This window comes from Theobroma cacao, chromosome 9 (assembly GCF_053813885.1).
Source record: "Theobroma cacao isolate CCN51 chromosome 9, ASM5381388v1, whole genome shotgun sequence".
NCBI classification, from domain to species: Eukaryota; Viridiplantae; Streptophyta; class Magnoliopsida; order Malvales; family Malvaceae; genus Theobroma; species Theobroma cacao.
Window position 1 is genome coordinate 39,246,931 of NC_142647.1, and position 108,022 is coordinate 39,354,952.

The 108,022-nt window shown below is 32.7% G+C and overlaps 4 protein-coding genes and 1 long non-coding RNA gene across 7 annotated transcripts in view; 3 read left to right on the plus strand and 2 right to left on the minus strand.

The window, feature by feature from the left end:
* The window catches only part of LOC18589733 (linoleate 13S-lipoxygenase 2-1, chloroplastic-like), an 8,370-nt gene extending 5,982 nt beyond the window's left edge, over window positions 1-2,388 (minus strand). The window contains exons 1-2 of the mRNA XM_018127635.2: window positions 1,913-2,388; window positions 754-1,025 (exon numbers count right to left, since the gene is read on the minus strand). Coding sequence (XP_017983124.2) covers window positions 754-1,025; window positions 1,913-2,276 — 636 coding nt within the window. The 5' untranslated portion in view covers window positions 2,277-2,388. The remainder of the gene's footprint in view (window positions 1-753; window positions 1,026-1,912) is intronic.
* Window positions 2,389-23,622: 21,234 nt separating this feature from the next.
* TOP6B (topoisomerase 6 subunit B) lies at window positions 23,623-30,039 on the plus strand. The gene is made up of 19 exons (XM_007014834.3): window positions 23,623-24,073; window positions 24,160-24,212; window positions 24,555-24,652; window positions 24,761-24,866; window positions 25,161-25,298; window positions 25,441-25,492; window positions 25,620-25,684; window positions 26,044-26,150; window positions 26,428-26,530; window positions 26,689-26,774; window positions 26,889-27,085; window positions 27,734-27,849; window positions 27,980-28,065; window positions 28,177-28,249; window positions 28,592-28,683; window positions 28,814-28,952; window positions 29,031-29,125; window positions 29,212-29,386; window positions 29,708-30,039. Exons 1-19 carry the CDS (start codon window positions 23,992-23,994, stop codon window positions 29,852-29,854), a joined length of 2,010 nt encoding a protein of 669 aa, XP_007014896.3. The 5' UTR covers window positions 23,623-23,991; the 3' UTR covers window positions 29,855-30,039.
* A 20,631-nt stretch (window positions 30,040-50,670) lies between these two features.
* LOC148760952 (uncharacterized) lies at window positions 50,671-53,233 on the minus strand. Its single transcript, XR_016028473.1, has 3 exons — window positions 52,545-53,233; window positions 51,759-51,881; window positions 50,671-50,889 (listed from the first exon to the last, which is right to left on the minus strand). It is a non-coding gene; the product is annotated as an uncharacterized LOC148760952 (long non-coding RNA).
* An 11,420-nt stretch (window positions 53,234-64,653) lies between these two features.
* On the plus strand, window positions 64,654-73,976 carry LOC18589736 (NAD(P)-binding Rossmann-fold superfamily protein). Its single transcript, XM_007014837.3, has 12 exons — window positions 64,654-64,919; window positions 65,008-65,148; window positions 65,903-65,951; window positions 66,339-66,356; window positions 67,021-67,133; window positions 67,208-67,321; window positions 71,581-71,631; window positions 72,274-72,362; window positions 72,459-72,519; window positions 72,596-72,673; window positions 72,897-73,007; window positions 73,628-73,976. Exons 1-12 carry the CDS (start codon window positions 64,797-64,799, stop codon window positions 73,754-73,756), a joined length of 1,077 nt encoding a protein of 358 aa, XP_007014899.3. The 5' UTR covers window positions 64,654-64,796; the 3' UTR covers window positions 73,757-73,976.
* A 12,213-nt stretch (window positions 73,977-86,189) lies between these two features.
* Window positions 86,190-89,911, plus strand: LOC18589737 (Calcium-dependent lipid-binding (CaLB domain) plant phosphoribosyltransferase family protein). 3 transcript variants are annotated; one of them, XM_007014839.3, is made up of 2 exons: window positions 86,190-86,468; window positions 86,975-89,911. In XM_007014839.3, exon 2 carries the CDS (start codon window positions 87,349-87,351, stop codon window positions 89,662-89,664), a length of 2,316 nt encoding a protein of 771 aa, XP_007014901.3. In that variant the 5' UTR covers window positions 86,190-86,468; window positions 86,975-87,348; the 3' UTR covers window positions 89,665-89,911. The 3 variants fall into 3 exon arrangements, with proteins under 3 accessions (XP_007014901.3, XP_088666032.1, XP_088666033.1); XM_088809906.1 differs by having other exon boundaries at window positions 87,306-89,911; XM_088809907.1 differs by having other exon boundaries at window positions 87,342-89,911.
* Window positions 89,912-108,022: the final 18,111 nt, after the last annotated feature.

A 108,022-nucleotide genomic window follows, 5' to 3' on the forward strand; every position in this document is an offset into this window, starting at 1 on the left:
ACTATGAAATTAAAAAAAAAAGGAAAAAGTATTTAATAATGAAAAAAGATCTCTGGAAAAATAGTACTTAGTTTGGTTTAATATTTAAGAAAAATAAGGATCAAAGAAATTCAACATTTGAATACTTTGCTTAAATAGGTGGAGAAATTAATACTCTTTCGGCACATTTGGTTCGCATAATAAAATAGATGAGGGATGAAATAATAGAATAATTACGACATATTTGGGTCATATAATAAAATAGAATAAGGTAGGAATTGCTATTATAATTCCTTCTAATGTTTGATTTGTAAGAATAGTTTTAAAATAATCAAAGAATAAATGACAAAATGATAAAATTACCCTTTATTATAATATTTTATTTTTAATTTAAAATATTTATTTTTAATAATTTATAAAAAAAATTAATGATAAATTTTTATTCAAAACTTTAATATGATTATTAATCTTAGTTTTATTTTATTTTTTAAAATATTAATTAATTTATAATTTAAACATTAATATGATTATTGTTTAGCTCAAAAATTCTTATATATCATATTATATGCACACTATGGCACAGGCGCACTCCAAACTAAGATATAATAAAGATAACAAATGTATTTTTATTGACAGGTATTTTAAAGTGAAGATGTTATTTATAAAAATATTATTGCATTAATGCAGCGTTAGTAATTAATATGATAATTGTACCCTTTGAACATTGATTAGAAAAAAATTGATAAATAAATGTAGAAAGTCGCGAATTCTGACCTGGTCAGTGAAAAAAATTCTCTTCTGAGGATTGTCATACTTGGAGTGAACCCACGAATTACACTTGACACTAATCGGACCATTATCCTTGAAACCACGAAGCACTATGTCCACCAAAAACATCTCTTTGTGGTGCTCATTCTCGACAACAACTGCACCAATCTCCCCAAAATCTGCCCCTACTTTGAATTCCGCCTCATAAGTGACATCGTCACCTTCTTGTTTCACTCGATGTGCATAAGCCTTAATGGTGTTCTTCTCTTGCCCCGTCTCTACAAAACAGACAAAAAACAAACGTACGGGGCTTCTTTACAAATAGATGGATCTTTTCCCTTTAACTCAGTACCTGGATTCCATTATTTCTTGTTTATTTTATTTGTTTAATTATGTATAATAAAATGCTTAAAGCTTAGGTAAATAAATGTTCTCTTCAATGGCTCCATTCGTTTGTACAGAGTGCATGGGACTGGGTTAGCTCCAGTACTCCTCCATTATAGCTTGAGATTGAGAACTGCAAGCTCCCACTTCCAGTGTCCCATCATTCATAATATAACTGAACTGTCACAAACACATGGTCACCCCAAATTTCTTTCTTCTTTTTTAATTTTTAATTTTTAAAAATGAAATTTAATTATTAACAAAAGCATCTATTAATAAATCAAAACTTCCGTACTCATGTCATTAATTAATGTATAATTTTTTAAAAAAATTAAAATTAAAATTTCCTTTCTCCAAATAATTTAAAAAACAAAATCAAAACCTCTCTGTGTGATTGTGTGAAAAAATTTATCTAAAACAAAAAGGAAAAAGAATCAAAAAGCAGTACGTAATTAATCTCTTTTTGAGAAATATGATTACAGCAGCTAGAAGGAAGAAAAGAGGAATCTAGCTGCCTGAAATTTTTGTGATATACTTTTCTCCTTAAGATGAACTTCAATAATAAATAGAGCTTTCTTCGGAAAAATGAAGTGAAAAAGGTTTTTGAGAGGAAAATCCAGTTTCCAAAAATCTTGGTTACCCTTCGAATAAAAAATTGTGTAAACCCTTTCAAAAAAAATAAAAATTATATAAATAGTTTAAGAGAAAAGAAAGAGAGAAACAAATAATACTAAATTTTAGTACTTCCCTTGAAAAACCCTGAAATCTTTGTTTCACTTACTTGGATCAAGCTCAGCACTAACAAGCTCCAAGAGAATTGATTTACCAAGCAAGTCTTGGATATCATCTAGCCCTCTTTCTAATCCTAAGTTCGTGAGGAAACCACCAACAGTTTGTTTTACAGTGACTAAAGCTTTGACAGCGGAAGCTGAACCATCAACATTATCAATAACAGTACTGGCTACTGCTGCTTTAATTCTGTTTGGGACACAGCCAGGTTTAAAGGTTGTACGAGTTTTGCAGAATGAAGAAGAAGGCCTGGAGTTCACAGGCAGAAAAGCACAGCCAGTTCCATGGAAAAATGGCTTATGCAATGGCAATAGGGTTTTGGTGGTGTTGGAATGGTAAACATGTGGCTTCAACATTGTTTCTTTTTTCTCCTATTTTTTGGCTTAATCCTTGCCTTAGAGAGAGTAGATATATCTGAGGTTAAAGGTTGTGGTTGGAGAAGGGTGCCTCGGCCAATTAGCTCTAAGATATCTTATGTACTGTAGGGTTTAACTAGATGGCGAAAGAGAAGACCATGATTCTTTTTCTTTTGTTTTTTTTTTTTTTTAAATTTCTTTTCGGGTTGAAAGAGTCAAAGAGACCCTTATCTGTTTTATTTGCTTCAATATGTAAATCACAATACTATTTGACATAATGTAAAGAATTTTTTTATATTAATAGTCATAGAAGTTAAATAAAAAATTAGAATATGAATAATAGTGTCTAAACTACCAAAGTAGTGAGTAATGTTCACATAAAATATAAAAACATATTTCAAGCTTATAGACAAATGAAGTACTTGAATACATGCACATTAATGTGACAAAAAATTATCATAAAATGTTGGTTGGGTATTAATTATTTGTTTTACAGTACTGCACTTGTCAAAAAATTAAAGGCAACAAGATTGGATAAGTCACATTGTAAAACCCGACCCTATAAATACATGTCATGACATACATGCACTGAGTAGCATGTTATTATGCCAGGAAAGCACCTAAGAAAAGACGAAACCCGATATCGTACCTAACAGTACACTTGAGTTGATTTAACCTCGAACTAGTTCAAATAGGAATTGTAGGATGAAATTTAATATTTTATAGTCCAGGAATGACTAAAAATTATTGTTCGGAGTTCGAGGGTTCATTTGGGGTAAAAGTGGAAATTTTGATATTCAAGGGCAAAATCGTCATTTTGCCACCTAAGATAATAATTTGATCATGGAGTGAAATTTTTTACCAAGATTAACTATTTGGAGTATAATTTAATGATAGGAAGTGAAAAAGTTTAATTCTGGTGATTTCTGGAGTGTAGGGGCAAAATCGTAATTTTACCACTCACGGACAAAATTTGAGATTTTGAGAGAATTTAGATCAAATTTGACAAATTGGAGAATTGTATGAATATAAGGGATGAAAAATATGTCTATGGGCAATTTTTCAATTTTTTGGGTAAAAATGTAATTTTTCACTTTTACGGGGGCAAAAGTGTAAATTTCAAAAATTACTCCACCGAGACTTTGGATAAGTCTGAGAATTTTATCTAAGCTATGGATATGTGGGACAAGTGTATGGTGAAAATTTGGAAACAAATGGATGAAATTTTAAAAATGGGCCAATGGGAAAGTGACACGTGGCATTTTTTAATGAAATAATATTATTTTAATGAAAAGTCAGCCCATTTAAACCCAAATTTTGAGTGCTGGCCGGCCATAAGGAAGAACAAGAGAGGAAATAGAGAGGAAAGGAAGAAAAAAAGAAAAACCAAAGAGAAACAAGAAAATTCAAAGGGAAATTCGCGTTTTTACCCGTTTACGCGTCTAACGGTAAGATTTTTCGATATCTGATAAGAAACCCGATATCGTACCTAACAGTACACTTGAGTTGATTTAACCTCGAACTAGTTCAAATAGGAATTGTAGGATGAAATTTAATATTTTATAGTCCAGGAATGACTAAAAATTATTATTCGGAGTTCGATGGTTCATTTGGGGTAAAAGTGGAAATTTTGATATTCAATGGCAAAATCGTCATTTTGACACCTAAGATAATAATTTGATCATGGAGTGAAATTTTTTACCAAGATTAACTATTTGGAGTATAATTTAATGATAGGAAGTGAAAAAGTTTAATTCTAGTGATTTCTGGAGTGTAGGGGTAAAATCGTAATTTTGCCACCCACGGATAAAATTTGAGATTTTGAGAGAATTTAGATCAAATTTGACAAATTGGAGAATTGTATGAATATAAGGGATGAAAAATATGTCTATGGGCAATTTTTCAGTTTTTTGGGTAAAAATGTAATTTTTCACTTTTACGGGGGTAAAAGTGTAAATTTCAAAAATTACTCCACCGAGACTTTGGATAAGTCTGAGAATTTTATCTAAGTTATGGATATGTGGGACAAGTGTATGGTGAAAATTTGGAAACAAATGGATGAAATTTTAAAAATGGGCCAATGGGAAAGTGACACGTGGTATTTTTTTAATGAAATAATATTATTTTAATGAAAAGTCAGCCCATTTAAACCCAAATTTTGAGTGCTGGCCGGTCATAAGGAAGAACAAGAGAGGAAATAGAGAGGAAAGGAAGAAAAAAAGAAAAACCAAAGAGAAACAAGAAAATTCAAAGGGAAATTCGCGTTTTCGCCCGTTTACGCGTCTAACGGTAAGATTTTTCGATATCCGATAAGAAACCCGATATCGTACCTAACAGTACACTTGAGTTGATTTAACCTCGAACTAGTTCAAATAGGAATTTTAGGATGAAATTTAATATTTTATAGTCCAGGAATGACTAAAAATTATTGTTCGGAGTTCGATGGTTCATTTGGGGTAAAAGTGGAAATTTTGATATTGAAGGGCAAAATCATCATTTTGCCACCTAAGATAATAATTTGATCATGGAGTGAAATTTTTTACCAAGATTAACTATTTGGAGTATAATTTAATGATAGGAAGTGAAAAAGTTTAATTCTGGTGATTTCTGGAGTGTAGGGGTAAAATCATAATTTTGCCACCCACGGACAAAATTTGAGATTTTGAGAGAATTTAGATCAAATTTGACAAATTTGAGAATTGTATGAATATAAGGGATGAAAAATATGTCTATGGGCAATTTTTCAGTTTTTTGGGTAAAAATGTAATTTTTCACTTTTACGGGGGCAAAAGTGTAAATTTCAAAAATTACTCCACCGAGACTTTGAATAAGTCTGAGAATTTTATCTAAGCTATGGATATGTGGGACAAGTGTATGGTGAAAATTTGGAAACAAATGGATGAAATTTTAAAAATGGGCCAATGGGAAAGTGACACGTGGCATTTTTTAATGAAATAATATTATTTTAATGAAAAGTCAGCCCATTTAAACCCAAATTTTGAGTGCTGGCCGGCCATAAGGAAGAACAAGAGAGGAAATAGAGAGGAAAGGAAGAAAAAAAGAAAAACCAAAGAGAAACAAGAAAATTCAAAGGGAAATTCGCCTTTTCGCCCGTTTACGCTTCTAACGGTAAGATTTTTCGATTTTAGCTTGATTTCTACCTTTCGTATACCTTCATTTCCATTTAGCATGCTTGAGGAGAGAGATCAAAAAGTGATATCAAGGCCTGGACGAAATTCTAGGGGAGAGAAATTGAAATTTTTAGGTTTTGATTTTTAGTTAAATTGATAGTTTTAGTTAGTTAAATGTGTTTAGAAATTAAATTGGGCAAGAAATCATTAAATTTTCACAATACCCACTCTTGGCTGGATGCTCAATGCTGTACAATGATGATGAATTGATTTTATTCTAAGGAACATGAAGAGAAAATGATGAAAAACAATTAAACGTGATAGAAAAACAAAATAGAAAATTAACCGAGTTAATGTCCCATTTTTGGCCAAATTTTCCAAGGAAGGGAGTGAGCTGATTTTGTTGTTTTTAGAAGGTTATTGGCTGATATTTAATGGTTAGAAATGTTGGAGAGAGAATGGGATGATTTAGAGCTAAAATGGAGCGCGTTAGCAATTTATCGGGCAAAGTGTCAAAAATAGGTTAATATCGCGTTTAAGCCGGTTTAGGCTATTGCATTTCATACCATGCATTAGTATAGGATTTAAGTTAATTATATAGTGATTTAGCATCAATGTGATGAATTGTGTAAATTTTTGTAATGTGTCAAGGAGGAGAGCCTTCCGGAAAAGGCAAAGAAGTCGTACCCGACGAGTAGTGATCGGGGCGCTTAAAAAGCTTTTAGTTTGTACAAACGGTGAGTAAACTTATTATTATTGTAAATTATCTAGAGTTTATTTTTAAATGCCCTTTATGTATTTTATGAAATGAAAACGGGATTTTTGATGTTTTAGGAATAAATGTGATAAATAAAAATATATTGTATTGATTATGAAATTGAGTAATTGGAGGCTGCAAACTGACTTGAAAAATATATATTTTCCTAGGAATGGCTTATGAGAAATGAGTATATGTGGCTATATTTTGTGAGTGCATTTGGGAAATTTATGTAAGTTGATTTTACTATGCAGGCTGGATAACTAAATAAAAGTCACGTTATACTGTCGAAATTTTATTAAAATTGGTGGGTTAGTCACTGCAGTGACGGGTTTCCGTGGACTGCCTATTAGAGGGGCACGGTAAACCCAGTTATATAGTTACTCCGGTTGTAGAGGCGAGGAGGGTAACTCCCGGGATAGTATTAGAGCTCACTTCACGTCGAACCCCCACGTGAATGTGTAACTCGGCCAACGCCAAGGAACGGCTGGTTTTAAAAAAAAAAATGTGTTTCACGTGTGAATATTTTAACACCCTTGGCGGACTCGGTTAGATACCTCGGCCAAGGTATCTCCGAGGATTAGTTTTGGCTTAAGCCTTGTTTTAATAAAAGACATAAGTCTTAACAACTGTTTTGGTAAATTACAAATATTTTATGGTTTAGGAAATAAATTGGAAACATTATGAAATGGGTTGAAATTTGTTGTTTAAACTTGCCTTCATTTTACTCACCTTTAGATATTTATGATAATGTCTGTTTACTCATTGGGATTGCAAAATCTCACATAACTCCTTTCCACCCATTTCAGGTTCAGTATAGACTGTAGATAGCTGATCTCATCGAGGACTACCATTGGATCTGCATTTTCCAAACCGTAGGTTCACAGTCCTCTTTACTTTTGTTTATTCGGGGGCCCTCTTGTTATTGTAAATTAAATTAAATATTTTGGCTTACTGTATTTCAGTATGTATAAATTTATTTAGCTTTTATGCTATAAAAATTATTCACGTATAACTCTATAAATGTTGTTTTATAAGAAAATAGAATATTTTCCTTAATATTTCTTTTATTTTCTTATTATATTCAAATAACCGTAATTTCGTTTTAAATGAAGATTTTAGACTTTTAAACTCATTTTGAATATGAATTATGTGTTTTGTACTTGTATATTACGTTTTAGCTAGTTTCGAAATTTTTGAGAAAAAAATGACCAAAATACCCCTGTGTGGCGAAAATTTTATTTTGATTGTTTTTGATCTAAAATAGTATATATTCTCTAAAAACTCGATATTTAACAATGATTGCTCACAGGAAAGGAAAGAAACTGATATGTAAGCCTTGTGGGGTTCCGGTTGGTATTCCGGATAATGAGTGTCAATCGGGACGTCGCGGCGATTGGCATGGGCCTGAGGGAGGTTCCGGGTCGTGACACACATTAACTGTTGTATTTTGCTAGAAGTTACAAAAAACAAAACTGTACATAGCATTGAATTGATAATCATTCTTAAACAAAAGATTTTTTGGCAAGTTTAAGCAAATCTTAATAGACATTCTTGGACACCACGCTGCATCAGAACAAAATAGTAAATATATAAGAAGTTAACTCTAATTTGCATTTAATCAAGAATAAGCAGAAAAAAAAAACTGGAAGCATTACGTTTTGAAAACCAAACCAGTAAAATTAACTATAGTATTTTTATTATATAATATTGAATCCAATATGTATAACTAACGTCGGGACATTGTGAAAATACCAATTATAACGAGGTTAGAAACCTCATTAAGGTGAACACCGATCTTAGCAAGGTTAGAAAACCCCACTAAGGTGAGTAATGGCCAAAATCCCACTTTGATTGGCCAAACCAAAGATATTGAAATCTCTTACTCTTTTGAAAAGAGTTTAGAGAAAATAAGCACTCTTGCTTATTAAAGAAAATATTTTTTATTTAATCTCAACTTGAATGTGCTTAACAATTAACACAAAAGAGCTTTATATAACTATTCTTAAGAAAGAAAGCCTTTTTCCTTTTCCTATGTAAGATTATTACAATTCCTAAATAAAATAAATAAGAAAATAATCTAACCTAAACTTCCTTGGAGTACAAGTAAAGTAAAAAATAATTAAGAAAAAATAATTATAAAAATAACCTTCCCTACCTTAATGCACAAGTTACCTAAATAATATACTCATGTATCATTTTCCCTAAATTGGAGAAAAATCGCCTTTAAGATCCATGTCTTCTTTATCTTCCCCATAGTAAGGGAAAAGATCAGCTATGTTGAAGGTAGAAGAAACTTCATAATCTTCAGGAAGTTTGATCTTGTAAGCATTCTCATTAATACATTCCAAAACTTAAAATGGTCCATCAACTCGAGGAGATAATTTGGCATGAGACTTAGGAAAACGTTCTTTCCTTAAGTGAATCCACAATAAATCTCCTTCTTTGAAACTAGTTGGCTTTTTGTGCTTGTTGGCTTACTTTTTGTATCTGACAATTTGATGAATAATCTTTTCTCGAATTTCTTCATGAAGCTTTTTAATTTGCTTAGCACGTTCTTCAGCATCAGCACTAAATTCATGAATAGTTGGCAACATAGGAAGGTCTAAAGGACTAAAAGAGCGTTTTCCATGCACTACTTCTGTGAGACCTCAACCTTCGCAGACATGTAACGGAGGTAGACCCTATGATATGGAAGCAAGGGTAGTTTGGTCATTTTCCTGACGAGCTCCTAAAAGTGGGTTTTCTAATATTATTAAGGCCTAAGTAGGCCTAAGAGATAAATGAATGATGAAAATAAGGATAAAATGATGAAAGAAATAGAAATAATGATGATTTCCAAGGTAAGGGCAAAATGGTTAATTTTTCATCTCGGATCGAAATTTTTAAGTTTTCGTGAACTCGAGTATTTCTAGACTATTATGGACTTTATCTTAGTGTCAAAAGAGTAAAAAGATTGCATAAAGGATTGGAGGAAGACAAAGCCAACTAGTTAAGGGCATTTTCATAATTTAAGTGAAGTTTGGATAAGCTTAGGCTATAAATATCTCATTGCTCCAACAGCTTCCTCATTTTCCAGCAGCTTCTTGTTCTTCTTCTTCCTATCTCACATTTCTTCATCTTCCATGGAAGCCTCCCTTAAAGCTTCCATAACTCTCTCTCTCTCTTTCTCTAGCTTCAATTCTCATGCTTTTGAGCACTTTTTCATAGAACCTTTTGTGCTCTTTCACTCTCTCACCTTAAAACCCTTAAAAGTTTTTCCTCAACACTTTCTCACACTAGTTAGACATTTTAGAGAGAGAGACTTTCCATGATAGCTTGAGTATTCTTCAGAAAGAATTCAATTATAAATCCACCAAGGTGAGTAATGAATGAGGATTGATTTTAGGTTGTTGATAATGGCTAGTAATTGGAGTTGTGAGTTGTTTTATTGTTGAGGTTTGTTTATTTATTTCTAGTGTTACTAGAGTAGAGAGAAGATAACTAGTCAAATGGTAATTGGAAGTTAGTTAGGAATAATTAGTGGGGCTTGATTTAAGAAATAGCTTTTAGAATTGTATTTATGCATATTGGGTTGGTTGTGATGTTGGTGTGTGATAGGCTCCAACAAGACCTCACATCTTCATTTGGAGCAATAGTCGAAGTTGGAGTCGAGTAAAGATTCAACAAATACCGGTGAGTGAACTTGCATTTCAAAAAAATATTTTGGGGAGTGTCCACATGTTTAAATAAATCATTTAAAAGCTTCATTTGTTTTTGCTTCAAAAATATACTTGGGGGAACAAGCCCTTGATGAAATGTTTCTATCTTGTGAAATGTGCAATATGAATAGTTCATGCGTTATCACATTATATTGATATGTGTATTATGCTTTGGATGCTCCTTTGTGTGATAATGATGACCCAGCTATGTGCGATGTGAGAGTGCACATGAGTTAATGATGACCCAGCTATGTGCGATGTGGGAGTGAACATGAGCTAATGATGACCTGGCTATGTGCGAGTAGGGAGTGCGCATAAGCCGATGATGATCCGGTTATGTGCGAGTAGGGAGTGCACATGATGATGAATGAAGTGGGGTGGTGTACGTGTTTATATATGTTTATATATGTATATGTGATAGAAAATTTATGATTATAATATGTGATTGAAATGAATAATAAGAAACTTGATTATTGTCAATGTGTTCACTTTGATGTGCAATATGGTAGGAATGGATTGTGTGGCATGTGAAAATCTCTTAATTGTCATTTGTCCTGAATCTCGAGGCAACGAGAAACTCTCGGGTGGTGGGGGCACAAACCAACCTTGTTTCTCACTGCAGCAAGAAACTCTCAGATGGTTCCAAAATTCTAATGTAGAGCTTTCAGTTTGACGAAGATTTTGACCACCTTCCATTCAGAACTGGGCAAAGTGGTAAACATCAAAGTTGTAGCCCAACCTCTTAGCTTTCTAATGGTCAAAAATCATGTCAATTGGACTTTTGTAGTGGGAGATATGCTTGAAAAATCAAAACATATGCAAACTGAGACTGTTTCTCTTTGCAACGAGAAACTTGCTTTCATGCTTGCTACTTTGCTTGATTTTGACATATTTTTCACCCATTTAACTTCATGGATTGATCATGGGTTTTTGCAACACTATGAGGTTATTAATCAAAGTTTGAATGAGGGGTTTTTAGTCAGAAATTAAATCAATTGCATTGTTTTTGAAACAAGTGCATCATGATTTCTAAGTTTTCCTTATCGATTGCTTGTTCCCTTCTTATGTTCACTCACTGAGTTTTATACTTACGTTTTTAAACTTCATGTTTTCAGATTTAGAGGCAGTTGGGACCTAGATTGAGTGTCCACATATGCTCGTCTTCTTGGTAGGTACTATAGCATCTCAGTAGCGGTACCTTCACTTAAAGTCACTCCGTTGACGGTTGAGAGTCTTTTGTCTATGTACACGTTTATGTAATGTAAACTACTAAGAGTCATGTTATAAATGAAGTATGTATATGTTGGATTGATAATGATGCTCTTATGAGACGGCAATGAATGATAGTACTTTGAGAAAATATAAATATGAATATTCGGTTGTTATAAAATATTACTAAAACATTCATCGTTGAGAATTACAACACATGGTTTTAAAGATGATGGATGGAATGAGGAACAGAATCTCATACAAAGGATTACTTGGGCCTAGTGGGCTATGCTCACTGAGCCCATGTGCCGGTCATGGCCCCGGATTTGAGCTGTGACAACTTCAAATGGACATCTTCTAGTGGTTTGACTGACAAAATTATTTTAAGAAAATTTTGTTTGTGCTAACATAAGATCCCATTTGCGAATGTGTTTACCCATAAAGCTTCGTAATAAGTTTCCTAAACTTTTGTTAATCACGTTTGTTTGACTATCCGTTTGAGGGTGACTTACTGAACTAAATTGCAAGTGAGTTCTCATTTTTCTCTAGAAAGTTTGTCAAAAATGACTCATGAACTTCACATCTCAATCTCAAGTGATGGTTTTTGAAATTCCATAGAGATGTACAATTTTTTTAAAATACAAATCAACTATATGAGAAGCATCATCTATTTTATAGCATGGCATAAATGAGCCATTTTGGAAACTCTATTGCTGACTACCATTACAAAGTCTTGTTGCCTTTAAGTTTTTGGCAAAACCCAAAACAGAATTCATACTCACATATACCCAAGGGTTTTAGGAATGGTAATGGTTTATATGTACCAGAGTTTTGATTTCCAAACTTGGCAATGTGGCAAATATGACACCTTTGAATATGTTAGATGATATTTATTCTAGCTTGGCTAACAAAATTTTTCCTTCACAAAAGTCAATGTTTTGTCTTTCCCAAAATATCCAGCTAATCCTTCATTATGAGTTTCGTAAATAATAGATTAGCGTAGAGAATATTTAAGGATGCACTGTTGGTTACCTTTGAAAAGATGCCCTTTTGTTGGTGAAATTATCGATAAGGATGTTGAGAACTAGACTTCCATATTTCACAAAATTCAAAATCTTTCTCATACAATTCTTTCACAACTTCAAAACCAACAACCTTTAATTGTAAGGTAGAAAAAAAAGTAAGGCGACGACTTAAAGCATCAGTTACCTTGTTTTACATAGTTGACTTGTGCTTGAAGAGAATTGGAAAGGCTTGAAGAAACTCACTCCAAGCTACGTGTTGGTGATTAAGCTTGTGTTTGGAGTTGAGATGTTTAAGGGCTTCATGGTCAGACTACAAGACAAATTCCAATGGCAACAAATAATGGCTCCAATAGTCCAGGGCTCGAAAAATGGCATAAAACTCTTTATCATATGTTGAGTATTTCAACTTTGCTTTATTATGTTTCTTATTAAAAAAAGGCAATTGGTCATCTTTCTTGAGATAGAACAACACAAATACCTACATTGAAGGCATCGTAATCAACTTTAAACACCAAATCAAAATTTGAAAGTGAAAGCACGAGAGCCTTAGTAATCCTTTCTTTCAATTCCTCAAAGCTATGTTGTGCCTTAATACTCCATATAAAACTATCTCACTTAAGGCATTTAGTAAGTGAAGCAATAATAGAACTCAAATTTTTGATGAAATGTCGATAAAAGGTGGTCAATCCATTAAAGCTTTGAACGTTATGAAGTGACTTCGGAACTAGCCAATTTATAATAGTATCAACTTTGCTTTAGTCCACTTCAATCTCTTGGCTTGACACAACATATTCCAAAAAGATAACTTTGTTTATCATAAACCCGCACTTCTTTAAGTTAGCAAAAAGCTTTTACTGTGGAAGTACTTCAAAGATTTATCATAAATGTTCAAAATGCTCCTTTTGACTTTTACTATACACCAAAATATCATCAAAATAAACCACAACAAACTTCCTAATAAAAAGGCAGAATACATGGCTCATCAGGAACATAAGTGCTAAGTGCATTAGAGAGGCCAAATGGCATAACTGTCTATTCATATAACCCATCACGAGTTTTAACTGCAATTTTTCATTCATCTCCATGTCGCATTCAAATTTGGTGATAACCATTACGCAGATCATTCTTGGAGAAGATAATAGCACTGTGTAATTGATCAAATAAATCATTAAGTCTCAAAATGAGAAAACGATACTTGATGGTGATTTTGTTGACAACACGCTATGAATGCACATATACCATGTTTCATCTTTTTTTGGAACTAGTAAAGTAGAAACAACACAAGGGCTAATATTTTCTTTTACCAGGTCTTTCTCCAAAAGTTGTTTAACTTGATGTTGTAACTCTTTATGCTCTTATGGACTCATTTGATAAGCAGGCTTGTTTGGAATTATAGAACCAGGGATGAAAGTGATGGCATACTAAATATCTTGCATAGGTGGCAGTCTGTAGTGTGTCTTAACTTCATTTCCTTTTCTCAACCATTGTAGGTTGTAAAGATGAGGATGTACTTTAGTTGGAAGCTTCAATTTTTCCACCATGTAGTTGGCCATAACGTTCTCTCAACTTCCACTATCAATAATGACATTGCAAACCTTCCCTTAGGATGTGCACCTTGTATAAAAGATGTTATGGTGAAGCCAAATTTCATCTTCAATCATCATAACAGTGTTAAGGTTAAGGCAAACAACAAGAGCTTCTCATGGTTGGCAGAAACTTCTTTTGTCTCACATTCGTTGGATATTTCTAATCGATCCTCTACTTCTTCCATGATAGGTTATTCCATAACTTTTTCTTCTACTAAGGAGATAATTCTTCAATTTCGAGAATCCAAAGCAATATGCCCAAATCCTTGGCATTTGAAGTATTTCTTATTGACATTAGAAGCACAAGTAGAACAACTTCTTTATTATTATTGTTTACAATTTTGGAAGAGTTTACCTTTGGAAGTAGAATGGTTACTAAACTTTGTCTCTTACAATTAAAAGTAGAATCTTTCTGTCTAAATGAACTCACTGAGCTTTTCCATGATTGTTGTTTCTCAACCTTTAATGCCAATCTAGTGACATCATTTATGTTCCACTATGGTTGTGGTTGAACAACATTCGCAATTTCAACATTGAAACCTCCAAGATAATAAGCTACAATTTGCTCTTCAAGTTCATAAGCATCACACCTCATGTGAAGTTGTTCGAACTCGAATGTATATTAATCCACCGATATTGTTTTCTGCCTCAAGTTATGAAATTTAATAAAATTTTCTTATCAATCGTGCTCAAGAAAGGTCTTATGTTTGAGTTCTCAAAGCGTCTTATCCCATGTTCTAATCTTGTTACGGCATTCTCTTTCTCATTACCATTTGAAATTTTTCCACTAAATAGAGATGTGTTTTTTTAATTTAATTGCAACAAACTTCATATGTTTTTCATCAGGAATATCGTTGAGCTTGAAAACTCTTTTTGCTGTGTAGAGCGATTCAAGAAAATCATCGAGTAAAACGTTCCTTCAAACTCAAGAATGTTTACCTTGATTCTCAAATCTTTATTAGCAACAATTCTTAAACGACGTATAAGTACTTTTTCATCAAAATATGATTCTTGATGGAAAAGATAGGTATTATCCTCTTCATCACTAGAGCTGCTATTGTTGATTTAAGTAGTATCACGTCTTGCAAGTTGCTGTTATAATTCTTGAACTTGACGACGTAATTCCGCAACCACGACCTCGTGAACATTTCTTTGATGATTTTGGCATCTTGGCGACATTTTATTATCTGGTGATGACTGTCACGATCCAAATTCCAAGCCATGACTGATGCATGGGCCCAATGAATATAGCCTACTAAGCCCAAGCAAGCCTATCTATATGACCTATTCATCATTTCCATCAAAAGTTGCTAAGATCACATTTCATAATTTCAATTCGAAATAATGCTAAACATTTCCAACTCACAGTGGCATTGCCAAACAAAATATACATATGTTGTCTAAAACATATATCTCAATAATTTATAATGAGTTTGTCTATACACCACAAAAGGGATACTCGAATTCCAACGGAGAGACCCAGGCGAAAGTACAACTATTGAATGCCGAGATACCTACCAAGGAGATGAATCTACGAGAACACCTCGACCTAGTTACCGACTGCCTCCTGATCTGAAAACATAAAGTTGAAAACGGTGAGTATAAACCCAGTGAGTGAACAAAGGAAGGGAACAAGCAATTGAAAAGAAAAGTTAAGAAATCATAATGCACTTATTTTAAAAAATAATGCAATTTAGTTTAACTCTTATTAAAACCCCTCATTAAACCCTAAATCGGTTAATTACTTGATGATGAAGGATCCATACATAATAAAGAATTTGAAGAGTAAAAACTTTTATAGCATTTAAGCGAGTCAAGTAAAATGACGGGTCTTCGCTGCAGCAAAACTTGGGCTTAAATTATCGGCTGGACGATGGTTTCTCAACTGACCGAGGGTTTCTCTCTAAAACCCTTCATTTCAACTTAATTAAATAAATTCCTTATTGTTGGGAGTCCATGATCAACTATGGTACTAAAGAAGTGGAAAATAGGGCAGCAACCACACAAGGTAGCAATCAAAACATAATGTTTCTCGCTACAGCGAGATTTATTCTCGCTGCAGCGAAAAGCTCCAGCAAATTTCTCGATGCAGCGAGAACCAGGCCACTGTAAATCCCTCAACTCGAAAGTTTTTCACTACAGCGAGAAACAGGACACCAAGAACAAGTTTTCATTCCCTCAAGAAAAGGCCATTTTGCTACAATGACAAAATCAACTTGAAATTACTTAGAAATTTCCTATGTTTAACATGCAAGATTTTACATGCATTACAACCATATACCATATTCATGAACTTTTATTGCATAAACATATATATATATATATACACACATTACATATATAAACACTAATACCACCGTCGTCTCATCCAACTCATATGCAACCCCCACATTGCGCACATAGTTGGAGTCATCATGTGCATCCCCCACATCGTGCACAGCTAATACCACTGTGTGCATCCCTCACATCACGCACAAGCAATATCATCATCCACACTCCCGCACCCATCATCATTGGCATGTGCTCCCCCACATCACTTGCAGGCTCAATTATAATTACAAACAATATTACTATCAATACATATCATATATATTTAGATATACATATATATCAACATAACACAAGGCACATGGCTTCATCACAATTGCATTCCACAACGCAAAACATTTCATTAAAAGCTTGTTCCCATGCATATTTTAGAGAAAAACGGATAAAATGTTTCAATGGATTTAATCAAACGCATATGCCCAAAACCCAAAACATTTCAATGCAAGTTTACTCATCGGTATTCCTTAAATCTTTACTCAACTCTAACTTCCTCTAATGGTCCAAATGGAGCGGTGGGGCTTCGTTGGAACCTATCATCACATTAGCATCACAATTAACTCAATTCACATAACTATAAATTCTAAAAGCTATCTCCTAACTAGCTTTCAATTGCCATTAAATGGCTATCTATTTTCACTATCCTAATCACTCTAAAATGAATGAACAACCTCAACTACAAAACACTCACAAGTGTAATCACTAACCATTCTTAACACTTAAAACTCAAGTCTAATTCACTACTCACCTTGGTAGCTTTGTAATTGAAATTCTTTCTAAAAATTTCCAAGCTATTATAGAAGCTCTATCTTTCTCTCTCTAAAATACTTAGCTAGTGAGAGGAAGTATGAAAGTAAGACTTTCGAAGGGTTTCAAAGTGAGAGAGTGAAAGAACACAAAAGGTTTTATGAAAGGGTGCACAAAAGTATGAAAATTGGAGCTAGCTTGAGAGAAGTTATGGAGCTTTCCAAACAAGCTTCCATGGAGGATGAAAGCAACGTGAGATGGGAGGAAGAAGAAGAAGAAGCTGCTGGAGAAATGAAGAAGCTGCTAGAACAAATGATATTTATAACTAAAGCTTATTCAATTTCTCCTTAAATTACGAAAATGCTCTTAACAAGTTGGTTTGTTCTCTTCCAATCCTTTGTGCAATCTTTTTACTCTTTTGACATTGGGACAAAGTCCATAATGGTATAGAAATACTCAGGTTCATGAAAACTTAAAATTTCAACTGGAGATGAAAAATGACTATTTTGCCCCTACCTTGGAAATCATCATTATTTTTATTTCCTTCGTGATTTTACCCTTATTTTCATCATTCATTTATGTCTTAGGCCGACTTAGGCCCTAATATTGTTTAAAAGGTCACTTCTAGGGGCTTACTAAAGAAATGACGAAATTACTCCTAGCCCGTGTCATTGTGTCTACACTTAGTTATAGGCCTATAGGGGTTGAGGTCTCACAATGACAATGTGGTGATGCAGAAAAAAAAATATTGACAAAACTATAAAACAATAAAAGGGACAAAATTACCCGAACAAGAAGAGTCAAAACTCGACAACGACATGAACTCGAACTATGCAGCAAAAAATGATCCTCCCGCTTTAATATCAACTAACACCAGGATATTGTGAAAACACCAATCGTGGCTAGGTTAAAAACCCCACTAAGGTGAACACCAATCTTGGCAATGTTAAAAAACCCCACTAAAGTGAATTATGGCCAAAATCTCACTTTGAGTAGTCAAACCAAAGATATTAAAATCTTTTACTCTTTTGAAAGAACCTATTGAAAATAAGCACTCCTGCTTATTAAAGAAAATATTCTTTATTTAATCTCAACTTGAATATGCTTAACAATTAACCCAAGAGAGCTTTATATAACTATTCTTAAAGAAGAGAGCCATCTTATTTTTTCTATGTGGGATTAAATAAGTAAATAACCTAATTTGAACTTACTTGGAATACAAGCAAAGTAAAAGACAATTAAGAAAAAAATAATTATAGAAATAACCTTTCCTAACTTAATGCGCAAATTACCTAAATAATATATTCTTGTATCAATAACATTATGAAAATGTCCCTACACTACATGAAATGTCAAATAAGAAAAAAAATGTGTATTGGTAAACAACATATTTATGGTAAACATTGTATGATAGTATATATTTAATGATGGCATAAGTCATGATAAAGTTATATGCCATGTTTTCATCATTGTACAACAGTTTTGCTTCCATATCCCATTTTCCACTACTGCAGGAGTATGTGCTAGTCTTTCCATGCATAACACAAAAATATAAGGTGACAATGGGTCACTCTGTTGAACACCTCTAGATGGAGAAAAGCTATTTGAGAGAATCTCATTCCATAGAATTTGGGAACTACGGTACATATAATTATGTCAATCAGAGGTTTGGGAATATGTGCTTCTCTCAAGGTATCATGTATAAACTCCCAACGAAGATGGTCATAAGCCTTCTCAAGATCAATCTTTACCATCATCCAACCTAAGTTCTTGCTTCTTTCAGAATGAATGAACCACCTCCTACACAATAATTATATTATCAGTAATGTGTCTTCCAAGGATGAAGCTAGACTCCGTATCCATAGACTTTTAATTTCATGGGAATCTTGCCCCATCCATGTGTCCCCTTGCTTGCTCCATTTCTATTTTAAAGCTAGGTGTCCAAAATGTTAAAATTTCCCCTAACGACAAACCATAGAGTTTCTTCTTTCTCCGCTAGGTAAATGGCAGTTTTTTTTTCTTGATTTTCTTATTTTCCACTTTTTATGCCATTGATTTATTGGGTTGTTTATTTTGCTACAATTACAAGTGGGTTTTTCAGGCTGTAATCAAATATATATTGTTTCTGTATATGGTCTTTCGAGGTTCTTACCATAAATTCCTATTGTTTTCAAATCAATAAATATCAAAAAGGGAATGAATTCCAAGTGGGTTTTCATTTCAATCAGCTTTCGTTTTGGGGTAAAAAAGAATTGGTACTTTGTGATGGTTTTGGTTCTGATTTTTGTGGTTGGTTTTGATTTCTGATTCGAATTGCTTTTGCCTTCAAGGAGACTAGTTGATGGGGCGTGGCTTTTTCTTTTCTGATATCGTAGCTCTTTTACGATTGTATAGGTTGGTTTCTGTTCAAGTATTGCTTGATTGTGTTTCTCTTGACTGCTACTTAGAGGTTCTTCTAGCCTCTTGCTTGATGGGGGGATGCTGTGTTTTTAAGGAAAGTCGAGAATGATGCTGCAATTGCAAATTCGTTTTTGACTTTTGCAAATTTTCATTTGTTTTTAACACAGACATTGAAAGCTGTACATTGTTGGTGCATTTAAAATAAACTTTATAAATCCATTTGATTTGCGTTTCAATAAAATTTGAAATTTTCAAATAAAAATAGAAACCAAAATTAAATCATTGATTTAGAAATTTTAAACATAATATCTAAAAAGGCTTCTAAACTATTTAAGAAGATTCAAATAAACCTTTATATTTTTATTTATAATCAAACTAACCTTTATAATTAATGATTAATTTAATCAAAATGTCATTTATTATTATATATCACATGATGCTGACGTAGAATGTTAATATGTTATGATTGATGATAATATAACATGTTACGTATTATAATTGAAGATGACATGACATACTAATGTAGCATGATAACATGACCATATAACATGATAACATGACCATGTGATATTTTTCACCTTCTACATTAATATCATGTTAGTAACATGTGGATATAATATGACAAATGACATTTTAATTAATGACGATTAAACAACTATTAGTTATAAGAATCTATTTGATTTAAAATAGACTTGATTGAATATAATAAAAAAATAACTTACATAATTTTTTTATTAATTTAAAAAAAATTTAATATTATCACAAAATTTTAAATGAAATCATCTAACGATATTTGATGTTGGGGAGACCTCTGCCTTTGTGGTAATAGTGAATGCCTTGATTTTTAGTCTGAGTCCCACCTCTTACGCATCTTATAGCAAATTTATGCATTTTTTCCCAATTACAGATTGATTATTTAAACTAGTTTTACCGGCAATGCTACTATATCACTATGAGTTTGTATGATTTGTTTATATTTATAACTTTTACTTGTAAATTGCATGTATATGTACTTCCATAAAAAGCCAAATAGTCGATGTTTATGTCAATTAATTATTTTTCTTTTTTTTACAAAAAAAAACAAAACCTGAGTTGGAATTAAATGGACTAAGAGCGAAAGGATCGACCAAGGATCGAATGAAAATGACTGCATCCGTTCAAGTTCACAAGTTGGCTTAGTAACTAGCGATCAAGTTTGCATCCTTGATGAGACATTTGATGAGGACAGCCACTGATTTGAGACACATCAACTGCTATCTTTTTCATTTACATTGTTTTATACTCTTTTCGATTTTTTTTTAAAATTTTTTTTAAAATTTTTTATGGAAATTAAATTAAAATTTTGATTTTAATATATTTTATATTAAAAGTTGAAAATTTTTTTATGATAAAAATTAGAAAATAAATTCATGAAAATAAATTTATAACATAAAAAATAAAAATATTAAATATCGAAAAAGGTAAAATCTATATTATATATATATATATATATATATATATATATAATTTGAGACCCCCTAAAAGAAGATAAACAAAACAAAAACGAAAAGAGCATTTCTTATCAATATTTTAGGAGAGTACAAAAAAAATACAAATTACAATGATCATTACATTCGATGTAAAAAATTATTCAACAAATCAATAAATTAACATATAATTAATTAAACAAAATATGATGGAATTGATATTGAGAGAGATATGAAATTGAAAGTTTAAGATTAATATTTTTATTCAAATTAATCATATTTATGAGAGATTTGCAAAATTTGGTCATGTGTAAAATGCTTAGAATGGTAGGTGTGCTGATCGATGATGACAACACTTGTCCTTTGGTTCTTCTCATTCAAAGAGTTTTCAACTTTTCATGGTTGAAAGCTGGGAATGGTTTGCGGTTTTATCGACAGCAGGCCCACAATCCCACATCCATCTGCCTGTCTTATCTACTTCTGTACCTAAGATTAATCAGAGCCTCAGATTTTAATATTTGGTTGCCAAATTCGTTGCAACACTTTCAGGCATATGGAAAACATTGTTTGTTATTTAATTGAGACATGGCTTTGTGGACCAACCATGGCTTTATTTCAAGCACAATTTTGTGGTCCATTGGTTAGCTCTACGTCGACCCTTCAAATCTTATCCATTCCTGTCAGATTTTTACCAAGAATTTCTTCATTTCACAAATAAGACTTAATATATAAATATATATATATATATATATATATATTCTTTTCCCCTTGTCATAATCACTAAAGTAAAAGAAAATTATCACAATGACCATTCCTACCACGTTTGTTGACGTCGTGTTATTGGTTGAGCTAACGTGTGTGCATAAATGTGTTCAAGTGATGTATTTCATCCTACGCTTAACACAAAGGGTGCCTAGTTTGAATGAGTCGAGACAAGGGTTAAGTTAATAAGTTAATGATTAATATGGAGTGTTGATCGATTGGAATCAAATTCAAATAAAAGTTAATCAAATAAGTATTTATCTTTATGTTATTAAAATTCCTCGAAAAAACATCAAAAAATTTCAAAGTCCAGCCTAATTGAGTAAGCAACAAGGTTAAGGGATTGAATGTGGCCATAACCGTGTTAAAGATTTTGAAGCATTTTATGGAAACATCAACTTTTGTCGAGCAATTAACAAGAAAAATAAAGTTCAAGATTTCAATGGATTAGTTTATTAAAGAAAATCCTCAAGTGATTAATCTTGTGTTAGACTGCTTTATAAATTTTATAAATTTATACTATATTTTAATATTTTTATTAGCCAGATTCACTCTAAACGCTCTCAAACAATTTTTTTTTTTAAATTAAGTATAAAAAGGATCAAGAAGGCTTCACATACAACAACTAGAACATCCAACAAAAGGGATTTGAGACAATTCAAAGAGATTCTCTTCTAGCTCATAAATGCTTCACTCTTATCTTTTCTTGTATTTGTGTAGATCAATTAGACATCAGTTCGAGTTGTAAGCTCGTGACATCGAATATCCAAAACAATCAGTTTGAGTGCCAAGCTTGATTCGATTAAATTGTTTATTAATAAATAGTATAGTTTTTATTTAAATTTAATTTTAAAATATTAATATAAAACAATATTTTATTATTTTAATAATAAAAATAATAATTAAATGAATAGATTAATCCCTTTAGTGACTTTAGATTAGATTATTTATGAAAAGAAATTTTAATTAAAAAAAGTGAAAAAAGAAACATTAATTGAAGTAGTAGGTCGTGCTAGATTGACCCTTAAAACAATGCCCCAACATGGACAAACCCAATGAGATACAAATCCTGGACCCAACGTGACCCCCTATCTTTGGGCTGTAACTTGGCATGCCACATTTTCTTTAGTAATTTGGGTTTCTAAGAGGGCCCTTGACGAGTTTTTAAGTTTTAGATAATTTTTTATTTTCTTATTTTATTCAATTCAACATTTTCCAAAATGAAAACAATTAAAATTCGTTAATTTGGTCATGTCTACATTTATATTATCGCTACATGTTTAAATATGAAAACTCATTAAGTTTGACACTTGTATGACATACCATATTAGTGATTATAAAATTCTTATTTTGCCACGTAGATGTTAAGGTAACACAGCTAATAATTATGAGGATGTCTTTAAAAAAAATTAAAAAAAAACCCAAGAAGACATTGGCATGATAAATTAAAAACATGGTTATCTAATAAAAATTGTACTTTAAAAGTTCAATTGAATAAAATAAAAAACCAAAAATTTATTTAAAAGGTTAAGAAAGTATAAGAACATACTTAATCTTTTTATTAAATAGAAAGTATTGACAAAGAATACAATAATAATGTGCTAAATTCATAATTTTAATTAATTAAATTTAAAATAAATGGAAAAGAGAGTGCAAACTGACTCTTAATCATGTGATAGGTAAAAATTATTATTGTAGTTATTAAATCAACATACGTATCATGTATCAAAGATTCAAAATTTTATTTTAAATATCGAGCATTATATGGTATGGCGAAATATGGTAAAAAAATTTTAAAATTAATGAAAATTTTAAAATAGGATTGAAAATTATATGACATAACTTAAAAAGATGATTGTTTTAATTTAAACTCTTAACATACTATTTATATATTTTTAATGTTAATTTACTAATTAAAAGATAAAGAACATTTAACATGTTGAAATCAAAAAGGTAAATCCTATTTTTTTTGAAGTCTGAATTTTGAGTTTTTTTCAATGTTTCAACCAACAAAAGAATAAATAAAAATGAATTTGTAATAATTAAGTAAAGATAAAATTTATAAAAAGTAAATCCTATGGTAGACAATACACTTTTAATATTTAATTAATATAAATATTAATTTGTATTGTTTTTATTTTTAAATGTTGTAATCTACAGACGCCTCCAGGTTCAATGTCCGAGGTTAGAATGCGAGACAGTCTGACGTGCCGTCTAAACTAAGGCGGGTTCATCAAAACCATTGGCGGGAAATTGAGGAACGAATTTTGAGATCCGATACGCTAAACTACAGCATGGCCTACAATGGCTTGGCTAATCCGACGTGCCACCGCTTTTACTGTCTCACCAAAGCTTTATACATTGTCAACCTTTAAAACGGCACCGTTTAATGAGAAAGCATTGGCCCATGCGATGATTCGTCATGCAGATGACCGCAGGGTATCAAAGTTTCCGTTACAAGCCCTAGCTTCCCTCTTTCTCTTCGCTCTGCTACTGCTCCTCTGGTTTTGCTGTTTTTGATTTCTCAACATTTTATCTTAAATTCGATTTGACTCTAATTCTTTCTTCAAGCTTTAATTTCCATTTTGTTCTTCGGTGAATATCAAATGGAGAGTGAAAGTCCAATAGAAACAAAGAAAGGCAAATCAAAAACTCCGAGGAAAGCTAAAGAAAGCATTCTCAAACAAAGTACGTATAGATGGATGGATCTATGGATGTACGCACGGATGATGGCTGAGGTTATCTTATTTTATTCCTTTTTGTGGTTTATGCAGAGTCCCCAGCTGAGTTCTTTGCAGAGAACAAAAACATTGCTGGCTTTGATAACGTAAGTTGCGTTTTTCTCTTTTCTTTCTTCTTCTACTTCTTCAATTTTTCTTTTTGGAATTTAGTTTTTCTTTATTTTGTTGTCATTTTATTGTACAAGGAACTGCAATTAGGGGGAAGTTAGCAAGCAAAATTCAACTTGTATTGTAGTTGAAAATTTCTAATTGATTTAAGATACATTTTAGTAATAATTTTGATATTTGGTAAATTCAGGTTGAATGTAAAAAAAAAATCTTATATTATAAACTTTAAGTGCTGATAAAAAGGAAGTTTCTTTTTCTTTTTTAGCGAGTTCTTTTAAACTTTTATTAATTTATGTGATTTATTTGTGCATGGATATCAGCCCGGTAAATGTTTATACACCACTGTTAGAGAACTGGTTGAAAATGCACTAGATTCAGCGGAGTCAATATCTGAGCTTCCAGTTGTAGAAATAACAATGTAAGCTTCATGTCTATACAAAAAACGTTGTAAATTGTTTTTAGCTATCATTTAGCAATGCAAAAATATTATATATTTTTTCTGCCTAAATCCTTATTGCTATTGCAGAGAAGAGATTGTCAAAAACAAGTTCAATTCCATGATTGGGCTTGTTGATAGGGAACGTGTTGATGAAGAATTATACGATGATTATGAGACAGCTAAGGCCCGCGAGGTATCTATACCTTCTAATGTGCATCCTCTATTGTTTTTGACTTCATTTATGAACTACGTAGGTGGTACATCGGATTATAGTTACGTTTTGGAGTCAGATATGTGATAAGTTTACTTTAGGTGTTAAAAATGGTTATATTTGCAACCTCGTTCCAGTTTTCATTTTTAGCATGTTGCATCTTTCAACAGCATTTTATGCTAGCAATTTGTTGTATTAAGGAATGCAAGAAGTGTTCTATTACCCATTTTGTCTGCTATCTCAAACCTCATGCTTCAATTGTTTTCACGCATTCAGAAAAGATTAGCGAAGGAAGCTCGAGCTCAAGAAATACAAGCAAAGAATGCTGCCCTTGGGAAGAAAGTCAAAGAATCTGCAGCTCCCAAGAGTGTCAAGGGTCGAGGCGAAGCTTCTTTTTACAGGGTTACATGCAAGGTATAATTACAATCTATCTCAACCTTCCTTACCATATTGGTTTTTTATTGTCTGAGTTCTTCGATTAAATTGATCTTATTGTAAATGAATTTCTAAAACTTTTCCTTAGGTCTAAGTCAATGACTGCTGACTCGAAATGCAGGACAACGGAAGAGGAATGCCACATGATGACATCCCAAACATGTTTGGACGAGGTCAAATTACTTGTGACATTAAGTTCCTTTTTGATGCAAATTTGACTGCACATTAACACTTTTGTTATTCCTGATGATTTATTGTGGTTCCATTTTAACATCTAACATAGCGTGCTCATTTATGCAGTTCTGTCTGGCACAAAATATGGCTTGAAGCAGACACGTGGAAAGTTTGGTCTTGGTGCAAAAATGGTAGTGCTTCTGACATGTGTGCCATGTCTCTAACTGCAGTATTTCATTCGACATGTGTATACACATGTATTATAATTGCTTTATTTTTATGCTGGGATATATTTTAGGTTGCATATGTTGAGTTGTGATTTACGTAGCATCTGAGTTGTCAGTGTATTACTTTGCATGCTCCTTCATAAAATATGGTTTGCCTTTGGGATTTCATTGGATCTGCCATAGGAGATCATGATTTAAAGCAATTCAATTTAAATTTCCCTGCATATGGTATTGAACAAAGCTGTTAAGAGATTAGTTATTGAATCTGGCTTTACTATTGTGTTGTGGAACATATTGAATTTGTTTAAGTTGTGTTCGTGCAGGCCTTAATTTGGTCCAAAATGAGTACAGGCCTGCCAATCGAGATCTCATCATCAATGATGGGTCAAAATTATATTTCCTTCTGTAGGCTGGATATAGACATTCATAGGTATGATGTAAATGCAAGGCAAACAGATTTTTAGTTATTTCATAAATCACACTTTTTTCTGGTCAACATAAACCCCAAATATTCATTTTATTTCATCTTTGCAATTTGCACTCTGTGGAATATTTTTGTCCATTCAGATGTATGCATGCTGAATTCTTTTCTTTGTATCTGTTTGGAGGCTTATACTATATTTGAAAAAACTATGATGATAGATGATTAGGAGTTATATTCTTGAGTTTGATGTATTGTAATGCCATAATGGTGTTTATAATTTCAGGAACATTCCTCACATTCATTTACATGAAAAACGTGACAACAAGGATAGATGGCATGGGGCTGAAATTCAAGTGGTCATTGAGGGAAATTGGACAACTTACCGTGTATACATCAGCTCCTTTTCTATTATTTTATTGGACTTTCATAGCTGTTCAAGCTTTTTAGAGTTCCTTGATGCTTTATTTCTAGGTTGTCAAGGATGATTGAGATTAACAGTTGGTACTCCTTAATAACAAAAATGTCATTGTTTTTGTATTTGCAGTCCAAGATATTGCATTACATGCGACAAATGGCTGTTATCACCCCTTATGCTCAATTTCTTTTTAAGTTTGTATCTGATGCCCCTGAGTAAGCTCTCTCTCTCTCTCTCTCTGTTGCTTGATGGTCCTCAACACACACACACACACACGCAATCTTGCTGACCTTGTTGTGAACTGTTTCTGTTTTCCTTTTTTCATACAGTAAAAATGTCACTATAAAGTTTGCACGGAGGACAGATGTAATGCCTCCGGTTCCTGTTGAGACGAAGCACCATCCTTCATCTGTTGACATACTACTAATCAAACGCCTTATTGCTGAAACATCAAAACAGAACCTAATGCAGTTTCTTCAGCATGAATTTGTAAATATTGGAAAATCCCTTGCTGAACGTCTAATTGGTAAGAAGTTTGTGAATATATCTTCGGAATTGTTTTCACTTATTGTCTTTTTATTCCTCCTGGAGTTTTCTCTTTGACCCCATTTTACCATTCTTTTAAGGATGTTATGGTTGAATTTCTTATCTCATTGTGTTGAGGCTAATTGCTCTTTCTTTAACTCCTTTTTTTTTTTAATTTTTTTTACTATTATACAGCTGTCAAAAGGATGCACTTTAGTATCTTATGAAAGAAATGTAAATTAGGCGATCTTCTATCATTTTGAGTTGCTTATATATCTCATTTGTAAAAATTTGAAAATTTTTAGAAGCTGTAGAGTGGAGAGACATTTATGCATTACACCAATTCCCTGGCTGTTGGCATATTTCTAACGGGACAGGAGATATTAGTGATTTTGCTATTGTGGATTACTGTTCTATGAGGTGGTCAAGATTATATAGAAGCTTCTTTCTGTCATGGTCATGTTTGAAGCTGCAAACTTTTGCTATATTGAACTAATATCAGTCAATTTAAGTGTGCTTGGTGCTGAAATTGATTCAAGTTTTGGTAGTTTGGTGACATACGAAATATTATGTGTTCCTGCCTTAGTTGATATAGGCTAGTCCTTAGATGCTCAACCTGATCTGTGTTGTGATTTTGCTTACATTTTAGGAGAAATGGGTCCAGAGTTTAGTCCAAAATTGGCTGTGAAGTCTCTAACTGATCAGCAAATAGTTCGCATCCACCAGTTATTTCGTCAAGCTAAATTTGATGACCCCAGTGGTGATGTAAGCAGCTTTTCCTAAATAGTTTATCATTCTGTCTGCTACACTCTAATGTAACTGCCTTTCTGTTTCATTCATTACTACATCTTGCATTCCGTAGCATTTCCCCTGTTAACTTCAAAGCTTTTTTCAGTGTCTAAGTCCTGCAGGTGAGTACAATCTTCGCCTAGGAATTATAAAGGAACTACATCCTGACATGGTTGCGACTTATTCAGGCAGGTTTGTCCTAGTGTGCTGATTTCTACCTGGATCAATTATACACCTTGCTCAGTTAATGGTGGATAAGCTTTTTTGCTAAATGTATGTAATTTTTTTTACAATATTATACAGTGCTCAAGTTTTTGAGGGGCACCCGTTCATTGTGGAAGCTGGTGTTAGTGTGGGTGGAAAAGATGTTAAACAGGTCAGTGGGTTCTGGAGAAATAAGTTGATTACTTCTCTATCATTTTGAATTAGAGAGATAAAAAACAGAAGGTTCCAGAGTGTGAATAAACAAGCAAGATGTGTTTTCATCCCCCCATTTTCTGGCAATATATCATTTTTATCATCTCTCAAAGCCAATGTCAATGGGGATGGCAGGGTTGAGGTGTTACTTATACAAGTAAATTTTCTATCTTTACCGTATAGTCTAATGCTTGACAATTAGATGGGTATTGTCAGGATAGCTTTTCCTTTTCATGTTGGTTCTTCATTATCTACATGGTGTTTGTGCATTCTAAGCATTTAAAGACTCCAAAAATTCCAGGGTTTGAATATTTTTCGATTTGCAAATCGAATACCCCTTCTTTTTGAGCAAGGTGGTGATGTCGTCACAAGGACTGCGCTAAAGAGAATCAGGTAAGCTATACTACATGCAATTCCCTTACATTTGTGGGAAGCAGGGATGCCAACTTTTATTGCAATAAAACTAGCACAAGAAGCAATGCAAGATTGAAACAAGGCTTCTTACTCAAACAATCATTTTCAGTTGGAGTAGTTACAAGATCAACCAAACACAAGATAAAATTGGTGTCTTTGTGAGTATTGTAAGCACAAAAATCCCCTTTAAAGGGACTGGGAAGGAGTACATTGGGGATGATATCAGCGAAATAGCTAGTGCTGTCAAGGTGGGGAAGTTCTCTGCTTTATTGCATCCAGATTTCCATAATGAATGTAATGAGTAAACTAACAACATTATGTTTCAGTCTGCAATTAAGCAGTGCTGCATCCAGCTGAAGTCGAAAATAGTAAAGAAAATGCAGGCTCGTGAACAGCAAGAGAGAAAGCGAAATTTGAGCAAGTAAATTCGAGTCACCTGTCCTATCAAATGGTATTTCTTGTTCATTTTGCACAAAACGTATAACAAGTGTAACAATCAACTGGCAGGTATATTCCTGATGCTACAAATGCTGTGTATGATGTTTTGAAAGAAATGGCAAAGTCACATGCATCAAAAAAGAAACGAATTGAGGAAAGGGATGCAGATATTCTTCAAAATGTATCTGATCAGTTGATTACTAAAGAGACACTCAAGGAAAAGCTCACTCAACATGTTGAAAAGGTGAGTTTTGAGTTGCATGCCGCCCAAGTACCTGAAACGTGTCCCAAAAATGCCAAATCCTTTATGTTCTTTCAACAAAATATTGATATTTAATATAGCATATCATCATGACATTTATACGTTCACCACAATTGAATCCTGTGATCCAAAATGATCCCTTTTATCTTGTCAAACCGTAGGAAATATCCATTCATGCCATCAGTAGAATAAATCGTTTAATGAATGAAGTCTAGTTTATAGCTAAAGGGAGTATTTATATTTTTCTTTCGGTTATGGCAATGCTGTAATCTGTCCATTTTCCCATGGTGGTGATGTTTGCAGGTGGATTATGAAATGGCATTGGAGTATGCCACACAAAGTGGAGTAAACGAGGAACCAAGAGAAGATATGTATTTACAGTCGCTATATGCTAAAAGTAACTTTTTTGATTTCCATAGTCCCATATTTGTCTTCAGACTCTTCCAATAGGAGTATTTCATATGCTTATTATTCAATTATACCATTTTTATTTTCCAACCTGGCAACCTCAATATAGTAAGGAACACTAGTTATACCATTTTTACTGATCTGTAGCCTACAAAGAAAACTAGATATTTGAGTTGAACGTGAACGTACATTGTAGCCCTGATGTCATGAAAGTTTGATTTTTTTAATTGTGTAGTTTATTGATTAAGAACGAGTATAGAATAGTTATGTAACATGGAGAATAGTGAAAATAACTTGGAACAAGTGGTAAGGTTCATAAGTTAATTTTACATTTAAGATGTTTTAGAGAGCTTGATTTGATGATTTAGATATTGAGATAATTAAGAGGTTTTTTTTTTTTTTTTCCAACCTTCTCTTTAATTATAAATGCTTTACCTTATTTTTCATTCTCAAGAAATATGTGACACATTCTTAAGGTGTCACTGAGCTTTATTGTATCATTTGATTAAAACATTCCGCCAACACTAATATACGTAGTGGGTTAGTGTATTATTCTCATAATAAACGTTTTATCACATAATGGACGTGATTTACCAATTATGAAAGTTGTTCCGAAACGTGCTCAGCACATGATGTTTTGGTAACTACTTTTTAGCCAATTGCTCCTAAAGAATTGTTTTTACTTGGTACCCATATAATGCAATGGACAAATTAAAAATTCAACGAATTCTCTCTTTAAATATTCTCTCTAAAAGGCTCTCTCTAAGCTTCTCTCAAATTCTTATTTCTTCTTTACTCAACTCTTTCCCTCTTATTCTTCTCCGTGCCTGCCATTACACTTCCTACCTTTTCCCAAATTTGTATTTCTTTACCTCTTAGCACAAAGCACTTAAACCTTCCAGGATTTAGGGTTTAGGATATTGTTCCAATCTTCTTTTTAGTCACGTCTAGTACGTCTTAGTTATTTGTTGTGACATTTTCTCTTTCCTTATCAAAATAACATTCTACATTTTAGTAACTCTATTAGGAAAGAGTGATTATATTAAGTACAAGATGTTAAAAAATCACATTATTAGAAGATATGGAGAATTCTCCTAACAATCAAGAAACATCTATTTTCACTTATGTCGAAGAGCTAATGAAAATGCTCCACTCTTCACAAGAGAGGATGCAAATATTAAAAAATAACAAGCAGCAGACAATGGAGACAATCTCCTAACTTGTGTCCCCTATTGCTACAACCTCTCAAGTACAACCCATGCAGCCCCATAGTAGCCAAAGAGGCTAGATGGATCATAGTCATACATTTTCTTAACCAGTAGGAATTGTCCAACATTTATGTATTTCTTGATCACCCCATCAAATGCTAGGTTTTGGTTCTTCCCCAATGTGGCCAATGGCAAGGCTCAATTTATTAATATGGCGATATGCTCAATTCTTCCAAAACATCTTGATAAATCGAAATTTATTACATCTCCTTGTTTTCTTGAGTAACCACTTGAAGCCTTAATGTAATGCATGAGATGTAACAACCTTCTCCCTGATCGTTACCGGCGTCCGAGACTTACGAGTAAACCCACCAAATCCCGAACCAACCTTAGTTGAGATTCCAAATAATTAAAATTAACTGGTAACATTAGTGCTATCATTTACTTAAACCAAATAAACGATTGCAATAAAAGTATAGCAACTAGTTACAATATCCTAGCTTGTCCCACTTCACCCTTAACATCCAATACACAACCTTAAAGTTTTTAACAAACTACATATCCGAAAGATTAATGATAATTTTATACAATCTAGCAGTTTTATGTGACACGACACCTAGGCAGTGGAGCGACTCAAGGTGGAAGTCTAAGAGATGCCATTACCTACGTTGCAGCAAGTCTCGATGTGTTGCGCGATGCACTTGAGCTAATTACTTATTTGCAAAAGGAAATAAGGGGGTGAGTGTCACGACCCGAAACTTCCCTCAGGCCCATGACAATCGCCGCGACGTCCCGATTGACACTCATTATCCGAAATGCCAACCGGAACCCCGCAAGGCTTACATATCAGTTTCTTTCCTTTCCTGTGAGCAATCATTGTTAAATATCGAGTTTTTAGAGAATATATACTATTTTAAATAAAAAACAATCAAAATAAAATTTTCGCCACACAGGGGTATTTTGGTCATTTTTTCTCAAAAATTTCGAAACTGGCTAAAACGTAATATACAAGTACAAAACACATAATTCATATTCAAAATGAGTTTAAAAGTCTAAAATCTTCATTTAAAACAAAATTACGGTTATTTGAATATAATAAGAAAATAAAAAAAAATTAAGAAAAATATTATATTTTCTTATAAAACAATATTTATAGAGTTATACGTGAATAATTTTTATAGCGTAAAAGCTAAATAAATTTATACATACTGAAATACAGTAAGCCAAAATATTTAATTTAATTTACAATAACAAGAGGGCCCCCGAATAAACAAAAGTAAAGAGAACTGTGAACCTACGGTTTGGAAAATGCAGATCCAATGGTAGTCCTCGATGAGATCAGCTATATACAGTCTATACTGAACCTGAAATGGGTGGAAAGGAGTTGGGTGAGATTTTGCAATCCCAATGAGTAAACAGACATTATCATAAATATCTAAAGGCGAGTAAAATGGAGGCAAGTTTAAACAACAAATTTCAACCCATTTCATAATGTTTCCAATTTATTTCTTAAATCATAAAATATTTGTAATTTACCAAAACAGTTGTTAAGGCTTATGTCTTTTATTAAAACAATGCTCAAGCCAAAACTAATCCTCGGGGATACCTTGACCGAGGCATCTAACCGAGTTCGCCAAGGGTGTTAAAATATTCACACTTGAAACATATTTTTATTTTTAAAAATCAGCCGTTCTTTGGCATTGGCCGAGTTATACATTCACGTGGGGGTTCGACGTGAAGTGAGCTCTAATACTACCCCAGGAGTTACCCTCATCGCCTCTACAACCGGAGTAACTATATAACTGGGTTTACCGTGCCCCTCTAATAGGCAGTCCACGGAAACCCGTCACTGCAGTGACTAACTCACCAATTTTAATAAAATTTCGAAAGTATAACGTGGCTTTTATTTATTTATCCAGCCTGCATAGTAAAACAACTTACATAAATTTCCCAATGCATTCACAAAATATAGCCACATATACTCATTTCTCATAAGCCATTCCTAGGAAAATATATATTTTTCAAGTCAATTTGCAGCCTCCAATTACTCAATTTCATAATCAATACAATATATTTTTATTTGTCACATTATTCTTAAAACATCAAAAATCCCGTTTTAATCTCGTTCTCATTTCATAAAATACATAAAGGGCATTTAAAAATAAACTCTAGATAATTTACAATAATAATAAGTTTACTCACCGTTTGTACAAACTAAAAGCTTTCTAAGCGCCCCGATCACTACTCGTCGGGTACGACTTTTTTGCCTTTTTCGGAAGGCTCTCCTCCTAGACACATTACAAAAATTTACACAATTCATCACATTGATGCTAAATCACTATATAATTAACTTAAATCTTATACTAATGCATGGTATGAAATGCAATAGCCTAAAACGGTTTAAACGCGGTATTAACCTATTTTTGGCACTTTGCCCGATAAATTGCTAACACGCTCCATTTTAGCTCTAAATCATCCCATTCTCTCTCCAACATTTCTAACCATTAAATATCAGCCAATAACCTTCTAAAAACAACAAAATCAGTTCACTCCCTTTCTTGAAAAATTCGGCCAAAAATGAGACATTAACTCGGTTAATTTTCTACTTTGTTTTTCTATCACGTTTAATCGTTTTTCATCATTTTCTCTTCATTTCCCTTAGAATAAAATCAATTCATCATCATTGTACAGCATTGAGCATCCAGCCAAGAGTGGGTATTGTGAAAATTTACTGATTTCTTGCCCAATTTAATTTCTAAACACATTTAACTAACTAAAACTATCAATTTAACTAAAAATCAAAACCTAAAAATTTCAATTTCTCTCCCCTAGAATTTCGTCCAGGCCTTGATATCACTTTTTGATCTCTCTCCTCAAGCATGCTAAATGGAAATAGAGGTATAGGAAAGGTAGAAATCAAGCTAAAATCGAAAAATCTTACCGTTAGACGCGTAAACGGGCGAAAAACGTGAATTTCCCTTTGAATTTTCTTGTTTCTCTTTGGTTTTTCTTTTTTTCTTCCTTTCCTCTCTATTTCCTCTCTTGTTCTTCCTTATGGCCTGCCAGCACTCAAAATTTGGGTTTAAATGGGCTGACTTTTCATTAAAATAATATTATTTCATTAAAAAATGCCACGTGTCACTTTCCCATGGCCCATTTTTAAAATTTCATCCATTTGTTTCCAAATTTTCACCATACACTTGTCCCACATATCCATAGCTTAGATAAAATTCTCAGACTTATCCAAAGTCTCGGTGGAGTAATTTTTAAAATTTACACTTTTACCCCAGTAAAAGTCAAAAATTACATTTTTGCCCCAAAAATTGAAAAATTGCCCATAGACATATTTTTCATCCCTTATACTCATACCATTCTCCAATTTGTCAAATTTGATCTAAATTCTCTCAAAATCTCAAATTTTGTCCGTGGGTGGCAACATTACGATTTTGCCCCTACACTCCAAAAATCACCAGAATTAAACTTTTTCACTTCCTATCATTACATTATACTCCAAATAGTTAATCTTGGTCAAAAATTTCACTCCATGATCAAATTATTATCTTAGGTGGCAAAATGACGATTTTGCCTTGAATATCAAAATTTCTAATTTTACCCCAAATGAACCCTCGAACTCCGAACAATCATTTTTAGTCATTCGTGGACTATAAAATATTAAATTTCATCCTACAATTCCTATTTGAACTAGTTCGAGGTTAAATCAATTTAAGTGTACCGTTAGGTACAATATCAGGTTTCGTCTATTCTTAGGTGCTTTTCTAGCGTAATAACATGCTACTCAATGCATGTATGTCATGACATGTATTTATAGGGTCGGGTTTTACAGTGAGTCTCACAGACTTAGTGATCATCAACCCTGTGAGTAGGGCGTAGATGGGAAACATGAATAAAGCAAATAAGTTTGACATTAAAAACATAGGAATATGTATAAACAATTTAAAATCAAATGGGGTATTGGTGCCTTATATGAAAACTCAAAAGTCAGATTGCAAATAATCATTTCAAGTAACTTATTAAAACCAATGTAAGAAAAAGATTTCTATCGTCGAAATCATTTAACATCTTTACTCAAATCAAATCAGTATAATCACGCACGCTCTCGTGAAATCAAATATTATCAAAGCTTATGCACAAATTCGCAAATTGCCTCATACGCGAAGAGTTAAATCCAACATCATAGTATAAATAGGGGAACTACAAAAAATCTTATAGTTTTCACCATGCGAAAGAATACGTATAGAAAACCCAAAGAGATATCACTCTTGAGTAGGTAAACATAGTATTAATCGTGGACCCGCTTCCACGTAATAACAATTCGGGAGCCTTGCTCCACCGGATTCCCACAGCCATGGCAGTCTCGACGTTGTTGGTCAACATTGGAGAATCAAGTAGTCGCAACTGCGTATATCACCCGTGGCCTAGCCATGTATATCATCCCGTGGCCTTGCCACGTATATATCACAAACCATGGCCCCAGCCATGTCTAACAACCTGTCGACGACCCAAAGGTTCTCTAGCTAGAGCTCACTTGTGCACAAGGGTCACATTATCTCGATGTGACATTCGGCCTACTCTCGAATCTCTCGATTTAATAAAATCACTTAAAAGCCAAAATTGGGTTATCAAAAGATCATTTCAAATCATTTTCAAAATACGGATCATGGTATTGTACTAAAACCCTTTTTTGTAAAACTTTGCAATGTAAAACCTTTTGCATGAGATTTAGATGTCAAATCAGGATGGTGAACATGAAATTCATTCATGAATGCACATCACACAACCAATAAGCCACATTTTGATATAAATCGTATTGAAAAGCTTGTTTCCTGATTTTAAAATCCTTTATGTATATAACTTATATATATATATATATGGTCAAAACAACTTCAAACACTTTGGCATTCACAATTTCCTAGGATATCTACTAGCTCATGCTGTCCACAAATTGCATTTAAAGTAAATTGACACATCTATTAATCGTATGGCAATATATCTATATATATTATGGAAATTTAGAAATCGACACCCCCTACTCACCTTATACTAGCGGGATACTACATCGCTATTGACTCAGATACGCATCTATCTAATTCTACTTGTTGATCACTCGTTACCTAGTCCAGCACGCCACCACGGCAATTTTCCTCACTTACACTACTTAGCAACAATTTAGACTCAATATCTTTAATTCCACACATGTATGGGCAGCACTTCAATCAACAAATCTTTAACCTAATTTCATAGTTAATCTCATGCTTACACACAATCATATATGGTAGCAACTTTACTAAAGAAGTCTTAAATCTTTGCATGCATAGTTCTTATCCTTTATTTTCTTCAAACATTACATTCTCACAACCAATATAGACATTCTTTTTAACCCGTAATCATATAGCATAAACAATCAAGGATTAGGCCACAATTTGTCTTAAACTTCCTCAATGATTCAACTTGAACTAAAACCAAGAAATCTCAAGCTTCTTGATAGCAAAATCTCACATTCCTTGTGATTCACCAACATGCATGGTTTCTTAGCACCGATACAGTATTCTTTTGCTACCACAAACATTTCCACACATTATAATTGGTTCAAAAAGCATGCATTCAATCAAACTAACAATTTTTACCTTTCTTACCTTGAAATCTTTAAGTCAAACTACTAAACTCTCCTTGAATTTCAACAATGGCGTGTGGGTGGGAGGAAAAACCTCTCGGTTTTTCTCTAGCTTCTCCATGCCGAACCTTCCTTCCTTTCTCTGTTTTTTTTTTCTTCTCCTTTCTCTTTTCTTCTTTCTTTCTTCTCCTTTCTTTTTTCTTCTTGGTTATGGGCGGACTTCTCAAGGCCAAAGCCTTGAAAATGGCTTCACTTTTTCATTTTTGCCCAAGCATGGGCTGATTCCCCAAAGCCACATTCTTTTCCATTATTTTCCTTTCTTTTCTCTTTACTTTTCTTGCATGGGCGGATTGCCCAAAGCTTGATGACTTTTTGGTATTTTTCCTTTTATTTTATGTGATAAAATTACAAGGCAAAAGGCTTTGCAACCTTTCCACCCGCCACCTTGACTTTCCAGTCTTTCTTTTCATTTATTTTTATTCCACGCACCACTTTATCTCATGTTTTTATTTAGTCACTCATTGTCCCATTCAAGTCACATGCAACCCACTTTCTTCTTTCTTCGTTTGACCACCAATGCACCAATCACATTACATGCAAATAAATTTTTATCTTATTCTTTCTTTTACTTCATATGGTGGGAGTCCCACATATCCCCCACTAACTTTTCCTTTTGCACACCATAGTTTGCATGTAATAGTAACTTGCACATGTATATCTCATATTCCTCATAATCTAACCTTCCTTGGTTAGGAAATTCCCTTTTTTTAACTTCAAATATTGAAATTGCAAATGAGTCCTCAAACTTTTCCTTGTTTACCATGTGACCTCTCCAACTTTCATCCTTTACAATTAGGTCCTTCCAACATTTCTTAAACTCTAATTTTCTTTTATCTTTCCTTCTTTACATGTGTACAATCAATATATCAAAGTTGCAAGTCACCAAGGTGTCACCATAATATTTAAATATTTACTTACCAATTCTAGCTCTATCTAATAAAGACACACGGGCCCATTATCGTCTTTTTTCTTAAATTTCTTTTTTATTTCTTCTCCCCCACTTAGATTAGTCATATAATTCTCCTTCATGACTAATTTCGACAACAGATAAAATATTGATATTTTAATATTATTTTATTAATAAAATATTATTTTATTTCAAAATTTTCCTCTAGCCTTCCAGGGCTCCAAAACATCTAACTTTACCCCGATTTACTTTTGAATCACCTTTTAACTCGCTAATTCATCCTCGATAAAAATATTATTATTTAATTACTATTTTATTAAGTACGAAATATTTTATTCAAAAATACTCCTTTCATCCTTCAACACTCTTAAACACTTAAATTTACATCAGTTGACCCTTCGTCTTGTCGGTAAGGTCATATTCGTTTCTATACGAGGGTATGGGGTGTTACATGAGAATTCCATTATAAAGTTTTAGGCCACATAATTCTTTAGGTTCCAATGCAACCAGTTTCTGCATGTTTTGAATGAAGCCTTTATCATTTGTCGAACTAACACTAAGTATTGTTCGTAAAAGAATGGCTGAAACAATAAAAAGAAACCCTAAATTATATGCATTTTTATAATTAGGCCCTTACAATTTTTATTGTAATAAATTAAACCTTTTTTTATTTGTTCACAATTGAGTCCTTATTATTTTTTTTTATTTTACTCAATTGAGCTTGTAAAACCCAAGATTTTCACATATGTGTAGGACAGTGAAATAACGGTGACGTGGATCAGGAGAAATTTTATCCTTTTACTTGGTGAGCTCTTAACAACAATTTGGTTCAAATTTTTGAAATTGTTCTCTAAAAATATTACATTTTTAAAGTTACTAAGTGCATTGAAAAATGCTACAGAGAGATAATCCAAAATGGATGCATTTCAAAAGAAAAATAACATTTTGTGAAGAAGATATCAATACTTGATGCTTAAAAGATTTTGGAAAAGCATTTTGAAGAACAAGTCTAGATACCTTTTAAAACTCAAAACAAGAAGTATTGATACTTAAACGCTAGGTATTGATACCTATGTCTCGATTTACAAAAAAAAAAATGATTATTTTAAAAAACTTTTAAAACCCTCGAGCTTGCAAAATCTCAAGCCTTTTTCTCCACTTCCAAAAACCTCTTTGTTCCTCTCCAACACCATTTTCTTCCTTTTCTCCCATTTACTTCACTTCATCTTCCTTTCTTTCAATCTTGCTTTCATTCTTCTCCATTTGCATGAATCAACAGCCTAAAAATCCCATCTTCCCCTTGCTAGCTAAAACCCTAAGAGAGAAAATATCTTCTCTGTTCTTCCATTCTTCACACTCTTTGACAATCAAGGTTTCTAGTTTTCAATCTTCATTTTAAAGCTAGTTAAAGTAAGATTTCAGCTCACAAACTCTTTTTTCACATTTCTTTTTCTAAATTTTCAAAATTTTTTCTAATTTTCCATATTTTTCTCTCTCTTAAAAATGTTAAGTTTTGTTGATTTCTCCACTACCAAGCTCACCAAGGTAAGGGAACTTTAAATTTGAGTTGTTAGTTGAATGGGTTCATGAATTAGACTAGATTTTTGGGTCAGATTTTAGGTTAGAATTTAATTTAGTTAGTGTATAGTTATTAGGTTTGTTAAGTTCAAATTTTAAAATTAAATTGTGTTTATTGTTGCTTAATGGTCATTATAGGACCCATTGAAGTTTTAAGACCCAAGTTGGATTGAACCATTGATTGTGGTAATTGGTGTCAAGAAAAGGTCACAAATTATGGTGATTGGATATGTGTTTTCAAACCTATTTTGATATATTAAGTATATATGTTTAAATACTATTGTCAAACGAAAGGTTTATCAAATACATGATTTATGAAGTTTTAATGAAATTTCCATGCATGTTCAAATGTTGATTTCCAAGGATCTTAATTGTTGTGATGCATGATTTAAATATGATTTATAATACTATAATGTAAATATGCATATTATGTAGTATTTAAAATGCATGGAAGTCAAACATTTTTCTTGTTTTAAATACTTCTTTTGAAAATGAAAGAAGAGGATGAACGTGAAAATGAAATATTGATGTTGAAAGTACCAATCATGGATATAAAATGCATTTAGTTTATTTATGTTCAATTCATGACTATAAGCAAGATGTTTAACAATAATGTGAATGATTTCTTATAAATGTAAAGAGAAATATATTTTGTGGAGATACTAAGAGCTAAGGACATGTAAGTTAACAGTAGAAGAAATGTTAGCCTTTGTGCACATAGCTATAAGCTCATTCTCGCTAGCAAGAGCGATGGTGTTAACCATATGTGGTGTAAGGAGAAAGCATATGACTAAAGGCCATAATGCCCTTAAATGATTTTGCATGCTACATCAGTGGTTATATGCATTGAACGTTTATAGATAGCAAGCCTATCACTTTGTTTTAGGTCGGAGTGCTCGCGGACCATGATGATGATTATTCTTGAGTAGTCTCTACAAATGGTAAAATATTCATAGTAAAAGTGTGACTTTGAAATGATTTTCTTGTGTGAATTTATTTGAAATTGAAAAGTATTTCTTTACTTGCTTATATGCATGTACCATGTCTCATATTAAGCACTTCTAATAAGATTGTATGTTGTTCATGTTGCCCCCAAGATGGGGTTGTGTTATAGACTTGTTTAGTTTCGAGAAAACATGAAAATCTGAGTTTTTAAGCATGAGGTATTAATACTCATGAAACAAGTATCGATACCTAAAGAACATAATGCATTCCAAAAGCATTTTGTCACAAAATTATCGATACTTACCACGTTGCTTTGAAAATTGGACTACAAGTATCGATATCTTTGTGGCAAAATGCCTTTTTTCTTTTAAGTATCGATACATACCCTTCAAGTATCGATACTTGAAAGACAAAAGGCATTTTGCCACAAAGATATCGATACCTGCAGTCCAATTTTTAAAGAAATGTGAAAATTAAAGGTTTTCAATGGCACTTGATTACATATTTCAAATAAATGTTCTAAAGAACTTTAGAAACATCCAATGACATTCAAATGGCTTTTAAATGCTTTATCTTTACATTCATTATGCATGAACCTCAAAGTATTCTAAACTCTTCCTTTGGAAACATAAAACTATTGTAATTCTAATAGTTGATAATGAAAGGATTCACATTCACTGCAATTGTTTTAAATGGCATGTTCATGTTGCATACTTACATCGTTTCAATTGAATAGATTTTATAATAAAAACTCTTACATTTAGCTTGTCTCCCCTTTTCATATTCACTTACTGAATTTTATATTCACCTTTTTAAATTCATGTTGTATAGAGAGATTGGTTCTTCATCTTTGGAAAGGGTTTTAACTACACTTAGTATGTTATTTATGGCATTCGATAGACGTCATTAGCTTTCCTCGATCACACAATTCATTTTCTCATTATTAGTATTCATTCCTTACTGTATTGCATGCATTTAAGATAATTATTTCTACAAAGGGATAAAAAATCCCAATGACACGATTTTCTCGAGAAAATTGTAAAGATAAATTTAAGAAAAATTTTCAATATAAAGATTTGCATCCACTATTTAAAAAAATCACAAAATTGCATTATTCATTCCATGATTGCATCATGTGCATCATTAACGCTAATCTAATTCATGAAAGAAAATCTCCGATGACAGGACTTTCTCTAGAGAATTTTATTGATGAGTTTTTTAAGAAATTCTCTAAGTGAGGAAAAATTTTTAGATTCATTTAAAAGCATTGGGCAAATTTAGAAAAATTTTCAATATAACAGATTTCATTTATGTATCAAAATTGACAAATATTACAAAAAAAATTATAATAATAAGAAATTAAAATAACAAAAAATTTTGAATATATATAATTTAAAATCGAGACTTATTCTTGTAAAATGTTGAATAAGCCTGATGACAGAGTCTCTTTGAGGAAATAAACGTGTTTTCTCAAATACTCTTAAGGTTCGGAGAATTTCTAAAGTCCCATCAAAGAATTGGGAATGCTTAGGAAAAGCCTCCAACATCTAATGAAGGATAGAAAAAAAATGTAATACATAACAATTAAGGGAAAGGAGAAACTTAAGTGATGGCTGAAGAAAAAAAAAACACGTGACGGTGGCAAGATAAACTTTTCTCCATTTTTGTTGATAACAGTAGTAAGAAGGTGTTGTGGTTTGGAATCAAGGGAGCTTTTGAAGAATATGATAAAGTTGTTGACGTCTTTATTCCAATAAGATGCATGAAGGATGTGAGGAGACTTGTGAACTTTGCCTTCTTTAGATATCGAGGGAAACATGAGATGAAGAAAGCCATTAAGTGAATAAGTTATTAATGGATAAATGGGAGGTGTGTGACAGTGAGATAGGCGAAGACGATGAACAAGGAGCAAAAATGAGTAAGGACTTAGGGTAGGGATATGAAGTAGATTAGGACCAGTAACCAAGGTGTGGATAGAAAGACTTTTGAAGAGGTAGTGTAAGGGATGTTTATGCATGGAAATAGGAACACGGGTGAGGTTAAAAAGACTAGTGGAATGGAAAAACCAGCAAGTATGGTAAAAAATGAGATTGAGAGAAACATCCTAGAAGAGGAACTTAAAGGTTTGAAGAGCTCATGTAATGGTAACCAAATGCAAGCAAATAGCATGGTCTTTGTAAACATGCATAGCTCAAAAAAAGATATGGAATGGGCAAAGAGAAACATGATGGGTAAGTTAAGATTTAAGATTGCTCTTGTGGTTATAGAGGTGGAACTAGCAAATGAAGGAGTCCACATTTAGCTGCATCGTTCTTGAAAAGTTGACTATGGTGTTCACCTTCAAGGAACAAGGTATGATGGAGACAATCTTGGAGTTTTATATGGATTTGCTGGAAGCTTGTTTTGTTTCAGTAAGCTTGGCATTATACATTAGTTGTGAGAAAAAAAAATCAGAATTTGGGATAGGCTTTGCAAAGGACCTCTACATGTATAGCATTTAAACACCTTCAAAGCCTTAAGTGATTGTTGGGGTAAATTCCATTGGAGTTGAGAAAGATACATACAAGCAAATACGATTTGGTCTAGCTATTATGCTTGTTCAAGTGAAAAGTGGGGCAAACATTCTCGGTTTAGTCAAGATTGAAGTAAACGGTAAGTTTTTTAACATTGTGATAAACATGATCGGGATCGAAAGAACATGCCATTATGAAGTGTATCACAAAGAAAAGGAAATTATCCAAATGACGGAGGGATTGTTAAAGGAGAAAAAAAAGCACAACGATAATGGTAGAAAGAAGAAAGAAGAAGTTCAAAAAACTTCGACAAGCATAAAAGAGGTAAAAGATTACATTAGACATGGAGAATGTTAGGTGAAAAAATAAAACACGTTAGAAGGATTTGAATAAGACAGAGTAGTATGGACAAAAAAGGTTGTAAGAAAGAAAAAGTAAAGTAGTGGACTTTTGTAGATAAAATGAAGTATGAAAAGCTAGGAAAAGAAGGTGATTGAGAAAAGGGAAAAAGAGATGACAAGGAACAAAGATGACAAGAGCTACAAGGTACGAAGAAATAATGTTCTTTAGACTTAGTGCGTAAGGACAATGTTAAGAATTAGATTGCTGTAAGGTCGATGGTAAGAAAAGCTTTAGAGCAAGGTGAAAAAAGTGACAAAGAAGGCCCAAAGAAGAAAGATAGTTTGGAGAAACTGGAAGTCAAAGGCCCATTGTGGCAAAGCTCGAAAACTAAATGGAAAATGGGCAAAACAAGCCCATTGGTACATGAGAATATGGGTTCAAAAAAATGTGTGACACCTTGAAGAAAAGAGTCATTTAGGCTAAAATCTAGGAATAAAATGCTAGAATTTAAAGAAAGGCCCAGATCTGGGAATAATTTTCTGAAGCCAAATCCAAAAGTTAACAACCCGAACTTAGATAAAAACCAACTGAAAAACAAAATGAACATGAGAGAAAGTGAAGAAAGAACAAAGGGTATTTTTGAAGAGAAGGGTAAACATGGCTTAGAGGAGTGTTGTGATTATATGCTAAAAGAAGTTACAGCAGATATTGAAGCAATGTAAGAAGAGTTGAATGATAAGGCAAAGCTTTCTAGAGAATGAGGAAAGAAGATAGTAACGGAAAGGGATGGAGAGAGTAGCGATGATGGTGAGAAAAATAATTTGGTATTTAAGGATGATGAGCGAATAAATTATGAGATGGGCAATAAAGTGGAGGATTAGTGGGAGCTGAATAAAGTGAGGAGAAGTAAAAGGTGCAAAATCATGCTCAAAAAATTTTCACCAAAGTTGGTAAAAGGGCAGGGTAGTAGAAGTAAAAGGAAGGGCTAAACTTCAAATGACAGTGGGAAAGGAAAATGTGGTTCAGCAACACAAAGGACAAACCCAAGCTGGAAGAGAAGAAATAGGGACAGTGGGATAATGGGTTTTCAAGAGGAGTAGAATATGGAAAAAAAATGGGCAATAGATGATGGGTTAATTTTAGATGTGGATATTAAAAGATGAAATATGGTCTTTACTAGGGAAGCCAAAGAAATTTGGGAGTTAAGTAATATGTTGGGCTTAACCTTTGTTGAGGGCAAGGAATAGGTAATTCAAAGGATTATGGAGTTTGAAGCAGTAGATGTTGGTAAGGGGAGCCCTTTACATCAACTCACCATGTAATTGATTGGCCACGCTTCTATTTCAACCTCATTACTGTATGCTAAGCCCCAAGTTTTTACTTTTGGGTGATAGTTGAGTAGATATCCACAAGTTGGCGTTCTTTTCAAGGAAGCCATGATATGAGGCATTGAAGCTATAATACCTCATACTTTGATATGGTAATTAATAAAGCTTATTGGATACCAATTAAAACACAATAAGGTATTTTGAGTACCAAGAAAACGAAGAAATTTTTGAAATAAAATAATATTAAAATATTAATATTTTATTCAATGTCAAAATTTTCCATGAAGAAGGAGTATATGGTCAATCTAAGTGGGGGAGAAGAAGAATGAGAAAATTTTGATGAAAAATGATGTTAATGGGGCCGCGTGTCTTTACTAAGTAAAGATAGCGCGGGTAAATAAATATTTTAAATATTATCGGGGCACCGCGTTGGAGTGCAAACTTTATACTTCGTTTGTACATGTGTAGAAGAAGGTAATAGAAGGAAATTGAAGTTTAAGAAATGTTGGAAGGAACCAATTGTAAAAGATGGAAGTTGGAGGAGTCACATGGTATATAAGGAAAAGTTTAAGGACTCATTTGCAATTTTGATATTTGAAGTTAAAAAAGAGAATTTTCTAATTAAGGAAGGCTAGGTTATGAGTAATATGAGATGTACATGTAGGTTGAATGAGACAAGAAATGAATAAATAAACCATAAAGTAAAAATAATATAAAGAGTAAAAATGTGAGTGGTGGGTGGAAGGTGATAAAGTCTTTGTTATGTGATTTTAATACATAAAATAAGTGGAGAAAATAAGTCAAAAGTCATGAATTCATGGACAAGCCGTCCATGACAAAGAAAATGAAGAGAAAAGATGAGAAAGTAGTGAAATGGGGAAGAAAATTCAAGTAAGGTGGCGATAAAGGTTTTAAGCAATTGTTGACTTGCATTTTAATCACATGGCCGGTCAAATAAGGCAATAAAAGAAGGAGGAATGATGGTATGGGCAGTCACATGTAAAACAATAAGGAAAAGTAAATAATAAAAAAAATATGTATTGATTCTTTAATTGACCACATGGGCGGTTGCCTATGTTGGTCTTTTTCTCTTTTTTTTTTTATTATTATTTACTTTTCCTTATTCTTTTACATGTGACTGCCCATACCATCATTTCTTCTTCTTTTATTGTCTTCTTTGACCAGCCATGTGGTTAAAATGCAAGTCAACAATTGCTTGGAACCTTTACCGCCACCTTACTTGACTTTTCTTCCCTATTGCACTATTTTCTCATATTTTCTCTTCATTGTCTTTGTCATAGACGGCTTGTCCATGAATTCATGACTTTTGACTTATTTTCTCCACTTATTTTATGTACTAAAATCACATAACAATGCCTTTATCACCTTCTACCCATCACTCACATTTTTACTCTTTATATTATTTTTACTTTATGGTTTATTTATTCATTTCTTGTCCCATTCAACCTACATGTACATCTCATATTGCTCATAACCTAGCCTTCCTTAATTAGAAAATTCTCCTTTTTAACGTCAAATATCAAAATTACAAATGAGTCCTTAAACTTTTCTTTATTTACCATGTGACTCATCCAACTTCCATCTTTTACAATTGGTTCCTTCCAACATTTCTTAAACTCCAATTTCCTTCTATTACCTTCTTCTACACATGTACAAACGAAGTATAAAGTTTGTACTCCAATGCGGTTCCCCGATAATATTTAAAATATTTATTTACCTGTGCTATCTTTACTTAATAAAGACACGCGGCCCTATTAACGTCATTTTTCTCCGAAATTTTCTCATTCTTCTTCTCCCCCACTTAGATTGACCATATACTCCTTCTTCATAGAAAATTTGGACATTGAATAAAATATTAATATTTTAATATTATTTTATTTCAAAAATTTTCTCTTGTCACCTTGGTACCCAAAATACCTTATTATGCCTTAATTGGCATCCAATAAGCTTTATTAATCACCATATCAAAGTACGGGGTATTATAGTCTCCCTTACTTAAATAGAATTCGTCCTCGAATTCACGTAGGTGTCAAGTTATCAATCTCACTCTATGATCTTATTCCTACCCCCCCCTATTATAAGAACATTCGATTTATTCACCTCGTTCACCTCCAGTTCAATTTGAATACCTCACTTATGTTTATTATTATCCTTTAAAATCAGATCAGCAGTACCCTTCACAATTACAATCTCTTATATTGAGACTCCAAACATACCTCTATCATTATCATTAAATTTGAATCATAACTCCATCTCAATCATACTGATTTCGATCATATATTATACTTACTTATATATACCTAATCACCATCGTATTATTTCGCTCATTGCCAAACTTCTCGATATTAATTCATTCATCTTATTCACATACACTATTATGTGGCCTACAAAATTACAAACATGCCATATTCATTTCTGCACATAATCTCAACGTTGAGAAAGGCTAATGCCTTCAATCATTTCTACATGCTTCAGGTTTATCTTGCATTTACACCACATACTTCAATTATTCCCACGCTATGGATTATATTTCTTTAATCTTATTCTCTGATTATCTTTTCTAAAATTTCTTATATCATCATAGTTCAACTTCTATTGGGACTTCTTGCTGTTGTACTATTTATACAACTCATCAATACATGAAGTTCAAATCTCCAATTACTGAGAACAATTCTTCACCTCAGTTAGTCAAGTCATCAATTTCACATATACATGTGTACATGCATTTTTAAATATCAACATCCCTCGTTACGCATAGGGATCCATGTGTTCACGTGCCTTGGACTACATTTCCATTTTATTCATCCGCATCCCCATCCAAGATTCAATATAATAATCCTCATAGTGCATGTCAACATTCTTGTTATGCCTACGCATAACTTCATATAGTTTATATAATTTCCAATTATATGCTTGAGTTTCATCACACTATATCCTTACATCACAATGTCATTAATCACATCTCATTTGCTAAATGTCACTTGCATTAAATTGCAATCCGATATTCGTATATACTTTGTAATCTCATTGATCTTTTAAAGGTTTATCTTTATTGAATCATTGCATCTTATGCAATACCACAATCTCCAAAAGTCATCCTTGTTTCTCAATTATTCTTCATACCTCTAACATATATATATATATCCTTGTTGCATTTCGATTTTAATAAGCCACTTAAAAACTTAGACTAATTCGAATCGTGCATGCCTTAAGCATTTTCGAATTCCAATTTTCAACTACCTTAAGAAGTTTTCATAATCGGATTTCATTATTCGAATTATTTTCAATCATCCTTTGTTCTATTCTTCCATACTAATGTGACATCATTCTCCCTGGACTAATTTGTAGTTTGTACTTGGAATTGCTAGACTTGAAACAAGGTTCTCCTTAAGTACTTTTCAATGTCAATGCGAATCTCACTTTCAGCTTACAACTTCCTCTTTATAATCACATAAATTAATGCTTGCTTTCACAAGATCCATAGCAGAACTACTCTTGAGTATTTTCGTGGGGATACCTATCTTAAACTCATGTCTCATCGCATGTGATCACTTAACCCGTGACTTAGCCGTTAGGCTCCTCAGCAAGTTTCAAAAATTCCACATTTTATACTTGCGTGTATGATTAGAAATTTCTTCTCAAAGATGTTTGTGCATTCCTGAAACACTTAGTCTCTTATTTGCTCCTTAACATCTCGAGCATATCGTTCTATAGACATGCACTTATTCTTAAAGGTATATAAATATGTACTCATTCATTCAATCCCCAACTCATTTCATAGGTTTCTAGGGTGCCACACAATTGGCCTTGGGTTGTTACTAACCCTTTTTATTTAGCTAAGTCAAGACAAGAATTGTAAATTCTCATAACGATATTCTGGATAAACCCATTTGCTATACCACCCTTGTAATCCTTCATTCACACTTTCATCACTTGGCATCGACATCCCTTACCCATATCTCATATATTCATCTAACTCTTCACTCACTTTTTCTTTAGCCTTTAACAAGGCTTAATCTCTCGTCTCCTTTATTTCTTAAGGTTTGCCTTTAGTCAACATATTATCCATCCTAATACTTCACACGATATCTTATCTCAATGTAGTCATCTCAAGAATCTTTCAACTTTTCTTTTAATTATATGCCCATATACAAGGTGATAAAGAAACTTTTCAATTCATTCATGTAAACATTCTTCGAAACATTTAAAACTCCCAAATAACAAAGCTCAATGACCAATGACCATAGTTCAACTTGTAAGCTCATTATCGTGCCACTCCCATCTTGCTCATGCAGCTTAGACATGAGGTGTCCCTAGCGTTGCGATGCTAGACAGTCAATGCTGCAACGTCGTGGCTGCTGGATATGGGATAGTTTCAACACTGCAATGCTAAAGAGTTAGTGTTGTGGCACTATGGCTGTTGGAAGTTTCTTCCACAAATAAGTTCTTCCATCTTTAAAGTTACTACAGGGATCATGCTTAACCATTTGGCTTTCCTCCAAGCATATCCCACAATTTTTCATGACCATGCGTATCTTTTCTTATGCTTATCATATGCACTAGGCCGAGTCAATATTTTCGTACTCAATTTATCCTTTAACACTTATCTTCAACCAATAAGTCCCACCTTAGGACAATCTTGCCATATTGTGCAGCAAGTTTTCAATATATAATACCACACACAAAAATATCCACCATTTATGACATTCCACAATTCCTTAACATTCACAATTAATTGTCTTTCTTGTCATGTAACTCAAATAATTCTGTTGACTTTCAGTACAAATGACCAGGAAAATAGTTCATTTTTCTCCACGCTCTACACTCACAATCTTTATTAAATCAAGGATTCACCTTTTCCCAAGTTCCAAATTTTCCTCCCTTAGTCCATATTTGTGCCAAATTGTCATCTTATAATGTCATGGCATCATTTTGTAATTCCCTCCATACTTAAATTTTACAATCTTTGACTTAATCGCATCATCCTTTCTAAATGTCACATATATCCTCATTGATTTCTCCCATATCTTACCGAATTGTAATTGCAACTGGGATTTCAATTTCACCTTTCTACGATTAATTGGTAATCATTTATCAAGTCTCGTAGTTGTTTGTACCATTAATGACTTTCTACGTCGGTTCTCAATAATCATTTAAGGCGACCAACCATGCCACTAAGGTGAATATCCTTCCTCGATAATTATATTGCTTGTTTATCTCTGTCATACCAAAAGATTCCCATACACATCCAGTCATTTAAACAGTTACTTTATAATCTGTTCGAGTCATACAAAATAAAAGCCAACTCTTAACTCCTTTGTACATATAACTATTACTATTTCCCTTACACCGCATCTGCTCAGACTTGGAGTGATACAAACTTCAAGGAAGGTATTAAGTGTCTTTAGGATCCTTGTCGCCTTGATCCGAGCACATCGACAGATCCTCTTTTGGGTCCTCCTCTTCTTCTTGAGATTTTCTCATTTTATCCTCAACCCAAGCTTGTTGTATCCTCCTGCATTCCTCACTACTCACAGGCGCAACACTTATTCCACAACCAGGAGGAAAGTGTCGGACAGCAGATACTTTCCTGGGATGAATATTCCCCTTTGCAATTGCCTTTTTTGTCTTTTCCCTATGCCATTCCTCAGATCTTTTCACAAGGAAATTTCTTATAACTTTTTGAATGTCAGAGTTGTCCTCACTTTCAAGACTCTCACTACTCTCAAGGCTTTCCTTATCATGAAACCACTCTTTTAATTCTGGGAGAATCCAATTAATAGGAATTCTGGACTAGTCACCTTCCGGATTACCTAAATCAGGGCGCCATTGGCTCTTGACAGTGGAATTTAATGATCCCTTACTAGCACTATGAGGGGCATCGGGACTACCGTCTCTTCCAAACATGGCGTGTGCAACCGGCGCATCGCCACCTATACGCAACTAAGTATTAATTACTCATCCATCTAGACATCATAAGAACAGGTAGGTTTCTAATGAAGTAGGGGCCCATGTAGCCTTCCGTCCTTGACTTGCGTTGCGCACCCACAATCCAAGGACAAGACTCTACACGAACTCCAATAACTCCGTTGACAACACAGAAATCCATAGGATTCAACTAAACCTAGAGATCTGATACCAATATTGTCACAGCTCAATTTTCGAGCCATGACCGACGCAAGGGCCCAATGGACTCGGCCCATTAAGCCCAAGCAAGCCTACTTACATGATCTTATACATTAATCCATATTCTTTTAGAATCTGAAATTCGTAATGCTCAATTACAGTTTCTTTGACAACAGTTTATAAAACCAAGGCATGCATTCATAATGGCATCATCAACCATTATATACATATATATATATTAACAAATGAATCTTAATGTTTCACATCAAATATTCATATACACATAATTAGACCTTGACCGTCAGCAGAGTGACTCTAGGTACGATTGATAACACTTAGTGTTACGTTAAACCTACTGAGCAATGTATAGGGAGAAACACCTCGTCCTAGGATCCAATCACCTTTAACTCAGGAAACCTAAAACATGAATTTTAAAAACGTGAGCACAAACTCAGTGAGTGAACATAGGAAGGGAACAAGCAACGTTAAGGAAGTTTAGAAATCATGATGCACTTAAGTTCGAAAACAATACAACTTAATCCAAGTTCTTATTAAAATCCCTCCATTTAACCCCTGGTTATTAAATTATTTAATGATGAAGGAACCATATTCAGCATGAAATTGGAAAGAAAGGAAATTTCCAGCAATCATCCAAGCAAAGCAGTTTAAATAGAATGTTTCTTGCTGCAATAAAATCAATTCACAACTAAATGGAAAATTTTCAAGATTCATCATGCCATATAATCACATATTATAATCATAATCTTTCTATTGCATATACATATACTTAAGCATATATCAACTAGTATATCACCACATCTCATCTAGCTCCTGTGCATCCCCCCACATCGTGCACATAGCCGAACATCCCATCTCACCTAGCTCATATGCATTCCCCCATATCGTGCACATAGCTGGAGTCATCATGTGCATCCCCCCACATCGTGCACAAAATAATACCATCGTGTACATCCCCCCACATCATGCACACGGGCAGTGTCACCATCCATCTCCCTCACCATTGTCATCACCGGCAAGTGCACTTCACCCCGCACATGCATGGTTGCATTTGTCACACAATGGTACCATTTATGACATAGTATATATATATCCACATTATACAGAAACATATGAATTCATCACACTATCCATTTCATAACATAAAAACATTTCATAAAGGCTTGTTCCCGTGCAAGTTGTTGAAGAAAAACCAATAAAACGTTTTAGAGGATTCAATCAAACATAAACTTGTATATCCCAAAATATTTTAATGCAAGTTCACTCACCTGGTAACAACGAGATATTAAGTTGCTATTTGTTCGGAGGTGTCTCTAACTATTTTCACTAGCTGGTCGCTCGTTATTTACTCCGGCACGCCACCACAGTGCTCTAACTTATCTTTGCACTTCCTAGCAATAATATGAACTTAATATATTTAATTACATATATATACGGGCAGCACTTCAATCAATTAATCCTTACTCAAATTTATATTTTTCATCCTACCATGAAACCATTTTCAATTAACTCACATCTTAATACATTTTTACTGAAATTAATTATATCAGTTACTTACGTAATTCCTTATTTTATATCTCCGACAACTTATTTATGATATCACGTGCCTACTTCAACCTTTCTAAATAATTTTTGCCCAAATCCATCTTATATTTCCACAGTATTAACTATATTTGCGGCAACCACAGTCATTTCAAATTTATCCAATTATTTCCAATTTCAATCCACACTATTTCTCCTTATTTCTTCCAAATATTATACCACTCAACTTAACACTTTCAACTAAATTATGCCAATAAATTCCTCCGACAACAATAATTCTTCACAACTAATCATTTAAAATTTCTTAACTTCACTTGAGCACTATTCATCAATTTCATATTTTTTTCTTTACTTTAGTCCTATGACACATCACAAAAGAATTCTTAAATATTGTATTAAAGTAATTTAAATTTAATTCATATCACTAATTACCAAAATTTAACTAAACAAATGTGCTAGCCCCACATAATCCAACTTCATAACAAGCCCAATAAAAACAAGGAAATTTTTACCTATTTGGGCTAGGTTAGCCCAAGCCCAAGTCTCCATCTTTATTCTCTTTTGGACTTTTTTTTCTTTGTTGCTATTGGGCCCTTTCCATGGGCTCTTCCCATTTCTTCCTATTGGGTCATGCCCATTCTTTTCTTATTGGGCTATACCCACTCTCTCTTTTTCTCTTTTTTTTTTTTCATTTCTTTCTCTCTTTCTTCTTTTCCTCTCTCCCACCGGTCGGCAACACCTTTCTTCTCTTTCTTTTTCTTTTCTTACACTCACAAGCTAGCAACTCAAGCTTTTGTTTACTCCCTCACAAACCCAATAGCACCAGCTCTTGTTTTCTCTTTCAAATTTGCAGCAAAACTCTTTCTATTTCCTCTCAAAATTTGCAGCAAAACTCTTACTATTTTCTCTTAAAAATTTGTAGCAAAACTTTTCCTATTTCCTTTTAAAAATTGTGCAACACAAGGCCTCTCTCTTCACTCCTCTAAGCGGTAGCAGCTGCCATTTTTCTACTCTCTTCCATCCTTCTCTTTCTCCCTTGGTCGACGGCTTTCCCCTTTGCTCTCTCTCTCTCACATCGACTTCTCTTTTCCTTTTTTCCTTCTTCACTTAACCGACTTTGACTCTTTCCTTTTTTTTTTTCTTCTTTCTTATCTTTTCTATCTTTCATCTTTATCTCATTCTTTCTTACCAACTTGGCCGGCCCCTATCACCAAAAATATATATCTATATGAATTGATTCTTTAATTGACCACATGGGCAACTGCCCATGTTGGTCTTTTTCTCTTCTTTTTTATTATTATTTACTTTTCCTTATTCTTTTACATGTGACTGCCCATACCATCATTCCTTCTTCTTTTATTGTCTTCTTTGACCAGCCATGTGGTTAAAATGCAAGTCAACAATTGCTTGGAACCTTTACCACCACCTTACTTGACTTTTCTTCCCCATTTCACTATTTTCTCATATTTTGTCTTCATTTTCTTTGTCATGGACGGCTTGTCCATGAATTCATGACTTTTGACTTATTTTCTCCACTTATTTTATGTATTAAAATCACATAACAAAGACTTTATCACCTTTTACCCACCACTCATATTTTTACTCTTTATATTATTTTTACTTTATGGTTTATTTATTCATTTCTTGTCCCATTCAACCTACATGTGCATCTCATATTACTCATAACCTAGCCTTCCTTAATTAGAAAATTCTCCTTTTTAACTTCAAATATCAAAATTGCAAATGAGTCCTTAAACTTTTCCTTATGCACCATATGACTCCTCCAACTTCCATATTTTACAATTGGTTCCTTCCAACATTTCTTAAACTCCAATTTCCTTCTATTACCTTCTTCTACACATGTACAAACAAAGTATAAAGTTTGTACTCCAACGCGGTGTCCTGATAATATTTAAAATATTTATTTACCTGCACTATCTTTACTTAATAAAAACACGCAGCCCCATTAACTTCATTTTTCTCCAAAATTTTCTCATTCTTCTTTTCCCCCACTTAGATTGACCATATACTCCTTCTTCATGAAAAATTTTGACATTGAATAAACTATTAATATTTTAATATTATTTTATTAATAAAATATTATTTTATTAATAAAATATTATTTTATTTCAAAAATTTTCTTTTGTCTCCTTGGTACCCAAAATACCTTATTATACCTTAATTGGCATCTAATAAGTTTTATTAATCACCATATCAAAGTACGAGGTATTATAGAAGCTATTATGTTTTTAATGCTATTGTCATTTATGAAGTTGTACCTTTGCAATCTCTTTGTTGATCCATTGATATTTTTGGACATGTTTCTTAGGAGATGGTTTAAGACAATATGATGCTATGTGTTTTTCGGTTCAGTTTTGAGTGATTGAGCTTTTGTGAATTGACGTTTAAGCTTGAGGTTTTCACAAAGCAACAACATGTTCTAAGATAACATCGAGACTTTCTCTTACTTTTAAACTTCATCAGAGTAGAGGAGCCATGGGGCATGACTATTAACTTTTGGAATATATGGCTGGATGAGTTGAGATGATGAAGCAGGTAGGTGTAAAGGCTGCAACAAGTGTCCACATGCTGTTTATTTCCAATGGGATGGACGAAAGGGAGTTTTATTGGTATGAGCCATTAACATGCTCTAATAATTATCAAGTTTTGTTGTTGATGGACTGCTGATTGTTGGGATAAGTTGTGAGTAGTTAGTGGCTGCAAATAATTATATACTTTGTGGACGTTTATTTCTGAGTAACGCAGGGTTTCTTTATTTGATTTTTGAAGCAATGGCTGCCAATTTTTGAAGAGGTAATGCATATATCACTAGCACTTGAGTTTGATTTGTGGCCATTGTGAAAAAGTGCAGTAAGGCTTGCAAGAGTTAATTCTCAAGAGCAACTAGGATGGTGGAAACTTTCACTCTATTGCATTGTTTTTTATTATTACAAGGGTGGATTTTGTATAGTTTTTAGGCAGTATTAGTTACAGTGGGATGATTTGAGCATGCCTATATACCCATTTTGATCTTTAGATGTAACCAACATTTGGGCATTCTTTTACTAAAAGCAGTCTTAAGCCAAGGTAGGGGTAGCTATGCCCCCTAACTATAAATTCTGCATACTACTTAAATAGGAGTAGCTTTTGTAATTTCCAGAAATGCAATATCAAATACCATTTTTTGAAAAACAATTAAAGGAAAGAAAAATAATTATGTAATCAAGAATTTTTAATTAAGATTAAAATAACATGTGATTAATTGATACTATTATTTGAATGGGAATTGCAAGGTGCTAATACTTTTCCTGCATAATTTTACTCCCGAACCCTAACTCAATTGCATATACCAGACTTTATCCATTTTAATGAACCTAAAATGAGTTTAGGATCTCATTAGAATGGATAGGTACAATTAGGTGGCTAATCACATTAAAACAAAAAAGATTAGTGGTGACTCTTTAACCCATATCAAGATGATCGAGTTTCCAGACTCGCACATTATGACAATATTTTTACATCATTCTCGATCTTGATTTGCTTTACTGTTGCAATGGTTTGATTCTCTATTCCCCCAAGAAGTCTATGTAAAAGGAAAACTGTTGAATTATTATGCAAAGCCTACTCTTTTAGTCTTCTATCATTTTGAAGAACTTTGCCACCAAAGACTAGCCTCTACATGTTTTTAGCAATACTTTATATTTCTTTTCAATTTGAAGTTTGAGACTTAACCCATTGTTAGAAAATTTCACATTAAAGGCTCTAATAGTAGATCCCTTCACAAATATTTGCAATTAGCTATGAGTATAATCCGATAAGACAAAGTTTGTTTGCAATCTCCCACATAAACAACAAAAAGATTCACTCACCTTCATATAATCTTCAACCCTTAGAGATTCCTTGCCAATCAAGACTTGGAAATCTAGTTTTTCTTTAACTAGGAACTTGTATTCAACCTTTTGCATTATATTTTATGAACAAAGAAGTATGAGTCATAAGCTGGAAATAAGTAAACAAATATCTACACCTATAATTAAAAGTTGTCTTGAAAAAGGGACAATTGAGAGCCAATGGAGCACCACGTCGATAGCTTAATTGATTGACTCGTGGAGTTTCAATTTTGGGTTAAGTGAGAGTTGTCCCATGAGGGGTTTTGTTTTGTGGGTTTGGGACATAGCTGGGTTTTGCTTACTTTTTAAAGGCTGTTTTTATCTTTTCCCTTTGGTATTTGGAACCTTCCTTCTCTTTGGTTTCTCCTTCTTTCTATTTTCCCTTTATTTCCATTCAGTTCCAATATCAAGAACATTCTTATCTTTTGTTTTGTTTTTCTCTTGGATTTCTTTGCCTTTCTATTTTCCCTTCTCTTTGTTCTTTTCGGTTCCAATGTCCAAATCCTTCTCATCTTTTTCTTTCTACTTTTCATTTCTTTCTTATTAGTTCTTTGCATTTTTTGGATTTTTTTGTTTGCTTACTTCATTTTCTCTCTTTCTATTAAAGTAGGTGTTCACTTTTGAGGGTGAAGTGGCATCCAAAGACATCATCCACATAGCTAAACCCATCGTATCTCATTTTCTCTCTCTGTTGTGAAAAGTGCAAAAAAAGCTCCAAGGTTAAATGGGTTTCTTTAATTTTTTTTTTTTGTTATGGTTAGGGCTAGAAAGGTCTATGGTATTTGAGCAATACATATTGCTTTGCTTTTTTTAAGTCCCTGTTGTGATGGGTTCATGTAGGAGTTCATTGGCTTAATTGAGGGGAATAGGTATTTTTGATGTACTTGCTTCCTTTTGGTCTAACACTTGGCCATCCTATTTTTATTTTACTAGTGTACTTTGTCTTTTGAACTTTCAATCTTTTGTTCGGGTTCTTGAGGAGTTTTATCTATAATAAAACTAAAAATAAATATCAAATCCTCACCTTTTTTAATCGATTTTGATTATAATAGTATAATGGAGCTTACACATATTTAAGCCTTGTTTCCTATTCTTTGATTATATTTCTAAATTGCAATCAATTTTGATGATAATGGTATAGTGGGGCTTATGCATATTCAAACTTTGTCTCTTATTCTTTGATTATATTTCTAAATTGTAAACAGTATTTGATTATTTAATGTTGAATCTCAATCTGAATATTTTTTCTTGAAGATAAAAGATTGAAAAATAAGATATTTTTGACTAAAGTGAATCATATTGGTATCACTTAAATTGTCATTTTTATATGAAAGTTGTTGAATTATGCATGAATAATTTAAACAAAAAAGAAACTGATGTATATCTATTTCATTTGCCACATCTCAGCTAAGAGAATGGCCACGATTTCGAGCTAGGAGTTTTAAATCTCTAGCAGAGTTTGCAAAAAGAAAAGACAAATTGCTTATGTGTGATTCAAACTAAAAAAATGAAGAATTGCTCTTAAAGAGTTGCCACACCCAGCCTTGAAGAAAGGGGTTTTAAATCTCTAGCAAGGCTTCCAAACAAAAAAATCCAAATTGCCCATCTGTGAATAATCCTTTGATGATCGGCGTGGAGGATCGACTTCAACCCTACTGGTGTTTTTGTGTCCATTCCCATCTTGTGTTCTTTTTACTCCTCGAGTCGGCTTACACGTACCTGATCATTTTCTATCTTTTCAACTTCACTTATTGTCGGCTTGCCCTCGAGTCTGATCATTATCCTCGAGCCTGTGTTATATTTCAAGCTTGCCTTCGGGCCTGCTTGGGGAAGAAAAAGGGATCATGAATTTTTAATAGATTTTTGTCAGAGAGTTTCGATTTTTGGGATTCAGTGTTATGCTTTGATTTTGAGATTTCATTTTAACCCTTGAATTTTGTACAACAGGTTGACCTGCAAGAAATTTTTCAAAGCAATTTAACCAAACAAAAACAACTCTACTACAAAACAGTTGTCTTAGATTGGGCGCATTTCTTCGCTTTGTCTTTTTCGCCAGAAAATCAGAAGGAGAACCATAAACCAACACCAAAGCTAAACGTGTTAAGACCTCCAAGCCTTAGCCTGAGCTTAAGTACTTCGAAGACAAGCAAAACTTGATCCCTCTAAATTTCCCCGCAATGTCTTATCTTATGTTTTTTTTTCCTTAAGTCAAAGTTTTGATGTTTTTGTTTATGATTGAAATTTTGAATACGATAGCTTTAGGGTTTTTTTTAAGTTTATTATTTTGATTTGTTGAATATATCTGAATGAATTTGAAGTTAAAAGATTTAGGTTAAGAGTAAATTTCTTAATTCTATTGACTTTTTTAATTTACATTGAGTTGTTAATTTTGGATAGTAGAGGTTAAATTTTATTATTAGCTTCCGTGCTCGTATGTGAATATTAAAGCTTACTGTTCATAATGGATACGAATTTAGAGCCTAAATATTATTTTTTAGGATAATTAAATGAGGCAAAGTCCTACGTTGTTGTTGCTTTTCCAATTCATTTTTATGAAAGTTGTCATTTTCTGTTGTGTAGGAAGATTTGTGAAAAGCTACATTTCTTGTTGGAACAGAGGTTGGAGTTTTGAGTTTCCCATATTGGATTTTTTGTTCTGTCTTCTTCTAGAATTTAAATCTATAGCTTACATTTCGCTTTTTTTTCTTTTGTGAGATCAATTGGACACTGTTTACCAATTCAACTATAACTTTTCGAATCTTGAATTAAGTTGCAGGAGTCTTTTTGGCTTTTCTTTTTCATAAACAATATGATATAAATTTTTAGTTAACTAAAACATTTATATCCCATTAGTCATAAGTTTATATCCCATTACTTCCATCCTTTAGTTCTTAATTTATAACCTTTTAATTATTAATTTATTAGGATATATGTCGTTGAATGCTCAAATCTGATTGACAATTAATACCCACGTTTCCTTATATTTTACATCGAAGCGGTAACATAAATTCGACATTATCGTCATAATTTTTGTAAATGATACCGGATAAATGTGCAGCAAATCATTTCCAAAACATTGGTGAACAAAAATCAATGAAGTATAAACACCTCAAAATTGGTCTTACAACCAAAAAACAAATTTTGTATACCTTTATGAATGCTTCCTGCTATAAAAAAAAATTATTTGCACATACAGCTTCTACTCAAAAAATCAACATCTTTTATGAATATAGATTTACATGCACAATTTATTACACAATTGGTTTTGGAATCTAGCACGAAGTAGGGGTCCAATTCTAGTTTATAATAGCGAGTGAGATTAGTAATTAAAATCTACATTAAACCTTTACCATATAGTAGAATATAGTTTGCAAATGTAATTCCTAATGAATTTCAACCAAGAATTAAATGTCTCTCTCATGGTAAGGTTATACCATATAATTATAGTTTGACTTGTATTTACCATATTTTTTCCAATAGGCATCCTTTTTTTCCCCGTCTTTTTTTATTTTTCTTTTTTCACCTACATATATGCCCTGTTTTTATTCCTTAGTTTCACTTTCTTTCTGCAATTAATATCTTTTTGTTCTCTCACATGTTCAGGTTAAAGCAGAGAGCATAAAAATATCACAAAATCTTTACTAATGTGTCTAAAGTAAGAGCTTGCTTTTAGAATCAACACTATCCTTTTGTTGAACACATCTTTAATTCACGATGGGTTAAAAAGAAAATTTTTCATTACCATGATTTTAAGACCATTAATACAACTCAATGCATAAATTGTTAGCTTCTGAAACTCAGTTATGATCAATCTATTTTACACTTTCATACCTACTTCTTCAATGGAACCAACAGTTTGGTCAGGTTTGTTAAGTTAAGACACCCACAAAATGTTTGATCTTTTAACTTTAAATCAAATAGTATTTTTTTTTTTGTTTTAAACATTCAAGTATGAAATTTAATGATGACGTTTTCTTGGTCTTATACTATTAATTCATGGTTACTGCTGATTGGTTTTAGGTTTTTTATGATGTTCAGAATAAAGTAAATTGGCTAGATTAGAGTTTGGTTGGGTCTACTGAGTGATGACACCCACCAAATGTTTGATCTTTTAACTTTAAATCAAATGGTACTTTCTTTTGTCTTAAATATTAAAGTATGAAATTTCATGATGACGTTTTTTTGGTGTTACACTATTAATTTGTGGTTACTGTTGAATGGTTTTAGGGGTTTTATGATATTGAGAAGAAAGCAGATTGGCTAGGTTTTAATGATTGTTGTTGGTAAGGAAGTTGCTTAAAAGCTTTTACTAAAGTGTTGTTCTTCCAAGTTTTAGTATAGATTGAATAATCTACCAATAGTTACCATCTCTCTCTCTCTTTTCTTGGATGCCTAAAATTGAGAAAATTTCAATTTCAATGTTTTTAAGGAGTTGAATTCCTCACATAAAATGTTACACATGTCATTTTATGTATGTAACATTCAAATTGTCAAAGGCATATACATCTCATTATTTTAATAGAAATACATGTTAATGATTTAATTGTAAGAGTTATTTTTTACTATAATTAATTAATCTTGGATTGGATATTTCTCCTAAAATTTAATAGCTAAAAGCCTAAGCAAAGTTACCACGTTTTGATTACACAATGAAACTTAAGAAGAAAACCTTTTGTTGGTGAGTTCTAGTAGGCTCCTTATACGATAAATGTTTGATAAACTATCCATGTCCCACTTTTGGTTATTTAATGCTTTAAAGAAAACTGTTTATTGGAAGACAACTTTAGTGATCAAATCACTCCACTTTATTTCATTTGATGTAGTTAATATATATTTTATTTGATCTGTTGGTCTTTGCTGCTTTATCTTCTTATATATATGATGATTTGGAAAGATATTTATCATTGAATTCTCCTAGATTTATACAGCTTTAGTATTTTAATCTATGAAACAAAGTTGATCTTGGCTGCTTTATGTACCAATATATATGATGATTCTGAAACATTTCTATCATTGTAGATATGTTGATCTTAGTTGCTTTATGTGTTGATGTATATAATGATTTCAAAGCCTTTCTATCATTAAATACTTGTAGTTTTATATAGTCTCAATATTTAAATCTATAGATATGTACTTGGATAATTTCTGTGATACGATTTTTTGGATCATGGTGATACTTTTTACTAAGAACGATCTTCTAGGGTAGCCACATAAATCGTAGAATGAATTATCAAACCTTGATCTACTAGGCCAATTGAAAAATATTCGATCACATAAAAATATATATGTATAACAACAACTGCTAAAAATCATTGTTCAAGATGATATTGGTAACATGGAATTTGTAGCTTTTGATAGACCAGCGAAAAAGTTAGTGGGGGCAACAATTGCAGAACTGGCAATAGTAAAAACTATTCACAAAATGATACAGCCTATACTTGTTAGAGCCTTAATCAAACAAGAACTTTCATAATAGGTTTAACATCAAAGGTAATCAAAACTAGAGTCATCAACTTTAAACTCTTTGATTGCGATCAAATTCAAGACCAACATTATCTTCCTTCATGTGCTACTACTCCATCTTAAGCCACACCACTTCAAATCATATTTGATGACTCTCAAAAGCAACTTCCGTCATCACCGATTTATAGTCAAGTTGCTAGAGAGCTATTTCCAAACTCAACACCTTTAAAGCTAGCAACAATCAACCATAAACAAGAATCACCAACCAAAAAATTCAAAACCAAGTATAAAAACATTTTAAACTCAATATAATTCCGTTTTCTTGCATCAAAAAATATATATATATATATATAACAATGAATTATTTTACTCCAATGCAAGTTGGTATCCAAAAGAACGAACTAATAGACCTCAATCTCAACTGCAACATTACTAGTAAACTTCTGTTCATAACCATGTGGTTGCAAGACGAACAACAATTAGAGTTAAAGTTGTCCTTCTTTTTTTGTATAGAGATAGCAACTTCTGCTGCAACCTTTATTCACAACTCTTTACAACTGTATGTTGTGAATAGATTAGCACTTAAATAATTGTGCAGCTTTTGACCTCTTGTATAGACACAATAGCCCAAATTTTTTGTAACTAATGATGATAAAACACTAACATATCTTTTGCAACACAAGGGAGCAGCCAATTAGATAAGTAGCTTTATAAATATTTATGTGTTGTGACTACACTATGATCATTAAAATGTAAATATATTTTACTAATCATTGTTTGCAAACTTATTCTACCACTCTCATTTAACTCCAAAATTACCTATGTTGCACGAGTGCATCGCATGGGTATACTCTAGTGAACTTAAAAATAACCTTTTGCTTGTTTATGGAATAAATTGTCTTAAATAAAGAAACATCCTTTACCATTGAGATAATAGGGAAATTTGAGAAAGTATCATTAGTAAGTTCATTAGTATCAAGATGATAGCTTCTGATCCAATCTTTAAGTTTAGCCAATTGGTTTTCCATCTTCCATGGAATCTTGAGTGTCATCTACATAGCATGTAGTAGTCAATAGTATGAAAAAAAACAGGTGATAATCGAAATGCTTAATTGAGAAATAGCTAATGAAGCAACCTAGTACTCTTTTGGTGATTCAAATCTTGCGAAAATCTTAACTATTAGATAGGCATTGTTGGCATTTGCTGCCTCAAAATGAGTGAGTATTTGTAAAATCTTTATTGAAAGTGACTCTCTAGACAATGTTAAATAGGTTATTAATCAAAATTTTAACCATACATAATAAATACTAATGACAGGAAATTTTTTATGATGTGATATGTCACGTCAATAATTTTTGTTTTGTCTAATCAACACATCATATTTGATTTCACATATATAAAAAATGATAAGTATCATTGGAATATCGTTCATCATGTCTTCGTTATGAGACGATGACTTAATTTTATATATAAAAAAAAAGACAAGAACTTAATTAAGTAAAATAAAAGAATATAAACTCAATTGGATATAAATAAAAGTATTTTTTAATTAAATATAATAAAAAAAAAACTCAATTGTAAAAACGTATATAGTTCAATAGTTTTTTATTATGTAAAACTAAAAGCATTGACCATTGATTAATAGAGTCCAAAGCACATGAATCACTGATACCATCCACGATAATTGGAGACAATTTTGAAATGCAATTACTCGACAACTAGTAAATGTAATAATAATAATAATAATAATAATAATAATAATAATAACAAAAATGTATTCAAAATAAATTAATTATGTCATCTGTATGTTTATGGCCCATGATATGATTGATATCAATGGTTAGTTAAATGCAAATTTCAAATAATTATATGTAATTTTTTTTATAGACTTTTAAGCTTAAACTCGACCCATTTGTATAACCTAACTTGTCTAAAATGAATGAATTTATTAATAATATTATATATTTATTTTAATTTTAAAATATATATTAAATATTAATATAAAATATTTATTTTATTATTGTAATAACAAAAAACATAAAAATACAAATTAAGGTGAGCTCAAACTTGATTTTTAAAAAATAAAAAATTGATAAACCTAGTTGGAGTCCACCTCATAAATACCTTTATTCCTATCACTTTCCTTTTTTTGTTTAATTAAAAAATCGATAGTCTATCTATAATATACTTAAAAGGAAGCTCCAAAAAAGCTATTTCGCTTAACCATGTGTCAATTTTAGAGAGTGCTTAAAAAGGTTGAACAATATTTTCAAAAGAGGTATGAAATTGTTCATGGGGTTGTAAGGGTATGAGCTTTACTCGGACCGCATGTGTGAGTGTCTTATATTTAGGCCGTATGCAATGCAGAAGTCATACTCTAGTATACTTAATAAGACACTTTAAATCCAACAAGTACATAGTCACGTCCATTAGATGTAAATATATATATTTTTAAAATATGTGTTGTTAATTTATTTCTATATTATCGTTATAAAATATAAATAAGTGGTATTTTGATTTAACAATAAAATTACACATACTTTATTATTATATATAAACCATGTTTAAAAATCTCAATTATAAATTAAAAATTTTCATTAAAATATGAAAAATGTATAATTAACCTTGAAAATATCAATATAAAAACATATTATTAATTTAAAGATATGCAAATCGATTTGAGAGATTGATTGAGCATATTTTAAACTCGAAATATCCTCCTCCACTTTGAAACTGATAGATCATGACTACGAAAAGACAAAAATCAAAACTTTATAAATATGCAATATTCATGGAAATGAAAGAACCAAAAAAAGGACTGGTTTTAGAAATTTATTACCTCTATTATATTACTTACTTTAATCAATTGTGAATTTAAACCCATGGTCACCTAAAATGTTGGATTAAGTTTATTACTTGAAGAAATTAAGTTGTACCCTCCAAAATTATTCGTTCAAGGAGAATGATGAACTCCATTAGTTCTTCTCTGTTACATCTGTTGACATGTTTAAAATAATATACAGTACAACGGCCGAAAAGGTGTCGTTTTGACACCCATTTCTTTCTTAAAAAATGGTTCTTTTATTTTATTTCATTATTTTTTTACTTATATAGAATAATCTATTTATTAGAAAATAGCTACAAAAATAAAGAGTAGTAGTTTGAGAGTTTCCCAACAGAAAAAACTGAAGTGTGAAACCTGTGAGGGAGGACAGCCTTGGGCTTAGGCTTAAACAGTCTCTCTCTTTCTCTCTCAGTTTCGTAACACATTTTTCTTCCCACATCCCACAATTTTCTCTCTCAGTTTCGTAACACATTTTTCTTCCCACATCCCACAATTTAAACCCCTTCCAACCTCCACCATTGCTTTGATTTACAATTAAAAGAAACGAAAATAAGAAATCTCAAGCATGGCAGCCCCTCCACAAATCGCGGTTCTGGGAGCCGGAATATTCGTAAAAACCCAATACATCCCGAGACTCGCCGAGATCTCGCATCTCCTCTGCCTCAAATACATCTGGAGCCGTACACAGGTTTTTTTCTTTTTTTCATTGAAAGATTTCCTTATTTCGTTTTGCTGCTTATTGAAATAGTAATGATCTTGTTGATGACAATGAGAAGGAATCTGCCAGAGGAGCTGTTGAGTTAGCGAAGCAGCATTTCCCTGGAGTGGAATGTAAATGGGGAGACCAAGGTCTAAACGACATCATTCAAGATGCTTCTATTCTTGGTGTTGCTGTCGTTTTGGCTGGCCAAGCTCAGGTTCTTTACTTCACTTTTCTTCATCATTATTTTCTCCACAAACTCTTTAATGTGTATACATACATATATATCAAACTACTGCATTAGAATTTGATAATGTTTTCATAAATAGTACCTTAATAAGCGCCCTTACAGCACTCATTAAGATTTGCCAGAAAATTTTAAGGTGAAATGGTTTGGGATGGCTTTGCATTTGTAAAATGAGTAAAATATGAATGTTCATGTCACGTAACTGTTGGGCTGTTGCTGCCTTCTCTATATCAAGCACCTTGAATGGCCATTAATAAGTTTATTGAACTTTTGCTTTTGTATTTGTTTTTTGCTTTCAAATTGTCTCGGAGAGAAACTAGTACTTTGATGGACAACAAATTACATTTTTATACTTGCTAATCATCCTTTGGGAGTTTTCTCATTGTCTGGTCTCTTTCCTTGCTTCTTTATCCTCATCTTGATCTAATTTTGTTAACACTTGCCTAACTCTTGAAATATGCCTATCCTTTTTTGATGAATTTCTTGTGAAGTTTATGTTATTACAAGCACCATGCAGAGGTAGATGACTCAGAAAATTAACAGTGACAAAACTGTAATAATTAGAGTTCAATCCAACTCTTTATGAGAGAAACTTTTAGCAAATTCTGTTTTGATATCCTGCTTACTTTTCTTCACCAGACCATTGTACAATTTAGCATGACATTATGCTAATTCTACTAATTAGTGAATTGTTGTCACTTACATGTTAAAATAAACTATGCAGGTAGATATGTCACTGAAGTTGCTAAAAGGAGGGAAGCATGTCATTCAAGGTGACATATGGTTTTATGTTCTAACCGTAAAGACAAGCGCATTATGTTTTTTTGTTCGTTTAATGAGGCTCATTAGCTTTTTCTAGTTTCAATTTGTTTCATAGATTCTCTTTATATTCAACCACCACCCTACGTTTTCCTTTCAAAGAAAATAAAATCAAACAAAATTGCATCCCACCGCTCCCCTTGTTTTTTCTTGAACAAAAGGCAGGAGAGACAGATGATGCACCTCCTAGATTTGTTGTAGTACGTAGCTAGCATAATCATAGTTTGGATTATATGATTAGATATTAGTCTTATTGTTTATTCTTCCATGCGTAATGCACTAAATTTCCTTTTGTTTTGCATGTGCCATATGTATCACCTGGCTAACTCATGGATCTCTAGAGAAACCTGCAGCAGCTAGTAAGTTCAATACTGTTTCAGTTAAATGTTCTTCAGTTGGTTTCTAATTTTAGAAAATGCTATTTCTATCCTTTATTCTCTTAATTTTTGCTTATTATGAACTTAACATACGCACATAGCAAAACATGAATCAAAGAATTATTAACAAAAGATAGAATGCACAAAATGCTGGAGGTTGGAAACAATAATCAGAAGTAAAAAACATCTTACCAAAAGTCTGAATGATGACAGGTCTCCACAACTTCCAGTTCTTTGTATTACAAATGTAGTATGTTTCGACAATGTTGTCTACTTTCTCCCCATCACCTAAGACAGCAAAATGAAGACAGGAAAGCAAAGATTTGTTTAAAGCTTTTCCCATTTACAAACTTCACTTTTGGACAGAAGCAAAAATATTTTGGTACTGGAAACAAATTTTTTCTCTTTGATACTTGAGAACAAAACTTCCAAAATTTTTTCCAAAGCAGCATTGACAATATTTGGTATCAAAAAAATTTTATTGATATATATTCTTCAAGATCCTTCTTGTATAGATTATATATGCTGCTACGAGCTTTTAAAATAACTTCTCTCTCATCCTCTTCCCACCCAAACAAAGAAAGAAAGAAGAAAAAGTATTATGATATTTGATTTCTTTAGCAACTGGAATGGTTTTATATTGTAGGCACAACTGAGACAGAAACTGCACTTTCTAGTTACAAATCCATTTGTAGCAACCCTGGTCAACCAATTTGGGCTGTAGCAGAAAACTATCGATTTGAACCTGCCTTTGTAGAGGTACTCTTTTGTGTATTCCTGGTTTTGTTAAATCTATACTGCCGTCCAAGTTTCAAATTTCTTTGCTTTTGCAGAGCAAGAAACTAATTGCTGACATTGGGGATATGATGAATGTCCAAATTATTATTGAAGGTTCGATGAATAGTTCAAATCCTTATTTCTCTAGCTCTTGGAGGCGAAATTTTGAGGTATGTCTTTCAAAATGATATCTAATGACGTAAGCTTCTTTTCTTGTGCACAAGCTGTTCTGTCTAAGTATACCATCTATCACGATGGCATAAACTATTTCCAACACATAGTTAAACATTATACTTCACCCAATGAGAAATTGATAAATCAGATTTCTAAACCATTCCTTGCTAAGATGAGAAGCTATGTTGCTGAGTGGAATACAGATGCCAGACACGTTCCCACATCCAATATTTTTTTGTTTGATTTTTCATGTATGTATCTATATGTGTGAGGTTTGACCCAAAATGTCATGTTTATTTGAGATATTTATACTTTATATGTGTTTGACATGGGTACAATAAGTCAACAGTTGTTTCTTGTAGTATGTGTTCTGTGAATCTTGAAATTCAAGGGTCATCTTGGCATGAATATTGATACTATCAGCTCTATGACCTTTATTAGCATGCTTGAATTGTTTAATAAACTAAGATAGGGGAAGGTGTGTAAAACGTGTCTCATGCACACCCCTTAAACAGTTTGCTGTTTATAGTAAGTATAAAAGGAACAAATAAAGACCTTTAAACTTAAAGCCCTTGCTAAACCTTTTTAAACTACATGTTGATATTATTTACAGATGTGGGAAATAATAAAGTACATTGTGGTCATTCTTCATACCATAATATTCTATACATATATATATGGGGAGGGATCCACTTACATCAATGTAAAACAAAAGAGTTTTATGCTTTTTTTTTAATGTTGGATCAAAATTAGATCTATGACTAAGATCAAAACCTTTTTTTCAATCATTGCCTTCTCTTTATCGTTTCTTCTCTATTTCTCGCTTTCACCAAGCTGATGGATATTCGTCATTTTGAAGTAATTTTTGGAGTCTCTTTTCCATTTTTTTTGTTTTTTGATATTGTTGATTACTAAGTATTATAGGAGTTCATCATTCTACATTTTAGGGTTAAAGGAAAACAACATAAATAGAATTTAAACTTTATCTAGATGAGAGAAAGCCACAGCAATTGCATCAGCTAATAAATTTGGGTTAAGCCTGTTGGAGGCAATTGAAAGATTTGGTTGGGTCATGGATCTTCTTCACTTATAGTTATGTGTCTTTGAGAGTAGCTACCTGGACACTAATTTTGAGATTACAATCTAAGAATATAAAATATTTGTTTGAGAGATTTGAGTTGTTGAAAGCCGTAAAGAGATGCAGATTTAGTAGAAAAAGCTAGAAAATAGAGAAATGAAGAAGAAATGAGGAGAGAAAAGTTAGGATGAGTAAAAAAAAAATTTTCTAATCTTAGCCTTAGATTTAATTTTGATCCAACAGTCAAAGAGGTGTGTAAAACTCTTTAATTTTATACTGATGTAGGTGAATTCCCCCTTGTATACACACAAACACATATATGTATGTAGGTATGTATGTACTTATGTATGTACACACATTTATATCAAAGTTGTAAAAGGCACAAGGCAATAGGACTCTTACATTGCTTGAGATGCAAGGCACAAAAAATGTACTTGCTTGAGAGAAGGTGCTAAGTTCTTAAAGAAAATTAATATATTTCACACAATGAAAATTCTATGTACTATTTATACATACATATGTGCATTCATGCATATCAATGTTGTCAAAGGCACAAGGTGCTAGGACTTTTACATTGCTTGAGGCACAAGACGCAAAAAAATACTTGCCTAAGTGAAGAAAGGTGCTACATTCTTAAAGATAATTAATATATTGCACACAAAGAAAACTCTATGTATTATATCTAATAAGCTTTAAATATATGATTTTGTTAATAAATATTAAAGAGTTGCCACCATTTAATTGCCTAGTGCTCAAAGATGAAGAACTATCACATCTAACAACATCTAACAACGCTCAATGTTTACTTCCATCTTCAATGAAAGATTAGGCATCTACCATATTACTTATTACCTAGTGTTTTATTCTTCTAAAGGTAGTTGACATTGTCCTATTTTAACTATTATAGATATAAGTAAAAAGCCAAAGGGATGCGGAAATCACACATGCTTTTGATGCACCTTTCATCTTAAAAAGGAGTGCCTAGGCACAAAAGAGCATTTGATTTATATAAGGCACCTCACCAAAGGGGTGTGAGGTGCTTTGCTTGATTTGCATTGTGCCTTAGCGTGTAGGTTCACATCTTGACAACACTGATATTTATGATAAGGTTGTCTGCACAAGGGGCCTCACCTCAACTTCTTACTGATTCTTTCTTCACTCTCTCTATATTTTTCTACACTTCACTGACGTAAACATCAAAGGGTTGGCTGGAGTAAAACTCCAGCTCTTGCATTATTATCCGTCTTGCGAGTTTCAGCTGGGCACCATTGTTGATGGTAGAATTTAATTTTTAAGTCAACATTCTGGCACCATCTATAAGAACAACGGTCATGTCCCAACCAAATCTAATCCCTCTGCTGAAGACCTCTTCTTCACAGATTCCAAATATGAAAGAGGGGTGAGTTTTATGGTGTCATTACTTTTTTTAAGCCATTAATGTTAGGACTTTTGTATGAAAGATTGCTCATATTTTGCTCAATGAGTTTGGAAAATGAATAGAGGTACCTGGTTGGTTGATATTACGTGTTTTGATTAAAAAATTTCAAGGAAATTAACAAATATGGTTTTGGGTTTTCTAAGAAGAAAATCTCATTTAGCAAAACTTTCTATTGCAAAATATGATTAAAGAAAAGATTTTCTAGATTAGGTCTTGAAACCTTTTTGCATGAATAAGAAAATGCTGAAGATCTGGTTATGGTTTTGAATTATATTCTTTACATAAAAACCACTTGGATGTTTCACTCCATGCCCTACACAAAATTATCAACATCCTTCTCCAAGTAGCTTCCTACAAACGGCTTAGGCTTCAGCTCTTCCACTTGTTGTGTAAGGAGTGGGCCAACCACCCCAGGTGCTCTATACATACAAAGCTCACCCTTGTGTTTCTCAATCTCATCAATTTGTCTCAATATATCCTGATTATTTGGAGTAGACACCAGCATTCTTCATCTTGTAATCAGAGGCTATATAGCCAAATTCTTTACATTCAAAACACTGCATGAGGATCTTTTTTGAGATTTCTTTCTTCTAGTTCTTTTAGCAACGAAATACTGTATCAACTATTAATCTCCTTTTCAAGAATAACTTATTTTGAAATTCTTGCCTTCACTTATGGAATTTCACCTTAAATTTAATCCATGAGGGAAATGTTGCAAACTGTAATCACATTCTCTATATTCACAAACTTATATTCAATCCATTAAGTCATTAAACTGGCATAATAATCTTGCACACTTTTCTCATCTTGTCCATACTTGAACATCTCAAATTCATTTTGAAATTTTCCTGCCCAGTTTGGTTGTTGATACACCTTTCCAAGATATTCCTACATCTCTTTTGCATTACACTAACCTCTCATGGTATTCCACTGTTTCCCAAAAACCCAATATCCAAGAAACAGTTTTGCATTATTCATCCTCCATCGTTGATTTTCTTTTACATTTGATACATCTGATTTAGTTTCTGTTCCATCAATATTCCCCCATGAACCTTTTCCTTAAACAAAGAATTTAAAAGGAAATTTCTAGGAGGGCTAAATTTTCCCATCCAGTTTGATAGCCAATGTCTCTCATCAGTTGCCATTGAAACCAAAAATCAAATAGTAACAAAGCTTATAATCAACAAATAGGAAACAAACCAGACTGCCAACTAACCAATCACAAGGACCCTCACTAGGAGATCGAAAGTCAGAAATAATTATCCAGTTGATAAAATTGCTGTTTGAGAGTAATGCTCTAAAAGCAGAAAAGCCAAGATAAATGAAAACAGAGAACTAGAATCAACAAAACAGAGCTACAACAAAGAGTAAGGACCAGCCACAGCTAAACAAAGTCTTCATTCCACTAGGGACAAAAGCCAAATTAAGTCTCACACCAAGCTCTGATACCACATAAACCAGTACTGATAAAGGTGTAAAATATTTTTGCTACTCACTCACAACAGCTAACAATTTATACCAAGTACAAAAGGTACCAAATCAAATAAATGCCGTCAAGCATAAAACACTCGCTAATACTATTGTAACAGTGCAGTAAGCTCGCTTGAGAACTCTGACCCAAGCAAACCAAGCTAACAAGCCAAAATATGGGTGGTTAAATACAATTACATAATGTACATTATAATTTTCTCTACATTTTTGCCTGTTACATTTGACAAGAAAATCTTTCATTTTGGCAGGGAGGTTTTATTTTGGATATGGGCGTGCATTTCATTGCTGGTTTGAGGATGGTACGTCTCTCTTCCACTATCTTAGTGGCTAATTAACTCTTCTTCGGATCCTTTTTGGATATCATACCGTCTCACAATCCCCCTCTAAAGGCCAGAGAAGAGAAGAGAAACTGTTCTCACACTCTCCCTCTAAAGACAGGAGAAGAGAAGAGAAACTGTGTTTCTCAAAGGATTATTCCTTTGTATGTAAAGTTAAAGCTGCTATTTTCTTCCAAAATGGCAAACATCATGCTGCATGCAAATCATGTCAAAAAACCTATGACCAGGTTTCTTTATGGCCTGATAAATAACTGTTGAAGCCCAGCTGGATGATTAGCTTCATTTCTTGTTTTTAAAATTACATTAACTAGTCGTAGTTTTTGATGGTGGGATAGACAATAGCAAGATACTAGGCCGTACAATCAAGAGCATAAACAATTAGCAAAACACATGAAGAGAAACCCATCCATCAACTCTTTGAATTCCCCTACTGGGGCTCCCTTATCCCTACCCTCTACCCAATGCAGATAAGAAGAAAATGAATAGAAGCAAAATTAGACGCTAAAGTTAAGCTTGATTATTATTATGCTATGTATGAAATGGCTCAATTTTTATTTAGTTATCAATAAATTTGCAATATGACTTTCCCTTTCTTCTGAGCAGATGGTTGGTTGTGAGGTGACTTCGGTATCGGCTATAACCTCTCATATAGATACAACTGTACCTCCTCCAGACATCATTTCTTCTAATTTGTGAGTTAGCTATGGAATATAGTTGATTTTCTATCTACGAATTTTATCTTAGAAATGAAAGGCTAAAGGCTTGGAAATCAAATTTGCTTGCCTCAGTAAGCTGGAGAATGGGTGCTCTGGAGTCTTTGTGCTGGTTGTATCCTCGAGTTCACCTAAGGTATACAGTGGAGAGATACTTCAAACAATTTATGCATACATTGTTATGTTGTGCTCATAGTTTTTAGTGGTTTTAGGTAATTTGGCGAGTAGTCGGCTTGAAAGGAACAGTACAAGTTGAGCGTGGAAAACAAGAGGGAAGGCATGGTTACCTGGTAAACCAGATTTTATTCTTGCAATGCTGATTCATTACATGTTGAAACTCTTGTACTGAACTTTTCCTGAGATTTGTAGTCTCTTTTTAAAATCTAAAGCTACTTTGGAAATTTCTTCTTGATATACTTTCTTTTTAAATTCTAAAGCTTTTTTGGAGATTTTTTGTTGATCAATTTCTGACAAATGACATCCTTCTTTTGATATCTTCGAATGCCATCTCAGGTTTCACTATATAGTGCAGATGGGCAATGCAAAAGCACATTCTACCCATTCTGTGGAGTACACGAAGAATTAAAAGCTTTTATACATGACATTCTGCAGGCGACCGTCAAGGTAAGATCTGATGTTAAGTTCATGATGTTTTGGCTGTTGGATTTTTCATTCCACCACTTGCATACTAGTATTTGTGTTGCTCTCAAAGGTGTTTAGCATCAATTTTTGACTGACAGGATCATTAGGTCATTAGCAGGCAACAGTGTTGATCTATTTTTGATTATCTATGCATTATTCTCATTAGAGTGAGCTTTTCTATAGATAAAAATAGCCTGTCCTAGCATTGGATGAATGTATGAGTTGGTTTAAGTTTAATACGTACTCTCAGACTTCTTTGTATGTTTTTTTTATTCTCTTAAATTACCTGAACTACTCAAATAGTTTTGGTGGCATTTTTTTTTTTTTTAGTTTATTTGGGGAGGGAGGATTTGGACACAGCTCTTTGAACAAGAAATAAATGCACCTACCATTAAGCCAAATGTTTAGATGCAATTTTTTTTCCTTTTCTTTTTTAATTTTATAAATTAGGCAACATATCAGATTATCCTGATTTCTTTTGGTAATTCTTTCTGGCTTAATAAAATTGTGAATGTTCAAGAACAATGCTAGCTTGTATGCGCCTGTTCCCCTACAAACTACTTTTTGAAATGACCCTGATCCTCTTGTATACGTTTTTGCAGGAGGGAAGTGGCTATGAAGCTGAACCTCGCAGCTCATTTGTGGAAGGCGCGAGGGATGTTGCTGTGTTAGAGGCCATGCTTGAATCTGGAAACAAGGGTGGAGCCTTGGTTCATGTGAAAAAATTGTAGATTGAGCATGGCCATGGATCTCGACTGCTGACAAAAGTCTAGCAGTAAGAATATGGATTCACAAACTCTTTTACAAGATTGTCAATTGAATGAAGCATTTAGGGATGATAAAATTGGAGGAACTCATAGAGGGAAACTTGTAACAATAAAAGTAGGGTGTAGAAACCATAGAAATGGGTATAATTGAATAAAAATGAGGAATGTTTTCTCCTTCTCTGCAGTACAGTTGTGAGCTCCCCTATCCTATTACAAAATGAGTCAAGTTGCAGGTTGCATTGCATATCTTGTTTTGCCACACTGCTTAAACCCATTCCACTACAGCTTGTGACTATCTTTTAAGTTGGGAATGAGCTGAGAGAAGCAGCATGGTCCTGTCGTACCCATACCTCTGACACGTGGGGCACGTGGGATAAATGTGACTAACCAAACCTGGTGAAGCATAAAATGCACGCCAAACTGCTTTAGGTTATTTCTATTTCCTCCTTTTTTTTTTTTTTTATAATATTGCTTTTGCAAATGGCCCAAACTTAATACAGCTCAATTTTGTTTTTCTCTTTTAAAAATCCGTACAACTCAAAATATCAACTCCAATATTATTATTATTATTATAAAACATAATATTTTTAAAAACTCATGAACTACTTAAATAAATTCAAATAAATTTTTAATTTTTTTATTACATTGAATTAAGCTCTTATATTTTAATTTTAAATCAAATATGTTCTTATAATTAATGTTTGATTAATTATTATTAATTAAAATATTAATTATCATTTTTTATATCACATGGTGCTATTGTGGTATTGACGTGAAGGATATAAATATCACATGATTATATCTTCATATTACGTTATCATTATTATGATATGTTAACATGACAGATTAGAATAACAATAGTTAGTTAATCAACATCTAATAATAAGAATTTATTTGATTCAAAATAAAAATATAAATATTTGATTGAAGGTAATAAAAAAGTAAAGATTTATTTAAATTTTTTTAAAATAATTTAAGAATTTATTTTAAGTATTATGTATAATAATAATAATAACAGTAATAATAACAACAAAAATTACGTTAAATAATCTAAAATTTGAGGAAGAGAGATAGAAATAATGTTTATAGGTATAAATAATGGAAACTCCAAATACAAAAATTCGGTCTCTAATTGGGATCTTTGGGATTATTATAAATTTTGTGGACTTTTTATGATTTTCCTAATAATAAAATGAAGCCTTGCTACTGGTGATTATTTTGTTGAGGGTTTAATGGGAACAATCTGATTAATGGAATGAAAAACAGAGGCGAGAAAAGGGGGAAAGGGGGATAAGAATTGTAATTGTAATCCAATAAATGGCAGGTTGTAGCTGGCAAAGAAAATGACAGGAGAGAAAAGGTATGGGGATTGTCCATGCCCGATGACCACCACTCCACATGTGCATGACATTATTATTATAACAGTTGAACGGTACGAGAAGCTTCATCATTCCCTATGCACAAATTCGCAATAATCAAAACTTGAGTTTGGTTTTTTCCTTCTTCTTTTCAACTTCTGATTGTTACAAGATCTGAGATCCCAGTCAGGTTTCACCTGAGTTCTTTTATCTCTTTGCTTTTATTCTGATGTTACAGTGAATGATCATAATCATCTAACCATGTTCACCATCTTTCCACCATTATCATGATGTAATGATTCAAGTCGTAAGTTGACATGCACACTATAAGTACACTGATTTTATTTATTTGTTGCCTATAAAGATTTTGAGCTTTACATTTTCTAACATCTAATGAATCCCAAAATTTGTTATATATAAAATCTTATTTTACACAGCCAACAGTAATCTTTTCTTTTCTCATTCATTTCTCTTTTCCAATATTAAGAATCAAGTCTAAAAATTCTAAATCAGGTCTCAATTTCTAATTATTAATTGAATATGAAGATGCAAAAAAAAAAAAAATAATTCCGAAACTGCTCAAGGGTGGGATCATTTTGAGGCACCAACTTCTTTATACCATGATGTGTCGATTAGATTAAGATGGGATAACAATTCAGCCTCCTCTATAATGAAATAAAGATCAATGGTTTATTAACACTTTATAATTGGGTTGTAGTGCTTTTAATAACTTAATAAATGCAAAATGTGAATACCTTCACAATATAATTATTGGATTGAGTTATTGTTGAATATATTATTTCATTTTCCATAAAAAAAACATGATAATCTCTTTACCAAAATTAGCTTGTCATATTATGATCATACCTACACACATCTATAGTTTCGGCAAATTGGTGAGAATTACATGATCTTTGAAAGGTCCTCCATGAAAAAGAGAATGTCATAGCCTTCATATTCTCAATCAACCATGCTTGATGGATACCATTTTCTTTTCACAATTTTTATGCTATGAATCCTTTTCTATTTCTCTTTTTTAATTAAAAAAAATTAGCACTTAAGTGTTGAAAATGTCCAATCATTAATTTTCTACATCATTTTATTTCCCAAGACTTAAAAAATAAGATTTCCTTTTAAATATGCCAAACTGATAATTGCATTAATTACCACAAAGGGTAGTAAGATGAAGTCATGCTCTCATTAATTTACACAAAAAAAAAAAAACAAAAAGAAAAAGACATCCTTGAAATTTTGCAGTTAGGTTGTCAGTGCAAATCATCTAGCAGCAGAATAGAATTCAAACCTTTGAATAAATTTTGCGTGGTCAATACTGTGCATAAGACTGGCAACTTGGCACGTTGCCATCAATCCACCAACTTCATGATGGAAAGCTTAAATGTGAAGGGTTCCATGTTAAATTTCCATTGGTAAAATTAATTAGAGTGAAGTGGGAAAGAATTATTGGTTTGGGTTCTTTAAGATGAAGTGTTTGTTTGATTTGACTTTTTTTAAAATAAAAATCATGTTAAATAAGATTTTGAGAAATTTTTTTTAAAAAATAAATATTTTTTGTTTAAAAAAATTTTAATCTTTAAAGAAAAGCTCTAGAGAAGAGCTTTCTCTTTTTTTTAAAAAAAAAATATCAACCTTTCAGAAAATACCTCTCTCTTAATTGATCTCCCTTTTTTTCTCTTTTTCGGCAAATCATCATTCTCCAACGCAAAGCACGATCTCCTTCTCTTTTACTTCTCTTTACAAAAACTACTAAAATAAAATAGAAGACCCAAAAATAGAAAAAAAAAATTTGAGAATTTTTTGTTTTTATAAAAATTAAGAGAAAAGAAGACTTAAAATTCAAAATTATTTTTTTCTTGTTTTTACTAAAAAAATTTTAATATCAAATACATTATTTTTTTTTCTCTTTTTTCTTGAGAAATTAAAAGATCATGGTCCGATTGCTTGTTAAATTGATAAAAATATAATAATATTACTATTATACAAAGTTTAATAGTTGTTCCGTTTCTATATGTATTTCTTTGATTTTAACATCTGAAATCATATAAAAGTTCAAAACAGATTGTTTCGTTTTGATTTATTAGATGATTAAAAATGATATGAATACTTTTCATGATAATTTTAATCTTATGTAATTCATTTTGTCAAACTACTTATCACATAGTTTTAAGTTAATTTAAAAAATTACTATTTTTTATAAAAACTTTACAATTACTTTTAAATTAAAAAATTATATAAAATATACTCAATAAAGAAATGGGGAAAAAACCAAGTAATCCACCTAACATCAATTCTCTCATTATTGATGGAAAAAGACCCGAGGAAAACATCAGCTTTCCAATCAAAATCATGAGGCCATTCATGCATATATATATATATATGAATAGGGCGTTAACAGTAGTTTTCACATTTTCAATTCTGGCCCCATTGCCGTCCCTTTCGATTTTTTTTTTTTTGTTGGGTTTGGACTTCGGATATATGCTACTTGCCACTTCACTATATATTTACTCTTTACTTTGAGCTTTTTTACCCAAAATTTTCTATTTAATACTCTTTTTTTTTTCTTTTTTGGAATATGAAAGTGTAAAAACATTAGATATTAAAAGAAGTATAATTTTAAGATATCCAAAAAAAGTGAGTATTTTTCTCAAATTTAGAGCACTAAATGGACAATACAATTTTTAAAATAAAAATTTAATTAATATACTTATTTATGACTAAAATATAAGTTCTTAATATTTCCTATTTTATCTAAATAATTCAAATTTTTTTATTATACCCAGATAAATTTTTATTCTATGACTTATATTCAAATAAATCCTTACGTTGACAAAAATATGTCATGTTTATCACATAATCGCGGACTATTAAAATTATGATCAATTGATATCTTTTGCACACACGAGTGTTGATGTAATTTTTATTACATAAGAAATTGTTTCATGGGAAATTCTCTTTAAAGACATGATCATTTTAGTTAGCCAGTTTTTAATGTTAAAAAAGGAATACCATCTGTCATGAGTGAGAAGAAATTCAACTAGTCATGAATTAAAATAAATGTTTATCTGAATAAAAAAGTTTTAAAATAAAGATTTATTTAGAAATAAATAAAAAATAAAAACCTTTTTTTAAAAAAAATATATTTTAACCTTAATTTATCATTACAAACTTTTTCGTAATGGTCAAAGAAGTTTTTATGTTTGTTTTGTCTTATAAGCAATTTAACGTTACAAGTTACAACTTTTGTGAATTAGTCTGCCTTGTTATCATTAAACTTTTATATACAGCTGTTATATCTACTTTAACATCAATATTTGCACTTTTACAACGTCACGGTAAAAGGCAAAGATATAAAGGCAAAACATCAATATTACTGTTGACATATTTTCGAATATTAAATCCTTTTATAAGAGTCAAATAATGACAATGACACAGTTTTTATAGCTTAAGGACTAAATTGTATCAAGAAGTTGTTTTTTTTTTTTTTGCCAATATATATTTGTTAAATTAATGAATATTCTTTTATGAATCATATATAATGATGAATGTGTTAGACATATATCTTTAAAAATTAATTTTATAATTTATTTATTAGATAAATAAATTATTACATCAATTATTAATTTCATATTTATAATATTTTAATGGATATTTTATTTATCTATTTATAACATATATGATATGATCATAAATTATTTGATAACATTGTAGAAAAACTATGCTAATAGTTGATGGACTATTAAGTAAGGAGTTATAGTTTTTCAATTCCTTATTTGTCAAAATTTTTCGAGGCTAAATGCGACGAACTGTTTAAAACTTACACTTGTTATGTCTCTATCAAAAAGATAGAATGTTTAACCCTAAAGCAAACAAGTAGACATAGTGTGTGAGATACATACGTTGAATAAAATCTAATTAAAGAACTTCATATAAGTCTGTCATCGTCAATAATTAAAAAGAGCTATATTACAATTTAATAATTGTCCTTAGACTTGAGAGGTCAATGTAATTTATTTACTATCTATATGACATTCGTGTCGTCAATACGTGATGCTGAATTTAAAGGCTATACCCTGTTACATTGGGTTATGTATATGCTAAATAAATTATATTAGATGCTCAATAAAAGATTCACCATTCTTTATTGAGAAAGATATTCAAATGATTTTCATAAGATTGTTGGACTCAATAAATCTGACCAGTATGTTTTCTAAAATGGGTTTTAGAATTATATTATTTATATTAATATCATATATTAGTGTTTTGAAGAAAAATACTTTTCAAAGTCCAACAAAAATAAAAATCATGAATTGGTGTCACATGGGTTGGATGTGATAGTAAAAATTATTTATCCTTAAGGTTCATGAGGAATGTAGTATTATGAAAGGACTTATTAGTAAAGATTGTAATAAAAAGAGCCTCTTTGCTAATTCTATTCTTTGCAAATGTTAGTTGCAATGTGTTGATGAACATTATTGCAATTAATGGATAAATAAGGTTTCTTAATTAATTTAAGAAACTAAATAACAATATTGGATTAAATGAAATTCTAAGTAAAATATGAGTCATGAGATGACATGGATTTAGACCCATAGTTGTAGAGAGATCTTTAAGATCCCACACATAATTTCTTTTGGGTTTTACATATAAGTCTTGTTGGACAATAATTAGGTCTCATGGATCCAAGTTCATTAGTATATCTATAAAAATAAGAGTTGTTACTTAGTTGGCCATCAGAATTAATTAGCAACAATTTTTAAAAAACAAAAAACACTAGAAAAAAAAGAAGTGTGAATTCTTTTAGAGGTGAGACACTTGAATCGCTTTTAGATATCTATATCTTTTATCTATAATATAACTCTTTTGGAAGCAAGGTACTTGAATTGTTTTTTGAGATATGCATCTCTTGATATATAATTTTTAATCCCTTTTGGAAGCAAAGTACTTGAATTGTTTTTTGAGATACGCATATCTTGATCTATAATTTTCTTATGGTAGGTCACTGACTTTTATAGTAGATGACAATTGTTGTTATTGAATTATAAAAAAAATTCCGCATTTATCGTAAACAAAGAAACTAACAGAATATATAATATAATTTTAAAAATTTTCAAACAAGTTCAAAATACATTATATTGTGAGTTGAGCTTATTTAACAATGGTTGAGATATGGAGCTATAAATAATCCTAAATTTAATCCATCAAAGTTGTTAGCTTTATTATCTTTAAAATGATTAGAGTTTTGAAATGATAAAAATGATTAAAATTTATTATTTAAGTGATCTTTGAATGCTTTTGAAGTGCTTTAGTATTGTTATACGTGAATGATCTTTGAAGTTGTTGTTTGAAGTTGTGTGTGAAAAGAAAAATCTTTTGAATACTTTAAATCTCAAGTTCAAGCTATAAAAATCGACTTTTGGAAAAAGAAACATCAATTATGAAGATACAAAAATCACTGGATGAGCAAGAATTGACTTCTCAAGCATCAATTGATCCTTTCTCAAAGTTACAAGAGAAAAATTCAAAAACTTGAAAAAGAAGAAGATATGGGATAATAGGATAAGGATGGAGCGGACGAAAACAAATTTGAATCTTGAGTTTGGCACCTAAAGTAAAAGAAGAATCAACTTCTGGAAAGACAAAGATCAATTCTCAAAAAATCTGAGATGAGAAGAATCAATGTTTTAAGAATGCAAGGATTGGTCTTTAGGAAACAGAAAGCTCAAAAGGCAAGAAAAATCGACTTCTCAAGAATGCGCTGATTGATTCTTAGAAAATAGAATGCTTCAAAAACAAGAAGAATTGATGTCTCGAGAAGAAAAAGTCAACTCTTAGACTTCAAAAAGTAGCCATTAGACACGAAAAAGACAAGAAAAACGACTAGTTCCTCCACTAAATCATCCCCAACAACCCCAAACTTTTTTCAAGTATAAAAAGGATTTCTCCAACATGTTTTAAGAGAGAGAAGAGTAGAGAAAAATATCATTTGATCAAGAATCAAGTAACATGAAGAAAAAAAAAAGAAAACAAAAAAAGAGAAACCAAACTAGAGCAAACAACTCACATTCTACCATTCAGCTTTTAAGCTATCTTTGAGCTCCAAATTCATTGTGCTACCACTCCTATCATTTGTATTCTTTATACTCTATTTGCATTGAATTCACTTAGCAAAAATGCACCTTCTAGAAGTATCCTTTCTATTCGAAATTGTAAGAGAGAAAAATGTTATGCCTTAGCCTTTAAAAAGTAGTATTTATAGATTATACTTGATCCTTAAAAGGCAGAGAGGTTATACTTTAGCCTTTAAAAGGTAGTGTTTAAAGATTATGCTTCATCTTTGAAAAAGCAATAGTTATGATTGATCCTTGAAAAGGCAGTAGTTATACTTAATCCATAAAAGGCAGTGCTTTGTAAAAGTTACACTTGATCCTTTGAAAAAGTAGTTTTTTTAAGAGTGGATTTGAACTCCTTAGCTTGTTAGGGGAGAAGATGTAGGCACCTATGGAGAGGGTTGAACCTCTATAAATTCTTTGTCTTTTCTCTCTTCTTTTTACTCCTTGAACTTATGCATTTCATCATCACACTTCACTTATCATACTTCCACATTTTACTTTAGTTTGAAAAGATTTGAATATTTGTTCTTTGCTTGTTTATTCTTTAATCTACTCTTCAAATTACTTTTAATTCACCTTAATATATTTGTGAACTTTCCTTTGAAGAGTTTTGAAAATATATTTTCAACTTGCTTGTTCATTAATTTGTTTACTAAATTTCTAAATTAATTTGCTTGTTCATTAAAGTGGAAGCAAACTTGTGAACTTGTCTTCAAGCTTGTTTTAATTAAAAGTTTGATTTGTTGAAAAGAATTTTTTTTAGAAATCCAATTCACATCCTCTTGGATATTTTCTTATTATTATGAAGCTAGCATCCTTAACAATAATACCAATGAACAAAAAAAATGAAAAAAAAAAAACAAAGTTGAACCTTAAAGCTTTGAGGTCTTTTTAAGTTCAAGTCTCACAGTCATATGTAAGATTGGTTTAACTTTACATTTGACTTTTAAATTTTTGAATGTATAATACTTTGTGATATATATAAAGACATTTATTCACAGAGCTAGCCCCTGGGTAAGACCACCCAAGCAAGGCTTTAGGACTTAAATTTAAGAGGTCTCATAATTTTATAATAATAATAATATAATTAATTATATTAAAAATATATAAAAATTAAAATAATTAATAAAATATTTACCTATTCTCTCATGCTTAATAAATATCTATTTTTTTTGTCACTTTCACATCTTTATTTCTCAATTATTTATCTCATTTCTCATTAAAAATATATTAAAGTCAAAGATATTTAATAAAATAACATATTCTCTCATTTCTCTAATTATATGTCTAATAAATCTCAATTTTTATTACTTCCCAATTAGTACAAGACTATTAATTCTCAACTATTTCTCCTATTTCCAATCAACTTAGGGTAATATGGATTTGCATTTACTATGATTTCTTCTAAAAAAATTGCATCTAAAATGAATATAGAATCTAAATTCCGTGATACACGTATCATTCGTAGAAAAAAATAATTTGATGAGAATATTAATAATGAAATAACAAAATCTCTTGAAGAATCATCTAGAATTAATTACTTCTTAAATATATTAGATTAAGCAATTTTTTCACTCCAAAGTAAATTTGAACAATTTAAGATGTATGAAAGTATTTTTTATTTTTTATTTAGATTGAAAAAATATTGCCTTAATTTTGAATATTCTTTAAAATATAACAACTATTCTGATATTGATGGTTTAGATTTATTTTCAAAGTTAAGAATTTTAAAAGAAATTATACAAATAGAAGATAATAGTCCAATCCACCTATTTGTTTTTAATTAGTTCGAAAGGGATTTGAACCCTGCTTTTTAGACAAGGATCATGTACCAACTAATGAGTCAAATATTCGGGTGCAATCCAATCGGCATACTTAATCATATAAAAAGTCTCGATTCTTTTTGAAATGCATATATTGCTTTTAGAATAATATTAACAATTCTCGTAAGTGTTGCTTTAAGAAAAAGAAGCTTTTCAAAATAAAATTAATAAAATCTTATTTAAGATCAACAATATTTAAAGAAAGATTAAATGGATTGATTATATTATCAATTAAAAAAATATTAAAATGACTTGATTATAAAAATTTAGTTATAAATTTTGCATCTCAAAAAATTAAAAGAATAAATTTTTTTAATTTCAATTAAAAAAAATCTCATTTGAATATGTCGTTTTAAAACTTTTAAAATTATTGAGTTGGTTTTGCTTATTCATATAATCTCATAAAAAAAAATGCACATAACTGCTATTTGTAATTTATTTAATTTGCATGCATGGCAAATTCGTAAGAACAAAATGCACAGAGCACAAAGCTGTAAGGCATTTGTCCAAATCTTCAGAGGGAACATTTGGCATCTTCTCCATGCTCACTTGTTTTTCTCATTTTTATATTAAAAGAAATATAAAAAAGAAGAAAAGTTTATCTTATTATATCCAAAGACAAAGGGAATGTTTTAAAACTATCATTATCATTTAATCTTTGATTATTTATGCACAAATATAACCACTGTCCTTAGATTTTCACTGTTTACTATTTAATCTTGGGTACAGTCGTGGCTATCATTTAATTCTTTTCGATTTTAAAATCAAGCCCTTCATTAAGCAGCTAGAACTCATGCAAGCAACTTGAGAAAATAAAATCATATTGAGAGATTAGTGTTGTTATTTTGGTAAAATATACTTACTCTCTTAATTTTTTATCATGATTATATGTAGGTCCATTAGTTTTTAAAATAAATAATTCACTTTAAAAATATAAATGACTTTAATATTTAAATACGAAATGTCTAAAATACTCTTCTTCTTTCTCTATTCTTTTCCTTTCTCCCAGACTAGTTGATGGCACTCTCTTACATTGATTAGTCACCTTACGACCAAATTTAGTTGTGAAATGCCAGATCCGCCTAGATCTCCCCAAAAGAGCACCAAATCAATGCTCCCTTGGTCAATGGCGCTCTCTAGTTAAATTTGGCCACAAGGTAGTCAACTAAGAGAGAATTTTTTTTAATAAAAAGGAAAAAAATTTTAAAAATAAAAAATTATAATTTATATAATGTTAATTTTTAAAATTATTGAAAAATAAAATTATTTTAAAAATATTACTACGTTATCAAATTAACGAAAACATTGACGATTAACTAACGACAAGATTTATGTATCTAATAAAAAATATTTTTTGAGACAAATGATCAATTTTGAATATTAATAGACTTGCTTGTAATTATGATAAAAAATTAATAGATCAGTGTATTTTACTTTTGTTATTTACTTAATGGTTGCTAACAACTATTTACAGTAATATTAGTAAATTTCAATGATTTTCATTCAGAGATATAATTTAATTAATAATTAGTGAAAAAAACAACCAGAGAAAAAAAAAACGTTAAGATGTAATGTACCAATAATGGTGAGCCACGTCCGAAAATTTTCAGCCAACCCTCTCTGACACCGGGTCAAAAGTGACCCCACTCGATAGAGGAGGATCTCCAAAGCAGCAGAAAGTCTATTCTTTTCATTGAACCAATAAGAGAATACCACGTCAAAGACGTGGAACGGGAGTATAGAGTCTGTGGCCTGCCCAGCCACTGATGTTCAGAGTTTCGAAGAGAGTGACTGTACATTATCATTTCTCTTTTCGTTTTCTTTGGGAGTAGCTGAGCTGGACCACACGATAATTGACCGTATGCTGTAGTTTTGCGGAGTATTTATGGAATTAGGTTGACGATATTTTCATACGAGATTTATTTAAAGTTAGAATTTATGGGACTGGTTGTATTTTTGGTCCGACTTAAGAATTGGTTACTTGTCGCAAACAAAATATTATTATGCATAATATTTAGAAAACATTTAAATAAAATTTTATTTTTTATTATGTTTAATCAATTTTTTATATTTTTATTTTGAATTAAATAATCACTTATAATTAATAATTAATTATTTATTTTTAATTAAAACGTCATTTATTATTTTATATTATATAGTATTAACAAGTTATGTTACCATGTCATTGTCACCTTTCAAGTGATGCTAATGGATAATAACGTAATATGTTAATGTAATACAATAACATAATTACGTAATATCTTTATTTAAATTTGATTAAACATAATAAAATTTTTTTTAAATAATTTAAAAACTGTTTATAACATTTTCATTTCAATCATGTGAACTATAATTTTAATAAATTCTAATGCTATGTACAGTTAAAAATTATTATGCAAACATGTATGACTTTATTGTTTTATAATAATTGTTATATTACATAAACGAAATGTGTAAATTTATACATATTCACATAATAATCTTTAATTACATTATCATATTTTAATTTATGGTATTAATAATTGACGTTGTAAAAGGAGTTTATACAATAATTTTTCTATAAGTAATAGTGCTGTTGGAGTGTTGGGTGATTGAATTGGACGTTTCAGACTCCCAAAACTGAAATCATTACTTTTAACATCCAGTGCTTATTGGTTGGGTTAATTATCTTGGTGTTAATTAATACGCGTTATGGTGACAATAATGAAAGTAAAGTTTGACTTTAAATGTAAGAGTTGTTTAATTACGAGGGTTGCGCTGGAATTTTCTGAGATTAAAAAAGGGAGGGGTAAGGTGGTATATTTGTCACAAAAGCCCCGTACATTGTAACTGGTGGGTGATATCACGAGAAAACCAATAAGATTAAAAGACAAAGAGATTTGTGGTGCCCCAAGAGAAAGTGAAACCCCCAACACCAAGTCAGAGGTCCACCAACGTACACAACAAACAAGCAAACGCAACGAAACAAAACAAAACAAAACAAAGCAAACTCTTCTCCTCGCATGTGCCCAAACCGACCACAGTCTTCCCACGTGTGACCTTTTTCTTTTTCTTCTTTTTAACCCCTTTGCTACTCCTACTAATTGTTATTGCTTCGAAGAAGAATTGAAAACCAATTAAACAATAAAGAAAAGGTGAAAAGAAAAAAGTTGGTACTGAGTAGGTTCTTTGTGTTCTTTATGGATAGATTCAGTCTTTTTAACAGTTCTCTCACTACCCCCCCGCCCCCTTTGTCCCCATTTCTATCTTGCTTCACTCCTCACTTGCTTCTGCTTCTAAACATGGAGATAAAAGCAGATATATTCTAAAAGGTTTTCATTCTTGCACCTTCAAGAAAGCTGCTTCTTTTCTTACACTCTTGCAAAAGGTACATTATTGCTAGTTGGATTCTTTTTCTGGGGTTGGTTTGAGTAGTTGTTCAAACTTTGAAACCGTGTGTTTTCTTTGTTTACTCTTTTAAGTTATGTGACAATATCAATAATGCATGATAAAGATATTTTCTTTGTTTGCTTGAGTTTCCCGTTTCTTGTGTTTGGTTTAATGGGTTTTCTTGCTTTAGATCTGTTTCTGATTTTTCTTGTTACAAAATGCGCATTCATTGTCTTATTGTACATTCTGATAAACGTTTCAGTTTTAATGCTGTTTGGTTGCTGGGAAAATGTTTTTTTTTTTAAAGAATCTTCAAGTTTAGCTTACATTGGCTTTTAACTGCATTAAATGCTCCCCTAATAATGATTATGGACAATAATAATGACAGCACATAGAAACTGTATTCTTATCCTACTATGTTAGTTTCTTCCTCTTGCTCAGCTTCCAGATGGAGGTGATGGGTTATAATTCTTTTTCATGGTGTTTCTTCCTTTGATTTTGCAGGTTTTTGTGTCTCAACTTGAAAGCTTTCCACAAGTGCCTAGTGTTAAACTATTACTCAAAAGCTAAATATTTTTATCCTCTTGTCTTCTTTCACTTCCTTTTATTCTTCCTTAATTAGAGATTTGAGCCTTCAACACTCGAACTCCCCCAGCTTTTGCCTTTTTTTTTTCAGCTTTCAACTCTTAAGGTTGTAGCAGGGTTTTTCTTTTCTTTTGTATTCAAATTGCCTGATAATCACAGCTGAACACTTCAGCTTTTGGTTTCTGTAGCATTTTTATCTCTACCATCCCGACCGTGTTTCAATATTCTATTTCTTTTTGCCTGATAACAGTTGTCTCGTCTTGCATAATTGTTGAGTGTTCTTTAGAAGAAAGATGCAGAAGCCTCCACAATCTGTAGATTTTGCCCTAAAGGAGACCTCGCCCAACATTGGGGCAGGAGCTGTCACGGGTGATAAGCTGTCTTGCACCTATGACCTCGTTGAGCAAATGCAATACCTCTATGTTCGAGTTGTCAAGGCCAAGGATTTACCTGGAAAAGATGTAACTGGTAGTTGTGATCCCTATGTTGAGGTCAAACTTGGAAACTACAAGGGAGTTACCAAGCATTTCGAGAAGAAGACCAATCCTGAATGGAATCAAGTATTTGCTTTCTCGAAAGAAAGAATTCAAGCTTCTGTTTTGGAAGTGTTAGTGAAGGACAAGGACGTTGTTATAGATGATTTAATCGGCAGGGTTATGTTTGATCTCAATGAAATTCCAAGAAGGGTTCCTCCAGATAGCCCACTGGCACCACAGTGGTATAGATTGGAAGATCGAAAGGGCAATAAAGCTAAGGGAGAGCTCATGTTGGCTGTTTGGATGGGAACTCAAGCAGATGAGGCATTTCCTGATGCATGGCATTCAGATGCTGCATCGGTTGGCCCTGATGCTGTTGCAAATATTCGATCAAAAGTGTATCTTTCCCCTAAGCTTTGGTATGTGAGGGTGAATGTGATTGAAGCTCAGGACTTGGTACCGACTGATAAAAGCAGGTTCCCAGAAGTTTTTGTGAAAGTTGCTCTTGGAAATCAGGCTTTAAGAACTAGAACATCTCAAATTAAGACTATCAATCCAATGTGGAATGAGGACTTAATGTTTGTAGTTGCTGAACCTTTTGAGGAGCCTTTGGTTCTAACTGTGGAAGATAGGGTGGGATCAAACAAGGATGAAACCTTGGGGAAGTGTGTAATTCCTCTGCATGCTGTGCAGAGAAGGTTAGACCATAAACCTGTGAACAGTAGGTGGTACAATCTGGAGAAACATGTGATTGTGGATGGAGAGAAGAAAGAAACAAAATTTTCCAGTAGGATTCACTTAAGGATTTGTTTGGAAGGAGGGTATCATGTTTTGGATGAATCTACACACTACAGTAGTGATCTTAGACCAACAGCAAAACAGTTATGGAGACCCAGCATTGGAATTCTGGAACTGGGTATTCTAAGTGCTCATGGGCTGATGCCAATGAAAACAAAAGATGGACGAGGAACCACTGATGCTTACTGTGTGGCTAAGTATGGGCAGAAGTGGATTCGGACGAGGACAATTGTTGACAACTTTATGCCAAAGTGGAATGAGCAATACACTTGGGAGGTTTTCGACCCTTGTACTGTTATTACAGTAGGGGTTTTCGATAATGGTCATATACATGGGGAAGCTGGAGGGACAAAGGATGCGAGAATTGGGAAGGTAAGGATACGGCTGTCTACACTTGAAGCCGATAGGGTCTATACTCACTCGTATCCTCTTCTGGTGCTGCATTCTTCAGGGGTTAAGAAGACAGGTGAAGTTCAATTGGCTGTGAGGTTCACCTGCTCAACTTTGATTAACATGCTGCATATGTATTCACATCCGCTGTTGCCTAAGATGCACTACATCCATCCATTGTCTGTGATTCAGCTTGATAGCTTGAGGCACCAGGCTATGCAGATTGTCTCAATGAGGCTGAGCCGGGCTGAGCCACCATTGAGGAAGGAAGTTGTGGAGTACATGCTTGATGTTGATTCACACATGTGGAGCATGAGGAGAAGCAAAGCGAACTTTTTCAGAATTATGGGAGTTCTAAGTGGGTTGATTGCAGTTGGAAAATGGTTGGATCAAATATGCAATTGGAGAAACCCTCTTACAACCATTCTGATTCATATCCTTTTCATTATATTAGTTCTTTATCCTGAGCTAATACTTCCCACAGTTTTTCTCTACCTTTTCCTAATTGGAATCTGGAACTACCGGTGGAGGCCACGACACCCTCCTCACATGGACACGCGGCTCTCTCATGCTGATGCTGCCCATCCTGATGAACTAGATGAAGAGTTTGATACCTTCCCCACTTCTCGGCCTTCAGATATTGTCAGGATGAGATATGACCGTCTAAGAAGTATAGCAGGGAGAGTTCAGACTGTGATTGGTGATCTTGCAACTCAAGGGGAAAGATTTCAGTCTCTGCTAAGCTGGAGAGACCCAAGAGCAACCACTCTTTTTGTGACATTCTGTTTGATAGCTGCCATAGTTCTTTATGTTACACCATTCCAGGTTGTGGCTCTCCTCATAGGCCTTTATGCCCTAAGGCATCCAAGGTTCCGCCACAAACTTCCTTCTGTACCTCTCAACTTCTTTAGGAGGTTGCCTGCAAGATCTGACAGTATGCTATAAGCATAACCAGCCATTATATGTTCCTCCTTTTCATTGAATGTCTAGTATGCAAATCCAGAAGCTGGGCAAAAGAAGCAGCACTTCGAGCTCTTTACTTGGTTGCAAATGCATGGTTCTGGTATAATGTGTAATTTTCATCTGCCTTATCTAGTAAATTTCACGCAACTGTAGCCTCTTCTATGTTTTTTCCGGCAACCTGTTGTCATTATGCTGTCAATTTTTAGATTTCAACTTCACCATTATTCCATTTTTCTCTTCCCCTATTTATCTTACTAATATTATTTGCCTAAGTATGATTGTGTGATCAAAGTTTACAATCATCCTTTTCATTTGGTTTTCCAGGACATTTGAATGTATGTGTTCAGTTTTTGGAGGAAACGACAGTTACAACTTAGTCAACAAACCAGAAGTGATCATAAACGATTGGGATGGCATCACTGTTTAGAACCCTGTGGTTTCAATCTCATGTCAGTCTATGTGAATGTTAAACCAGATGCCTTTCCAACAGTTTTATCTGTTCTTCTATGCAGACCAGAGAGCTCAAAATGTTTGGCATTAACTAAATTGAGAATTCGCGGTTTTGCATGAACTAAACCAATTGGTGGGCTTTCATGACTGTTACTTTTGTTGATCTCCATTGGGCTGATGTCTTTTATTTCCTGAGTCAATCTTCTTTTAGGTTGCAAAATGACTGGATTTGGAGACTATAATTTGACTTGGGGTGGCAGATATGTTATGCTTACTATTGCAGAGACTTCAAAAATCTAATTCTTTTCATTTGCTTTCAAAACTGATAAACATAAAAAGGGTAAATGTTGCCATTAAAACAGAAATGGTACTTAATTTTAAATGCTAAACAAAGTTGCTTATGCTCCAAGCAAAAGTAAATGCTTATGCAAGTAAGATTTCAACAGGGAGTAGAAATGGAATCATCAGAGTACAAGGGTATTTGTCAAATATCTGAACAGGCAGCGTTGCATGGTCCAAGAGAAAACCTTAGTAGTAGAAGAAAGAAGTCAATGAAATTGTTTTCAATTATGAATTTGTAATGTATATGAGTCCTCCAAGAGAAGCAGGGAACAAGAATTTTTGGTAGAAGTTCATCTGTTTTCATATATAGTGTCTTATTCCTAACGGTTTTTTTGTGCCGTTTCCTTGACTTCCTCTATATCATGAGAATATGAAAAGCTGAAAAGGTGAGGGGGATATATGAATGGTACTTCTTTGTATCACGAAAGAGAATTGTGTTCCCTTTGTTTCACTTGTCACAGCTATGGCTCCAATCCAATTATACGGTTTGAGCAATTGACATTAGGAGTATGGTTAGTTCTCTTAACACAACATCTGAGAATGCTTGTATGAAGCATCTGCTTCATCAAAATGTTTGTACTGACAATTCATTTGTTATATTAATTGCAGGTTAAATGGGATTAAATCCACCCACATCGTGCTTGTGCTGTGTCCCTATCTTGCTTTCAACACCTAATTAATAAAGATTTGAATTGGTTCTGATTAACAAGAACGATCCATGTGTTGGTTTATTGACATTAAAAGCCAAAAAATTGTCATCCATGACGTTTTCACTTTTCCTGATGCTTGCTTTGTTTTCACAATTAAAACCAAAAGGTCGATGAATGCCATTCCAATGTCCAAAATATTGAGGCAGGCCCTTGTTTTAAATATGCGGATATACGAGGCGGTAACGTCAAGGGAAAATGACTTGACTTTCTTAGCTTACCACGTGTTGAAAACAATGAAATTTTGCTTTCTGAATGCACCACACACTCTTGTTTTTATTATTATTATTATTATTCTTCTTATTCTTTTTTTATTTTACACAATGATTTTGATTTACAAACTATTTATAATTATTTCATAAATCTTACTCTATATATTTAGTGAAATTAAATTTCAAATTTCAGCTGTTAAATAGGTATTCTTTTAAAAACCAATCACAAATTGTCATAATTTATTTATTTATATCAATAATTACGTTCAACAAGAAAACAAGTAAAGATGACAAGAGAGAGGTGAAAATCTCAAAATTACAACAAAAAGTAAGTAACCCAGGCCAGCCTCATTTACAGGCTACACATCTCAAGTCTCAGCATGACCTTGAATAAAGAGAAAGTTGTCCATTCATGTTAGAATAATACTATAACTATAATCTCATAATTCACGTTCATAAAAATTTAACTATAGAATTTTCATGTGATATTACCGTTAGGGTGAGCTTATTTTGAAAATAACTTTATACGCTTAATCTATATAATATGATTAAACAATTCATTCATACAAATAGGTTTAAAACATGATGAATTATACAACTTAATGCACAATCCTTTACATTACTTTGGTTAGTTGTACTGCATAAAAATACAAGTTCAATATTTAAATAAGTCCTTGTATTATATAAAAAAGTCCATTAAACTTTTATTATTTTACCTTTTTCGCTTTTGCAAATTTCTGTGACCATTTTTCCCTTATTGGTTTTTTTTTTAGAATTCAAGCTTTTCTACTTAAATTCTTACAATACAAAACTTACAATCTTAAACTAAATGTCAATAATCACATTTTCAATTATCACATTTCCAATCAATTACCAAATGTCACCTTAATGTCTTGTATGATGATGTGGTATGATGCTAGTGTAATAGCATAATGTCCACAGGCTTCAATTTTGTAACAGGAATCTTCCGAATAAGTTAATAAAGCTTAAATTTTAAAAAAATAAATAATTTTTTTAAAAAAATCTTTTGTACATTGCATCATTTGTTTTTTCTTTATGAGAGTGAAGGATTCTATTTTTTATCTTGTAAACATTTTATATATATTCAAGGAAAACAAAAAATATTTAATGTTTTAATTTTTTTTTTTATTTTTTTCGAGTTTCGTTTTCATTAATTTGTATTTTTCAGGTATACTAAAGGGGTGTAAGCATCAAGGCTGAGATAAGAATTTTTGATTTGGGTGCATTGACAAATCTATTTTAGAGTTTCTTTTAGGGCATTCAATTCTGACTCAGGCTTACTACCGAATGGAGCAGAGTCCTACACTTGGAATTTTTAATGCTGTTTTGATCTGGATAGCCTGGAACAAGGAATATGCTTCTCAACTTTGACAGAAATGCCAAGGAGAAAACTCTTGGCAGGCAATTAACTGAGTATTATGTCATTTTTCCACTGGCAGGTTCAAAGTTCAATCACACTACTGTATATACAACCTCAAAAGAGGATAAAAAGAATGCAGGGTTAATCTTATCCATTTATATTTACTTATAACAGTATAACTCTTGAGATAGGATTAATATAAAGATAATTATCCTACATACCAACAATAAAAATTTTTAAATCCACAAGCAGGGGTTGGCACATAATATATTAGGTATATTTATGAGGTTTAGGATTGAAAAAAAAAAAACCCTTTTATTATTTAATTGGTTTTGAAAAGGATGTTCATGATTTACGTGGAGTGCATTGGTTAGACATCTAGAGCTTAATTTCAGCTAAGATGGTACACAATTTGATAGTTTTACCAATCAACTACATTTGTTTTTATAAGTAGGCAAAATTGAGATGAATGCGTGAAGTCCCCATCAAAAAAATTGAAAAAAAAAAAAACCAAAAGTCAAAACTAGCTTTATTGGTACAACTTGTGAAGTTGAACAAGTTTTAAGATGCTTTAATTAAAATTATTATACAACTTTTGTCATTCAACACAATGAACAGTATATATATAATTTTAAGATAATTATTTATATATATGTATTATTTTTTTATTCCTTAATTTGTCAATATATTAATAGGTTTTGATCTTCAAATTTATTTTTATTTGATCATTTTTTAGGAATTTTGTCATGAATTTCAGCTTTTAAGCAAGGGAAAATAACTCTTAACTAAACCTTTATTATTTATAACATTTAGCAAGTGATAAAGGATATGTTAATCTTTTGCTTGCAGCGTAACCATGTCATTTCGTAATAGTTTTCTAGTCTTCTTCTGGTCAAATGACAGATATTTCTGTAAGTACGATTACAAATCATATAAAGGTTGAAAGTTTCCTATGATTTATTTGCAAGGAGAATCTCTTGAAAACCAAACTCCAATTTATTCTCTTTGTCTCAACTCGTTAGCTTGACTCTCAATTGATTTAGTCCTTGCTAAAACAGGTGAACTATTCTTACGAGATTCCACATACAAAGCTAAAGAAGCTAATATAATATATATTTGCATCGTCAATCAATATATATATATATATATATATATATATATATATATATATATATATATATATATATATATATATATATATAATGAAGCATTTTGGCTCAAAATTTAGGATTTCTATTGAAATCAACCTCATCTCACTTTTTCCATATGAGCTAAGACCAAGTTGCTCAACAGAAGATGTTCCATTTGATTGGTCTATTTGTTACGTTTTTTTTTTAATTTTTGAAAGAAAAAAAAGCAATAATTACAAAAGCAAATAAAATTTTGAGTTGATTCTTTGAAGGATTATACATAACATATATCATTTTCTTACATGAAAAAAAAAATCATAATTACTATTTTTATATAAACTAATCATGTTAAAACTTGGTGTTATATTTTAATTACTTTTCATTTTTAATCAATTAAAATTTTGATTTTATACATTTAATTCTGCTTTATAGCAATTAAAAATAAAAATTACTAAATAGCAAAAGCATCGATCAAATAGAATCTAAACATATTCTCAGTTTCATTTTTAAAATGAATATTTGAATAGAATTTAGTTTAGCGGTTATTATTGCTTTCTAAAAGATTTGATATCCGTGATTGATCAAATCTCTCTCTCTCTTCTCATATGTATAAAAAAGTTGAAAATAGCAAACTTCAAAGGTTTAACATATCATAAAAATCACATGCAAAAGATCATTGGAGAGAAGTTTATGTTATGCCAAAACCATTTTCTAGACCTTTTCGCTAAGCATTGAGAGTAAAAAGCATAGGTGAAATTATGCCAGCATATAATTTTTTTCTTGTGGCTGAGATTAGTTTTCCTCACAGCTCAAAATTCTTAAAGAGTGTTGTCATTATACTGGCTAATCCGGCTGCCAATATGCAACTGGGTCACTAAATAACAAGGGGGAGTCCTTGGAAATTGCCTAAATTATAATCTGTTTCGGCCTGCGAATTAGGCAAGGTGCTTGTAAAAAAATTGCACAACACTCATTTTCAGGCTCATAAATCGAGATCCGAGCATCTTGACCAATGTTTCCTTATAAGGTAAATTCCTAAATGCCACATAGCACTACCACACTATTCTAGCTTTCCTTACTTAAGCAACTTAATTACAATATTGCACTGGTTTAACAAATTGCTGGCTCTACAGTCTACTAGGCTCCAAACAATTGTTTTAATCAATTATTATATGATTATTATCTTATACATTAGTTTAATCCTGGTTTGTGTATATATGTATCTTCAAATATTTTAATGCCTTAATGCAAGTATCAACATGTCCATTTGAAAGTTAAAATATTTGTCTTATAACCTACTTTTTTTTCCTCATAGAAGAAGAGTTGCAATAATTTACATTCATAAGTACTAGATGGTATTTGGTACCTTACAATGTAATGTGATTACAAGCAATATGATTATAAAGAAGATAGTATTATAGTGTTTGTTATATAATCAAAGTAATTATTAAAAAGCAAGGAAGACAATATTGCAGTGTTTGATTTACAAATATTTTGTTGGGAATGTAATGTCATTTTTTAGAATTACCTTTTTTTATTAAAATCTAAGTTTAATATACTTGTATTTTTTTATTATTAATTTTTATATAATATCATCTCTTAAATATATTTTTAATATCATATATTTTATTTTCATTTCTTATTATGATCTTATATATATTTTTTTCATTTCTTAATATAATTTCCTATATTTTATATTTTATTTTCATTTCTTTTTCCTTTAAAAGACAATATAAATTTTATTGACAGTCACCAAGTACCATTCAATGGAAAATGGTTATTGAGAGTAACGAAGAGACATCCCTCGAAATCTTATTTTAAAAAAATAAATTATAACATTGCAAAATGTCTTTAATAATGTAACAAAGTTGAAGGATAAAAATATCTTTAATAACATTGCAGAGTGTAATACAATTTGATTACATTTGTTTTGGATTGCAATTATATTACATCCATTGGTTGTAATGTGATTGCATTGCAATCTTATGTTATAATAGTTTATTGTAACACACGTTCATAACATTCAAATAAAATTTTCAAATTCATCACCTTCTAAACTAGTGTCTTCCCAAAATCATGCTATCATCAGCGAAGAATAAATGGGTAATGATTGGACCATCCCTATTCAATTACAACTCAAAAACATTTTTACTAACATTCGTTGTTGACAACAAGCTAGATAAAGCTTCAGAAATGATTACAAATAGAAAGGGAGACATCAGATCACCTTGCCTTAATCCGTTGGTAAGCACAATCATATCTTTTGGGCCCTTATTAACAAGCACTGAGTAAGTCACTATCAAAATATAGTACATAACTATTGTAACAAATTTCTATTTTTTTTTTTTAAAGATTTTAGTTTCAGTGCAAAGAAAGGTGGAAATAATCCCCTTCAAAAATACATCAGTAAAGAACCAGTGATTTGTGGGCTATACCTGGGCACAAAAAGCAGGTATAATCCCCAAATCTTAACCATATCAACCCAGAAAAATTGCATATACAAAAATCTGACACTATACACTTCCCATGACTGATACATGCACAATCCTGCCAATACACAAACACATCAGGTCCTGGCAGTAGAACAAAATAAAACTCGACCCTTCTTACCCTTAAACCACAAAAAAACTTGAAAGACAATCAAGTAGCGCAAAAATCATCAATTCAAACAGCAGAAAGTCAGCCACCCGGTGATAGATTACAAGACATTCGATACTTCACAAGCAGAGTTTTCCTCACCAGTTCCATAAATCCGCAGAAGATCCTGCTACCCATAAACCTCTTCATAAGTCAACTTATCAACAACTTTTTCAGGAACTTCATTGAAAAAACTTATCCACAAAAAGAGTCTACCTTCCTTAGAAAAGCCTATAGTTCCAGCATCCTCTCATGACTATCATACTATTTTTACTCAGGGTCAAAGTGGCCCTGCCCAGCAAATGAAACAAAATGCCATCTCATGTCCCCCAACATAATTGTTTTTTTCAAGAACCTGTACATTTAACAGACAAGTGTCAAGAACCAAAGACCCCATATCCCTCTGCCTGAAGTTAACGTCACTATAACACATTTCAAATCGTTAGCAGCCCTAAAACACCTTCCCAACAGTAAACAAAATCATGATAGATGTGGAAGTTGTTATCATTCACCCATCAAACACCAATCATCACAGCAACTTCCACAGTCAGCACCCCCACACAGTAGCACCTAATTTTCAAAAAAGTCTTGACCCCAAAATTAAAGAAAATTTTCCACATTACCTAGGTTCTTTTCTCACTTTAACAGTGACACCAAAGTTTGAGGGCTATTCCAGCACAGTCACTAAGTCCTCTGTGCGTTAAACCCCAGCTTTCGCAAGTCGATCTGCCAGTTTGTTATTCTCTCTAAAGGTATGCCTCACCTCCCATCTTCTTACATCATTTTTCAATCGTTCAAAATGAAGAACCCACTTTCTTAATCTCTAGGGTGCTTTCATAGGTTTGTTCACCCATTTAACAGCATTACATGAGTCACTCTCAATTATCAGACTGTGAGATTGATTCCATTTGGATGCGATAAATAGTAAGAAAGCTTCTCGAATTGCTCTAATTTCAGCTAGGTTTGAATCCCTTATGCCTATAGCTTTTGAGAAAATGATCTTAACATGTCCGTGTTCATCCCTCATTGCTCCGCCAATCCCAACCTCTTCTGGGCTTCCTTTGGCTGCCCCATCAACATTGAACTTCATCTCCCCCAATGCTGGTTTGCACCACCCCTCAACCTTCCTACCGTTATCCTCTTTTGCTAAATTAGCACCCAATTAGGGGAACCTGTAGGTGTCTAGAATCTCACCATACTTCATAGGCCACTTCACTCTGGCCCAGGTGGCAACCCTCAATTTACTGATTTCATAGGTTTGGTTTGAATCCCAAGCTATGCCTTTGAACACGACTTCATTCCTCTGCAACCATACAGACCATGAAACTGCGTAGAAAGCCATTTTCCAAATCTGTCTCTCCCTTTTTGTTATTGCCGCCTCATTCCATATGTTGAAAAAATTCATAACATTACCAAGGAGCACCCACCATGCTCCCCAATCTTCACTCCATTTTGCCCAGACCTTTCATACCTCTGGACAGTGCAGAAATAAATGCCTCGTAGTCTCTTACTCCCTGTGACATAGGACACATCTAGCTGCCTCATTGTTAATTAATCCTCTTTGTAATAATTCGTACTTGACTGCCACATTTTCATGGATAATCTGCCAACAAAACACTTCAATTCGATACGGTGCTAGATTCGACCATATTCTCTTCCACACATTTTCAATGCTCCTACCATTTGTGAGTTTTTGCTTCCAAAAAGATTTAACTGTGTAATGGCCAGAAGCAGTACCTTTCCAAGCAAGAGAATCTTTTAATTTTCTGCTTAGATGGTATTGTTCAATGCATTCTTTCAGTTGATTCTGTTGGTCTTCCTCCCATCCAAAGGTTGGCCTCCTTAATTGCACCTTCCACACCCAGACCTCCTCCTCCCATCTGCCAAACTCTTGGATGTATCCATCTTTGTTTCTTGCAAGGGCAAAGATTCTGGGATAAAGGTCTTTTAAAATACCACCATCAGTCCATCTATCGGCCCAGAACAAAATCCTGCTTCCATCTCCTACAACCAGTTGCATATCAGTGCTCACCTGCAAAGAAAAATCATTAGTTGGGGATAGGGGTTTGATAATATTTTTCCACACTGTTGAAACTTTCCTGTTTGCACTCATTTCAGGTATAAGGCTAATGGGATTCCCTCATACTTTCTCCATAATTACCTCTCTCCATAAGCTGCCTATCTCACTTCCATACCTCCACAACTATTTATTAAGTAAAGCTCTATTCTTGACTTCCATATCAATGATCCCTAGCCCCCCGTTCTCCTTATAGTTGCAAACTTTGTTCTACTTAATGTAATGGATTTTTTGTTTCTCTTCACTACCGCACCATAGAAACCTCCTTTCAATTTTCTCTAACTCCTTTATCACCCCTTTTGGTATTTGAAATATAGACATGTAAAAAATAGGTAAGCTGGAAAGGACTGATCGAAGTAGTGCAACTCTTCTTCCTATGGATAACGTCTTTGCTTTCCATCCTACTAGCCTTGTCTCGAATTTCTCTATGATTGGTTTCCACGTTTGTATCGAATTAGGATTTGCCCCTAGTGGCAACCCCAAGTACACCATGGGAATAACTTCAAACCTACAATTAATCATCTCAGAACATTTTCTAACAAAATTCTCATTTGTTCTAATTCCCGCAAGGCTGCTCTTATGGAAATTAATCCTCAAACCTGATATTGCTTGGAAGCATCTTAAGATCCTTTTGGCATTGACAAGGCTCTCAATCTCCGATTTAAGGAAAATCATAGTGTCATCAGCAAACTATAAATGGGAGATTCTCAACCCCCTTAATCCAATTGGAATTCCTTTACACATTCCCACAATCTCTCCTCCATCCATCATTTGACTGAATGCCTCTGCCACAATATTAAAGAGAAAAGGCGAGAGCGGACAACCTTGACGCAGCCCACGACCCATCTTAAAAGGCTCTGTTGCCACTCCATTCACAAGAACTGAAACCTTAGCATTTGACACGCACCCCATCACCCATTTCCTCCATCTTTCACCAAACCCCATATTCCTCATCACAAGTTATAGGAAAGTTCAGTCCACACTGTCGTAGGCTTTCTCGAAGTCAACTTTCAGCAAAAAACCCCCTTTATTTCCCTTTTTTATAAAGTCAATAACTTCATTTGCTATTAAGGTGCAGTCCATCATTTGTCTTCCTTTCACAAAGGCGAATTGTTTCTCACCTATGACCTCCCCTATGACCTATCTCAACCTATTAGCAAGGAGTTTGGCCACAATCTTGTATAAGCTTCCCACCAAGCTAATAGGTCTATATTCAGCAATCTTATTAGGATTAACCACTTTTGGGATAAGAGTAATAAAAAAATTATTTGCTCCCTCCTCTAACTTACCCTCCTCAAAAAAACTCCTTAAGCTAACCATGACCTCATCCTTAATCAGTTGCCACTGGTTTTTGAAAAAATTAATGTTATAGCCATCGGGTTTAGGTGCTTTATTCCCATCGTAACTACATATCGTATCCCACACTTCTTCTTTCGTTACATCATTTTCCAAGAAAAGCTTGGCCTTCTCATTCAACTTTTTGAATTACCTGCCAAAACTTCTGAGGCCTAGGACTTTTCTTCTTTTGTAGAATTCTGTGTAATGGTCCACCACTACTTCCTTAATTCTTTCAAGATCCTTAAATTCAACATCCCCAACCTGAAGCTGCTAAATGTAATTGTTCCTCCTTCTTATTGATGCCATTATGTGGAAGAATCTTGTGTTTCGATCTCCCTCCAGCACCCATTTTGTTCTCGATTTTTGTTTCCACTATCTTTCCTCTTGTCTATACAAGTCCCATAATGCAGGTCTCTTGCAAACTACTTCTTCCCGGGCTCCATTCCCTACCTCTCCTTCTTGTAATCTCTCATTGATATGTTGGAGTTCAATTTCCAGCTTAGATATCTTCTCTGCCATGTTGTCACAGACTTGCTTATGCCAATCTTTTAAAAAACTTTTCAACCTCTTAAGCTTCCTCCACATCCCTGGACTCTCCTGATTATTTGCCTGTTGATTCCAAAATTCTCTCACCACTGTATTAAAACTTTTTTCCTCCATCCATTAATTAAAGAACTTGAAAGGTTTCGGCCCTCAATCAAATTGCACTGGTCTAAGGACAATCAGATTGTGATCCGATAACGAAATAAGCAAGCACTTCTGAAGCATAGTGGCCTCTGAATCCAGAATCTCAGCGTCAACTAGAAAATGATCTAACCTACTAAAAGCTGGAGTTTCACGATTATTACACCATGTGAATTTCCCTCCCACCAAGGGGAGATCCACCAACCCTACTTCATTGATAAATTCATTGAAACTGGCTACTACTCTCCCAATCTCCCCACTGTCCACTCTCTCTTCTTCATTTCTTACAACATTAAAGTCACCCCCTAATATCCATAGAATTTCTACCCCTCCAATGATCTGTTTGATTTCTTCCCAAATGCCATTTCTCTCCCTTTCATCATTGGGAGCGTAGATATTACCAAACCCACATTTTAGCCTTGAAGCTTTAAATTCTCCGATTAACAAAATATAATTCTTGTTGATAATGCACTCTTTCAGTAAGAAAAAATTATCCTGCCACATACATAACACTCCACCCGACTTTCCAACTGATTGTACTACTTTACCACTAATCTTATCTCTTGGCCATAGTCTTTCATACATTCCTTCATACAAAATTTGCATCTTAGTCTCTTGGATAAAAACCATATTCGGTTTATTTTTCCTAATCAACCTTCGCACAACCCTTTTTTTCTCCCCACTACCCATGCCTCTTATGTTCAAAGATAATATAATCATTGAAAATAAAGGAACCCAACTTACCTTGACACCTCTTGCCTATCTCTACCTTCCCCCTTTGTCAAGTCATCCATATTGGGTAGCCAGTTCTTTGAAAGTCCTGATCATCTCTGCTCTTTCTTCTTCAAATTCAAGCCCAAGCCCATCACTCACATCCATTGTTGCAAGAGCTTCCCTCTACATTACCTCATTTTTGAGTTTAATATCCTGTTCCAAACCCGAAACGTTAAGTTGTCCTCCACCTCTCCCTTTGACCTTATTCCATTCTTGTGTTGCTTTCTTTATTTTTTTCTTTAATTTCAACTTCTTTTTCCTCTGTCTATCTTCATCTTCTTTGTTCTTTGTTTTCACAAATCTATTTCCCTTTCCAGAATTCTCCCTGTTGTGTTTTCTGATTCCTCTATTTGGTTCTGGCTCGTCTGAGACTCAGCCCAATGATTACATCCTTCTTGATCCATCTCCTTCAACGCTTGATTTTTTTTTCTTGTTTTAACTATTCTTTCATTCAAGCTGGAGGCTTTATCTGCCTTTCTTGATGATGCTGTTTTCTTAATTAACACCCATGTTTTTCTTTTTTTCTTTCCACTTTCTTTTTTTTTTGAGGTCTCTCAACACAACATCTCCTGAGATTGTTAACCCATGGTCTTTAAGTTTCTTTTTCAATGTTAACCCTTTCTCTGGAATTTTCTTTCCATCTTTTTTCATACTTTTCACTTCATTCGAAACTTGAGATATGCTGTCCATCCCCCTATCTTCCTTCTTTGAGTGCCATTCAGTTTTGCTGTCCTTACTACTATGCAACGACATCTTCTCCATATCCCGATTTTGATTTAGATCTTTATCCTTCTCTCTTCCTTGTGAATTTTGTTTAGAGTCATCTCCTAAGAAGTTGGACTGTCTGTGCTCTTTCTTGCCCATTCCTATTTCTGACCCATTCTCTTTATCTTTTCCCAGCCCAACTTGATTACTATTTCCTTATCTTATCTCTATTCCTTTTTTTCCTTGACCCAGCTCTATCTTCTCTTTTTTCTCAATCCCTCCACCACCTGCTCCTTTGGGCCCAATTGCTCTTTCAGATAGCCTTTTAACCCGTTCTACTATTTTTCTTGGGCTTACCAAGCCTTTCTCACCATCCTGCTTTTCTTTAGCCCATTCAACCTTATCAAATCTTTGAATTTTCATGTTTCCTTCTCCTTGTCTCCCATCCCCAAGTTATGGGTCCCCCTCATTCTGACTCCTATGTCCTTGGCTGCTGGAACCTTCTATTTGCCTAGTCATACTAGTCCTATTTTCTAGTGCCATGTCAGGTTGATCTTCCCCATGTTTAATCTCAACCCTCATTTTTCTGACATGGGTCATATCCATCCCATGAACGGTTGATCCAGCTCGTATTCCATCTGCCTGTTGACTTTCTTGACTATTTGATGGTCTCAATTCCTCTAGCTTCTTTTCGATCACCGAAAAAGTTTTCAGATCAATATCAATTGTTTCAGTTTCTATTATTGTTGCTCTCATCGTGCACTTCTTTCCATTAACGATCACTTGAAGGCATGTCAGGACCCGTCTTTTACTAGTCACCTCAACCTTTATGATTGCTTGATCTAGCCGACTTTTCTTCTCGGTTGCCTGATCAACTGTAATAAATCTTCCCTAGCTTTCACCTAGAGTTTTGAAGATTTTCATGTTCCATAAGTGTGGTGGCAGCTCTTCCACTTTCACCTAGACCTTATACCTCCGCTCATCCTTCTCCAGGTTGTAGGGCTTAAGTTCCTGAAACAATTTTTCAAATATTTCAAAATATTGCCTTAAGAGAGTTTCCATCTCTTCTCTATCATCAAAGGTGACCAGTACGTTCATTCCTCCAACTGGCCTCACCCTTGCGGTTACCCCTTCACAAGCCAAATAACTTTCAATGGCTTTGCAACTTACAGTCTCTCTCAAGTTGCCTATGGCGCTACGCTGTGTGCATTCAACTTCATCAGCTTCAATAGGCACTCTAATTCCTTCCAATTCCTTGGTTTCCTGAAATGAGTTTATGTTTTCCTTTTCCATATATAGTTTCCTTGTGTCTCCATAATCACTGTAAAGTGCCCCATTGGTAACCACCTCTCTGAAGGTTCTCCTTCCATTCCCTACCCCCATCTCTTGCCAGATCCTAGTCGGTCTTTCTCCTGTTCTGTACGAGTTTTCCTTTGGTTTGTTTGCTTCTTTTATACTTAAAGTCCTTCCATCCAACCTTCTGTTCGGGCCCATATCGATGGCTCTGTTTAGCTCCACTCTGTATCGATACCTTACAAAGGCATATCTTGTGATTCTATTCCTTGACACTCTAGGTAAGTAGATGTCTACTACCACCCCAAATTGATTGAAGAAAGCTTTCAAGTCCTTCCACGAAACTCTCAGGCTAACATTGTCAACAAAGGCTGTGAAAATGGTCTTCCTCAAACGGTCAAAATGCATGTTCTCCCATCTTTTTTCCATTCCGTTGATCCGTTTGGTTTTGCGTTAGCTCTTTCTGTAGCTCCCACTCGACGGTCATCCCACCAATCCTCATACCTAGCTCTTTCTCGCACTCGTTCTTTCTCATCGTTTTCTCTCGCTTAAAATTTCAATCTTGTAGTAAGTGCTGGTTTTGTCTGCTATCTTTATCTGTCCAGTTTTGCAATAAAAGGCCATCTTCTACAAAATAGTTGGAACAAAAGGCCATTCTACTCTATCATATGCCTAGCTCATATCCATCTTTAGTGCAAAGTTTGCCATCTATCCTTGTCTCTTATTATGCAAGAAATGAACAACCTCATGAGCCATAATAACATTATCAGTAATCAGTCTGTCAAGAACAAATGCACTTTGTTTTTCAGAGATTGTAATGGGAAAAATAGATTTCAATCTATTGGTAAGTACTTTGAAGGTTATTTTATAAAAAAATATTGCACAAGCTTATTGGTCTAAATTCGCTTACCAATTCTGAGTTACCAACTTTTGGGATTAAAGATATATGTGCATGATTTATGCTTGCAAGTCTTGGCCTTCCTTCAAGAAAATCAATCACCAATTGATGAACACTTACCCCAAGAACATCCCAGAACCTTTGATAAAACTGTTGTAACGTGCGGGTCCGGGAACCCGACCTCTAGACGCGATGAAAACTCTAAAAATTAGGAGTCGCCACCAATCTTTTTTACTAGATGCGATTGGCCACCTATCGACTCGATTTTAATCGATGAAGCCTTAAATTAATTTTAAGCCCACCGAAAAGAACCTTAAACTGGTCTATGTTTTTCTAAATCTAAGTTCGAGAGTACGGTTACGCTCGGGGAAGGATTAGCACCTCCGGGACTCCAGTTCCATGAACGGTACCATTTTTAAATTATTCTATTAGGCTTTAATTTTTTAAGTTCACTATATTTCCTTAGTTATTATTCCCTTATTTTATCTTCTATTCAACCTAAAATGGAATGCAAATGTGAGGCAAGATGAAATGCATGGTATGAGATGAAAAATGTCAAACGGATAACCTTTTATCGAGGACATTCTCTCAGATCCGCCCATCATACTGGTGGGATCCGGGGCGTTCTCTCACCTAAAGAATTATCTGAGAAATTCGCCTTCGCAAATTTGACGAATAAATCCCATCATCGGTGTTATCGTACGTTTTTTTTAAAAATAATATTTTCGTGAATAATGAACTTAATACGAGCGAAAGCCTTTTATTAAAAATGTTTCTCGAGCCCTCCCATCATACTGGTGGGACACGGGGACACCTTTTCACCTAAGAAACTTTTCGAGGAATACCCGCCTTCGCAAGATCCCATCATCGGGGCTTAAACTCGAAAACAAAAATATTTATATGCAATGATATGCAAGATGCAACATACATATATGCTATGCTAATGCAATTATCTATTTTTTTATCATTTTTTATTATTTAATTATTATTTTTGTTTTATTTCATATTATCATATTTTTTACTTTTTTAGTCTGCTATATTTTTTTTTTTATATTCTTAGTTTCTCCTATGTATTCCTTTTATAATTTAGATAAATTGTTTATAATTCCATGTTATTTTAGTGAACAAAATTTTATTTTTCTTTTACATAACATTTTATTAATCTATAATTTATACTATTAGATATTTAATGATTAATTTTAAATTAGCTATTGTTTTGGATTTTTTTCCTTATTTTTTTATTTATTTTGTCCATTTATTTAATGTCATGTATATTGCATTTTCACAAATTAATTATTTACTATATATTCGAATTATTATTATTATTTTTATCTTTTTTTTATCTATTGTTATTTATTTATTATTTTTATTGAGTAATTTTTGTATAGTCAAATTCTTTATTTATTAAACTTTTGGGATCTTGAAATCGAGGCCCTCCCATCGTACTGGTGGAGCCTTGATTTGGATTCCGAACCTAGGGAATATGGGTCCGGGATTGTGACTTCTCACGTCCCGACCGATCATCCCATCATCGGTATTGTTTACTTATCTTATTTAAATTGAATAACTCATCACTTTGCCCCATTCTCATTCTTTTTCATTTATGAAGCTATCTTTTTAAATACTTTGACAATTGCATAGTTTATTATACTATATTTTCTATTTTTATTATTTTATTATTTTTTCAAATTCTTTTTCATTCATGATTTCCCCAATAAACTCACCTAGTTAAGTGTGTTATTATTATGTCTCACGTTTCAACTCTTCCTACATTTTATATTTTCTCTTAACCATATTCTTAATCTAGTCATATATTTCCTTTTCTGATATATATAATTTAATCTAAGTGAACCTATTCCCATTTACTAAATATTTAATGTTATTTTATATTGAACATCCACTTAAACCTATTATTATTTTTAGTTAAATGTTCTTTTGTTTCTTTCTATAATTCTTGGATCTATTTTTATAACTAAATAACCTTTCTACCTAATTTTGCTATTATTTATTACATAATCAAATATATATATATATATATATATTCTTATATTTTTGTCTTATCCCACTTCTTATATATAAAGTTGTAATTTTATTTCCCTAAAAATAACTAAAATAGATAAATAAATAAAACAAAATGAAAAACATTCAAAATAGGCATCAAAGATTCAAAGCCAATAACTGTAGAGTCTAGAACATACCAAGGTCGGGCTTGGACTAGCCCAAAACTGAACCCACGGATGCCCACAATAGCTCAAGAAGCCCACTTCTCCAGGTACAAAACTACGCTGTTTTGATGTCCTACCCTAAGTATAAAATGGCTTTTTTTTCACCCTTTTTCATTTTCTCCCTTCAAATTCTCTCTCTAGCAGTCGAATCTCTCTCTTCTCTCTCTACAAACAATCTCACTTTTCTTCTCTCCTCTCTCTCTCACCAGCGCCGGCTTTCTCAACCCTCTTTAGCTTGTCAGTCGCCGACCACCCAATAGCCTTCTCTTTCCTAGTGCCGTTTGAATCTCTCTCTCCTCCCTTTACCGACAACCACCCAAATCAACTTCAGATTTCTCCCAACGGCAGCGTAAAAACCCCCTAGACTGCCCTCCTCTAACTAGCGACAGGAGGCCCGCAACTCTCTTTCATTTGCTCACCTTTCAGTCGCGGTGCAAAACCCCTAAAAACCTTCTTTTTTTAACCAACGGTAGAAGACCCAAGATTCTTTTCCCAAATTCGACGGCACCTAAAGTTTTCTATTATGATTTTTTTGTTGCTGGTTGCTAGGATTTTCTAGGGTTTTTGATTGCTTGTTCTTGGTTACCGCTCTCATTTTCCTCCCCGGATCCCTTTTGCTACAGTGGGGCTTTATACACTCGGCTTTTTGGCCAAGTGTAGTGCCTCCATTACCCTGCCAGACGTGAATTTTTCCCGTCTGGCAAGGTGAGGGAGGTGCTTGGCAGGGTGCGTCCGCACCCTACTAGTCGTACCCCTCTCCCCTTTTCTCTCTCTTTTTTTTTTATATTTTTATTTTTATATTTTTTTGGTGTGATTTTTGTTTATGATTTTTTTTACTAATAAAATTTTATTATAATTTTTAGTGTCTACAGCTGCCCCTCTTTGTGCATTTTGAAAATCTGAAATAGTACAAAGACGTAGACATTGTATTTGACTAAATTCTTTAATTCTCTTACCAGGTTTTTTTTTTTAAATGAACTTCTCAAGATTGAGGTAATAACACTTTAAGAATAGATTCCTCAAAATTGAGGCAATGAAACTTTAAGAGTAAACTCTTCAAAATTGAGGCAACGAAACTTTAAAAAATGAACTCCTCAAAGTTGAGGTAACGAAACTTCTTTAAAAATGAACTCCTCAAAACTGAGGCAGTGAGACTTTTAAAAATGAACTCCTCAAAACTGAGGCAACGAAACCTTTGTTCTTTTTTGAAATGGTGAAAAATAATCAATTCCTCATCTGAGGTTCTACGACTGTAAAGATGAATTTTCTTCTTTTTCAATTGTTTTAAAACTTTGAACATGACAATTTAAATATCTTAATTATCTTCATCAGCTTTTTTTTTTGAGTGTTTTAGAGCTTTCTCTTTGATCATTGGGGGATGAATCGATTACGCTTCTGATCTCTTGTCTTCACCACTTCATTGCTCACAACTGTTTTCTTCCTCTATCATATGCATGGTCTAATCATTCTTCACATTTTTACTGTTC

Bases quoted from the DNA above. Each gene is read 5' to 3' on its own strand.
- TOP6B (XM_007014834.3), top strand. From the start codon at position 23,992: ATGGAGAGTGAAAGTCCAATAGAAACAAAGAAAGGCAAATCAAAAACT. The intron at 25,493-25,619 runs GTCAAATTACTT...TCATTTATGCAG, and splicing joins CCCAAACATGTTTGGACGAG to TTCTGTCTGGCACAAAATAT. The intron at 29,387-29,707 runs GTGAGTTTTGAG...TGATGTTTGCAG, and splicing joins TCACTCAACATGTTGAAAAG to GTGGATTATGAAATGGCATT.
- LOC18589736 (XM_007014837.3), top strand. From the start codon at position 64,797: ATGGCAGCCCCTCCACAAATCGCGGTTCTGGGAGCCGGAATATTCGTA. The intron at 64,920-65,007 runs GTTTTTTTCTTT...GACAATGAGAAG, and splicing joins ACATCTGGAGCCGTACACAG to GAATCTGCCAGAGGAGCTGT. The intron at 72,363-72,458 runs GTGAGTTAGCTA...TGCTTGCCTCAG, and splicing joins GACATCATTTCTTCTAATTT to TAAGCTGGAGAATGGGTGCT.
- LOC18589737 (XM_007014839.3), top strand. From the start codon at position 87,349: ATGCAGAAGCCTCCACAATCTGTAGATTTTGCCCTAAAGGAGACCTCG.